Source organism: Tetrao urogallus, assembly GCF_951394365.1.
Source record: "Tetrao urogallus genome assembly, chromosome: 2".
Classification (NCBI taxonomy): Eukaryota; Metazoa; Chordata; class Aves; order Galliformes; family Phasianidae; genus Tetrao; species Tetrao urogallus.
The window spans coordinates 26,698,046-26,814,932 of record NC_136814.1 but is presented as its reverse complement, the minus strand read 5'-3'; the positions used below and the strand labels follow the sequence as shown (position 1 = coordinate 26,814,932).

Here is a 116,887-nt window from a genome sequence, read left to right as displayed (position 1 = left end):
GTTGGAGGTGAGCAGTTGTTTGGGCTTGTGAAGTCTCTAGCATGTTTGTACTGGGCTGAGGTTTGAGATCAAGCAGTGGAGGAGCTTTTCCCCTGTCTGTGCAGATTCCTGCTAGTATGTTTGTGTAATAGCTGTTCTTATCCAGAACTGATTTTACTTTCCCATTTTTTTTACAAGGTGAAGTGGATGCAAGGCCTATCTCCAATGTATTTCCTTTAGAAATATTGAATTTCAGTCATAAGACAATAAAAAGCCCTTTGAATGATAAGTTAGACTGCCTGGGATATCAGGGGTACGAGTGATTTGTTTAAGCATTTTAAGATATTTACTCAAGCAGTTGCCCTTCTGAGTCTCCTATTCTTTATGCAGAAGATTTACTTGGGTGTCAACAGGCTTATAAGAGGACAGAGAGCATTTCCAGTGCTATAGCTGAGTGGGCTGTTCTGCAGAGGTCAGATCTTAATGTTGTAATTGAGATACAGCAAGAGTCTTACTTGGGAGCATAATATTGTCATCTAGCAGTCACTTGTGCGCGTCCTTCAAATCTGCAAAAGTGAACGGTCTACCATGGTAGCATCCTAGCTTGTTTGCTCAAACACTTGATACTTGTGTTGACTGCCTATACACAATGATCCAGTCTTACTGTCTTCTTAGATATACACTTGCTATGTGAGTATACAGTAATTTCTCTGCACTGCTGGAGTGCATATGGTGCTCTATAATCTTGGTATGTCCTGAGCTGGACATATTGAGCTTTAGCTGTTAGGTCATGGTTCTTGTTCAAACTGGGAAAACAAAACCATTGTCAGCCTGGGCCTTAGGATCACACCTGTTTGTGGTAAACTGGGTGTGAAATTCTGCTTGTTGAGTTAGCTATTCCACTTGTCAGAATTCCTCTGTCTTGCCAGATGCCTGTGATGAAGACTACGTTAATGGAAAATTCTCCAGAAGAACGGCTTATATTCCACAAGCTAAGTTGTAGAGGTTTTCTTTAAAGTGGCTACTGCCAGAAGTGATGGTACAGAACTGGCTTTGCATTACTTCCCTCACCATCTCTGCTTATTCTCTTCACTATTGTTATTCTCTCCCTAATCAGATTGTAGTCCACTTGTTCTCTGCTGTGGTGCCCTTTCATGTTCTTCATAATCTTCTTGGACTCAATTTAACTTAGGTTTTTGGAGTATCAGTGAGTTTAATCATCTTTTAGAAATATGTGGTGGTTACGAAGCTAGTGGAAGAGAGACAGATGCAGTACAAGGCTGTCTGAAGGCTATGAAGGAGCAGAGGCAGGGGAAAAGAGTACAACCACCTGCATTCTACTTAGCATTTAGCTGCTCTGTAAGACCCAGGAGTTGAGCCTTCTTCCACATGTAGTAGAGATAGACTGATAGTGAATTATTGTGTTGTGTGGAAGACCCTTGACTCGACTGGAAGTTGACCCACATGACTTATGTGCTGACACTTGCTGAGATGGCTGCCCTGCAAAGTGGCCAGCTGCCCCTGAACACAAGGAGAAGCCTTAATGGAACATTTGATTTCATTATTTTCTGTGAGAAAATTTGCTTGACTTGCACCATGTGACGCTAATAAGCTTTTAAAGTATTTTGGAAGTAACGTGAAGGCGATATCTATGCTGTATGATAACTATAGAAGTCTTTATGGAGAGTTCGTTCAATACAAGATATCCGGTAGCCACGTGATGTTCTACATATTCCTTTTATCATTGGCAGAAACCCAAAAAGAACCGTTGCTCTCAGCTGCCATCTTCTCTGCTAAATCATGTGGTTAATTCCTCACGAATAGAAAAGATGAGCAACATGGGGGGAAAGAGAAACTGGAACTGCTGTGCCACTTCTTTCCTTTTTTGACCTGTGGATAGGGCTATTCATAAACTGAGGTTGCAGAGCTCTTTGAAATAAGAAATGCAAATGTTATCATCGTGGCTTTGCTTTCCAAAGGTAAATAGGCTAATAAATTTTATGGCTGCTGAGTTATCAGCTTGGTAGAATATAAAGGAGGAAAAAGAAGAGAATTTGTTTTCTAGCAGCCATAAAGTGTAACCCACAGCACTCCATTTTACCTGCTCATAGAAGCACTTATGAAGCTATTGTTAGGCCTGTTTTTTCTTTGGTGTTTTTCCTCAGAAGGTAAGAATTGAAAGGTCCTTTGAAAATCTTTGTTATGCGGTATTTAGGAACTTATGTTTTTAGTTGTTGCAAGGTGGGTATAAAGCAGAAGTCCTTAAGCAGGATGAAGAAAATAGGAAAGAAAAACTGTGGTCTTGCATGTGATTTGGGGATACGTTTGATCATTTTAGAGAGATATGTGCATTGTTTCACACTGCTCTGGGGAATGATTTCATCTTAGGTAGACGCTGAAGTTTTCTTATGAGAAAAGCACAATGATTAACTAATGGTGAGATCTGTTCCAAAACGGTGCAGAAGTTCGAGCAAGAGACAGAGGTTTTTCTTTGAATTTGTACCTGTGATCATTTTCTTTTCAGTGGCATTGAATTGTTTGGATGGGTAGGCAATCTTCTGACACCCAAGGGCATCACTGTTCAGATTTCTGTTTCCTCCAGACTTTCTGTATAATCTGAGCAAAATACTGTAACAAAACAAAACAAAAAAAGAGTCAGTGAGAAGGGGGTGGAAAGGCTGGAGTTGGAGAAAGCATTGTACCCTTGCTGGTTATGTGAAATTCATACATGGTACTGGGTACCTGAATTTTGTAGGTGATCTAGGACTACAAATATTGTGCCTGTCTTGGCTTCTTGCTTGAGCTTCTTGCCAGTAAGAAGGCTGTAATAAATAACAGTAGTGCTCTACCTTAACAGTATGCTGTGAGGATAAATATCTTTGGAGGACTGTCAGGTTTTCTGATTTTAAAAAAAACAAAAACAAACAGCTGTTTGGAGGCTTTGGTTCCTATTATAAATGGAAGAAATGATCATGCTTTGACTTTTTAATTTGGAAAAAAAGTTGCACTGTGACTGAAATTCCTGAGAAAACTTTGGGATTTGGGAGTAAATGTGGATTGATAGAGCCTGTAAGAATTAGCAGAAACAGGTTAACTATGAAATCAAGGGAAGAAAGAATTGAGCTTTTCTCCCAGATTTTGGAAAAAAATTCAGAATAACACTTATTTTGAGGAAGGCAGGGGGAGAGGATTTGGAAAAAATTTAAAATACAAACTAGAATTATGAAATGATAGAGTCACAGAATAGCTATAATAATGGGAGAAGCAGGGTCAAAAAAACATCCTATAGAAAGCATAAATCCAAAACAAACAAAGAAAACTAAATGTATGCTCTGGTTGGTTAAAGTATAATCAGGCAAGCCAAAAATGAATCTGAGGGGATTCAAGGAATCATGTCTAAAGGAATAAAAAATAAGAGTTTCTCTTTCAAAATACATCTGAAACAGGGAATCTGAAGTCCTGGCACATACAAAAAATAAGGTCTGAAGCTCAACAGAAAATACTTTTTGTTATTATTATTATTATTATTTATTCCCTCATTTAAGCACAAGAGCTTAAAAAAGACCTTGCACTAAGATCCTTTCTGGGGAGGGGACAAGCTGGAGGAGCTAGCAAATCCCCAAACGAATTGATAATGAATAGCAACAAACTGCCAGAAGTAGATGATATTCACACAAGGGAGTGAGCTAAACAAATGTGAATGTGTGTACATGTTAACAGTGTTGTTATCAATCAGCATTTCTTCAGTCAGCATTGATGTCAGGAATTAAAAAAGGCAAATGTGAATCTAGATTTTAGAATAGATTCTCTGCCAGAAGGATCTGGGGACCTGCAGTGGTAAGTGCAGTTGGATTTCTGAATATCTTTTGACCAAGTACACTCCTAAAGAAGCTAAATAGTCACAAGGACAAAAGCACTTTTGTGGACTCTAATTAAAAGCCATGGAATAAAGAAATGAATTATAAATATTCAGACAGAAAAGAAAGGAGATGGAACCTGCTGGAACAGGCTGTCGCCTGTGCTGGAAAAGGTGCTTTCAGCTTATTTCAGCATCAGATCAGGGGATAGGCTAGCTGATGGAAAATACTCGGGATGCTCAAACTGAAAATAATGTATGGCAGGCAAAACTTGTGCTAGCTATATGTAGATTATGGTGAAACTCTAAGTTAGGTACTGCTTCATGGTACATAGCTCTCTGAGGACATCAACACAGTGTTACCAGCAATCAAGGAGATAATGTCAGGAATCAGAGAGAGAACAAAAAATGCATTCCTGGAGCTGTAAGTCTGGTTCACTCACCTCTTGAGGGCTGTCTAGCCTTTTCAAGTTGAAAGCAAAATGAGAAACACTAGGAGGAGGATAAATGGGAAGAGAGTTCAGACTTATGAAGCAACGTCCACGTGAGAGGAGATCAAACAGTCTGAGCCTGGATATCTCCCCTGCTGGGCTGAGTTGGCTCTCCATTTACTTTTTTGATGTGGAAAGAAGGAGGATGTATAAGCAGAAGCATGCAGCAGGACAACTAAATATTCTCAAGTTAGCTTCTGGAGAAAAGACAGCAGGACTTTGGTGGCTTTGGTGTGGCAAGCAGGGACAGCTCTCAGCACACTTTGAAGTTCAGCCGAAAATCTCCTTTTGTGAAGATCTTAGGATAACCTCAAATTGATGATTACAAATCCAAGTGTATACTCAAGGAAAGAGAATGGTGTTTGCTGAAATAGCTGCAGTCCTGACTTCTGGCTCTAACAGGCTACGTTATCTGTCAGCATTCTAGGACAAGAATCTAGTTTCTCTATCACTATGGCAATCACATAACAGTGTGATGTTGCTCTGTGGCTGTGGAAGATGTAGATTAATGTGAATTGCTCCTTTCTGAAGGAGTTTCAGCTTGCACATGCTAATGTAAGTCTAGGCTGCACTTCTAAGGCGTAAAAACTAGGGACTGACTTGCACGTGAATTTGTTGGTGTTTGCAAAATCTCCTTTTGTTAATGGGAATTACATGTTTACTAGTTGCCCTAGGTATTTTGTACCTCTCACAGTGAAAGCAGATAGGCCTCTCCTTTTTTGAGAAACAAAATTAAAATCCACCATAATACAGGAGAAATAACACTCCCTTTTTTTTTCTGCCCTTCTGAGGCCTCATCTGGAGTACTGCTTCCAGGCCTGGGGCCCCCAGCACAAGAAAGACATAGCGCTGCTGGAGCAGCTTCAGAGGAGCTGGAGCACCTTTCCTGAAGAAAGGCTGAGGGAGTCGGGCTTGTTCAGTCTGCAGAAGAGAGTGCTCTGGGGATACCTCACTGAAGCCTTCCTGTTCTTGAGGGGAGCTTATAAGCTGGAGGGAGACTGACTTTTCACATGGACAGATAGTGACAGGATAAGGGGGAATGATCTTAAACTAGAAGAGGGGAGATTTAAATTAGATATTAGGAGGAAATTCTTTACTCAGAGGTTGGTGAGGCAGTGGCACAGGCTGACCAGAGAGGCTGTGGATGCCCCATCCCTGGAGGAGTCAAGGCCAGGTTGGATGGGGCCCTGGGCATCCTGACCTTGTGGGGGGCAGCCCTGACCTCGACAGGGTGTTGGAACTGATGGGCTTTATGGTCTCTTCCAACCCAAACCATTCCATGATGGCTGAAGAGGAAAACTGGAAAAGCTAGGTTTTAAGGCTTGTGGAAGATGAAGTTAATCACCTATGCATATGACTTATTTGTAATCTGCTAATTTCAACAAATCTCATCTGACTATAATAACTGAAATCTTACATTAGTATACACAAAACTAAGAGAATATACTTGGTGTTGGAGCAAGCTTCACCTTTGGAAAATAGGAAAGAGGAGAAAAGTTACTCCTCATAGGGATTGTGTGGTTTTAGTTTTATTGTTTTCTGAAGGCTGGTTCTAAGTTTAAAAATTGTGCAATTCCTTATTCTTTCTTTTACTTTATTTTAAAGGAAAGACAGAAGATCTCCTGGAAGAACAGGGGAAACTAAAGGTAAATTATGAGAACAGATTTCTTTCTTTTTTTTTTTTTCCTTCTCCTTTTTTCGATATCTATCTTCATCATTTTGGCTGTCACTTCCTCTGAGGCAGGTGGAAGAAGAGCTTAGTGTGCTCAACTGTTGAATTCTGCAAAGAATAAATGCAAAGAAATGACTCAATGGTGTGATACTGCAGTTGCAAGATTATGATACCTCACCAGGAAATAAGTTTCTCTGAGCACCTCTTGTTATTAGGTTGCACATCCTGTACATAGGCTGACTGTGGTTAGCACTTGTTCCAAGATGCTCTGTTGCTCTTTTAGAAGCAGGTTGTTGTCTTTAGTCTTTCTGTAAGGTCTCAGAGATGGACCGTGCCTATTGTCAGTATGCGGGAGGGCATGAAATAGTTGTTCCTACTGATAGTCATCTGTCTCTCGTGCTGAGTTTATTCATATCACTCATGTCCTTGCCATAAATACAGGTCTTTCTTTCATTATTTTCCTCTTTATCATTTCTGTGTTCACATGGAAATTCTGCCTGTTGCCAGGGGCCCAGAATATTGGTGATATATTTGGTTCGTGTTTCCTTTCCTGCTTCATGCTTGAGCTGTGGCTTTTTGTTTTGTGTACCTTGTGGCACACAAAGATGCATGCAGAAGCTCATTTCTTGGGATCTCCCAGATTAAGCATTCTCTGTTCACAACAGTGAAGGTTATAGGTTGTGTTCCGCACATTTTATTGTTTGCTAAGTAGGAATTTGGTAAGAAAGCTGAGTAAAAAAGTGTAGAGTTTGGAAAGAGTGGATTTGAAGAGCTGTCCAGAGCTGTGTTCCCATGTATTTCTAGCAGAGGTGCAATTGTTCTTCAAAATTTCTGCTACATCAGTAAGAGCTTGTTGTTGTTGGAAAATAGAGCCTCTATGTCCTCTCCTTCTGACAATTTCTTTCTGGAAATAAGACCATATTTATTTATGTCAAAGGCTCTAGGAGGCTTCCAGTTTTCATGCAAGCATGTGACATCACCTGAGACTCCTTCATCTTCAGGTCTGTGTCTAATATTATCCTTTCCACAATTATTCCGCACTTATTTCAGAATGGATATGGAGCGAAGGAAATGAGCTGGTCTGAGAGGCTTTATTTGTGTGTGATGTCTCTAAAGTGATGGAGAGAGGGCTCTGTGACATCTATAGGGTTTTTATTATGATCATAAAAATACTTTTGTTTCTTCAGCTGCTGAGGATTCTGGTATTGCTTAAATCATTCACCACTGTCTTTGTGGTCTCTTCTTGCTTGATCGTTGAACGTTTCAGTGCAGCTGAAGCATTTACTGAATGTCTAAGTGAAGTTTCTCATTCTCTCTGCCTGATTTAAAGCTACTTGTCCAAAAGATCAGTATGGACTTCTTCCTGCATGCTTTTAATCAGTTTTGCCATGTTTTAATATACTAGCGAATGTAACTTTCTTTTAAATTTACTTCTTTTTTCTCACCCGATTTTCAACATTTTTGCAGTTCATACTCTGAGGCCAGCTGACATTAAACTAGTCACTGCAATAGGAAGTTTGCAAACAGTAAGTACATGCACGAAACTGTGCTGAACGTGACCCATTTCCTCTGTTCTGACTCTGTGATGAGCTGATGGTGAACTGAACTGATGGTAAAATTTGGGGTCCCAGCGAGGGCATTTAGGACTTAAAACTTTCCATGAGCATTACAGTTTTCTGCTGAAAACTGGCTGGAAATAACTTCCGAATGTTCAGTATTTCAATATACTCTGAATCTAAAAATAGCCAGCTGACTTCATGCAGGAGAAATTTGATCACGGTGTTCTTACACAGAACCATGCTATCTGATTAGTGTGCGTGGATTTTCCTAACAATGAGCTGAAGAGATCAAATTACTGGAAGAAGCGTTTAGGAAAACTCAAACTGAAAAAATGTACAGTTTTTGTGATGAATGCCATTAGGACAAATTATCAAGAGATGCAGTAGACTTTTGATCCTGTTGAAGTGTTTCTATCCTGCAGGAAAAAGCTCTGGATGAATCATAAATATATAACTTTGATGTATAAATCAGTAAGTAAGGTTATCCTACCTCTTCTGGTAGTTAGATTTGGGTAATTTTAACTTGCCTTAAGAATAGAAGTAAATATCTGAAGTAGTTTTAAGGCCCAATTTAAAACATTTAACTACGATTTCCAAGCTTTGGGAAAGCATAGAAGTGTATTTATTGGGCAAAAATGGGAGTTGGTCTAGAGATATAACTTTCATGACATGGGGAAGGTTCTCCCTTATCACAAAACAACTTTGTAATTTGAGTTGGTGTTCATTAAGGTGTCATACTTCTCCTTGTCTTAAAGCTTTCCATTAAAGATCAGCTTTCCTGGACTCTCTGCAAGTACCTCCCTCTTTAGGAGAAAAGATTTTCTTAAATTTGACTATTCTTTGCCCATATTGGACGTGTGGCACTTCAGAGCATGTCTTTTTTTTGTGGTGATGATTTTTTTATTGCCTGTGGGTGGTGCCATATAATGAATGTATAAATGATATTCTGCTAATGAATGTCTACTTTTTTAGAGCAAACATTTCACTGTCTCCTCCTGGACTCCTTGAAATCGATGAAATTCCTCTGTCTAAGGAGGTTTTTTTTCATCAGGTACCATATTGGCAGAGTGCCATCCGTGTAAATTATCTTAGTGACTTCAGGTCACATCCCTTGTTGAAAAGGAATAGATTGAGAGCAATTCAATATGGTTTAGAACAGCATTTCATTTGACTGAATTTGAGTTAAGTTAGTCACATTTTAAGCCACATGCAATAAATTCATCAATGAAAGCAAAAAAAAAAAAAATTAAAGTAAGAAAAAAGACTAGACTATGAGAACACATTGTAAGAAGGAAGTGCTGAAAATGACAGCCCTGGAAAATAATCTAAATCTGTGACAAACTGAAGCATAATGGAAATGAGTATATAGAAAACGTATAAGAAAAGAGAAGAGTACAATAGGAAGCAGAGTGTGTAACCTTGCTTGATGACATGTTTATTGCCTGCTTATTCACAGCCACTGGGATCCAGCATTCATCATGAAGATTTGCTCCAAAGGTAAAAATGAGTTGCTAGCATTGATTCATTTCATTATACTAATTTATACAGTGTTAGGCACAATACAATTTTTGTTGTTATCTAGGAAGGAAAAGAAAGCCTATTTAAATAGAAAAGATTTTGAGACATTGGATCTTCCCCATTCTTTAATTAGCAGAAATTCTTTGTCCAAGATCTGCAACTACTTTAGGATTGCAATAACCTTAAGACTCGTTACTCTAAGATTACTCCTATGTAGTAAATGTCCTCCACTAACTAGAGACCAGAATGTGGAGATTTATCAAAGCAAAAATAGAACCCAAGAGCTCTGATACCCTGTCTGTCCTCTGCCTGAATGTTTCCCAATGTTCATGGACAAGTTCTACACAGCTTTCTTCTTTCTTGCCCTCTTAGCATATATAAATCAGTAAGTAGAAGCATCTGGTTAAGCCTCAGAGATGCAAATCTGTGTAACTCTTTTGAGGCATTCCAGGTGAGGATTTGACCCCGCAAAGACAAATTTTAAAGGACTGCTGTTTTTCAATTGTTGTATGTACATCCGTGTCTGCTTGTGCATACACCAAGAGAGGTCCTGGCACTGCTTGTGTATATGCATAAGGACAATTATTGCAACATGTAGAGTGAAGAGAGAGAATGGAGATCTGAGACTCAGCAGAAGATGATGATGTTATGATTTTAGGAAGAGAAAGGCCCCATTCTTAATTTCAGCAGCTGCTATGAATACATGCTCCAAGCTGTAGACTAACTAGCAAGATGTTGAGGTTGTGCTGTAATGTAACTTTTCTTTGAGAAATGGGATAACAGCAACTTCCTGTTTTCTCTTCCCTTTCTACAGCACAGGAAAGAGCCTCCCTGAAGTGAGCGTGGAAGTCTTGGCAGGTGTGTCTTGCTGTCACACAAACTTAAGCAAATTAACTGAATGGAGTGGTGGCTGACAGTCAGGGGCTTGGCTGGGCTATGGTGCGTGTGCAACAAAAGTGCAGCATGGGACTATGGGGGGAACCTGAGGAAAGGTGCACTGAGTGAATGTGAGTGCAACATAGGCTGAGTTACTGTGCTGGCTTTGAACAGGATGTGTGGATAGCCCCAGTCCCTGCTGGTGTTTCTTCACTGTGCATACTGCCAACGCTAGCCAAGTGAGATCTTGTGTGAATTTGCTTGTCCAGTGCTCTTTCTGCTGCCATATGCTCAGGGGCTTACACTGAGGCTGCCTTAGGTGCACCACGTGTGAATTCATCATCTACAAGCTGGCTGTTGTGAAGGGAGTCTTGACTTGCCTCCCATTCTCAGTAGGTTGATTTCTATACCTGCTTGTATTTAAATCTGCCTGTACTTGTGGCTGACGTAAGAGGTGGGGTGAGTGTTTCTCACCTGAGTCTGGAGGCAAACTCAGATGTCAGAGCTGCAGTTCTTAGGAGCTGCACCAGCAAAACAGCTGCAGAGTAGCTTGGGTGAGCCTCTAATGCCTGCCAAGAGATCCCTCAGATCCTACATATTCTGGTCTGGTTCAGCTTTGTTTATAATGCAATTGCAGAGTAGCACACCTGACCTGTGTATGTCATTCAGCTCTTATTAGCAGTTTTAATCCTTCGGTCCTGCACCAGTCTCCTCTGCCTGTCGCAATGGGAGCAGCATCAGACGGTCAAACAATGTAAGTTTGAGGGGTTTTTGTCTGGGTTCACTTATATTTGGAAAAGTGGAGGGTAGATGCGTTTCATGCTGGAGAATTTCACTGAACACAGAATATGCTCAGTGCCAGGCTGTACAGGTTTCCCAGGGTCAGACCCTGTCATAACTTAGAAATATGTCTGCTCTTTTCATCTCTCCAAATGCACATCCAAAAGTGAGATGTCTCAATGTGAGCTAATCACCACAGGCTTTCTGTATAACTCAGACAAGTGTCTAATTTTTACACATTTAGGAGTGAAAAGATGAATCCCACCTGATGTTTCAAATGTTGACTTCATAATAAAAATCTGCCAAAGCTTTACCCTTGCTGATGCCTTGATAGTTTCTCTTTTTCTGCTTCTCAGAGGCCTCTTGGATCAAGCTGGAGAAATAGTGAAGCTCATGAAAGAGAACCAGGTGTGTTTAAAGAACAGGACTGTTATGAGAGTTTTGGTCTCCAATCTGGAAAAGGGAGAAATGTGATGAAATACCTTAAACACCACCTAAAGATTCCCTCAAAATAGGACATATTGTTTCTTGAGCTTAACAGACTGTGGTCTATCTGTAAATAGAATCAGTTCTGTACTCTTTTAAGGTATGGAGTTTTGTTCTTGAAAATATCTCACCTGCTTTATGTTTGCCAGAAGAGGCTGATGAGGTTGGCATGGAAGCCAACGTTTTTGTTTTTGTATTGCTTAAGGATGTGAGACCTCTATCTACGCTCTGTAACTGTGCCAGTGTTTCTGAGAAGCCAACCCAAAATTGTAATTCTTGATATTTATCTCTTCCTCCTGCTATCTTAGGATCGTATTTTCAAAAAGCTCGAGATATGCTTTGGCTGATATCAGTGGTTGATGCTGGTGAGAACTGTACTATCACTCATGGCTGAGTGCTTTGAAAATCCCACCCTGGAGTTTTAAGCACTCATTTTTCTTCTGTTCTCAACCCTCAGGCATGTTATTTTGTAAAACGATCTTTACATAACTTGCATATGTAACTGCCAAAGTGATTCTGCTGTTACCTACTCCCTATGCAGGGAGCTCGCAAGACTGTATGTGTATGAACTTAGCATAAGTTTTTATGGAACTGAAGGCTTCTAACCAACGCTCTTTGTGTTTGGCAGATGTTGCTTAATGAGCTTAGGACAGTTGGGCAGAGCTCTAGTCCTTAGATTTTTGCTCTAGTCTGCATCCTATCAGGATGAACCAGTCTCAGCAGCTCAAGAATGTTAATCTGTCAGTAAACTTCATCAGGGTTAGAAAGAAGCAGCATACAGCTTTGTGCTCAGCAGTGTGTGCCCATTTCCAGTGAACTTCAATGGCAGCTGCAATTTCTGGTTTTATCCTTGGATTTTTGTTGGTGTGCATTCATCTTTAATGGCAGGATTTGGTCGATAACCGTCTATTTGCTGCCTACTGTAGAGAGAAGCTGATGAGTCAGACAGAATGGATCAAAGCATCTGGGGTTGGGCAGTGGACTATTGTTTTGTCTTGCTGATTTAAATCATGCATGAAAGAAAGGATGGCAAATAGGACTCTTACCATCATACTCCTTTTAATTTGTTTGTTTATTTTTCTTCCAGATGCTGGACTTCCAAAATGATTGGAAACTGATCACAGTTTTCTTTAGTGCTGAAAACCCATGCTCTTCTTGTGCCTTCACACAACCGGTAGTGTTTTCATGGGGTGGTTTAGCCATCAAAGCGTGTGATTCAATCACTTTTGCAAGCTCTATCCTTTGCCATAGTGGACCAAAGCAGTAGCTGGTTCTAGAAGATTGGAGTGATGCTATTCAGTAACATGAGCTTCTGATCCACGAAGTCTTTTGTATTTAGAAACGTGTACTTGATTTGGAATCCCAAATCTAAGATGCAGTAGTAGAACAGTTCTCCTATTCATTTTTTTTTTAAGCTGTTTCTCATCCCATTTACAGAAGAATTGCATATTGGACAACCTGGAAAAACTTCAAGAACTCTTAGACTTTTTGTATAAAGAAGTAAGATGTATTCATCAGTTTTCAATACCTGAATCCTCTGCTGAATTTTTTTTTCTATCTTTCTGAACTTTGGCTTTTATCAGTGTTCAAGTGATTCACAACACAAATCTCATTGACTTTAATCCTCTCGCTCTATTCATTGCCAGTAAGTGTTTCATTTGTGCTTTAAAAATTTGATGCATGCAAAGAGAAAGGACAGATAGTTAACAGCTTAGCTTTGTTAATCAGACTGATGTGCTACTTAGTCTGCACCTTTTATTTTTAAAGTGATTTGCATGAAAAAATGGACTAGATCAGTCTAGATCTGGAAGTTTTCCTTCCTAATAGTGGTCTTTACGAAAGTAAATGTAATTATTGGATATGTGAAGCAATCTATGCAGTGTACCAGCTGCTAAATGCTAAATGGAGACTTGTTTATACCAGGGGGAAAAAAAAAAATTAAAGATCTGTATAATATCTATTGGGTCTTTTTTTCTGCCATTGTGTCCATTTTAAGACCTCAGTGTTTCTAGCTGGCTGAATGAAAGCTGATCTATTTCTCTAGGATGAATTCTGGGAAGTGTTCTGTCCTGAGTACTAGTCTACTAATGAGCAGTAAGCTAGATAAAGATGCATAGACACTACAACTATGACTACTTATCTGAACTATGACTATTTATCTACTACAACTAGACTATTTATCTGAAGTATTTCAGTAGCTATTTCCAAGAATCTTATGTTATTGGATTGACAACCTGATGGGTATTCTACATTTGCTCCAGTTTGATTACATCAGGACACAGGCATTCATTCTTCCCAGACTGACTGACAAATATTGCATATGGGTGAAGTTCTACCCATATATCTGCTTCAGATTCCCTCCTCTATTATTTGCAGAATCTGTATACGTGCACTCACAAAAGTGAAATATCAGTTTGGAAATGGAAATCTGCTTTATCCTTATGGGAGAAGTGAGGTGAGATATGTGAGTGCTTGTGCTATTACACAGGATATTTCATCCTCGAGCATTGCATTGACATATTGACACAAAAATAGTAGCTCTTTGCTCATCTGAGTTCAGTTTAGTTGGTTAGTGGCCATCTGGTTCATGTAAAAATGAGCTTCTAGGTATCAGTCAAGAAATCATTGTCATGAGTATTTCACAAATGATGACTCAGGTTATACTAGATGGCAGGCATAGGAGTAGGATTCAGGAAGGAACTGGCAAAGACTCAGATCACTGATTTTATGAAGACAGAATCCTAACTCTGAGGTAACACAAGTTGTAGATTCTAGCAAGTGGCAGAAATAGTAACTAATGATTTCCTACAGCAGATGTTAATGTCATTAATTTTTACTTTATCACTGCAGGTTCCCAAAGCCTTTGTAAATTTGGTAGATTCCACTGAGATCACAACTTCCTTTCTCATGTGCCAAGATCCTCAAAATGCCAGGTAACAGAGGCTCCTCTTAAATTCTTAACACTGTCTCCTACTTTTGTTTATTGTCCAGTGTGTGTACTGTCTCTATACCAATCAGGTAGACTTCTGAATAGTTTTCTGCCCTTGATGCCAAAGTATGTCACAGATTTTTAGATTTCAACTTTTGCTTCTGATGCACTCTCTCTGAAGGCATGGATTTACAAGAAGTAAGGGCTTTAACTTAATCAGTTTGGATACTATGTTTAAAGAGTGCATACTGCAGTAGGGGTGAGTCAACCCCAAGCAACCACGCAGCCTCTCTGTTGTTTCCCCTTTTACCATGCCATAGAAGGATGAGAGAGAAAAGGAAGAGTAAAAGCAAAACATGTCATGACAAGGTGAAGGGGACTGGAAAAAAGGCAATGTCACATCCTTTTTTAAGAAGAATAGAAATGATGATTCAGGGAACTACAGACCTATCCAGCCTCACCTCTGTGCCAGGAAAGATCATGGAACAGATCTTCCTGGAAGCTACACTAAGGCACATGGAAGAGAGAAAGATGTTACGAGACAACTAGCGTGGCTTCACCAAGGGCAAGTCCTCTGTCTGATCAATTTAATGTCATTCTGTGATGGTGTAGCTGCATTGGTGGACAGGGAGGAGCCACCGATTTCATGTCTGTTGTTCTTGAGGTGGGTGGACTGCTTAACAGACAAGGAACTGGTTGTGAGATCATATCCAGAGAGTGATGGTCAGTGGCTGAATGTCTGAATGGAAATCAGCAAAAGGTGATGTCTCTCATGGGTCGGTACTGGGATAGATGCTGTTTAATATCTTCATCAAATGACATAAACAGTGGGATTGAGTGCACCTTCAGCAAGATTGTGGGTGACACCAAGGTGTGTGGTCAGCACACCTGAGGGACAAGGTTCTATCCAGATAGACCTAGACTGGATGAGCAGTGGGTTCAGGAGAACCTCATGAGGTTCAACAACCCCAAGTGCAAGGTCTTGCACCTGGGTCACTGCAACCCTCACTATCCATATAAGTTGGGGGCTGAAAGGATTGAACACAGCCCAGCTGAAAAGGACTGGGAATATGCTGCTGGATGGCAAGCTGGACATGAGGGGGCCTGTAAGAAATAAGAAGTCAGACTCATTAGCAGGATCTGTTGTGATAGGACAAGGAAAAATCGTTTCAAACTCAAAGAGGGGAGATTTTCACGATAAGAGTAGTGGGGCACTGGAACAGGCTGCCCAGAAAGGTGGTGGATACTGCATTCTTGGAGGCATTCAAGATCAGACTGGATGGGGCTCTGAGCAAACTGATGTAGCGGTATGTGTCCCTGTTCACTGCAGGGGAGTTGGACTAGTTGACCTTTAAAAGTCCCTTCCAACTCATACTGTTCTATGATTTTATGGGCTGCTGTGAAGAAAATTAACTCCACCTCAACTACATTCATGATTACAAAACTGTAAGGTCCATTCACCCCCTGTTCTTTAGTCAGAGTTGCTTCTGCTCTGAAACTCCTGAATTGAAAACTCTAGAGGTTCTTTAAAAGTACAAGTTCCTAGGTATCCAATGCTCACAATATTCACAAAAGGAATTAACTGGTTTTAAAAACAGTTATGAAGCTATAAGAAAGCTACTGCTTGGGCTTGGGTGGTGTAATGGAGATCTTCCAACTTGCTAATTCCTCTATGGTAACGACTTGCATAGATGCTTTCAGCCATCTCCCTCTCTCAGTACCTTTAAAGAAAAGTGCGAGTAGCTTACGTCCCAATTTAGCAGGGAGTAGGAGTTTGCACAAGGACTGTTATGATAGAGTAGTTTACAGCTGATGAGATTACACTCTGTTTCACTTTAGTAATCTTTTCCATGCCTATGACATGAGACACAGTATGTACTAATATATTCATTCTGATGTTCTTCACAAGCTTTGAGTCGAGGAGGGGATCTGGCTGCTGTGTAACCATGTTCTTAACAACAAGCATAAGCAGAGAAGAAGCTTTCTTTGTCAAAAGCAATTGTGTGGAGAATTCTGGCAAGATTACTTATCAATGTGATCTTGAAGCTATGTTTATCTGTTTCAGCAGTTCCACCAGTCTGTATGCTTTGTGCTCAAGTATAAAACTCCTGGGCTCATCTCAACCTCAGGCTCAGATCGTCTCCCAGATTAAGGCTTCAGTATTTGGTTAGCACATCCTCATCTCTGGATTATGCTTTCAAAGAAAAAAGATGAGCTCTGGCCAAAAGAAGAAACTTAAGTTATCTAAGAAGAACATAAAAACAGTTTATGAACTCCACTTTCAGGAAACTGCACAACTCTGTGTATTGTATGAGGTTCTTAAATGGCCCCTGTGTACTCGTCTATTAGGCTGTGATAGGATGCTGGTACTGAGTTCATATTTCTTTCACTCACCAGCTCTAATAAAAAAGCATTTTAACAGAAATACTGACACTACAGGTTTTGCTAGAATTTTGTGAAAAGGAGAGAGAGTCTGACCCTGACTGGTGCTTTCTGTTTACACCTGCAAGTCTCACTACAGGTTTTCCAGATTCCTATCAGTCTAGGAATTTTCAGCTGAGTGTATCTGTACTGGAACCAAATAAACCTCAAATATCTAATACTGTTCCTGTCTGCTGCCTTGGAGGAGAGTCTGAGTTTTCCTGTGAGCTGCAGAAATATGCAGTGTGGAGATCTCATCTTGTAGATCAGAGATTTGACTGAGATTAGCTAGCTACTTGGTAATGTCTGGCCACTGTTTAGCACAATTAAGAATTTTTAGCAGTGAGCTTCCATTCACATTTCTAAATGATGGTCTTCTTGCCAAAAACTGAGGCAGAAGTCCTTCTGTTTTGAATGTGTTCAATTTTCTTATGTGATGATAGAAAAGAAAGTGTTTGAAAACTAGTGCAGCATTTTTAAGCCTGAACAGGCTGCTGGCTTGTGAAACCCTGTGCTAATCCAAGTCTAGCATATTTGCCAGCTGAATAGGCTTTCAAGCAAAGTAGCAGGTCAAGGCTCTGGACATGGAAATATTTATCACTCTGCATTTAAAATAACAAAACATCTATATGGAGTTTTGTCAGTGTATACAGTAATTTAGGCTTCAATATATGCTTGCCAGTACCTTAATAGTTTGTGCTTTCTGTCTACTTTATCAGAAGTTCATAACATCTGTTTTTCATCTTCTCTGCAGCAATTCAACTGGGAATCAGTGCAATTGCGTTCATGAACGCTCTATGCTAAACTATAACATTCTGAGGTGGTCCTATCAGGTAAGGCATTTTTTGTTGCTTGGTGTTGCTAGATATGTCTGTCTATTCATTTTCCAGATTAAACAGAAGTGAGAAGCTATGGGAGGGATAGTGGTGAGGAAGATTAGAAACTGTTCTTTTCTTTTCTTTTTTATTTATTTATTTTTTTTGCCTACATCAGCAGCAATCCTGACTCCAATTCTCACATCAGGAACAATGAAGATGAGTTCTCTGCGTGTCTGAGTGACCTTAGCATCTCTTCCAGTTTCTAATGACTGTCTAGCTTTTTGAACCTAGGGTTTGTTATAACCTATTAAGGAAATGGTTTATTGTCCAGTAACTTGGCTGTTGATGCCAAGTTAGAAGAGGGAAATTTTCAGTAAGACAAAGGCAGCTGTGCAGGAATTTCTTTAAGAATGATGGGGAGGCAAGTAAGTACAATACTAAAATGACTGTCCTTTCAAAGAAAATAATGCCAATTCAGTGTATCTTTCTCACAGCCACAAGGATTTTCTAACTATTGCATAGGATGGCTTCATTCAATTACAGTCTCTGTTCTGAATTACAGATTTGATTATTATGGTTTATTAGGGATGGGGATAATCCAAGTTCACTTCAAGAACCAGTGAATTGCACATGTATTACACTCTTTACATGATAATGCTTATCTCATTAAATGGTTGTCCATTTAGGATGCTTGGGAAAAACTTCTCAAGTCTAAGAGGTACGATCAAAAGGATGATTTCACTGTTGTTCTTCAGCCTTCTCTCCAAGAAACAAACCTTTTGCTCAGTCTGGTGAGTAAATGTGTGTGAAGTGTGTCTTATGAGATAGAGCACAGTGCTCAGCTGGCTCCTTCCTATCTAAAAGACAAAGTTAGTTAGGCATGTAGAACACACCTTGAGATCTGGAGAAGGGGAAGGTATGATTTTGTAGATAATGGATCATTCAATAAAGTATTAAAATCCGATATAAAACACTTGGTGGCTATCGGTATATTAGGTTGGTGGTGGGTAACAGTCCAGTTCACAGGCACTGTAACAACTCTTTGATCGTGTCTTAATTTCATTGCTTCCCTTTGCTCAAAATGGACTGGGAGAAGGAAATTTGTCTTCCAGGCAGTTTAGGTTTGCTGTGTTGCAAAACCTTCCTTTGCTGTCTTATGGCAGGCTTATTTTGTTAACTGCTGGTCCATATACAAATACCAGACTTAATTTCCATGACACGACTTTTCTTCTTCGTAAATTGCTCTGTTATTTTCTCCAGTGCCATCTTATGTCTCTGTTGGATTCTCTGTTTCCTCCAGTTTGTAGTATCAAGCCACCTGACCAACAGGCCACTGCACGCAATCTTCCAAACTCTTAAATCACTTTCATTTAAAAGTAAATATGCTCTACTAAGACAAATTATTCATGCTTCCTCTTTTTTTTCTTTTTTTTTTTTTTTTTTTTAAGCCTGTAAAAGCTAGCTAAGGCAAGTGTTGTTTATTCCAAATTATTCATGTGATCGCATCTGCATATTTCCCTGATCTCTTATATTGTCACCGTTGTGTTTATGTTTTGTTGTTGCTCTGTTTTGTCATGCTCTCTATGATTTCTCAGAGCAGGGATGGTTTCTTCAGCACATCAAAGACACAAGTGGAAACTCTGGAAGAAGATTATATTTTCATGGCTTTGAGCCTCTGGAAGAACATGGTGAGCAGTACTACAGATTTTGTTGTTTAGACTTAGTACAGATACTTCGTAGCAGTTCCACACTAGCCAGGCTTTGAGTAGCCTGGAAGACAGGGAGGAGGAATGTAGGAAAGAAACATCCCATGATTAATTTTCAGTGTGAAGAATCCGCTCTGTAATAATCCTAAATGCCCTGTGGCTGCTACTTTCTACCAAGAACATTTCAGAAATGTTTCTGAAGTAGTCCTATTGCCAAGGAGTAGAAGAGCTGCGGCAAACCCTTTTGCTACCCTCAATTGTGTGGCAATTGACACAGTAACAACTGAGGCTTTTCATAACCTGAGATTGAAGTGGTTTTACAGCTCACTCATCCCACTCACAATGTCAATTTTTCTTCATTCTGCTTCTCTTGCTCAGAGTAAAAAGTTGACAGGCAGGCTTGGGGAATTCGTATTGCTTCCTCTAGAGCTGGGCGTTCTACCCAGCTAAGAAAATCCAAACAGTGTGTTACCTTTAGATGAAACAGAAAGCATGTTAGAAAGAAATATGGCCTGTTGACCCACTCAAGTTTTAAAACAATGTCCAATTCTGTACCAGGCTGTTTCCTTCTGCAGACTTGAGACAGTAACACACAGCATTTTTATGTGTAACTGGGTGCTTGCTCATACAGCTGGAGGAGTTGGCATTTCATTGATGAAGGGGACAAGTAAAAGAATGGGAGTTGTTTTCCAGTGAGACAAAACAAAAGCAGACAGCTGCATTTATGCTCACTAGAGCAGGGTAGGATGTTACTGCTTAGTGCATGCCATGTTTAGATATGCCCTAATAGCAGTAGTTTTGAGTAAAATGCTGAGTTTGCTGTTCGTTCTGGATTAGAAGCTCTGTATTCTGCTTTTCTTTCCTAATAAACTTCTTACAAGACACAGCATAAGGTACACACATGATCTTATTTTAATTAAAAGGAATCTTCAATGGCCAATAAAGTTAAAGATATAAAAAAACAACTTGTTTTGCACCACTCTTAAAATAAATCCATGCAAATGGATGTGTTCTTGTTTCATTTCATGCTATTTTTGGCAGTAGTAATACTGCTGTGGTGCTGACCATTTAAAGAAGTAGGATTTGCAGGAAGGAACTCTCTCTTATTCAACCTGGTGACATAGCTAGAAATAATAGTTGTTCCAATAAAAGATATCTTTCTGTGCACATCTGACACTTTAAATAGATAGTGTGAAGCTTAGAGTTTAAAGTTGATCAAGCACTGAAGCTTTAACCTTGACCAAATGTGCTGCATCCAGTTATCCATTTTGCTGTTATCTGTGACACTCCTTACCATGATGTTAAAGTTCCCATCTTGATTCTTCTATTGCAAAGCAGATGCAATGATAAGATTCATGTTGGCCTCTGTGTCATTTTGTCTTAGTCTCATGAAGTAACCAGATTCACTAATTGAATGAGCACAGCAGACAGTGAAAGTCAGATTCCTGATATCTGAATTAAATTTTGTCTCAGTTCCCTATTAAAAAAATGGGTCGAGTTATTTAGACTGTCCATGTCTCAGTGTCCCCATCAGTAGTGGCAGTATTCACTTATTTCATGCAGTTCCCACTGTCACTTAAATTTGATTGGTAAGAAAGTAGGAAGAGGTGGAACCTCCACAGGTATTAACCATTATAAATATTAAACCTAGACAGGAGTAAGCCACATGAACATCCAATTTTCTGAGAAAAATGGTCCTTTTCATCTGTTTAACACTACATATACATTTTCAATTTTTTGAAATGAAATCCTGAATTAATTTTCCAACTAGTGCAGAAAATGAATATTTCTGATAAGAAGGACCAGACTGCTACCTGTTTGCTTGCCCATTTTTGAGCCCCTTGTTTGGGGCCAACTGAACCAAGTTTATCAGAATTTGAGCCATCTAGGTACAGATCTAGTCTGATCTATTATGTTTTCCAGGGTTTATCAGTCAGAAGGTGACCTCTAGATTTGAGTTATATCTATCTCTTACAAGGCTGTAACATTATCAGAGATCATGTGCTTCTAATGGGCTTCACATCTTTTAAAATTTTTTTTTCTATCTCCCTGATATCCTATGGTGTAGATTTGTCTTTCTATTGCTTCTTACTGCTCAGCTTTTCTGATTTCACTTTATGTAGAATGTCAATATTGGGCATCTTGCTTGTTCTTTACAAGGAGTTCTGATAGTATTAGCCACACTCAGTAACACCTATTCTGCTTCTTCAAGATCCAGGCCCTGTAGAAAAGAAGAGGGACAGAACTTCTGTTCTGAAGTTTTATAACTGCTGCAAATATACTCAGTTAACCCAACACTGATTTCTCTTTTGTGCCCTTTCAAATTCTTATGCTCAGCTAGTAACAAATTCCTTCTGCCCCTTCAGATATATTTTTTTCTTTTCAGTTTCTGCCTTGTAAAGAGCCTTTCTCTCTGCTTCATTTTTCTCTGCACATTCCCCTATTTTTCAACTACCAACTTTCCTATATTTCAGTGTATTTCCTCAGTGTGAGGGATATCCCCTAAAGAGGGGAGAGCCTAGATGATCTGGATGAAGATCAAGATGTGCCGAAACTACACATTGCTTATGGTTTGTAAGGAGACCTCAGGAACTGTAGTGTCCCTTGATAACTTCTTTCTCCTTTGATTTCCCTGCCTCCCCTTTCATTCAGGAGCAATTTTCTTAGCACAAATGGTGATTATCAGGAAGGCACCTCCCTGGGTAGATTCCTTATCTGCCTGTGATAGTGTTCTGGCATTGTGTGAAAGGGGATGATATGAAAGATGCTTTCAGCGTAAAAAGCACTGGGTAAGTAACCTTATCGGATAAGGTTCACTCTAGCTGTCCTCTTCAGTAAAGTTAAAGGTTTATACTGACAACACACAATGCATATCAGGAACTGATAGGAAATCATGGTCATGATTGAGCAGCAAACAGCAGAATGAGGAGGTGATGAGGAAATGTGCTCAGTGTGTTTCCCTTCTGCCATCAGCCCGGCTGTTCTTATGCTGGCAATGCTTGTTTTGAGGCTTGATACTAGCTTTTTTCTTGGATTGATTAGCTGCCTGTTGGCCAAAGGGCAAAACCTTGAAAGTCCAGTGGCAGTTGGTAGTGGTGCTGGACTTCAGTCTGACTGAGAAACTGAGCTAGCATGTATTCTAGGCATAGCTGAGTATTTTTCTGTACCATTCCTATTATGTAGGAGCAGTGCGATTCAAATGGTATGCACGCCAGCTGAATGACATGAAGTAGTGAGAAAAGCTGAGAGGCTGTTTGCTTACTTGAATGGTTTTGATGTTTACCACAGAGAGTCTGATTAATTTTGTCAAATGCCTACAACTTTATCTCTGTAAATATATCCGAGGGCAAAGCTCCTTTCATGTGTGTAAAGAACTTAGATAAGAAGCTCAAACTTGTGTTTAGTGTGCAACAGAGGAGGTTCCCAAAAAAACATCCTGCAACTCAGAGAGAAACAAACCAAAACTAGGTAAGAACTTAAATGAGAACAGCACCCACATGAGGCTGTACCTGTCTCTCTCCTGCTCTCAGTGCTCTACACTGAATTAAAAACCTCTGCAGTCACGAAGCAGACCAGTCCACTAACCTGTCTATATGTTAGGATTCAGAGTTGGTTCTGGCTGACCACAGTGCAGACTCAGTGCATGGCTTCCTATATCGCCTGCATGGAAGCTGCCCATTTTTCCTGGGAGACGTGTTTCTGAGCAGTTTGGAATGAATCTCCTGGAGGAATTTGCTCTCATTATCCAACAGCATGCAAATGTCTAATACTTATTTCTAATTCATTTGTACCTGAAAAATGTCACTTTTGTACTTTTGTCTCGGGATCTGTAGCATGATTCCGTGCTGGAAGAATATATCCTTTTAGGAACGTTCTTAAACAGCTGTGTTTTATTTTGTCCTATGGGATGGAAAATTACCACCCATATCTTCTCTCTGAGCTTTATTTTCCGCATTTCATGGACATCCCTTTTACTCCTCTTTCAAAAAAAGCACAAGCTTAGTTTCTTCAAGTCCTTCTTTGAAAGAATGTCTAACTGAAAGCCTCTTCTCTTTTCTGCTTCAGTTTTTTTTTAATTCTTTTTTTTCTTTTTTTTTTCTCCACCTTATCTTCATTGACAGAATAATCAAAATATAATACAATATTCCTGCCCAGCATTTATCAGTGACATTAAGCCTGTTACTGCCTTATTTCTCAGCACCTTCAGTCCTGTTTCTTAAGATCCTGGCAGCTGCCATTGCTGATGCAAACTGAGCAGAGGTTCACTGAGGATTTTAAAACAGTCACCAACTCCTTTGGGTGTGCCTGCCATTTAATTAACTCCCAGCAAGGTGTATGAATAGATGAAGTGATTCTTCATGATATTTACCTCTTTGTGCTGCCAGTACTGAGTTTTGGGTTACACAATAATTTCTTACCTATCTGTCTTGTTGGAAGGCAAATAAAGGCCTGCAAATATAAATATTATCAAGCCTCCATGCAGAGGTGGAGTGCACCTTTTGATGCTGTGCAGCATGTATCAAAATGTAGATAAATAGTTATGAAAATAGAGTACATTAGCAGGTATTTAGCTGAGTAAGCTACAGCCACCACAGAATTGATGCATGATTTTTCTTTATATTCCCTGTTTCTGACTATTGCAAAATGAGTTTGCAGTACGAGGAGCATTAAAGCGTAACGTTCACGAGACAGAAGAAAGGGGTTGATGCAACCTAAATATATTGCCTAACAGACAACTTCTAGTTTTCCATTTACATTAGGGATTTTTTATTTTCTCCTTCTGAAGTAAAGCAGTGTGGTCTTCGACAAACCCTCTGTATAATCTGACTCAGAGCAGAGTTTTCTCAAGAGGTTCAGTAGCATAATTTTTACTGTGGTAACAGCCCTTTTGTTTTCTCATACCTGGCCCAACTGGGAAGTGAAAGTGACTTCTTAATTGAAGCCAAGCATAAGCTATGTAAGAGGAGGGAATGAATCACAAATATGATTGAAGCTATGCTCTTCTAGAGCATGTCCTTAGTTGCTGTTGTTGAGCTAATAAATAACGTCTCGATTACAAGTAGTCAAATGCTGTGGTGCGAGATCCACGCCTTGCAGCCAGCATTCCCAAACACAGAGTTAATGTGTGGAAGGTTCTTCTAATGATGATAGTGATGATAAAATCACTCACAAGCAAAACAAGTTTTTAATATGTATTAACCTGATGGATAACTCAAGGCTCTAGAGCCTCTGAGTTACTGCTGCTCTCCCATCCTGCCCCCGCACAGCGCATGTGTAAGTCCTGTATTGTGTCCCTTTCCAGATGGAACCAGTTGGGCAGAAGAAACCATACAATTTCACAACACTGCATCAGGTCCAGTGTCCATCTCAGGTAAAAGTACTTCCTTATTACTGGGAGTTTTAATTTACTCTTTGCAGAGTATCCAAGTTTTCAAATATTGTCATCTTCTGTGGTTCTTAGAAACGTATGCTTTCCTAAGATACTGCACTACAAAAAGTGCAGCATTCCTAAAGCTAATTGACACGGTCTTTGTTGTATATAGACGAAACTCAGAGAACAAGAACTTCTGATAAATTAAGTCATCTTACTGTCAATTTTTTATTTAAAAACCATCTAATCTGAATTGTTAAGTTGTGAATAATGAATACAGCATTATCAGTATCTTTCATCAATAAAATTGAATGTATGCATTTTATATAATTTGACTTTTCAGTTATTTGATTCTGTCTTTGTCAGATTGAACTATTTTCATTTGTGAAGCTCTCAGTAACTCAGTAGTATCTTCAGGGTCTGAATATTTCTGAGGTTCAAAGAACAGATTCTTGAATGTCTTTGCGTTTAAGCATTGACTTCAATAATTTAATAGTGATGAAACACTACTGGCATCACAACGCTTCACTAAACAGCAATTAAAGCATCAAAGAAATTAAATTATCTGTTTTGTTTGATGTTAGGTTTGAGGCAAGAGGTAGTGTTGTGCCTATGGCATTCAAAGTCTTAATTTTCAGGTCTAACCTGGTTTACTTCACCCATTCAATGTTCATTCAAAGATTAGCGTCTATATTTTCTTCTTATGGAAATCCTGTTCAGAATAATGTAATATCAGCTGTTTGAGTTTCCAGTATTGTTTCGTTTGTTTGTTTGTTTTTGCTTTTTTTTTTTTTTTTTTTTTAAACAAACTTCTCTTGCTTCTGCAGGAAAATCCATATTTGTTCACATACAGAAATAGTAACTACTCACTTTCCCAAGAGATATCAAACACTAAAGAAATACTGCAGGTAAGGTAGAACTGTTTACAACGTATGGACTAAGTATATTCCAGGGAGTGGGACAAGTGGGTGGAATTGTATTGGAGCCTAATTAAACAATGTTACTGAATAAAAAGCTCAAGCATTATTTCCGTGCTTGATTAAACAGTCAAATAACATGTTTTCTTTTTGATGGATTTTGTAGAGTGTAACGCGTGGTAGATATCTTCAACCAGGGGAAAGTCTTGTGTTCACCGTTAAGAGTGTTTTTTAAACTTCTAGATCAGTGTTAAGTTCTCTGGGATAAGGAAATAGTGAAAACACAGGCCCTTTAGTTTTACTGTGGAGGAAACTAGATCAAATCAGCATGTGTGGGTCTGATTTCATGTGGTGCACCCCATAGCAAAACTGATGAAACAACACTTGTTTCGTTTTTTGTTGTTGTTTTGTAAGTTGAATATTAGCTGTGTAGAGATAAGTAGCCATGCTTTTTTAGTCATGGTTCTCTGATTCTGAGCAGAATTTGATGCTCCCAAACAGTTACAGCAGGAAAGCATAAAGTTCATCTTTGTGCCCCAAAATACAATGTCTAGGCTATATCTGCACTCAAAACAGACTGCATGTTTTTTGAATAGTAATGCATGTTTATCCGCTCATTTTAATGTACCTCCAACTGTTTTGCTAGTTCGTAATGGTGTGTAGACCTCTGTATGGGGCAAACTACCTGCTAATATGATTTTAGAAATAGTGTTCCTTCTTATCCCCTCCACTATAACTGTGTTGTGTTTAAAGAAAACAGTATAAGGGAATAATAGGGTGAGATTAAAAAAAAAAAAAAGCCTTTTCTTTAGACAGGTTAGTTTCCTGGAGGAGTGCTCTAGAGAGACCTGGAGCAAGTGCTCATCCTTGGGCAACATGCTATGGTCCACTCTAGCATACAGTCAGCCTTTGCTATGGCAAACCTTGGGGATGTTTCTGTCAGTGGGCTGCAACTCAAAGGTACTGGGAGAATGGAAGTATTGTCACCATTCTGGATGGGTACCACAGTCCTGGTAGTGCCTGGATGTAGCATTCACTTTACACCTACAGTCTAACCATTGTGTTGAAGGGGCTGCACATTGAGAGGACAGGCTTGTGGCCTCTTAGCACTAAACTGTACCTTTGCCAGGATATTCCAGGGGTGTTCAAGCGCAACAGGGTGTGAGCTCACTTAGCTCAGAATACAGAAACATTAAAAATTGCTTAGCTGAATTAAGCATGGCACAGAGTCTGAAATAAGTGGCCCTACAAGTAGGCAGAAGTAATGTTGTGCTATTGTAGACATGCAATTTCTGAGAGGTCTGAATTTCTGTCTGCGTTCAGAGGGTTGGTTTTAGCATGGCCTGGGGAAAGGCTGAGGTGATAGTAGTGCACAAAGTATGTGGGGAAGTATGTTGACGTAATGTTCTGAGATATGAATGGTTAATCATGACAAGTACGAGGAGTCTGATTAAGAGTTGCACTGTCTACTTTTCCAGGAGAGAAGTTACGGAACAAATGTTCCTTGTTTCAACCAGGGTCCCTCTGATACAGTTCCAGATTCAGGTACAGAATTATGCAATTTTTTTTTTTTTTTTTTTTTTTTTTGTAGATCCACTTCATTCGATAGTTGAAGAGGAACAAGAACTGGTTTTAGTTAGGAAATGTGCACTTTTGGGTGAAGCAGTATATTCTATTGACTGTGATTTAAAAATCCTTTGAAACAACATAAATAGTTGTATAGCAAGACACAAGTTTTCCCTGAGAGATAGTGAAAATTTACTCAAATGCACCTTCCAGATAGAAGGTGCAAAAAAGTGGCAGTAGAAAACCCCGTAGGTTGTCATTGCAAAGAGCCATGTGGAGTCCTGTCCTAGATGGATTTCATCGTCTCTCGGAAGCTATGACAAGCCTTAAATTTTCACCTTGCGCTGGCACTGGAGCTGTGCCTGCCTTTCAGCAGGTTCCACCAGTTAGAACAGATTGGAGAGTACAGATGTAAAACTGGTATCTTACTGCTTCCCTTGTCAGTGCAGCTAATGTCGAATTAAGGTACCATGCTTTTTTTTTTTTTTTGGATTACTTGGTATCTGTCATTCTGAGCTGTTGCCATCATGATTATTAAAATTATGTCTTTGCAGTACTTCATGTTTGTACTAAACAAAAGTTCTGATAACCATCGCTATTTTAAGTTTTCTTTATTTTCTCCCTCCTGTTGCTTTTATTTTTATTAGTTCATAAGTTGAGACCAGCAGATATTCGAGTGATTGCTGCCCTGGGAGATTCAATCACAGTAAGTAAAAATTGCTGGTTAACCACCATTAAAGCAAGCAATGAAAGACATTTCTGAATTTTAATTTGAGAGCGCATACAGATATGTGAAAACTGCATTTGACTCAATAAGGCATATTTGTTTCAATACTCCACCTTGACTGACTGGTAAGCAGATAATGAGTCAAATGTATGCATGGTTCCCATTTAAAGTCGATGAGAGTGCTGAACAAGGAGTAACTGCAAGATTGGGCTGCATAGCAGCACAAATACTCTGCTAGAGTGGACTTGTAACTTGCTTTTCTTTATTCAATCATGGTGTTGTCCTTCAAAGCTATTAGTAAGCAGAGTAAGCAGAAGATTCTGCCGCTAACGTGAATACATAAAACTAAAGTCTAGAAAGTCATGTTCATTTAAAGTGACTAAATATTTGAGAAAAATTACAATTTATGATCAGGTGTATCAAGTATGGGGGTTGGAGCTTGATGATCCTTGAGGTCTCTTCCAACCCTGGCTATTCTGTGATTCTGTGAAGTAACTTGTGTAAAAAATCTTTTAGCACTGCTCCTGGAGGTACATAAAAGAGTTACACACAGATTGGCTGTGATTCTCCAATCAGTGATGACTATTTCATTGCTCATATCATAATTCGTATTTCTTATTTCTGTAATAACTACTGAATTTAATCTTTGCAACTCTCTTTCTTGGGGAAAATGGGAGAAGGAAGATGGAAAATCACTGTACCGTGTTTTAGTGCAATGAACATAAAAATGAATTATTCATTCAAGGCCATTGCTATTTTATTTATTCCTTATGCAAATTTAGAATTATACGAACATCTTGAACGTACTCAACCACCTTTCCCTCACTTGATCTAATCAAGAAGTTGATAGAAGTGGGTAATTTACTGGAGCAGAGTTGAAATACCCTCAGCCCTTGATCCTCTTGAGAAAAAAGATCTGTTGTATTTTGGGAAGATGATACAGCTTGCCTTGTTAACATTCTCCTGAATTATTTTCACTAGGATAAATCAGAGAACTAGTTATTGTAGCAATTCTTATTTTTTGAAGGTGATCTCTGTTTCTCCTCTGTTTCCAGGCAGGTAATGGGGCAGCATCCAATCCCCATGATGTTCTGGATGTCCTGACTCAGTACCGAGGTATTTCTTGGAGGTGAGTACAAAAAATTCCCACCAATAGCAGGGAGTTAATTTTCTTGAAGTTAAGTATATACACTTGTTTTTAGATAACAAGTGGAGATTTTGTGGAGAATGATTTTGACTGTGTTTTTTATAAAACTGGTTGTGGTTTTGTTATGATAAATAAAATACTCACACCAGTGACTATCTGAAGTATGATGTAGTGTGGCTGGTCTAAGCCTGCATGTGCAAATGAAATAAAGTCATCATCATCAAGATGACCCCTTTCTTCTCTCACAGTTGCAGCTGTTGCAAATCCCAGATCTCAGTTGAAATGCACCACTTAGGCATTCTGTATTTCTGTCCCTGCTATTTCAATTGCCTGTCTGTTCTTTCCCACTGTAGCCTATGTCATTCATTTCTCTCATTTAGAACTAATGGTCTACAGAAAGTCAGGATGAGGTCCTTTTTCTTCCTGCTCTTTCATCTGCAGTCAGTATTTCCTCAGCCCATTCCCAGTACTACTTATGTTATGCAAAACACGTCAGTTATTAGTATAGACTTGTACATATGCAGCATTTTAATAGACAGGTCAAAAAGTAATTCTGAAGAAAGGTCATTGAGCTCACTTAGTACTTTGAAAGTACCAAACCTGGCAGGTTGATTTTCTGCTCGTCAAGTTATTACTCACCTGAGAAGCTGCAGATTTATAGAGATTTAAACAAGTACTAGAGCACTTCAAAATATTATATACCAAAATAAAGGGATGCTAGAGTGTTGTAGGTCCCTATTTTAATATTTTGATCTGTAATAATATTCTACTGATTTTCTGGGGAAAAAAAAAAGAAGTATGCTAGCATACAGATGATGAATGTCACCAGTCTGGTAGCAGTCTTCCAATTGAATGAGGTTGGGGAGTAGAAAAGAAGTTGAGTCTATTTATCACTCTGAAATATCTACTTTTGGAACCTGTTATAGGTAAAAAAGAATTGTTAACTAGAAATTGAAGTAATAAACATTTTAACAGAGATAACAATAGTAAAATAGCAGCTTTTTAACATTTTTATTTCTGTCAGCAGTGTTTTAACATCTCTCACAAGATGTGAGAGATTGGAAGAGCAGTTAGTGTACAGGGCTGCTACTGTAATTACAATTATAATGGTCTCTCTGATTTTTTTTGATCCCTTTGGTATGCATGCAAAGGGTGTGCTTTGAATTGGTACTAACAATCGGAAGGGAATGAACTGTGTTCATATATAAAAAGTGCATGAGAGGAGCTTTCTTACTTAGTACACTGCCTGAAGAAATCCACTGTATTTTAGAACATCTCTTGTATTTTTTTTTAAAGTGTTGGAGGAAATGAAAACATTAGCACGGTCACGACACTAGCAAGTAAGTGCATTTTTCCATAAATCTGATAAATATCTGGAACCGTTTGATAAAGCACCCTTTATTATTAATCAAAAATTTTTTTGAAGGAGGACTTAATATTTGTATCATGACAAGACCAATCGCTTTGTATTCAATGTCCAGTGCTGAGTAGAATTTGCTTAACAGCTGGAATGTAATTTGTGTGTGACATAACCATGTATTTATCATTCTACGGTTTGGTTGTTTCTGTATTCTTCTGTTAGTTATAATTCTATCCCAAATGTGTTGGGGTTAGATGAATCAAAGACACTAGATCATAAACTAAAGTAACTGGCTTGACTGTATGGTAAAGTTGTTTTAGGCAGGTGTGGAATCATTTTACAAGATCGGATTTTATATGCACTGGAGATCAGAGCATTTTAGTTCTGTGGTGTTTGTAAGGTTGCTCTGCAACCCAAGATCTGGAGGGTCTTTGGATTTAAGGCATCTGGAGAGATGAGGCCAAAGGATTTGATTCCTACCCATCTCCATTTAGCGAGACAGAATGAGTCTCTTGCCTGAGCATAGGGTTATATAGCCTGAATTACGAAGCAAAAAGATACTTTCAGCCCTGCACGTTTCTTCGGGGTTAATTTTTGACAGATATCTCTTAAAGCTTTTAAGTGTTCTTGTAATAAGATCTCATCTTTATGACTCCAGTTGTTATTGCTGAAGTAAGCAATGTTTCATGGTGTTCTCTTTTTCTGCAGACATTCTTCGTGAGTTCAACCCATCCCTGATAGGATATTCCACTGGCACTGGAATGCAAACTACAGAAAATGCTGCACTCAACCAAGCAGTTGCAGGGGCTCGGGCAGAGTAAGATGAAAACTTTTATTTTGAACAGAAAGTTGATTTTTCTTTTAAAACTTGGTGTAAATCCTGGGGTGGCAGATAAGGCTGGTAAGCAAACTCAAATGTATTTCTTTAGTCCATCTTTAGCATGAAAGCTGAGAAATGTAGTGAGGGCTTTACCATTTTTCTTGTCTGTCAAATAAAAGCTTTCTCTAACACTATCAACCAAAGCACTTCACAGGCACTAATCAGAAAGCTTTATATCCCTATTGTGAGTATCTCCACTGCACCGGAGTTATATTCCAGCCCTCTTGTCAGTAGGATCAAGATTTCCTATAGAAGAAAAATCAAGATTAAAAATAAATGGATTGCTTATGGTCAGTCTGTGGTAGAGTTGGGAATTAGCTAGAAATCACTATGCTCAATCTTCTGTGAAATTCATACAACATCCTTTTTTCTTGGGAACGCTTCTTATAAAACATGTATCAGTGCTTGAGGCCATGTGATAACATTGATGCGTGCATGGATCCTCCAGTGATGTGTACATTAATAGCATCTATCTGATGTTGAGAAGGAGCAAAGTGCATTTGGTTTATGATAGCACAGTGTGTTTTCTACGTATATCATTTACGAAGTGTAACTATGCAGCATTTGCAAAGTGATCAAGTGCTTGTATGCTGTTTTCTTACTTTTTCCATCACTGTCTCAAAATATAGCATTTTCTGGGTAATCAGACCTCTCCTCCTGCTTACAGTGAAAACTGAGGTCTAGTATTTTTTTAGTTACAGGTGCCCATTCATCAGCTTTCTTCTTTGCCTTGCTGTCTGTGCAAGACTTCTTTTTTATTTTTATTTAATTTTTAGGGATGTTCCTGCACAGGTCAGAAGACTGGTGGATCGAATGATGAATGACAGCGTGAGTTTAATGTATCATGAATATCTTAAAAAAGATGAAGTAATTCGGCATTATTTTTAGTAACAGCATAACACACTACAGCAAATGCTAAACATAAAACTACAGGAACAGCAGTGCACGATGTAACGTTCAGTACAGAATCATCCATAACTTTGTCTTAACTGAATTTGTACCAGTATGTGATAGGTCGGCTGTGGTTTAACCCAGCAGGCAGCCAGACACCACATGACTATTCGCTCACTGTACCCAGTTGAGCAGACTCAGGGAAAGAATTGAAAAGTGAAAGAACTCATGGGCTGAGAGAAGGAAAATTTAATAAGACATGAAAAAACACACAAAGGTGACGGGAGTAGAAAGGAAAAATCAACAAGAAGAAGAGTAAATGGAGAGAGAGTACAATGTAATTCTCACTGCTAGCTGACCCATGGCCCAGCCAGTGACTGAGCAGAGGTAAGGTAAAGGTAAGGGACATCTGGTATGGGACATTCCTTTCATCAGTTTAGGTCAGCTGTCCTGGCCTAAATCCCCCTCCATCTCCTTGTGCACCTACACCATCTTGCTGGTAGGGCAGCACGAGGAGCCTGAAAGGCCCTGGCTCTGAGCAACAACTAAAACATCCCTGTATTAACATTATTCTTATCCTAAATCTAAAGTACCATACCAACTACTAGGAGTAAAATAAACTCTATCCCAGTTGAAACTAGGGCATGTTTTTGTTTTCAAATCCAAACAATTGTAACCTTCCTATTATTTTTTACTCAGTAAAACTCAGTAAATTCAGTTCAGTTGCCTCCCCTCTCAACCTATTTCTCTTTGTAAGGTTTCTCTGCTCGGATTTTACTATGATGCTCTTAATTGTTTTGTAAGTGAATGTTTTTGCCAGCTGTGAAGATGCTGGATGTTGAGGACAAATTCTTTGTATGGCAAGTCATACAGAGTGAATATGGGAAGGACTTGTTTTCATTGAAAACAGTTCAGTACCTTCTCTGAGTTAGTCATCAGCTGACTTCTGCTTTCCACACTTTTTGTTAGGAATTATTTGATTAATGATCTATAAAGTGGGTATTAGGCTGAGGATTATTTACGTATTTTTCACCTCATTACTGCTTTGAATGTTTACCATTTGTAACTTGACATATGTGCTATGCAATCAGTGACCTTGGTTACATGGTACTATTTTGGTGCTCTGATTGTGCATTTGGAGAGCAGCCAAGAAGCCTTCAAGATAGCTGTGTACATATCTACTATGAATAATCAGGTGAATACATATTGGCAGAAATATTTGCATACCTTCCTTTTTTTGTGCACTTTGTGTAGAAGTGCACAAGTGTTTACATAAGCGTTTACTTTTACAAGATCTTACTCCAGCTTTGTCTGAAATGAGAAGGGATACCAGCTTACAAAAAAGAAGTTGGATAGTTTTTATTCACATCAGTATTTGCCAAGGATTCTCTCAAGTATTTTCAAGGACTCCTCTGCTGCATTCATCAGCTTGGAAACATCGCACAGCAAATGAATGCAAATGTCCTTTACGTAATGAATTTACTAGAAAGAATGCTCATATTAGAGGTAATGTATCTTTGATTTAAGAATTCCTTTTTCTCCTCATAAAACACCTGCTTAGTGCAGGAGGAAAATTTTCTCCTCCGTTTTTCCTTTGGATAAGTACTTTTTGAGATCAAACTACTGAACGGTGTGTTTACCAACTGGGATGTGTTACCTTCAGCCTTTGAAGTCAGACACTTTGAAACCACTTGAGGTTGATGCACTATTCCTGCTTTTCCTGGTGGTGTTCTGCACTGAAGTTGAGGTGTTAAGGTATTGAGTACAGTGTCAGCTATATGGTACTAATCATATCTGAAGCTTTTCTCAAAGCTAAGAAGGTTTATGTCTACTATATCTTGATTACCTTGCATTAGCTATTGCTTTGCCTTTCAGAGGAAAAATTACTGTAATTTTTTACCACAATTGTTAAATAGTTGATAATGCCCCTCTGTTCTTTGCAGTTTGTCTCAGTGCAGTACTGAAATATGTTGCCCTCCAGGGTTTTCCAGCAGGATAGCTGCATTATTTATGACACGGTAAAACACATACCATCATTTCTGCAATGGAGATGTATTCCCAAAGCTGCAGGAGGAGTCAGTCAGTGTGTACACAAGACGTTGCAAAAAAATAAAATAAAATAAAAAAATGAAGCAGATGGATTTTTAAGCAATAGCTTTCAGAAACCAGTGATTTTGCATAATACTACTGATACTGTAAATCTTATTTAGATCATAGTTGTTTGTACATCTTCATAGTTGTGACTACAAATTATTTTTGTCATGAAGACGCCTAGAGGTAATGCCAGGTTGCCTGAGAATTTTGTATTTATGTTTAGTCTGTTGCCTGGTCTTCATTTTATTTTACTTTCTTTCCTCATAACTTCTATTTCGTCTCTTTCTGTCTACAGAGAATAAACATGCAGTCTGACTGGAAGCTTATAACGCTTTTCATAGGAGGAAATGACCTTTGTAAATTCTGTGAAGATCCTGTAAGTCACCCGCTGCACTCAGTGTGAACTTGGTCACCCTCTGCAGCAGCACTAAGACTGTTCACCATGATATGATAAACGAAGGAATAGCTTTAGATTGTCTGTAAATTACATAACTGTGGCTGCTTTGTTTTGTTGTTAACTAAGATTGCCTTTCTGCTATCTATTTACCTGTAGATAAAAGATAATGTCAAGGTTTTGCCCTTTTCCTTCACCTTGTACACAGTCATGCTTAAAGCATCTCTCTTGCCAGCTTCGACACTATGGCAATAGTTCTACACCCAGCTCATGATGATGTGATTATATACAATACATCATAGTATAAAATATAAGTACATACATACTATATGCAACCTTCCGACTTCTCGCACAGAGAAGAGATGTTATTTTCTTATCTGCTTATAAACAGCAGAGCATGTACTTTTTTGCATGATTAATTTCAGCCACACAACAATGAAGGACAATAAAATCAGAACCAACTTAAGCATTACTGCCTTCTGCTCCTGATGTCAAACAATGTGGTGTTTGCACGTAAGGGTGGGTGACTGGCATCCAAAGATCAGAATGATACTTCCTTTATGTCCCACAACTACAGATAATGCCAACTGTAGCATTCTTGGTGAGGTCTGTTTTAGGAGACAACAAAGGGAGCTGGGGCTGTCTAGTTTTGTAAAGTAGGTGAAGCTCAGAAAGAACTTCTGTATGAAATTAAATCAAGGAAAATTAAAGCTGAAAATGAGAAAGAAATAAGTGTTCCTCCCAGTGAACTATATTTTATTATGGAATAGGGCCACAAGTGAAGAAATAGAAGTCAGATTGAGAAAATTGAGTAAGATTATTCAAACAACTCAAACTGAATAAAGATCTTTTGCTGCTAAGTGGCAAATATAAAGTAGTTTGAGACTTATTAAGTTTCTCTGGTACAGTTTTTTTCTGTGCAGAACTCAGATGTGCCAGTTAATATTTGTAGGAGGTAAGGAGTATGTAGCAAGCATGTTGCTAATGTTTCGTGCTGCAGAAGTTATCTTACTGTTACAAGAGTTGGTCTCTTTTAATATTGGTCCATTGCATTTAAGAGTGGCCAAGACCAGCATGAGGTGGAGGATGTTGTGATGACTGATACTGCCTCCTGAATTTGCTTCCTCTCTGCTACCTCTTTTGTTGTGAATAAATAAGACAGCTGTGATGGGAAAGAAAAAAAGCAGAGACAGAGGAAGTTTGCACAGGAGTCTGTTACCAGTGACCCAAGAATTAGAATATGAATGCTGCTCTGACAGATGCCAAATAGTCACTACTGTACCTGCTTGAATAAACTGATCTACAATAAAACTCTGTCCTCTTATTTCAACAGATACGCTTTTCTCCTGAAAACTACACCTATAATATTCAAGTAGCTTTGGACATGCTTCACAAAGAGGTAAAACAAATTTTTCTAGTATGTGTGAATGGAGGTTGTGTCCTGTTTGTGAAGCTGCCATTGGTTACTGATAGAGATTTCAGATCCTCATGTATAGGAAAATCCTTCTGAGAGGCAGAAAGGGCTGCAGAAATATTTTACAGAACGAATAAGGATGTGCTGAGTTCTAGCTGATGTTCTACAAGCAAATCATGTAAAAAGAATAACAATCTGAGCAAACATTATATTCAATGACTATGAAGTACTTTGCTCATTTACTACACTGCAAACGAACTCAATTTTGTTGTTTTTAAAATCAATTCTGATCCTGTTGGTGAGGATGAAGTTGATGGTAGACTACTGAAAAAGTCAGTCAGTATTTGAGCAGTGCTGGGGCCCGTTACACCTAGTTTGGACCTTCTGGATACCATCATTTTCAAGTACCCAGTCCATTAGCATTCAAAACAAAAATAGGTAGTGCACATAGGAGCTGTAATTTGGTATTGTCTGAGAGGGGATTAATTATTAAGAAAGTACTTTGCACATTGCTGTTATAAATAATGTAAGCTGTCTGAATCAGAAGGCTGTTCTCTGAGGCCTGCTGTGGCTATGTAAGGGAGGAGATGCGCCCTGCTCCAGGCTACGGCTGGGTTTGCTTGTTCTCTTGGCAGGTTCCACGGGCGTTTGTGAATCTGGTGACAATCCTTTCTATAACAAGCCTACGAGAGTTGTATGCAGAGGAAAATGTTTCCTGTCCAAGGCTTCTTATGAGGTCTGAAAATTTCTATGGCTCTCACTGTGTTCACTGAAGGCTGCAAGGTCTTCTTGGAAACTTCCTACAGGGAAAACGTTCTACTATTTTATCTGTGTATGCACATGTATCTGGACAGGAATTTCCACCTGGCATTTAGAAATACCTCTGTCTTTCTCTGTATCTGGGTCCCACTGTAACCACTTTTAGCAGAGCTGCCATTTTAATGACTTATTCTGCAAAGGAGTTCAAGCCAGAGCTGAAAACTCAGCTGTGCATTCTGTGGGCAAAGACAGAAGAGAAAAAAAGAATCGTTGGATCATAAAGGTTGGAAAATACCTCTAAGATTATCTAGTCCAACTGTCCACCTACCACCAAGAATGAGAGGTTTTTTTTGTTTGTTTTTAAATTGGTCACATTAATCTAGAGATTAACTTCTCTACAGTCTTAACTCTCTCTCTTTCTTCCATTGTTTCTGATCTCTATAATCTCATCATAGAGATTGATAGACGTTATTAGTTACTATAGAGGTTATTAGTTTTCCTGTTAGTTAGCCTCTCAAGACATACCACTTGTTGCTGTTTGGCTGAGCAATCCTCCTGGGTCAGTGCTAGCCTAACACTGTGTGTCAGGTCTTTGCTTTAGCAAGCTCTCATGGTGACTCTTATGGCTGCCGTGTCCCCCTAGACTTACTCCTGGCAGGGCTTGCCTGATTTTGGAAAAGCAAGAAATATCTGTTTTCCTAGGCAGACGTGCAGAATAGCTTTGTCCTGTGAGTGTAGGCAGCCACTGCTCCTCCTGCTGCTTAGGTCAAGAAGCTTGTGCTGTGCAGCCTGGTCTAGTGGTTGGCAACCCTGCCCACAGCAGGGGGGTTGAAATTAAGTGATTTTTAAGGTCCTTTTCAACATAGGCCATTCTATGATTCTATAAGGCAGCACAGAGTACAAGAGATCCTTGGAGGCCAGAATCACAGAAGAACTGCAGGGTCTCCTGTACCCAGCTGCTTCCCTGAAATATCTGCCTGGAATTCATCCCATCGAATCACTGCCCTCACAAGGGAACCTGCTGCTGTTGACAGGGCTGTTTCAGAGACCTGGTAGGTCCCATGAAATAGGATGTTTTTCCAGGAGAAGCGTAAATGCAGCTCTCTCAGTATGATTTAGGGACTCTATGCTGGCAGCTGATAGAAAAAAAAAACCAACAGGTTTTAAATTTAAAGTGCTGGTGCTTGTAATATCCAGTTCCATTTCTTTTTAACAAAGGCTATGTGCACTGTAAATCTCAAGATCCTAATCATTGGTCAAGGGCAGTTAGCAAAGGCAATAAGATTATATCAAAAATACATATAACCTCCCATCATTTGAAGAGCACATAAAATTTAACATATGTCTGACTGACTGCAAGCCAAGTTTACAGCAGACCCTGTGTGGAATGACAAATGTCATGTTCCATGGAAAAGGCTTTTTGACCTCGAAAGCTTGTCTGTCTTTCGTGAGAGCAGTAAATAATCTAAAAAGAGATTGCATCTTCAATAATTTTATCTTGCTTGTGTTAATAACATACTTTTGAAAATGCTATTTGTTAATTTTATTTTTCATATAGATGTTCTGTAGAAGTAGATTCATGTTGTTTTATTTGTTGCTCTCTATTCAGGCAAGTTTGGAGGTAGGGACATACATATACATCCACTACATTCCTACAGGAAGTATTACTCTAAGAGCTCTCTCAGGATTGACACTATGACCAAACTATAGGTTATTTAAAGTGAGTCATTTGTTTTTATTTGAGTTTATCAAATCATACTGAGATATACCCAGAAAGGAGGAGCAGCAGAAGAAAAAAAATCATGTGCATCCAGGAAGGTTTTGAGTCTCTCCAAGAATGAAGACTCTGGCATCCCTCTGGGCATCTATTGGTGCTGTACCAGCCTCCACATGCCACAGTTTGAATCTAAAGCACCTACTCTTATCCACTGTAAGGGTGGGAATTCAATTCAAGCAGCTCTACTCCTGCCTTGTTATTTCTAGAGGTGACCCTCAGTTCCTTTAGCAGGGTAACAGGTGCCACAGGGCCTCTGGTCAAGACATCTGGCTTCTATCTGCTACTCTTTCTTTCTCTCTGCTGGCTCTTTGTTTGCATGAAGCCTTTTTCCTATGTTCATAAATCCCTAATAAACACGTTTTTGTTCAAGGGTTGGGGCTGTGAAGATACTTGGAGATGAGGCTATGTGCTGTGATTGAGCAGTCAGAAAATTCCCCCTCAGAGGAGATTTTTAACCATGCAGCTTTTCAGTTAGCAAAAGGGAAAAGGACCAGCTGGGTCCCAGTGTGATGTTCTCATCCTGCAGGATACTGTGCCCCTGTGTATTGAACTATGATGACAATTCCAGTGAGTATAAGCAGTTGGTCTACTTCAACAAAAGGTATCAGGTAAGGCTCGTGCATTTTCCTATTTGCCTATTTACTTATACAAATTTAATATAATCCTTCTGTTCTTCTCCACCCAAGAAATAGGGGTGGTTTTTTTGTTGTTGTTGTTTTGGTTGATTTTTTTTTTTTCCTGCAAGTAATAAACAGATTTTTATTAATAATAGCAGAGTTGGTGGAAAGGGACTTACCCAAGTGACCACAGAGCAGGGAATATTTGGAGCTGGAAAGCAGCTTGCACTCATTTTAATGACATGTGTAGCTGTGATTTAACTAAAAAGGGGGAGGGAGGAAGCAAGGGGGTGGAGTGCTAGTGAGGAAAATGGGAACTAGCTCAAGATCTTTACAATTCTGGTTTGCTAAAATAATAATTAAAAAAAAATGAAGAAAAAATAAAAAAAAAAACAGATGAGGAAAAATCTGTTAAAGAAACATAAAAAGCAGAGTATGTCAGAGTTCCGGAACACTGGAACAAGCTGCCCAGGGAGGCTGTGGAGTCTCCTTCTCTGGAGATGTTCAAGACCTGCCTGGACACCTACTTGTGCGAGCTGGTGTAGGAAACCTGCTTTGGCAGGGGGTTGGATTCGGTGATCTCTGGAGGTCCCTTGCAACCCCTATGATTCTGTGATTCTGTGAGTGCCAGTTGTTTCTCGATCACTTACCTTTTTGGAGATGAGATTAAGTCTAAGAACATGATAAATCAGCAATGAACTTCAGGCAAGGGATAGCAGCCAAATAGAAAATGCTTCAGTGGCTCTAGAACATTTTTTTAGAGAAAATCTGATTATTGAGCAGGTCGCCTGCCTGTGCCACTCAGGTCATGACCCACATGCTGCCTCACTGCAACGAAACTTGGTTTGAGACTCCCTAAATGACCTGTGTGTTTGCTGCCTGGTATATGCTGATCATTGTGGCTGCATCTGGGTTTCTGCTCAAGGGACTGGGAATCCCTGGATGAAGTTGTGCAGTAATGAGAGGCCAGTGAGCTGGATGTAAAAGAAAGAACAATGACAATATTTTTTTCTTGGACTCTGTAAGGTGAGGACCCGTGAATTAGTGGAGAGTGGAAGATATGACACTAGGGAAGACTTTACAGTGGTCGTACAGCCTTTTCTGACTCATATCAGCATGCCCAAAACACAGGTAAATAAAAACAAAGCCCTCACTAAATCCTGGTGCAGTCTGATTTTTTTTCGGAGTCATACTGGCTTCTTTTTGGTAGATGTGACAAAGCAGAATTCTGGCCTAATAATTATCATATTCAGTTAAGATAACATCCAAAATTGCACAAAATGCTTATGAAATAACTTGGAGGTAATGGGATGACACTGTTTTAGGCACTGGGTCAACTCCTCTGCAACTACAAACAACTGCGCAGTAGATATTTAGTTCAAAGTATTAACTGGGGAGCATTCATCCTACATCCCTCACACACTGCAAAGTTCTGTCCAGTACTTTGGTAAAGCTAAGACTTCTATTATAAAAACCCACTTTCCATGAAAGGCTATGTGTGAGTCTCTGGGGAAATAAAGAATATGATCTATGACTCCATAGTGGCCTGTTCCTTAATACTTTGGAAATCACGTGTTAAAAATGCTTAAAAGGCTTCTCAGTCTTGAGTTACCAGTGTTCTCTGAACCAGTTGGTTCTTCTGGTCTCAGAGGCCCTTGAAGCTCCTTTACACTGAAGTCAGCTGGAATTTTTCAAAAGGGATAGTGCATGGCTTACTGCACATTTACTGCTCTCTGTGATGGTACCTGTCTCGTTCTCTAGGAGGGATTTTCTGACAATTCATACTTTGCCCCAGATTGTTTTCACTTCAGCCAGAAGTCTCATTCGCAGGCTGCACGTGCTCTGTGGAACAACATGGTAAGATTTTAAAGCTGTATTTGTCACTCCTTGTCCTCTTCAACTTGCTCTTGGCAGCAAAAAGAACCCTGAGGAGCAGCTATACAGCTAGTCCTCTCTTTTCTGAACTGTTAATTATGTTTATAATAAGAAAGAGTATTCACATGAAGAAAAGTCACTTCAACTGTTAAACCAGTCATAACAAAACAGCAAATCCCAGGACACGTTAAGGCTATGAGTGTTAGGCTTTTCTTGGAAGATTCTGCACACCTGGCACTGGTCATCCAACTGCATTGGTAGCACATGGGGGGTTAGCCTTCTCAGTATGAAAAGCAGCAGTCAGTGGCACAGACAGAGCAAGTGCAGTGCATGGCGTCTGACTTGCTCTATTGCAGAGGTGGTTTCTAGTGATTGGCAGTGCAGAGTTACCCTCTTTTCTATGATGCTCATTTGCTTTTTGCCTGTGCCTTCTTCTCCCACCTTTCATTTTCTCACAGGTGGAACCTGTAGGGAAGAAGACGGATGACCAACAAATGGAAAATGAAATTGTCCTCAAATGTCCAAGTGAGGTAAATTGCAAGGGTATCTCTGTTTGTGCGCTGGTGCTGGAGGTGGCTGGGACTCTGGGTGAGCTTTCACTAGCTCCCAGAACTAAGCAGTGTCCCATCCCTTCATAGTTTGTGCCACTGCCACTAACAGCAGTATAAGCAGTCAACTGCTTAAAATGGAGATCTGAGGGCCAACTTCCTCAATCAGCCAAAACACTAGGGTAGAGTATTTTGCTTTCCTGTTATCCATCCTGAATGAAAGCTTCACCAGGAGAAATGGAATAGCACTGACACCAGTCAGCCCAGCTTGGCTGATTTGTTGAAACTGCCTCTGGCTGGCACAAGCCAGTCCTTTGATGGCAAGCTTCTTGCTAATCACATGCAGTAGGGTCCTGAGAGCACTCTGTAAATTCAGCTGTCTAAAAACAGTCCCCCTGTTACCGGATTTTTAAAATGCCATTTCTTTTTTTTATCCTTGGGGTTTGTTTGCATCAAGCTGCTAATCATCTACAGAGATCTAAGACTGGAATCTTGATGAGTGGAAGTTTCTTCTGATGCTTTGCATTGATTCAGATTGTCTCATTTTGCAGGCTGAGCCATTCCTGAAGACGTACAAAAACAGTAATTACACGTACCCTAACCAAACTCCAGTAAGTGTCAACATCAGCATTTCACAGCATCTGTTCCTGTGTAGTCATGAATCATGCTTTGCACTTCAGGTGAAATCAGTCTTTGGCCAAAGGGCACAGAACAGGAAAGTACTTGCTTGAGTTAGGCAAAACGCATCAAGAAAAGCTGTAAGAACACATCCTCAAACAGCACAGTTATCAGCACAGGATGCTAATCCAAACAACACTCAATCTGTCTATTGAATTGGGCAACCAAGGCCTTTATGTTTACTTACAAGTTAAACATACTCTGGTTTATCCAGTTGGCCTCTACTAGGGAGATCCCAGTTACAACTGATTGCATTTCCTAGCCAAATATTACTCATCTTTCTTCTTTTTAGAATTACGGAAGCCAGCTGCTATGTGAGGACAGGTCTCCATCCTCCCCTTCTCCAACTTCAGGTAGTCTTTGTTTTCAGATATAGCAGCATTCACTTCTTCAATTCATTTCATGTTGTCTTCTCCTTAGACCTTCTATGCCTTCTTAAAGCGTTTAAAATAAATATTTTCAAAATTTTAATTTTAAAATATTTAAAATAAAATTTCTGCTTTATCTAGAATTGCATTATTTTATCATCTTGGTGATGGATATTGATTCCATGGTATTGTTATTTGTTCCTTGCTCTCCTGTCTTTCTAGTAATTATGTTACCTACTGAGAAAACTGGATATTGTGCAGATACTGCTGCTACAGCCATTCAAGATGAGCTAGAAAGTGCTCCTGTTAAATGACCTGAGTACTGCAAAAGCAATGTGGCTGAGCATCAGATTGCATGATGGCATGTTTTACATATGCCGGGATGAAAAACCATGGCTGTTCTCTATCCAGTTTCAATTACATCTCTTTCCTTTGCAGTGCATTCCCTAAAGCCAGCTGATGTGAAAATGATAGCAGCCCTTGGGGATTCTTTGACGGTAAGAAGACAGTGTTTTTAGTGTTCTCTTGGTAGAACTACAAACATTTGCCTTCACCAGTGGAAAGGAAATAGCTGTTTTACCTAGAAGTAAAGATTCATTCACTCACAGATGATAATAGCCCCAGCAGCTAGAGCAAGAAAGGTATCAGTTCTCCAGCACCGTGTTCCCCCCACGCATATTTTCACATAATTTTCAACACAGGCAAAAATATAGGCAAATCCTTTTAAGAGATGCTTAAAGGTTTGCTGAGTCAGAGACAGGGAAGATCCCACCCTGTTGAAACTAATAGGGCTTAACAAAAGCATTAGGTTTCAGTGTGTCACAGTTTTTCTCAACAGGATCAGGTTAGTGAACTTGTCCTTTTGCCTGGCTTATTTTTCTTTAATAGTGTGTGATTAAGAAACGTAAGATAATAGCATTTTATTAAATTTGTCGTTAATGAGATGTGGGTGTGAAAGGGTGCAAGTTTTTGACTTTGTCAGTTTCAGAAGATAGTCTTCTTATTTTGTCTAACTCATATCTAGTTTCTTTATCAAGTTGTAGATCTTGTTGAGGATGGTTATCTTTGGTAGGCTGGAAAGAATATCCAGATACACTAAATTTATGTAACATCATTATCCCTAATGTTCTTCTACTGGCAAAAAGCTGAAACTTTACAACCAGCTCAAAGGAAACACTGGGCAGAAAAACATGACAATGAAAGACATGAAAGACATGAAAGACAAGACAAGACATGAAAGACAAGGACATTGTCCTTGAGAGCAGCTCGGCAGAGAAGGACCTGGGGGTCCTGATGGACGAGAGACTTAACATGAGCCAGCAGTGCGCTCTGGCAGCTCGAAAGGCAAATGGGATCCTGGGCTCCATCAGGAGAGGGGTGGTCAGCAGGGACAGGGAGGTGATTGTCCCTCTCTACTCGGCTCTTGTGAGGCCCCATCTGGAGTACTGTGTCCAGGTGTGGAGCCCTCAGTACAAGAAAGACATGGAGATTTTGGAAAGGGTCCAGAGGAGGGCGACTAAGATGATCAGGGGGCTGGAGCACCTCCCCTATGAGGACAGGCTGAGGGAGTTGGGCTTGTTCAGCCTGGAGAAGAGAAGGCTGCGGGGCGACCTCATTGCAGCCTATCAATACCTGAAGGGAACCTACACCCAGGAGGGGAGTAAACTCTTCAAAAGGGCTGACAATAGCAGGACTAGGGGAAATGGATCCAAGTTGAAGGAGGGAAGATTTAGGTTGGACGTTAGGGGGAAGTTCTTTACGAGGAGAGTGGTTAGGCCCTGGAACGGGCTGCCCAGGGAGGTTGTGGATGCCCCGTCCTTGGACGTGTTCAAGGCCAGGTTGGACGGGGTCCTGGGCAACCTGATCTAAATGTGTATGTTCGGTGGCCCAGCTAGGCAGGGGGGTTGGAACTACATGATCCTTGAGGTCCCTTCCAACCTGGGTGATTCTGTGATTCTGTGTGATCTGTGATATGACTGGAGTACAGGTTCTCTGAATGTGAACCTTAACAGCTAAGATATTGTGCATACAAACGATGCAGCCTTTACAACTCTCTGGCAGGCACGTTGCCAAAACTCCTACATGCAGGAGTCTACCAAAATAAATAGCAGTATTTCAGTGCAAATCCTGTAATGTCGACAAATGCAAGATGGTATCTAGATCCAGTTGTCATCATAAGTATCTAGGACCCTGCATGTGTTTATGCTTCTAAGTATAGTCTGTAGAAACTGGTAATAAAATCTGTTCTTGCAGAAAGAGCAGTTGTACATTGCTATCTGAACTGCATTTGGCACATAAATATTTTTTTCCTGAATACCAGTAGTCAATTAATTCGATAAAGCTCAAAATAGAGGAGAGAATCATAGGATCACTAAAGTTGGGAAAGACCACTAAGAGCATCTCATCCAACCATCAGTCATCCCCACCGTGTCCACTAACTGTGTCCCTCGGTGCCACATCTACACATCTCTTGAATAACTCCAGGCATAGTGACTCCACCAGCATCCTGTGCTGGGCAGCCTGTTTTCCAGTGCCTCACCACTCTTTCTGAGAAGAAAATTTTCCTAATATCCAACTAAATTGCCTTAGTTTGGCTTAATCTGAGGTAGCAGCAAATCATCTGCCTGGTACTGTCCTGTCCTAAGGTACTACCTGGTGTCCCGTTTTTGCATAAGGCTGTAGCATCACAGCTGGCAGCATCATAGCTGAATTCTTGTGTTTTGTTAGAGATGTCATTGTCACCTTGCCTCTTTCTTCACTGAAAATGTAAAGTGCTTTCCTTCTTTCTCTAATACTATAAATAACTCTGGCACAATAGTTTTCAAATTAGTGTAAATGTATTACAAGACTTCCTTCTGAGATATGTTTGTTTTCTGTGATGAATTAATGTAGTGTTGCTTATAATTACCCTGAAAGTTTTACAACTTTGAGATCTTTTCATCATTCTTGAGTAATGCAATGCAAATGAGTTACACAGATCACCCAGACCCATGAGAAGAAGGCCTTTGTTTCATTGCTCTCTCATTTATTTTGTGCATCGTACACAATATGATGTTTGTAAATAATTACAAAAAATATTGATGCATTTTTCAGGAGGGAGGCCAGATGCTTTCTAAAGCTTTTGAAGAGATGCATTCAAAAGTAAATAAAATGACTATGTATGAATGACTATTGTGTTAGTAATTGTGTTTTAATTTCATTGTGTTAACGAAAAATAATGTCCAGGCTGGTACGGGAATTGCGTCATACAGTCTCATGGATTTGGCTACTCAATTCCGTGGGTTGTCATGGAGGTAAGTCTTCAGCCAAGGTGACAAGGTAATGTCTTTATTACTGGGAAAATGTTATCTTCCATGTTTTCTGGGGCTTTCAACTGTCAGAAAGTGAAAAAAGGTTAACTTTTCTGGCTAGTGTTTCTTCGGAAGCTGTATCAAGCCAGTGTCTGTCACAAAGCTGGCTTTACACAAAATGTTCTCAGCAACAGACCTTCAGCCTTTTAACTACTCACTTGCTTTTATCTTCAGCTCCTTGTGAGTTTGTAGCTTTATGGTGGGGCAGAGTTGGAGAACCACAGCACTGGAGCAAAATCACTGATACAAGCAAGTTAAGCCTTGTTGCTTTGGGAAGATCTACTCAGTGTTTGACGCTTCTGAACTATTTGTAGAATAATGGAAAACAGTGTAACTGCAGATCTTTTACCACATGCAACACAAAGTCATAGAAGGTTAAACCAGAGGTCAGATGATGATGTAGCTCAGCTGACAGTGAATGAAGTAATTTTGTGCTGTCCTAACCCCTCTATGTAAGCCGCCAGAGTGTGACCCAACAACTGAAAAGTTGGAGAAAACACACTCTTATGAAGGAAGCAGGAAAAGTGATGAAGGAGCTGCTGCTACAGCCCTCTGTCACTGAAGGGACTGGCTGCTTGGTGCTGCCTTAGAGTGGCTTCTTGAGGCTGGAGGTTGTCTTGAAATTTCCGCTGAAGTCTGCAGCACTTTAGGGCTTGATGATTTAAATATGTAGCTGTCTCACACACTTTTCTGCTATTTCATAATGACTAGCTGTGCCCCTGCACAGCTGCATGCACATAAATCCTTCTGACAGGTGACTCTCCCACTGAAACCTCAGCCATGTTCTCCTCAATAGCACTTCACTTCTGTCTTTTCCATGTTGTATGGCAGATTGATAGTTGTCAAATTAATCACCCTTCACTTTTTCTCATGATGCGTAGTAGGTTTTCTCTTTCCTTATTGCTTGTATCCAACTAAAAGATGAGCAACTTGAATTTCTCTTTCTCATTTTAGTATTGGAGGGGATGACTCATTAGAGAACGTTACAACTCTACCTAGTAAGTAAATGCTTCTGCAGATCTAACTCAAAAGACTGGAGAGAGGGAATGTGCTGATTAGCGATAAGTTGAAATGTCTCTAAGCCACTTGAAAATAGTTTGCAAAATTTACCTTTCAAAGAAACAATATCCTAGGACTAATGAAAATATCTGTTCCATCAATGAGGAGCAGCTACAAATTTCCTCCCTTTCCTTTCCCTCTCCCCTCTCAAACTGCTTGGTGAAGTCTGTTTGAATTTCTAAATAAGCCTACCATGAAAATGCTCAAGGTGCAATTAAATTTTGTTTTTAATAAATATTCTACCTTGTCTTTTTCCAAAAAGAGATGATTGCAGAAAGCAGACCTATTTAGTAAATCTGGCTAGCTCGCATACATGTGACTTGCAGGGAATAATTTTGTTTTCGCTGAAACTAGCTGCTTCTCATAACTCAGGCTATTGTTAATGCAAAGCCACTGGAGCTTTAGTTTGGATTAACAAACTGGAGTAACAAACTTCTATATGAAGTGAGCCAATAAACCATCCTTCTGTGTCCTGCCCTTTGTTACAAGCAGAATGCAACACGAATATAATCAGAATGTCTTATTGATTATAAGAAATTCATTGATTCACTGGGTGCTATGACCTTTGACAAGTCCTTCGTTACAATGTGGTTAAACTGAGTCTTATAGGTTAAGGTGGCTTTCATAGTTTATTATGAGACTGTTTTCACTGTCATCTCAGAATTTCTGTCTACCTCTTGCTGGAAAGTACAGCTGAGGCATTAAGAACGTAGGGGGAATTCATTGGCACCATGTCTGAGACTTTATTCTTCTTTATCAGTAGTGTGAGGTGTTGCACAGCTGCAAAACAGGCCTAGCTGATCACTGGCTCCTGGTGAGCTAAAGCCCCTCTTAAGCTCAGTTCACTCTTGCTGCTGTTTGGTGGATGGAAAAAGCAGACTGGAGGCTGCAGCAGCCGTACTGTGGCAGTGCTGGTGTGTGCCAGTCCCTGTGTGCAGGGAACAGATGTGGTCATTTTCTCTTACTGCTCTTTTTCAGATATCTTTCGGGAGTTCAACGCTAAGATCGAGGGCTATTCAACTGGCACAGGGAGTGAGAATGACCCAAACGCATTCCTTAACCAGGCGGTTCCAGGAGCACAGGCTGAGTATGCAGCTTTTTGCTTTACCTTTGTAGGAGATGGATGCTTTGTCTAATTCACTTTCAACTGTTTCAAACGCTGTCACAACTTGCTCTGAATAGCAAGCAAAACCAGTCTAGTTGGAGCTGAAAATTAGCTCAAAACTTATTAAATGTATGAGCTTATTTCATACCTGAGCTTTCAAATGCAGCCAGCTGTCCTGGTTATGAGATCCACAAACAAGAAATTGGCAGACATTTTTTGGTGATTTATCTGTGTCTCTGTCTATACATTTCTGAGAGCGTTTTCAGAAAACGAACATGCAGTGAATCGGTAAAGAGTTACTAAGATAAAAAGTAGGTAAAATCTCCCAAAAGTGACCTCAGGCATCTGGGTAGACAGGCAAAAGTGGTCAACAGAGAAGGGGGAAATTGTCCACAGTCTGGACTCAAAGGAGAACTGCTGATGGTCAAACATAGGTTTTGGTACATTGCAGACCTCATGCACTTGCAGCCGGTGCAATAGCAATTGTTAGACTTCGGTTCTTTGATTTTAGTCACACCTGGGGGACAGCAGAAGTTGAGCTTTTTATACACTGCTTATCCTAGGAATCCCTGGCTTCTGATTGAAAGAGCCAGTGCTGCTTAATTAACAAAAGAGAAAGCTGCTGGAATTCGGTCATAGTTTGGGCACGGGTTCTGGCAAGATCTTGCCTGGGTTTGACATTCTTAGCTGATATTACCCAGAACTGAGTAATTTAATCTTATGTTTGTTTGAAGAAAAATTTATCTTACTTCCTGAAAAGGTTTGGGAAGTGAAATTCAGTAGCAAAGTGAGGAGTTGGGAGTTTGCTGTATCTGAGCAAAGATTATTAAGATTTATCAAGACCTTGCAGGTAAAATCCAGAAGCCAAGCAAGGTGTTGGAATTTGCTGTATCTAAGCAATGATTATTAATCTTTAACAGGTATTGTTTATTACTCCTGTAGATCTTTAGTAGCTTTTGACTCGCACAAGTTATCTCAATAAATGGCTGTATTTTCTGGCCTGCTAGGTGCTCTGACATATCCTACAGCCCTCATACTTGAAGGAATGGATTTTGTTACCTAGCAGTGACTGAATTATCTGTTTCTGTGTATCGGTGAAACACTTGGAAGAGCTAAGGCTCTGATTCAGCCATTCCAGACAATTTATCCACACGTTGCTATAGGCAGCATATATTCAGAATAACTTTGGGTTTTGCTTGTTGTAGGGAAAAATGGCAATAGCAGTTGTCTTGCATTTTGTATCAGTTAAACCCTAAACAGGTGTTGTGGTTTGTTTGTAATTTTGGAGCGGGGGAAGAACTTGAAACAGGATATACAACTTGTAAAGTCGCTAACTTTACTTAAAGAAGTTTGTGTCAGTAGTGACCAAGGCATTACTATTAGATAGTTGGTAGTAATATGAAATGAGGGGATGGATGTTAGTCTAAAGGAAAATGATCTATTTCACTTATACCAATTAGTCTTCTCCTCATACAAACAGCTGGGGTGGATAAGGAAGTGGAACTGTCTGTATTCTGCAGACATGTTTTGTAAATAGCCAACAGGGAGATGAATAAGACAATTGTCACAGGCCACTGCTACTCCTCTATTTATTTTGGATTTGTTCTGCCTCAGACAAAAAATATCCCTTCTTCTATGATCCAGGGGGAAAAACAGTCCATAAAAGAAAGATAACACTGATATTTCAGAATTAATTATCGCCCGGTCCATACTTATAGTAGCCAGTCTAGGAATTATTTTCTAGAGATACTGGGCCATATCTGAAAGCGGGCAGTTCTGCACCCTTACCAGCTTTGAAAAGCAGATGTAACAGTTCATTCCAGTGAAATCAGTAGCTGCCTTGAAAAGCTGTTTGGTGAATACAGCTGTGTAGGCAAAAATGTAGGCAAAACTTTGTTGGGCCCACCCCCATTCATTGTCAACGTGCTTAAGTGCATGCTGGAGCTAAGGACATATCTGAAATGTGTTGCTGAAACAGAGCCTGGCTCACATCTCTGATTTCAGATGATGAGGTTAGGAACTTAAGACTGAAAGGAGAGAACAGGTGACAGGAGCTGTGAATATCTGTATTTCACATCAGCAGACTGCTTCTGTTGCTTAAGATCTAATTTTGGTAGAGACTACAGCTTGAGAATGGAAGCAGTAGTGCCACATCATTCAAGATGTTCATTCTTACTGACTACATTGGCTCAGGATGGATCAGTACTTCAGTGACTGCATGAGAAACTAAAGTTGTTGGAGTGGCAGTTCCATAAGGGATGTTTTCTTCTGGATCAGTACTGAAGTTGATGCCCTAGCTTAGGCATTCCCCAGTGAGAGCAGAAGGAAATTTTGACCACCAGTAGCTAGTGATAGCTTTGGGATATAAATAAGTAGGTTATGACTTTGGACAAGGATAATGATGAGCTGAGCTTTTATGTGTGTGATGTCTGTGTCCCAAGTAGATGCATGACAGGGCTCATTCCCCAGTAAATACTCATATGTAAGTGTTAGATCAGTATTCATTTGAAGGAGGGTGGTGAGAGTCCTGTTCCTACATTAAATAGAGCATTGCAAAAGAGAGGTAAGCTCTGGTTACCATACAAAACAAGCGTCATGCCTATTAATGTCAGCTGATGTGCTTCCAGAAATTATATGCAGTCTCTGAAGTGTTTCTAACAAGAACCTCGAGGGGAATGCAGCTCATCCCATGCTCCAGAGTTGCCTAGAAGGCCAGTGTTTCCACATAAGTTCTCTTTTCTCTTTTGTATGCATATTTGAGTATCAGCATGTCAGGGCAGTCAAACAAGGTTGAAATGTTGAGCCTAGGTAACCCAGAAATAATGGCAATTTTATGTACACATTCATACAAATAAAGATATGTATATATACAAAAGCATGTATATTTGTATATATATGTATATATAGAAGAGAGTGCTTTCGTGGCTGTTGGAAAACAGTGAGGCTGTCATCTTAACTTGCATGGGTGATCTTGGAAGTTACTTGGATTTTTAATTTACTTAGAAACGTAAAGTGCAAAAACTGTTTTACACAATTGCAAATTGAATGTCGACTTGGGATGCAAGCTACAGAGACAAGGAAGATGTGCACAGTGAACTTTTAAATGCTTCAGCTTTGCAATGTGGTGTGTGCATAAACTTTGCTTAAGAGATCAGTTAAGCACTTGTTAAGCAACTTGGGATTCCCTTGTCATTTCAGTCCATAAGGAATAAGTTGATAGCACTTCAATTCTAAATAGGCTGTCTGCTAGCAAAGCATACTGCTGTGTTTGCATTCCATCTGCTTTAGCTGCTAAGAAGTGTAATAGAAGGTTAAAGTTATGGCCCCATGTTAAATATTGAACTTGAGTAAAATCTGTGTTCAGGTTCAATTTGTTGTTGACATTTCATAATGATGTGAACATATAATTTGATCACTAAAAAAGGAGGATTATACTGCATCATCATTTAAATCTCCTGATATTTGACAACTCATAAATTTAATGTGTCCAAGGAGTATTAATGTTGATCTCTCCACAGAAGTGCTTCTTTCACTCACTGGTTGTTTTTCTTCATAGGCACTTACCAGCCCAAGCAAGAGCTCTTCTGAGACTAATGAAAAATGATTCTGTAAGTTGTCTGGGTCTCTAATCTTGCAGCATGAAAAGAAACTGGTGCTGCTTCACATGATAGATCCATCCGCAAAGATGCTACTGATGCATATCAGTCAAAGACGTTTTCTGCTTTGTTCACAGAGAATTGACTTCAATGCTGACTGGAAAATCATAACAGTGCATATTGGAAGCAATGATCTATGCAACTATTGCAAAGACCCTGTGAGTAACAGAACTGGATGACAAAAACTATAGGGGCTCTGTGATGTCAGTGTAGAAATGCACAGATACTTAGAGCTTTCACAGTGGTGACAGTGAGTGTTCTAATAGAGCTGCTGTATGTGTTGATAAAGATCACTGCTGACAGTGCCCTGATATACAAACTGCTACTGGCAACCAAGTAAGATGGTTCCGTTCTCTCGTTATGTTGGTTATGTTTATGTTATGATGGTTGGTTGTGTTATATTATGATGATTATGTTTACCCTGGTTTACTCCAGGGTAAAAACACTTGTCTTCTCTTACCATGATAGAAGAGCCAATTTGGTAACTGCTCCACTGCTAGTAAAGCCTCATTATACATCCAAGAAAAAATAATATTGTTTTGAACAGTCGTCAATCCAATTCTGCAATGGCTGTCATCACCTCATAACTCCTAGTGTAGGGCGATGCCAAGTATAGGTGAAGTATGTATAAGGGAAGTTGCATTAAGGAACTTGCTGCTAATCAGCAAGCTGTATTTTAAACCCAAAATTTCACCAAGTCTTCCTATGTTTTACATTAACTTATAACTGGAAAGAAGCAAGAACTTTCTCTTGATCACAGGAGTATGGCAGAAAAGGAAGCGAACTGTTCTCCCAACCCAAATGTCGTGTGTCCCCATTTAACAAATCTATTATCTCCTTGTTCTATCAGGATCACTACTCAGCTGTAAATTTCACCAGTAGAATTCAAGAAACTCTTGATATTCTGCATGAACAGGCAAGTACTGTGAAATTGTCCTGGCACTCTAGCCTGAGTTGGTGTGTAATTTAATGTTACTAGCTCTACTGATTTTTTTCTGGTCTGGTACCAAATGTACTCGACTGATTTTCACAGAGGGTAATGCTTGTGTGTTATCTAAGACTAGTGAGATGCTATCTGAAATGAGACACAGTGATACTGAAATATGGTAGCAGAAAGAGTTCAACAGCTGAGTCAAAGTTTTGTGAGTGATTTTGTTGAGAAATATATATAGAGAAAGGGAAGGAGTGTTAAATGGCTGGACTTTGGGGATAAAATGAGTGCACTGTGGGCTATGTATATAGTTCCTTCTAAGCTGAAATCTGACTTTCCTTTCAGGTACCAAAAGCTCTAGTGAGCATAGTTGGAGTAATGGACATCCTGAGTATGAGACAGTTGTTTGTGGATACTGAAGCTCAGTGTCCCACTTACATGTCAGAGTAAGGCTTGATTGACTTTCTTTTGTACTTGAATTTACTGTCTGTGATGATAAAGTTCTCATTCCATGCTTCTTTAATTGTATAGAAATATGTCCTAGCACAACAATCCTATGGACAATACATCCAGTGCTGACATGATCCTGCCCAGTGTAGCTTCCTTATCTTGGCTTTGACCTAAAAGGCTCATAAGTACATTCACTTCATTGGCTGCAAGTGTTTCAAGCAGCTTCTTAGTCTTTGACTGTAGAATAAAAGTAACATCAGACCAGTGTTGGTACAGTGGTACAAAGATGTTCCTTGATCAAATTTGAGTCTGGAGGACTGAGCTGCCTGTACCAAGCACTGATAAGGTTATTTATTTAGATAGCTGAGGCATATAAGGACTTCTGATGTTACAATTATATAAAATAAGGCACTTTGAGCTACTATTAAGAAGCAGAAGTTTTGGATTCCTGGGCTATGCATCACTTAAGAACAAATGTGTGAGGCTGATTAGGTTAACACTGGAGAGAACATGCCTATCCAGAGTTTACATCAGAGGTAGCAGAGCTTGCATTTGGTTGAGGCTGGAAAGTCCTAGCTGCAATAGGATTTTATAGGGACTTGGGAAGGCTTAACAGGATTAGGGGTAAATTCAAGCTTGGTTGAAATGAAGTCTAAATTGTGTCATAATCAATATAAACTGTACTTACTTCAGTGTGCTTGGATTAAAGATACTGATACAGAGCACCTTGAGATGGAGTTGAATTCCAAAAGTATTTAGATTTTCTAGCATTTTGAGGGAATGTGGTGTATTTGCGGAGTAGACAGATATCTCTTTTTTCAGAAGTTTTATTGCAGTGTATAATTACTTTCTTTGCTCACATTGATGCCTCAAAAAGATAACAGCTCAGAGGTAACGTATAACCAGTACATTTTAATGGTATCTTCTCTAGTCCCAGAGGGAATGGCATGCACCTGTTTCAGGATGCAGGGACTTTGGATGCCTGGATGTAATGAATGGAACAAATTGGCTTTAGCACAGTGTGCAGTACAATTCATATGAGATGGTAAATAAGACTGAGGTTTGAAATTGTATGCGGTGGCAAAGACAGAAAGACATTTCACAGATTCAAAAATGTACAAATGCCTTTGTTACTACCATGTCATGAGGAGGTTGGGTAACGAAGAACCACTTCTGCAATCTCATGTTTCTAACTCTCCTTGTTTTCTCCTCTAACTTCTCCACAGTTATCTGTGTAGTTGTGTTCTCACAGGAGAAGAAAACTCAGAAAACTTAACAATGGTGAGGGAAGCCATTAAAGCTTACCAGGTATGTTTATCAAGAGTGGTGCAGTTACTTTGCTTCCAATGGAGACGAATTCTTCGCTACCAAGCAAATGGTCTGTTTATAGCAAATCATAGCAATACTTTACCTAGGAGAGCTGTATGAGTTATGAAGAAGGTAATTTGATGTTATTCAGAACACCACATGATGAAAATTAGAAGCAATTCTTCAAAAAAAACCCCAACATTTTCTAATGCAGATGGATAGGTAGGAGTTCAGTCACCAAAATCCTGTTTCTCACAAACAACTGCAGTATTGTGTTCCATCCTTCTTAACCACTTTTTCAATGGTTACCTTTAACCAGTGTCTCTGGTTATTTCAATTATCAAGTAAAAGCTTCTTCCTGATTCTTAGTTGTTGTGGTTTTTTTTCCTCAAAAATAAACTAAAAACAACAACAAAAAAAAAGCAAAAAACAAGAAAAATTGTTATGCACAAATGTTGATAGAATATTGGTTCCTGTTTTTCGTTTTTTGCAGCTTGGTATTCAAACACTGGTGGAGTCTGGCAGATATGATACCCATGACAATTTTACAGTGGTCATCCAGACTTTCCTCCAAAATCCCAAGACTCCTCTTGATCAGGTATGGTATAAATGGGGGCTTCAAAGAACTAAGTGTGGGCATCCAGCCTTTAGAGACAGTATGCACAATGATTTCTGCTTGTCATGTGCTTTTCTTACTAGAACTTGTTGCCTTTTGGCCCAGTAGATTAGATTATCAGTTCTTTGTTTTACATATTGTGCTGTCAATATGAGTTGCTGTTTCGGAAAACAAATCAAAAGCTGAGTTGAGAGGTTGGTTTGTGTGTGTTCTCAAGGTATGTAAATATTTTTCTTTCTCAAAATATAACATGATTAATAAAATACAGAGATACTAAGTTACAATTCTTAAAGCAACCTTGCTGTGTTACTCACAGGAGACAACTTTTTGTGCCCTATAACTTCACTCTCTGTCTGAATCTGTAGAATAAGTTTACATACAGACTAGAGATAGTAGTAGATCTTTCCTATTATTGGCAACTATACTTCAGCTCTTTGAGTAATCTCTGTAACCTCCCAGCAAACTATGAATCTGGGAAGTGACCCAAACCTTCTCTGAAACTGAAACTCCACTTGCGGATTTTCAGATACAACTGTACTTAGTCATCTCACCTGGAACAAAATACAGGTGGGGCAAAATATTGAATAAGGATTGCACTGGTATTGTTGAACCAGTGTGATCCTGAAAATGCCAGCAATAGCTAGTGACCATTCCGAAAAATTGATTTACTGCTACAGACAAAGCTCTAACATTTGGAAAACTAGTTGAAAACTTCACAGGGGAAAGAAAAACAGGCTTTAATTTTTGATGAAGCTGGCTCCTGTGAAAACCCATCCTCAGGAGCTTTGGCACTAAGGTGAGAAACACGGAAGTAAGTGTAGAAGAAAAATACTTCTGAACATTTTTTTTTTATAATCTCACAAGCATTAATTCAGATTTTAAGAAAGTTCAGGGTATTGTTTTCTCTTATCTTACACAAAATATAGAAGTTTCTGAACTAAAAACTCTGCCTCTGAACTTGGCAAAAGATCAAATATAGGTTCAAATTTTGGTTGTAGCTTGCTCAAACGCATTGAATCAAAACCTGGCCAAGTTTTGAGGAAAGACTGCGATGACCAAAAAGATGTTATTTCATGAGTTTATAATTAAACTTTTTCTTTTCTCAATGCTTACTGAAGCCAAGTTACTTAAATGTTCAAACTTCACTTCCTTAAGATGCTCCAGTATCTGTATTAAAATAAAGGTGTGTTCATAAAGGAGTTTGTATTGTTATAGTTGGTCAGTTTGGCAGCCTTCTCTTGGGCACTTCTTGCTTTTCCCTCCTCTCAAACTTGTAGAACTAACACAATTGTGAGAAGGCAGATGGGTTCTTTCTGTTCCTATAGTACAGCATCCATAAAATACTCATTCACATGTAAGGATACTGCAGAGCATAATGGTGATTGGGTAGCCAAATGTGGTGATGTGCTGAGGAGGGGAACGCAGCTTTTATCACAGAACTGAGAGAGTCTAGGGATCAAACTGAAAACTGTGTTTTTGCTTCTTCCTTGTGGATCTGATATTGGATGTGCATAAGCATTTCTAGTTAAGCATTTTTGGTAGCTAGGGTGCCTGACAAAACATGCTGTTTATCACCAGCTACTAATGAGATTTTCTTCTTTGGAGTGGCAAGGACAAGTAGAATGCATCTCCTGTTATTGATTCTGATACAACCTCAGCAATCCACAGTTGGAGCTTGGTGAATACTTCTGCACTTCAGTGTCCCTTATGCTTTCATCTGTAGGATGGGCATCCTGATATCTCCTACTTTGCACCTGACTGCTTCCATCCAAGCCAGAAGGGCCATTCTCAACTTGCCAAGGTTCTCTGGAATAGTATGGTAAGGTGACAAGCTCTGCCCACAATACAATCTTTAGCTTGACCTGACTACCATTAAAATTTTGTAATGAAAGTTGCAATGAGGATCTGGGTAAGTCTGTAACTTGCTAATGGGTCTCCAGTGCTTGTTTGTTCTTTCCCAGTCAGATACTCCCACATATCTGCAGGGAAGGGAGAGGTGCTGTCAATCAGGCATTCCTGATTTAACCCGAGCAGCTTGAAGTTTATTTCACTCATTGTCATGAAAGTCAGGACACTATTTAATAAGGATGGTGTCTCTATGGTCTTAAATGAAAGACTACCAAATAAAGAATTGTTAATGGTGTATGTCAATTCAAAATGGGTATCTTAAAAGTGTTTTAAATCCTTGTATTGTGAATGTATCACTCAGAAATAGTTTTAATTCAAATTAATTTACTACCTTTGGAAACAAAATCTAGCAACAATGAGTTGTTTTTCTGATTGCTTAGGCAATCCCATTTAGTTAGCGTCGCAGTGCAGAATTAGCATTGTAGTCAGAAGTCTCAGATTCTGGTTGCTATCTTCTATGTACTTCCAGGTAATGTCTTAGCAGCTAACAGGACTCTCTGCAATCATCAAGTAGTGCCTCTATTTAAATTTTGTTTGATCTTCTGCACACAAGCAGTCTTTCGTTGGAGACGACATCATGCAGCTTAGCAATAAGAACAGAGGGATTCTTAGCATCTCCTCTTGTATGGAAGAGAACAGTTTACAAGCTTGCCTTCTGGCAAAATTCCAAGGAACTTCATGTGCCTGCCAAAATCCTCCGGGAGTTTAAGCTGATCCAGCATAGCTTTCCACTTCCCATTTTAAACTTCTTTCTAGAGTTGCTGTTTTGTTACACAGTTGCCATGTTCCTTCTGAGTAGCATTTCAGCCTTGAGTAAACCGAGGTCAGTAAATGCAAGCACTTTTTTAAAAATATGAGAGTGGTGTTTAAATTCCTTTGATGAGAATTTTTATACAAATGTAAGATGAACTGAGGCAGTTACAATGGTGTGGGCTTTTTTGTTTTGTTTTGTTTTCCCTCCTAGTTGCAGCCTGTAGGCCAGAAAGCTGACTCATTTGACTTCTTGACTGACATTGTCCTCAGCTGCCCGACTCAGGTAAATATCCCTATGTCGTGAAAGCTGGGTATCAGGCAGCTGTATCTGTCTGTGCACCCCGCAGAGGGCAGGGATTTTGTATGTCTGCGGGGAGTTTGCTGAAGACTTTCCTTCTCTGCCGACCTATGGATGAGCAGACTTTCTTGCTATACCTTCTCTGGTATCCTTTTACTGTGCAGTGAGTACTGATAGACAGTGTGCTGATTTGTGTGTTTTAAGTTGTAGCAGAAAATATATATTTTTGAAGTACTTAGGCAGCTCAACAGCAAATGGAATATTCTGAATTAACTTTCCTGTTAGAATCAATGTGAGTTTCAGACACTGCAGTGGCTGTGAAAATCCCAGTATCTATTTTACTTTGAATTAGTGAAAAGCTGGTTTTGCTGACCTAGCCCCTAACAGGGATACTTTGGGCACTTCAGACACTTCTGCCTTCACAAAACAAGCTGTTGAACTTATGGTGTTGTTGCTGGGTATCAGCATGTGGAAATAACCCCTGCAGTCAGCAGTAAATGACCCACTTTCTTCAGCAGTTTCAATGTAGAGACCGAAGAACTGAACAGACTGGGGAGCTGATTTGTACTATGAAGTCTGGAGACAGTCATTCAAGACATAAAGAACGATTTTGTCTATATTGCATCCACCCTGTTAGAAAGGGAAGATCTGGGGGTTGTTAATCAGCATGTTTCAAAAATCATTAGGTTTAGTTAAACTGGTTCTACTTCATTTTGCCCAGTAATTAAGTTAACCTAGGAACTTATTCAGTGCCATATAATGTGGATTTTTATAATTCTTTCTGTTAGTCCATCCCTACTCAAAGATGCTGCTGTTCAGACATAGCCACAGAGAAGTTTCATATCCTTTGCAAAGGATGGCCGTTGTTTTCAGAAATGGCAATCCTATTGTGATTTAAAACACTCAGAGATAGAGATGCCAGTATCTTTCCCTTCTCAGCTTTGAGGTAAAGAACAAGAAATAGTGGTACAAAGGAATTGAATAATCTGTTTCCAGGGAATCAATTGTATCCTGGACTGCATCAAAAGCAGTGTGACCAGCAGGACAAGGGCCTCTTTCCCTCTACTCTGCTCTCATGAGTCCCACCTGTAATGCTGTATTCAGCTCTGGTGCCTCCAATTCAGGAGAGGCATGGGCTTGTTGGAGTGAGCCCATAGGGGAGGCCATGAGGATGATCAGAGGGCAGGAGTACCTCTCCTATGGAGACAGGCTGAGGGAGCTGGCTTCTTCAGCCTAGAGAAGAGAAGGCTCTGAGCAGACCTCATTGTGGCCTTCCATTACCTTGAGGGACCTACTGGGAGGATAGAGAGAGGATCTCTTCATCAGGAAATGTAGTGATGGGACAAAGAGTAATGTGGTTTTCTGTTTGTGTTTTTTTGTTGCTTTTTTTTTTTTTTTTTTTTTTTTAAACAAAAAGAGACTAGATTTAGATTAAGTATTACGAAGAAACTCTTTATTCAGTGGGTGATGAGTCCCTTGCACAGGCTGCTCAGAGAAGCTGTGGATGGCCCATGCCTGGAGGTCTTCAAGGCCAGTTTGGATGAAGCTCTGGGCGTCATGACCCAGTGGGTGGCAGCCCTGCCAACAGCAGAGAGTTGGAACTAGATGGTCTTTCTGGTCCCTTCCAACCAGGTCTTCCTATGATTCTATGATTTTGCCTTCTGTATGACTAAAGAGGATAGTAAATGAATTGAAATTGGACACTCACAAATTCCATTTATTGTTTTTACTGTTTCTGAGTATGGTTTTAGACTCTTACTATATCTGAAAGTGATCCCATGAAAACAACAGGTGAGACAGACTGCAAAGGCCCAAAAAGCCAAGGAAAACTATTTGCATCAAGGCAAATTAGAGTAGGATAAAACCCTCGAAATAAAAGATGAGAGGGTATTTTAATTGATTAAATATGCTTTCTGATTTTAGTGCTTCGTTAGACCTCTTTGTGGAAATAATCGCTCTGGAATTGCTCTTACTTGAGATAACTACGTATCTCTGTGAAGATTTTTAGTCTATACAATGTGCCTGTCTTCCTTAATGCATGTTGCATTAGAAGAGGATGAAAATAACAATGCAATTTGTACAGTTTCTCTAGAAGGGAGGAGTGATTCATACAGTAGTCAGTTTTTATTACTCTCTGCTGACATGGGAAGATATGTCCAGGTTTCTCCAGACTTTGCAACAATGTCTTTTAAAGGGACTAACAGATAATAAAGTCTAAGTAATTTGTGGAAGGCTTAAGAAAGGAGAAAGTTGAACTGCTAAACAGGATCTGACACATACATCATTTTTACCATAAGAGACTAAAGAGGAAATATTGCTTCTGAATTTTAAGATATGGAAAACAGTTTCGAAATCCAGATCCTCATTTTGCTGGTTAGACAGCTACAACTTTGGTGATATCATGTCTTGACATAACTTGATATGATGTGTGCCACATAATTATTGCCTAGTTTCTCTAACTTTAAATTCTTTCTTGTCACAGAATAACTCCTTCCTAAGTACAAATAAAAATAGCAACAACACAAATTCTCCTGTGCTTCCCACCAGTGAGCCAACACAGGTAACTGTTGCTTCTTTTGCTGCATTTTAGACAAGCTGTTCACACATCCTTCTGAGGTTATAAATGTGATAACCTATCACCAATTTTCAGACAGAAAAGTCTAACTTGCATTGCATTGTTTCTTGTGTAAAAAATGTTAAACACTTCTTGTCCTCAAAGCCAGACAAAACGAATTGTATCAGGTGCAATTTCTACAGTAAGTCACCTGGAGTGCATCCTTAACTTGTATTGCAAGTACCTCACAGCAGGGGGAAGAGAATTTAGGATGCTGAATCCCCAGATGATCTAAGGAAGGTTTATATGTTCTTGAGCCTCTGTATTTCCATGTTCTCATGTAGATTTAACCTGCAGAGGGCAGTCATATTTATTTATTGCATATGCTGCCAGCTGCACAGGATGTGATGGAGATCTGCTCTCAAAGGGATTTACTTTTCATAATGAATGAGCAACTACCATAGCAAACTACAGATTAAGCAAACTTTGTGTTGGACTTGAAGAAATGGGGCAGAAACTTGCTTTTGACAAAGAGCTGCAGGCATGCAAGGAATGCTCAGTTTTGATAATGTAGCTATGATTAGAGACAGCAGTCAAAGTCGGCCATGTACTTGGACATACTGGGGGGGGTCCTTGTGCCTGTCTAAATTATGAAAATCTTCCCGTGCCTTGAGGATTACAAACAGAAACGGCTAATATTGTTTCAGCAAGCCATAGTTTGCAATGTTGAAATGGGATTTTTAATCTGTAGAGCTGGTTATATACTTTTAATGGCAATCGTACTTACTGAATCTCAACTGCAATAAGTTCTGAAGTGATAAAGTGAAGGAAAGAAATAGCAGAAAGAGTGTATGAACATCTTCCTGTTTCACCTGAAAATAAGCCCAGCTTTCTTTTCTAGATTTTGGAGGCAGCCTTTAACTAGAAGGTTGGTAGTAGAGCCTATTACACTGTTATGTAGGAGAACAGACAAATTTGTCTCAATATTAAAATACTAACTGTACTTTTTGAAGACCACTGGCCTATGTTCATTTATTTACTGAAGGATAGGATTGTGCACTTATAGTAATAATTCAGGTTGGAAGGGGATCCTCAGGGCATCCCTGGTACAACCTGCTGCTCCAAGTAAGGTCAGGTCTGAGGTCAGAGTAAGCAGATATCATTACAACAATTACAGATTTTCAAGCATGAAGATGCCACCTCCTCAGTCACAGATGAAATCTCCAGACTGTGGAAAGGGCAAAAGGGCAAACAAGTATCTATTTATGGAACTCTGTCACAAATAATTTTTCTAGATTATATGTCTTGACTTTGGCAAAATGGTGTATTTTGGCTAGAAAACTTCCCCAGAAATGATTTAATGTTTGGACAGCATTCCACAAAGGGGAGGAAGGACTCTGATCTTAAAGGTCTTTTCTAACTTTAATAGTGTTTTCTAACTTTAATGACTATGACTGTTGAGCTACACAGCACCAAACTAGTATCTATTTTTAAATTTGATCTTGTTCTTCACCATACAATTAAACCATGTGTGTTTTCCATGTTTCTTCTAACGAAAAGGTGACACAGTTGTGTGAACTGTCATTTCAGAATTGGGGCAGTGACCTGTCATGTTCTGAAAAGGCTCCATCCAGTCGTGTCCCAACATCAGGTGAGGATGGACTCATCAGCTAAAATCCTGAACAGGAAGGATATACATCACCTTGTGTTTTTAAGTCTTGAAACTGCAAGTTCTAGATAGAATGAAAACGGTAAAAACTGATGTATTTAACTGCAAAATAGGAAAATCCATCCTTCCACAGACAGCAAGTTCTACAATGCAGCAGGTGGATAAATGCAATCCCATTTACCATGTACATATATCTTATATAGCAATGTGGCAGATTAAAGATGTCTAGGTAAGCAAGTTTGACCTACCTTGCCTTATCAGTAGCATAGTAGCAGTGCTGTGCATAACTGGAAGGCATTGTGGGCAGAATTGATCTATGACCCAAACCTTAAAAATGAATCCTGAACATATCTAATCTTTCCTTTTTTTTTTTTTTTTTTTTTTTTTTTTTTCCTTAAGGTGACACTTGAATAGTTGCTTAAGGTTCGTTTATTCCCTTGTTTGTCGAGTACACTATTGCAAACAACTGGCAAGAAGTTATATATTTTGCCTGGCAGGCATATAGAACTTCACACTCATTCTCCTTAAAAGTCTGTAAAAATAACATCAGGTTGAAACCAAAGACTTGGACCTTCATTCCAATAAATAGCATTTTATGTCAGTTATCAATTAGTATGTTTTTTTTTATTATTCCTACTCCTTTTTAGTACATGAGCTACAGCCTGCTGATATCAAAGTCATTGGAGCATTGGGAGATTCCCTGACTGTAAGTACTGCTATGTTTCCAGGTTTAAAATGAGAAGAGTAAGTGTTAATTTCTACCTCTATGTGGTTATGTCAGTCATCATCAGATAGAAAGCAAACTGTTTTGTCTGGCAAAGAAAAGCTCATCTACTACTCATGTCCCTTTGCAAAGAAGTAGCCTAAAGGGATATGAGTGACACTGGCACTGACAATTGAGTAATCTAGTAATGAATAATTCAGTCAGAACAGAAATTGGATCACATTCTCTATTGCACACAATTTGTTCAAGTGTTTTAGAAAAGGGAAATGTCTGCCTGATAGTATTTTCTGAAATAAGAAAAATCAATTGCCATTTTACATACAATGGCAGGTCTCGATGAAATTTCCTGGAGAAATAACTGATTACAGACCGAAGTGTTTCTCACATAAGATAATTCTGTCTCTTCAGTATATCAGAAGTTTGCTCTCAGATGTTGTTTCCTGGGTTAATTTTAATTTTTAGTTAGAACTATGATGTATTGTATGTACCAAGAAATGCAAACTGAAATGTCTCAGACAAGCAGGGCCCAAAAAATAAGAACAGGGAATATTGCTGATCTGTGCTGAAGTTTTCTGAGAATGAATTCTAGGATTGCATGGCACTGCAGAATTGTTCTGGCGTAGAATGAAGGCAGATATTGGCGTCAATGTGAATTTTCACTCCTGAGCTACACCTGTGCTCATTCTAGCAGCTTCAGTTCCTGCAGAGTTCAGAGGGAGTTGAATGGACTACAGCTCTCAAATGATCAGACTTATTGACAGGCAGGTGTGCATGTGTGTCTTCACCTCCTCATTAGCTCTGAAAACAGATTTCACCTGACCTGAAGTTATCCTGTCTTCCCTCCTACTGAGCTTTGAGCTTTTCTTAGAGGACCTTAGTAATGACCCTGCAAACCTCCCTCCTATCCATTGCCAGCACTTAAAATTGCTTGATTTCTTCCTCTGATGGCACACATATCTTCTTTTTAAATTTTTTGTTTCTAGTACATGAAAATTCTCAGAGATTCCTAGTCAAAGGGGCCAGACTCTGATCCTTGAGGTTTTTGTCCCAAAAAGCAGAGCAAGGCAGTTTTTCATATTGCCATTATTCATGCAGTTGGTCGTCATTGCCATTGCCATTACCATAGCAAGGTGTGAATGTATGATATGTAGTGCTGGTTGAAAGGCATGGAGAAAGAAGACAAAGAATGCTTCTCACACATACAAACACGTACGCACATAAATAAAATTTCGGTATAGCCAGCAGCAACTCATACTTTGTACTTCATCCCTGGTACAGAGGGACTATAGCAATATCTGTCTTGGTTCCCTAACACATTGATTTTCCTCCTGGTGTTTCCTCCAAGAGCCCTGAATGCAGTCAGTATTGATGGCTATGTTGATAACGTGATGTTGTGGCTTAAACCAGGAGGCAGCTAAATACCACAAAAGCCACTTGTTCATTTTCCCCTAGGGCTATAGGGGAGGGAATTGAAAATGGTACATGAGAATTTGTCTGTAAGGACAGTTTAATAAGAAATGAAGGAGGAGAAAAAGAAAATAAAAAAAAAAAACAAACAAAACCAACCAAATGATTGGTGCACAATGCAATTATGCACCAGACTCCGGCTCATGCTCAGTCAGTCCCCCAGCAGCAGCAGTGCCAACCCAACCAAATCCCCCCAAGTTCTATGGCACAGCACACGTGGTGTGGAATATCCATTTGGCCAGTCTGAGCCAGCTGCCCTGGCTGTACCCCTCCCAGCTCCTTGTGCACTCCCAGCTCCTCAATGGCCGTGCAGAACGAGGAACAGAAAAGGCCCTGACAGTGCAAGCACTTCTCTGCAGCAATGAAAGCATCAGTGTTTTATCAGTGCCATTTTCATCCTAATAAAATACAGAATCATACCAGCTACGATGAAGAGAAAGAACTCTTTATAAGCCAAAACCAGGTTGCATAGCTTTTTGAATAGCACAAAATGAAGTGAAACCATTAAAAAAACTAAAAAGCTGCAGAATAACCTATTTTCGTTATTGCTGTCATGAAAGTGAGTCAAGCTGCTGACCTTGCTAGAAGTTTTTGAAAAATAAAATAATGAAAGCATTCTATCCCAGTCCTGTGAACACTCAAATCTATCATCACATTCTTCGTTCTGATGACTTTCCTGTATACTAAATCATATAAAGTTCACACTGCAGGAAGATTGTTCTCAGTCCAGATGCAGTTGGAGATTAATGAAACATTGAGCAATTTGGTCACGTCACTGGCTAGAATGCATCTGTTCAACCTCTCAGCCACGGCACGTGGTGAAAGCAATAGATATGCCAACACATTTATCTGTATTGGCAAAAATACAAAATAAAAATCCTGCCTGCACCTCACAAAGTCTGTGTGTTAGATTTCTAGACTGGGTCCGACAGAGAAAAGTGGATTTTGCACCAAAGATTTGTTTTCTTGGCAACGCTTCTACTGATTTATTTACAGCTAAAACTTACTGGGGATTTTTCAGCTGTGTTTTTCCCTGTATTATTAAGCCTCTGAACATCAGCTTTCTTTGGGACATGCCAGAATGAAGCAGTTTCCATCAGAAAAATCCAGACAAATACAAAGCTGTAGATTGTAATCTAGTTCCCCTTGATTTATTGATACTATCATTAGAGTTGTAGTTCCAATGCCATATGTAGTTCCCAAGATCTTACAGTCTGATGCCTGCTGGTTGGACTGTGTTTCCTCTACTCCAGGGTCTGCTGTTTAGATGAACTGCCTTCATACATGAGGATAAGGCTGTGAATTTGAAGCATGGGAGATGTAGGACTACCCAGAGGCTAGTGTGTGCTGTTGAATGAGGACAAGGAATGCTTATGCTATAAAGGACTTGGCTGGATTCAGAATGATGTTACCAAAGTTCTTCAAAACTTTCACATTTTCTGTTCTACCTAAACTTGCAGCACCCTGTTTTAGTATTTTATAAGTTATTCTTCTCATCTGTTTCAGACTGCGGCAGGAGCCTGCACAACTGACCCACAGGTGGACTGGAGGGGATGTTCCTGGAGGTAAATATGCTCAATTTTCTCTCTGGTATTCTCATCCATAGACACAGTTGAAAACGTAGGTCACCTGGTTGTGTAGTTACATCCCAAATAGGATGGGAATGAGGTATATCAGGCAAAGGGCTGTGCTGCCACATGTCTAGTAGCTAAATTCTGCTCCTGTCAAACAAACTTCTCTCTGCAGAGAGTAAATATAGATGCGGGATGCTGAGATTGAGTATTGCTGGGTAAGGACTTGAGAGAGAGAGTCAGAGTTGGAAGAGAAAGGGAGTGATTTTGTGGTGTTGGATTTTTGTTTGTTTTTCAAATGAGTTCCGACTGCTACCAGTAGGGTCCTGTGCCTCAGTCTATTGCTGCAGTTGTGATAATCGAAAGCAGTGTTTAATGCTGGGTAATCCATGTGAGTGCCAATTGGCATGAATGTGCTGAGTGCACCACATGCACATTCAGTGAAGATGTCCCAAATAGATTTGCAAATTACAAAGCAAGCAATGACAGTATGTGCTAGAGTGGATGTGAATTTCAATGTCCACATTAGAATGGAAGAAAACTGCCTGCTTCATGCAGGCAGAAGTATGAATGTTATATATGACAAGCATGTACATGTATACACTCCTTTCTTCATCTGTCTTTTCTCTACTCTGTGCTTCCCCCATGTCAGGGCCTGACAGAGGTAGTGTAAGGGAACACTCTCTATACACACAGGCATTATTTGAATGCTAGTGATACAAGTTGCAACGGTACTGTTAAGCTTGCTAATGCTCATTGATGGATAGCTCTGTAGTTTGTTTAGAAAACAGGAAGAATCTGTGCCCTTATGCCAAATAGATAACGATGATAAACTGAACTGCTTTTACCAAGCAGATAAGGAAGTTCTGCTAGAATCAGCTAATTTTGTGAAAGCAAGCATTGTAGGATCAAGGCAAGGAGCTAAATGAGCATGTGTGAAGATAGATTTCAGCCAGTAAACACAGTAGGGAGGAGTGAGTTCATCCTAGAGGGTCTCAGAACCACCACCACAAAAAGAGCTTATGTAACCCTGTGTTAATGATTTTGGGGGAAGTACTGAATGTATATGTGCTGCTTGGGAAAGCCTCTGCACATGTAACTCAAGTAATGCAAACAAACTGAAGATATTTTGTACCAGGTAAGCACAATTAGGTGGAAGGATCCATTTGTGCATCCAGCAATGAGAATAAAGAATGCCTGCTTTCTAACATCCCAGCTTGAGTCTTAGAGAGTTCCATGATCAACTGATTTATGATAACAGTAGAGGCAGAGGCTTTTTTCATTATTAACATTGCAAATCCCCAGACAGGTGGATAATGAACATTTAATGTAGTCTCTCTTCTATGCAAAAATGCACACAAATATATTTTCAGCTGGGTCACATGCCTTCTAACAATGGGCATCCCAGCACGTTCATATAAAAAAAAACTAATTCTTCCTGTATGCTCCATTCCTAGTTTATAGGCATATATCGTAGCTGAAATCCTGCTTGATTTAATCTGAAATCTCCTTTCAGTACCTCTCCTGAATTCTTTCTTGTCTTGTGGCTTGATATTCCTACTTCAGCCTGAGGTGTGTATACCTTCCTGGGCTGCAGCAGCAATGTATGTTGACAACAAGAGGGTTGCAGAACTATTGCTACTCAGTAATTCTGTGCTTTCCCTTTGTAGCATTGGAGGTGATGGCACCCTGGAGAACCAAACCACTTTACCCAGTGAGTGTCCTGAAAAACCAGTGTGAGTAATGGGAAAAGCACGATATTAGACAGAAAGCATCCAAGTGGATATCCGAAAACATCTGGAAATGATCACATTTCTCTTGCAAACAGTGGGCATCCACATCTGTTGTGAATGGGAGTAGCTCACTTGGCTCACAGCTGAAACCCAGACTGACCTTCCTAGCTGCAAAGCTAATTCAGCCCCTCCACATTACAGGATCTGCATGCAGCCAGTGCATCCTTTTGACAGAAATTATGAAGAGTAAATGTGCTGTAGGTGGCAGGACTCCATGGCAGATCTGTTCTTTCTTCATTTCATTGTGCTTTCCAATCACCAACTGTAGTGCTCAATGACTGTGGGCAAATGAAGGATTATGAAACAATTAACAGTCTATTTAGAAAAGATCATTGGCATCATTGGCAAAGATCTGTTGGTTTCTCTCAATGCTTTCAAGCTGCCACATTGCACTCAAAAAATCTAAAAATACCATGCATCTCCTGTCTTAGCATTCTGTGTAACCAGTCCTTGTAGTTGCCATAGAAACCACTGAGTGGTCAGTCTGACCATAAATTAGAGGAGAATTGGTTTGCAGTGGTTCATCTATTTGTATGTGATCCACGCTGTGGAACAGTCTGGCAATACCTGACACTGCTGGTAACAAAAACTGACATGCTTTGTCTTGTAGCATGAACAATGTGCTTAAGGAAAAATAGAAAATACATTTCATTATGCATGCAGCATTGTAAGTGAGACTTTATAAAGAGGTTTCAGACAGCACTACAGGCACGGTAATAGTAACAGTTTTCAAGCATCATGCTTTGCTGCTGAGGGTTTCACTGAAGCTTATAAACATGAATAGAATTCACTTTCCTTTCCTATGGGTAAATGGTTATGGGACTGCGAGATAGAGAGTCCTCTTTGGAGCATCTGCTCCTGGTACATGAGGGGAAGAAACCACAATTACTCCGGCACTCGCTGTCAGTAATAGCAATTTCCTAGGACCTGGCTGTCATCAGGGCCACTAAGCCCTTGTCCCTGTCCGTCTCCACAGGGAGAAATACTCGTAGTACTGAAGTCTCCAAGGCAGGTGTGTCTACTGCCAGTTGTACCATGGATGGTTATACGTTGTCTTCTCTTTTTAAGATATCTTGAAAAAATTCAACCCAAACCTCTTTGGCTTCTCCACTGGCAACAGTAAGGAAGCAGCTGGATTCAATGCTGCAGAGAGAGGTGCAACTTCACAGTAAGTGTGACTGAAGCCAAGAACGGGCAAAGGGGTAGGAAAGAACTGATGCACTGACAGATTTGAGCTGCATGTTAAGGCTGAGTTAATCATGATGATCTATATGTAATGCGCATGTTTCTGTGGTCTGATTTCTGATTATATTTTTTTTAAAGACGGTATTTTGTGATTTAATTTCATTCTTTTTCTAAATTAGAGACAGAAATAGAAGCATAAATAAGGCATTAGCTCAAATATTCTGTGCAGAAGAAATGGAGGAAGGAGGTTTCTATAAATACCTTTTTTTGCTCAGCCTTCAGTTTTCAGCTTCTTCATTCACTTTCAGTCTGTTTGTAATGAGAGAAAGCTGATGGCCCTCTCAGTTATTCCCTGATTTCTGGGAAATGTGCCTCCAACTAGCAAATAGAAACTCACTGTCACCTAATTGCACTAAAAGCTTTCCTCATTTGCAGCGCAAAGAAAACAAAGCGAGTGAGCATGTAGGAAATAAAGTCCATTTTCCTCTTGAAGGAAAACACCACAGTCTGTTAAGAACAAAAACGTATGAGTTTGTATTGCACAAGCTGTGCTTTCTCTATGGATATCCATGGAATTTGTTTCCAGGACTTTGTGACCCCTTTAACAGTCATCAAATTTTCTGCAAAAGTGTTTCAGGGTAGCTAGCAAAGCCTGTGTAGCTACTGTTCTGTGAGTGACTTGAACTCAGTGTGATTCTGGAAGTGCAAATAAACGTGGCCGTGTTTGTGTAGCTGCTGGCAAAATGCAGGACTCAAGCTGCTCAAGCGCAGTCTCATCTCAGCATATCAGGAGCTCAAGTTTCCAGCTGGAGTCTCAGCACGGTTTGTGCTTTGCTCTATGGATGTTGCGTCCTGCACAGACCTGAGCTCTAACCCAGTGGTTCCACTGTATAAGCAATATCCTCCAGACAAGCTGTAGGAGTTGAAGGCCAGATCAGGAAAGCTGGTTAGGTGCCCAGCTTCTGTATAAACATTACTAGATTTCAAAAGGAATTATGCAGCTAAATTTCTCTGTATATCTGGGCATTAGTGTTTTTTCTCCAAATAAAGTGCACTTAAGCCTACTCTGAGATGGGAAGGATCCATCCCAGTTGACTGCCACTTGGCAGCTGTCCTAGCTGAAACCCTTTTAGATCAGCTTGTTTGTGCAACTGCTGCTGCTCTTCCTTCTGAGGCATCACTTTCTCTGTGTGGATTTCTGCCACTCCTAGCGTTCCCTGAAATGAGGAGTATGAGAGAAAATGATGATGATGAGCTTTCAGAGCATGCATCTAACATCCTTCTGTCCTCTTTCTACAGCAATATGCCAGCCCAAGCAAGTGAACTGGTGGAGCTAATGAGGAGCAGCTCAGTAAGTGGATTGTTCCTAAAAAACAAAGCAGGGACTTCAGATTGCGCCTCAGTGCTCCCATGGTGCCAGTTCATGGGGCAACGGAATACAGTTCTTTACTGATAGGAGAAAAGTCAGTGTCCTCATCTCTGGTATGTTTTCTGAGATAAGCAACTAAGGAACAGTCACTGTCATCAAGAGATTAAAAGTTACCCATGCAAATTCACCCAGGTAGTGTGCAAACACGAAGGGCAGAAGCTGATGCATCTGGGAGTCGTGAGAATAGTAATGGGAAGGAGGAGGAGATCTGGAGGCTCCAAGCAAATCATAGGGCTGTGAGTGAGCAGCAGTATTCAAAGTGGAAAGGCCAAGAACAAAGTTGCTGGAACAGGGACCTAGTGACAAACATCAGCCACATTCTTTGATCTGAGTATGGACTGGGGAATGGCAATACTGGGAAAGGGAGCATGAAATCCTCCCGGGAGATTAGGCTCCCTGAAACAGGAATGAATCATTTGGCCTTGAGGCCAAAGTCCTCAAGGTAGAGTGAATCCCTGCCACATCTCAAGCTTTTAGGGAACTGGTCAGGGATCTAATATTGTGGACCAACCTGCTGTTCCTGCTCCACTGAGGGCTGCAGAGAGCTCTTAACACAGTGGCTAGTGCTGAAGTTTGGGGTGTGGGGGGAAACGTGGGAGAAAGCTGAGGCTGTCTTGCCCCAGGCGTGGTCTGAATTTGTTGTGGTGGTGACTGTCAGTGTGATTTGTTGCTTCGTAGAGTGTCCAGTAAGGGAATAAGAGAGCCTGGTGCTCCTTGGCTCAGACTGAATGGGAAAGAAAGGTACTGAATAAGCAGGATTTGTCTAAGCACGCATCCCTGTGTGCCAGCACTCCTGATGGATGCTGCATACTCACCGCTCTGTCAGTTACTCTGTGCTACCAAATGTTTGGCAGTGAAGGAAGCTGCCGTGGCTCTTCAGTGAAGTACTACACGGCTCTAGATATGTTTTATTCGTTGCTATTTATGCATCTTTAAAAAGAGGGGGAAAATCCCAGCCATACTTTGGGCAAAGCTTTGGGAGCAAGGCGTTGCTTGAGGAGCATTCAGACCCGTGGGTGATTCCCAGGCCCTTCCTCTATTTGCGGGATCCTTTCGCAGCTGTTTGTTATGTAAATGCACCGCTCTAAAAATAGCTGCCTTTGATTCCTTTCTTTGTTAGGAACGCTACGAAATGTTTTGCTGAGCTTCAGCTCTCAGCAGCGCCTATTGTCAGCTCGGTGACGTTGTTGCTGCAGCTGCCCTTATATGAGCTCGGTGAAGTCACCGGCCTCCCGGACTCTGCTATTTTAATCCGTTCTCTGGTCCCTGGGGTGCCGCTCTCCATGCCTGCCCGTGGGGCGATGCCTGCCCAGCTGGCAGGATCCCTAGCAGCACACTTCCCCGGCTCTCACCAGCCACTCCAGCAACCCCAGCTCTGTCCCTGCAGTGCCCCAAACCCACTATTTGATTCAGCACACCTGCTGGCGCGTCTCCGTGCTCAGCTGCCTTGATAGTTCTTGTTTACTGAAGGGGATTTCCTTACAAAAGCCAAGGTGAGCTGCAGCTAGACTAGCAAACAGTTCTCATGTTCCTTCAGACGGATGCTTTCCTTTGATAGGACAAGGGGGGAATTGCTTTAAACTAAAAGAGGGGAGATTTAGATTAGATGCTAGGAAGAAATTCTTTACTCAGAGGGTGGTGAGGCAGTGGCACAGCTGCCCAGAGAAGCTATGGTGCCCCATCCTTGGAGATGTCAAGGCCAGGTTGGATGGGGCCCTGGGCAGCCTGAGCTGGCATTCTATGATTTTGCTGACTTAACTCACTGCGCCTCTTTTGGGCTGCTCTGCTGTGCAGCCTTGTACCACCCCCCCCCCCCCCCCCCCCCGCCCCCCCCGCCCCATTAAATGTTACCCCTGCAAGTGTAAGCAGCAAACACAGAAATCTGTTTATTTTATGTGCCACCAGAATATTAACTTCAAGGAGGACTGGAAGCTGATCACTATCTTCATTGGAAGCAATGACCTGTGTCAGTACTGCTTGGATAAGGTTTGTATCTCTGAAGCAGGCATGCTTGTTTGGGCACTTGGCAGCAGCCCAGCTCTGGAAATTTAACCTTTCTCTCGCTCCATGTGCCAAAGCTCCTCTTTGTTTAAAAAGCACTTAGGACTACAATTCCTTTCATCTGTGTTGTATAAGAAAGAAGTACACAGCTTTTAATTTTGAGGCACTGCAGGTCTGGAGCACAATTTAAGCAGCGACAATCTGCCCCACACTGAACAAAAGTATAAACCAAAGAGCTCTTCCAGCTTGACTGAACAAAGCACACTTAAGAAGTGTGGTGTCTTATGTTTGTTGTTACAGGGACACAAATGAACATTTATTCTGGAAAGTGTCTCCATGCAATAATTACTGAATATGTCTCTTTCTTGCTTCAGAATGACACCAAATGAAGTAACGTGAGTTCATGGTGAAAAAAGGTGTCATATCTAACTGTCAGTGTTTATCCTCTCTGAAAGGCACACACTGAAGTCTTGAGGTCTGGCTCATTGAAATAACTGAGGATTGTTCTCCCAGTTTTGGTCTATTTCCTTTAAAGACTGCTAAGTAGAGTCTTCGCCCCAGTGGCTAAACCTCTATAACCACACTCAGAGTTGTTTTGCCTGTGGGTTTTGTTTATTCATCAAGGAAAGATTCAGCCGAGACCTCTTGAATACCTCTAGATTTTCTGTGGAGATTAAGTGAATGTGTCAGTGCTCATGTTCCTGTGGCACTCTACAACCTGTGCGCGTGTGGCAGTAAACCTCTTGTTCCAAATATATACCTGCCATCAGAAGCAGAAAGGAGAATAGGGACTCCACTGTGCAAATGAAACAGCCAAAACTTCCGGGTTTTTAAAAGAAGACCAATCTTACTTTATTTTAATTACATAGGAAACATATTCAGTGCAAAACTACGTGAAGCACCTCCAGGACACTCTGGATATTTTCTACACAGAGGTAAGCTTTAAAGATACCCTAGCAAACTATGTTCCTGGCAAGTACACTTGTGTTTTTCTCACCTCTGATAGACTTTCAGTGATTATATTTCATGCAAGATTATCTTCCAAAGAGCTGAGATCATAATGCAGCACTGAGGAGCAGTCGAACAACTGTGTTAGATAATGCCCTGAGAAAATGTACTGTAGTTTCAGGACAACCGAGTTGAGTGGTGTTTTTGCTGTGGATCAAATATATCACAGCATTACTGCCAGTACTGATGGCTGAACCAAGTTTCATTTACCCTAGAGAAAATGGAAATGCCCCAGGGAGTGAAGCAGCATTTCTGCTAGTTTGTACTAGCTGCCAGGAATTTTTTGGCTGACATCCACTATATGTCTCCCTCTCTTTATACATTACCCTTGCTATTGGTTGCAGTCAGTGCGGTTCTGCACTGACTCACTGACCTACGGATGGCACTTTTCTCTCTTTGTAGTGGTATCATGTTCTCTGACTCGGTATGTCTGCTTATTATAACCCCTGCAGCTCCCAAGAGTCTTTATCAACATGGTGGAGATACTCGAGATTTCTGGACTGCGTCAGGTGGCAGCGAGCTCTTCAGAATGCTTTCTGACAGAGTAAGTGAACACTGCAGATCTTCACCTTTAAAAGCCTTTCTTTTTTGTTACTGTTTGTTTGTTTGTTCTAATCAATCTAAACTGTTGCTACAGTAGGGATAGCCACACTGACCATTCTGAGGTCCTTTTATTGCTGCCTTTACATGAATACACTAGTTCACATTGACTTTCTATTGCTTCTTCCAATACTTCAGCTAAAAGGCATGCACCTGTAGTCTGTGGTCAGTCACTGCCTTCCTTAGCTCTAAGGCAGCATATCACGGCATAAATCACCATGCAGTTGCCTTACTACCGACCTTAGTGCCTGTTATGCGTAGCCATTTGCTGCTCAGCAGCTCAGGCTGATATCCCTGATGCCTCTCCATGCATTCAGTGCTGCATTACCTATTGCATGGGTGGGGCTTCAGAAAGCAAGACCAGGAACTGCATTTCCCACCAAATGGATGAGGTCAAAAGCGTAACTCCAACAAGACTGTAGGAAGTGTTTTATGAAGTACATAAAACACAAAAAGGCATGGGCCTTCAGGGGAGTTAGTATGGATGTATTTCATACCCATGTAAAGTGGGCGTAAGGCGCTCTACTCTGGCAGAGAAAGTTATAAGAAAGACCATTGGTTGGAAGATGATGCCTAATGAATTAAAAAGAAATAGGGCATGGATTTTTAATAATAGAAGTGGTGAGTTACTGGAACACACTAGAAGAGATATTAGTGAGTCAACTGTCTTGCTTGATGTTTTCATACTAATTCCTTCTTAGAGAATGCGTTTCAGTGAAGCACAAGTTACCTCTTGATATGAGAGTAAGAGAAGGAAATGCAGTAGTTTGAGGAGTCAGATCACATGAACAATTTATTTTCTAAACTTCTGGATTTCTGAAACTCTCCTGTATGTCAGTATATAGGGTTGTTTTTATATAGGGTGTTTTTATTCAAAAACATGATATGCTGCTAACGTGTGACACAAGCACGTTTGTGTCTGACTTGTGAATCCTGCAGCTCTTACTGGCTGTGGCAGGCATTTAGTGAAAATGAAGTCAATGAGGACTTTTTTTTCTGTTGTATCCATGTCTAACTAAGCAAGGAAGCTCTCCTGCCTGTAAGCTTTGAGCAGCTATTCTGAGCTTCTTGTACCAGACACATTACTTAAATGCTACTCTAGGTTGGCTTTTAATTTTAGTATTTCTTTCATTGAAGGAATCCTTGCCCATGTTTCCTAAACCCCGAAGAAAATTCTTCTGATCTACAAGAAATTAAGAGAGTCAACAGAGATTTTCAGGTAACAATTTGATTCTGTAACTAGTCTTCTTCATTTGTGTTTCTTCTTCATCTCTTCCTTCAATCCCCTTTCTCTCACACAAAAGCTCAGAACTGAGAGGAGAGACTGGGGAAACAGCTTGGCTACAGTTTAATTAAAATCCTGGCCTCCTAGCTGATTATCAGCAATGCAGTCTTTCTGCCTTAATGTTTTGAGTTTAATTGTTTGGGCATTTGGAAAGAAGTTGCTGGTGATGGCTGTTTTGTTGGTGTACATTCATTATAAATGCAATGGGTAGCTCGCAGGAGTTGATAAGCTACTGCAAGGATAACAAATTAACTTGCATCAGCAGTTTTGTCATTACTCTTAGCAAAGGAAATGAATTAAACTAACCTGATATTTTTTTATTTTTATTTTTTAATCATGGACTGAGAGTTAGTACACAGCTTACTATGGGTCAGCTAATTATCTGAGAGTAACTTTTCATAGCCTCTAGCTTAAGATTCACTCAAGTTTAACAAAGGTTATAAATAGCCATTGGAGCAGAAGATTTTTCTGCCGTTAGTTCTGTGAATGCAGGGATCGCTATGGGATCACAGTATGTTCTCCAGTCCTCTTGTTCTTTCTATGGCAGTAGGTGTTGTCTGATGGATCTGACAGAGCTCAAAAAATCCATCTTGGAAAACACGTTGACTTACCCATGTGGACAATTTTTATTAGGGAAGTGGGACTAGAGCTGTTCTGAGATACAACCAGGAGCTTCAGAGTTTATACCCATAAGCTGGAAGGTATTAAGAAGATAGCTTTATTATCTGTATGATAATATGTATGTCTGTAGGCATAGTTTTCAAAAGTAGCAGATGTTTTTCAATGCTTATATTTTATTTTACTTCCAGCACACCTTTCTGAAAAATCGAACATGTTCCACATGTTCGTCTTCCCAATCATCTGTCTCTTCTAAAAAATTTGGCCTTGTTCCTTTTTCTAATTCTCTGTATTTTTTTTCTTCTTATGAAGCACAGATTTCTGTAAGATACAAACCACATTTTTTTGGTCAAAGTTAAGCAACTTCACTTTTCCAAATGTCTTTGCTTCTTCACATTTTTCTCACGAAAATCTCTTCCAAATTATCTACTTTGCCATTCTCTTGACCGTTCAATACTATTCAGCTGGATTTGTGCTGTTATGCCAACCTACATTGAAAAAATGTAATATGCATGTTTTTACAATAGCCGTTACGTGGTAGATGATCCTTGCAAGTTCTTTTCCTGTTTCCACCCATGCAACTCCCCACAGGCTGAAGCCTTACAGCTGGTCAGCAGTGGTCAGTACGAACAGCGTGAGGACTTTGCAGTTGTTGTGCAGCCGTTTTTCCGAAACACCATCTTGCCTACGGACAGCGTGAGTTTCCTTTTTCTTTTGCATCTTGCATAGACCACTATCTTGATTTCTCTAAGTTGGCAGAATCCGTGAGGCAAGGACTGTGTTGTTGTTTTTTTTTTTGTTGTTTGCATGGTTTAGAGGTCACAGAGTAGAGCCTGCAATGAATGTGACAGAGGAGAAGACAGGAAAAGCTGTGCTGCCTGTGGATCAAAACAGCTTTGGGAAACATTCACAGTGGGCATGCTGCACCTGGGCACCCTTGTGCTTCATCTGAACTACATGTTGTCCCCTTTTCCTTCTGCTGTTGGAGGGCTTGCTTGGCCTTCACCATGATGTTCTTCTCCGCTTTAGGTTGTTGAATGGGTTCAGGCTTCACACATACAGTTTCCATATGTTTCCTGAAAAAAGCTTCATCTGAACTACATGTTGTCCCCTTTTCCTTCTGCTGTTGGAGGGCTTGCTTGGCCTTCACCATGATGTTCTTCTCCGCTTTAGGTTGTTGAATGGGTTCAGGCTTTCTTCACAGGGAGACCAGCATGCCTGACTCGCCTAAGAGTGGAAACAGGAAGCAGATTTTGAAGCCAAAGGCTGATTCTCCCTTCTTCTATATGGCTTTAACATTATATATGTTCTGTAGTTAAGGATACAAATTCTTGGTATGGATCCTGGTCAGAAGCACTCAGTTTTGCATAATACTCATCTTTTTGTTATAGCAACCTTATTTTGTTTTGCCACTCCAAATAATGGTTACAGTTCTAGTAGTGATAAGGTGTATTTTCCTTAGTGCTGATATTTGCCTCTCATGGATAAACCCACGGTTTTTGATATTTTCTGAAATCCAGTACAAATTTGAATATCTGAAAGAATCTGAGTTGTGAAAGTTTGGTCAGCAAAGATTAAAGTAAATGTTTGTTGTTTTTTTTTTAATCTGTTCTGTTCAAGGTAAAGTACAGATCGATGGCTGGGTCCGTATAAGAGCTGTGACTATTGGTACAATGATAAGTCTAGATTTGTTATGGAAATTGCTTTATGAAGTTGAACAGGAGATCTCAAGGTGCAATAATCTGTCAATAGTTACGAGCGCCTAACTTTGTCTGCAGTGTCAAAATGTGAACAGATTGCATTTAAGGAAAATCACAGAATCATAAGGGTTGCAAGGGGCCTCTGAGATCATCTAGTCCAACTCCTTGCTAAAGTAGGTTCCCTACAGTACATTTCATGTTTCCTGTTCCTGAGCTCTGTCAGTCAAAGTAAATAAGTTTTTCCCCATGTTCGTATGGAACTTCCTATGTTTCAATTTGTGCCCACTGATCCTTATTCTGTCACTGGGCACTGCTGAAAAGAGCCTGACTCCATCCACATGACTTCCACCTTTTGGATATTTATAAGCGTTTGTAAGATCTCTTGACCTTCTCTTGTCCAGGCTGAGTAGCCCCAGGGCTCTCAGCCTTTCCTCTCATGGGAGATGCTCCAGGTCTCTCATCAGCTTCGTGGTCCTCCACTGGACTCTCTAGAAGTTCCCCATCTTTCTTGAACTGGGGACGCAGAGCTGAATACAGAACTCCAGATGTGGCCTCACCAGGGTAGAATAGAGGGGAAGGATCACCTCGCTCAGCCTACTGGCCACACTGTTTGGAACGCACCCCAGGATACAATTGGCCTTCTTGGCCACAAGGACACACTGCTGGCTTATGGACAACCTGATGTCCTCCAGGACACCCAGTTCCTACTCTGCAGATACCAAAAAGTGTGAAGTGGGTATGACAAATACAGTGCACTTTTAGATGCAATATGTCAATTCTTAAAATGTGAAATGTATTTAGAAATTTATTTTGCTTTTTATTGCAGAATGGCAAGCCAGATCTGAGCTTCTTTGCTGCAGACTGCTTTCATTTCAGTGAAAAAGGCCATGCTGAGATGGCTATGGCTCTCTGGAATAATATGGTAAGAGACTACAGAGTAGATCCCAATGTGCTTGTTGTAGGAGTCCCAACAAAAGATCATGAGAAAGGATGTTTGTGTGAAACAAAAACAGTAAACAAGAAATGAACCTGTTATGCTAACAGGAGGAGGACTACTGAACTCTGAGATCCTTCTTTGTCTGCATTGCTTGGGAACACAACTGTACAGCAGTTTTGTTGCCTTAAACAGTATAACCCTTTGCTTATCATCTTTGCTTATGAGAAAGTCTGAGTGTTTCAACATACTCTGAAGAAAAATTCCTTTCTGCTTTGGTAATTAATATGCACTAAGGCAAAAATCAACCCAGTTAAATATACAGTCCCATATGTTTCCTGAAAAAGCCTGTTGAATGAGCCTACCTTTCCTCATTGACATCTCCTAGACTCATTATGAAAAGACATGTGATCAATTTCTTCTTCTTTTTTTTTTTTTTTTACTACCATTAAAAGTGTTGTATCATCCACTCAAATATCTGAGTCAATTCTGTCAGAGCCACTGAAGCTAATGGAGGTCTGAAGTCACACCTATGATTCCTCTGCTTGCAGTCATGTTCCTTCTGTCATTTTGAAGGAAACAATTTTGAATAGTGCTGGCACAGTGTATAAGAAGCATATGCTAGACTTGATAACTCCAAGGTAGCAGTCACTTTTGGAATGATGTTATTTCCCATAGTCGAAAAAAGACTATGGTGCTTTCATGCCACAGCAACATTTCCTCTTCTTGTCTCATTAACACCAGTTCGCAAATACATGCCAGCAGAAATGCTGTATCCTGGTTTGTGCAAGAAACGGACATAAATAGAGGAGAAACTATTTTCAGTTTTACTTAAACTTTGAGCAAGATAAGAAATTTACAACATACTCCATAAGGAACTTCAGCACAAGGACTAGGACATCCCAGACAGAAAGCTATACAGTTGCTCTCTGTAACACATGAGCTGTAAGTCCAGGGCTATGGAAAACAGTGCGTGTGCTTGTGTTATTTATTTGTGCACCCAACAAATCTGCCTATTTTTCAGCTTCACTATGTGGGTCTCCAGATGGTGGCAGCCTAGCAGGCTTCTTTGTGTAGTGGCTCTAACAAGGCTCGCAGTGGTTCAGGACCCCCTGACAAATGTAAATAACATTCAAACAGTGCATGGCTGCAGATCCCAAGAAGAAAAAGAGAAAATATCTGGGCATATGGTAGCCTTAAATTGGGTTTGTTGACATGCGATATTCTTATTAGCCATTACTCATTCCTGAATCATGATCAGTCCTTTTTCTTTGCCACTGGAGTTTATTCTGTCCAGGCTGTCACTCATTTCCCACATATAAGAATATTGACACATCTTTCTACTGCGTACTGGGAATCAGATTCTTAATAATGCAAACTCTTCACTTCCATAGAACTCTGTCGGTTCATGTTGATCAGACTAGTTCCTAGTTAAATCTATTTCTTGTAATACATCCCTTCTTTCCACTCGCTGTCCATGTATGGAGAGGTTGTGCAAGCTTACTGTAAGGCCGTATTGTTTTGCTGTTCCCTGAAGAGCTCAGCAAGAAGTAGGCTTATTGCCAAATGGCATGTATTCTCATCAGTCCACACAAAGGGCTAGACTGTGCCTGGCCACTGTGTGGCTATGCAAGGATGGAGACAGCTTAAGGAGCCTCTTCCTCACCCTGATGTTCTCTGCCCTTCCTGCCTCATGCAAAGCGAAGTGTACTCCTACCCTATGAAGTCAGAAAACTCTTCAATCTTAACAGTCTCCTACCGGTCCCAGATCCACCCTATCAGCCTTCTGGCCCACAGACAGTGTGTTTAGCTTGCATTATGCCTGTGTGTTTGCTACATGCTACCAGAGGATCTGCATGTGTGTTCCAGAAATTGTCCTGTACACTTATGGACTTGGAGATGCTGTCATCTTTGGAGCTCAGAAGAGAATGCTCCTGAGGTACGCATCGCATAGAGTCAAAGTGAAAAGGACAGGCTATAGAATTCTGCATCTTACTGTCCTTTGCCTGAGCATTATGCCAGACCCCTTGCCAAGTGTTCTGGCACAGAAAGTGTTATGGTTTCCTACAACTAACCAGTCAGGCTGCAGACAGAATGCTACAAGAAATGAGCCACATAACTTTCAAATAATTACATCAGAACTTGAACTTTTCCCTTCAAATGCAATAAAAGAAGCAAATTCCATCTCCACAACATTAGCAAGAAGGCAGGCCAAACGATTAGGACTCATAGGTGTCCAACAGGACCTTGTTTGACAACCAGTAAAACATTACCCTCTGATTTACTTCTCATCTTCTCTGCACTTCTTACATTTATTTCCTCCTCATATCTTTAACACATGAAGCATCAGCTTCTTTATCTTGTGTTGGTTCATCTCTCCCCTTTGATTTTTTTCTGTGTCTATTTTTGTTTTGTATAAGAAACCAGAGAAAGTATTCCCATACTGGAATTTTGTTATCAAGATTTTTTCTCCATCTTGTGTTGGTTTTGTCAAGATACTGTTTCTCTCCACCATGCCCGTGACACTTTAGTCACGTGGGACAGTAGATGTATGTATAGATGGCAGCAGCAGCAACAGCAGTCCTCTGTGCTGTATGCCCAGAAGTGCTGGGTGACAGTTCTGCAGTTTTCTGTGGGCCAGTCCTTAGGTCATTACTTCTGGCATGTCGATACACAGCTGTAAACGCTTCAGTCAACATGACTGATCAAGCTTCTACTTGTTAGCTTAACTATGGTAACGGATGGCATGTGCACTCCTTGCCAACCACGGATGCTGTGCCGTTAGCCTGGACATATTTTATTTTGCATCTGAAATGGACTCAGAGAGAGCCTATGGTCAGCTCAGCTGACAACTGATAATCTAAAAGGCTTTATTTAATTCACTTCTTGCAGTCTTGTGAACTTAGCCTTAGCTAAAACTCCCCGGGCATTTCTTGTCTGAGTGTAGACTGCAAAGGTTAGTATTGTCCCCTCCTGCCTATGCAACTCCACATAATTTCTGAACACATTTCTGTCACCATGACACCTAAGCTTCTTTCTTTTAGTACTGTGCTTAGCAATGTGACTAACATCTCTCGTGATTTTTTTTCTTTGTGGCTTATACTGTCTTTTGAGATGTCCATGTGGGAGAACTGGGTGTATGGTGCACTACTTTGTTGTAGCAGAATATTTGAAGTATGTGGTAGTCAGAGCTATTTTCTCCTGTACTCCGTGCAAAAGGAGGAAAGGCTTCTCCTGTTGTTTGCTTTTTGAGTTTCTGCAGACGCTGTGTCAGATTCTCAATGTCTTCAGTTCACAAGTGTTAAAATGTTTGGAAACTTTCCTATGATGCACCTTCTCCCACGTTTCTTCATTGCTGCAGGCATCAAAAGGCTGGGTAAAAACTTGTAGGCACACAGGAACCTGAGGAGAAAAAAGATCCTCACTGTTTACTATTGCTTTTCTCTTCCTCAGATGGAACCAGTTGGTGAAAAGCAGACTTACAACAACTTTACCTATGACAGATCAAAACTCAAGTGTCCAGACCTTGTAAGTAAAGGCCATACTCTTCTTTAACCACATTTTTTTTCCTCTGTTCTTATTGTTCCTTGTTTTTGTTTGTTTGTTTGTTTGTTTTCTCAAGAATATCTTTGTAAAGGTTTTAAATAGCAAAAATATGCTGCTGTTTATTACACTCTGGAAATTCTACAGAAGGTTTAATGCCATAGATCTATCCTTACTGCAATGGAAAGTCTCTACTTTGAGCTGGTTTTAATGAATGCAGACATTTCCATTTGGTTGTTTGCAGCAAACAGATTTGGAATTGATGCCATCACTTATGTTTCTAAGGTGACTTCTCTTTTTAATTCTAGGAACTTCAGGCAATGGGGCAGGAAACAGTTTGGGCTAAGGCAGAAGGCAGAACAGTTGATTGCCTGTCTACAAATTGACTCCCCTCTCTGGGAGAGGGGGTGCTATGCTGTCTGAACACTGCTGCAAGGTGTCTCTGGTCAGTAAAACCTTTCGTCTCTCTTTGTAGGAGAAACCCTTTCTTTCCACACTGAGAAACAGTGGATTCAGGAATTCAGCTCTCAACTTGGAGAAGACGGAACCTTCAGTCCCCTACTGGGCTGTCATTGTGGCTGCAGTAGCTGGAGTCCTGGTGGGCTCTTTGCTCCTCTGGGCTGTGTCAAGAAGAAGAGCCAGGAGACACCAGCGTGACATCGATGCAGAAAAGAACATGAAAACAACATCTCTTTAAAACCAATGGAGCAAACATCTGTCTCTGCAGAATTAGAAAACAGTTGGACATTCATCAAACTTTGTTTTTAGCCAGGAATTTTTGGGCCCACTGGTATTGATCAGAAAGGCATTGTAGAAAGGCTAGCTTTTGCAGATCAGTGAGGTGGACAATGGAGTTCAAAAAGTTAAAGCTTTTCCATGCTGGGATGTGCTTCTCAGTTTCTTGAATATCACACAGGATTTATTCATGCACCTTTGCACCTTATTTGTCCCTTTTTCCTGTAAAACTCTGTGTATAAAATGTAAGATGTTCATGATTGTGACCTGGTGCTCCCCAGTGGTAAGGTGTGATAAAGAAGAAAAGTAGCAATTTCACATGTTAGATTCCAATAAGACCACTGAGCTGAGCTGATGGTGCTGTGGTCATACTGGAACTTTCAGGAAAGTACACAGGAAAGTGCAATGCCAAGGAAACATCCTCTAGCATCTTCTGATCAGCCGTGTAACAGAAGGGTCTGGCTCTTGTGGCACCTGTGGCATGTTCAGTTCTCTCAGATTGGAATCACTGTGGTTGTTCTCTCAGTAAGAATTTGCAAAGCTTTTTCAAACTTCTCAGGAGTTCAGAGTTGATCTTTTCCAGTAGTTAGACATCCCTTGTATGATACTTGCATATTACATATATTCACAGTAGTCTTGTTTGTCAGTACCTTTACTTCACATGCCAAATACTTTTATTTTTGATTTTATTGAAACTGAAGTGTAGTTTGTAATGGTGTGTCTTTTTTTTTTTTTTTTTTTTTTTTTTTTAGATTTCTACATTTCCATTCCAGAAATGCAAACAAGCTGAAAATTAAAACTGTTTCAGAGAAAAAAAGTTTCTTTTTTTGGGTTTCTTAAATCTAGTCATTACACACACATAGAAGGTATTCAGACTTCGTTTCGCTCATTCTTCTGGCCAAGATAAAAAGAGATGAGTAAAATACGGCGTGTGCAGTCAGGAGCTGCAGCTCCACTCATCCCTCCTTTGATCTGCTCTCAAAGGTTGGACTGTTAGTGGTAGGACTATTGTTTGCATAAATCCTATCCACAGGTGTGTCTGAGCACAGCAGCTATATATGCAGCCCCAAAGAGAGATATATTTGAAATGCAAAACAGAAGCACCTGTGTCTTATTTCAGTGCGGCTCAGGCATAAGCTCAAACTGCTCATCTCTGCTGCTCTTCCTGTCCCTGTCTTCAGTGTGCATCTTAACCATCTACCTGATGTCTGAATTGCTGATATTTATTTAGTTTGACTACTGGAAGCAAAAGCAGCCTTATAATGCAAGACATCTACTGTATTCCAGCACGTTCCACAGCATCATTACCTCAGACGTATTATAAGGTGTGAGGGATCTGAGCAAATATCCCAGTGGGTCATGAAGGTGACAATCTCTTCTCATTCCTATATGTTACTCTCATAAGTCCTCTTCCATTCTGTATAGCCACAAATCATGCAGCCCCTGCCTTCATACGGAAGAGAAAGATGCCATTCTCTTTGAAACCTTTCATCAGTACTGGGTATGTTAAAGGAAACTCAAAATGGAATTTCAGTGCTGATGAAAATTCCCAAGCTGGCTTGGCTCTGCTCAGCTCTTTCCTTTCATCAGCAATGGCCAACTTCATTCAAAGTTCATCTGTGTGTAAATACAGCCTCTAGGGCCTGGAGTACAATAGCTCCTTGATTTCCCAAAGCAAAATTGTGTGACTACACAAATAATATAATAACCGTGAATACATCTTCCAGATCTTCTGGGAATCAGGCCCTGATACATCTGGGCAGTGAATCCCAATGGTGAGGTGCTCACTGTAAGCAGCAAGATAACACCTCTGGGGATATGTAATAGCAGAACTTCCTGTGTCTAAATGCTTTCTAAGTCCCCAGAGTTGCCAATGAATTCTGAAGAAATCACATGGCTTTTATTGACCGTGCTTAACAAGATTGAACATCTGTATGCCATCCCTTTCAAAGTCATCTGTGCTACCTTTTTGTGAGTCTGGGTTGAAAATGACACAAACGCTTCTCAGCCCACGGCATAACGTCCATCCACCACACGCTTGTTTTGTGGCACAAGCTGACATTTTCCTGCTGTTGCTGCTGCACAAGTCCAACAACCTCTTCACCTCTCCCCTACCTGAGGCATCCTTCAGTACTGCTGCCAGAAACCTATGGTGTACAGTAGGCATATGAACCAGCCTGGCAATTAGGACATTCTCCTGGCTGTTACTTATTCTACAGTGAAATACTTGATGCCTTTATTGAAACATCGTCTAAAGTGTCTTACAAATATTTATTAGGGTAATTTGAGTGTCCCAACATTCCTGTGAGGCAGCCTTATTACCCCCCACACCTTCCCTAAGGACGACGAAATGTGTGTGCAGAGAGGTGAAGCGATGTTACCCCAGGCGAGGTGATGAGTCAGTGGCTGAGCAGGAAATTAAACTCAGAAGCCCTGGCTCCACAGAAACGGCCCGGTTGTGTAACCACTGCACGACTTATCACTCAATCACCAACACAGCAGACTGGTCGCTGTGCCAGTTTTATGCCTGGTTTTTCCCTCTTGAATGCAAACTCAGCAAAACAGCAGCAGCCTGTACAAGTGGGGAGGAGCAGTGGGTGCAGCAAGCTCTGCACTGTGCAGGACACCGGGAACAGGGCCTGCCCTGGTGCTCCAGAGCCACGTGGGGACAGCAAACACTCAGAGGGGCCCAGGCTGCGCTTATTAGGGGGTGCAATGCTATGGGCTCTGCATCACCTTGTTCTGGAGTGATCCTGACGTGTTGCTTGGAGCAGGAAGGGCTGGGGCTTTTGGGCATCTCATCTCAGATCTGTTTGCATGGTGGAGGTATATCCTTTGGGACAGAATTTTTATGAAAAAGAGAAGTCCTACTGGGAAGAAATGATGTTGCTGAAATGAACTGTTTTTTTTTCTTGCATTGTTGGTCTTCGTTGGTTTGACTTCAAGTTTTTTCCTTGCTGGAAGAGAAATGGTGGGAAAAAATTGACCCAAAGTGAAATTTTCCCTTTTAGAATGTTATTGCAAGGCTATTTAGCTCCTTAAAAGACTGTTTAGTTTCAGAACATTCAGAAGCATAGGATGTCTGCCTTTTGATTTATTTTCCAGCTACAACCATACTGTAAAAAATAACACTGATTTGGAACCTTTTGATATTTTTTTAATATTGCCATTCTGATTTTTGAAGCAGGAACTAACTTCAAGGCATCGGAATGTTCAGAGAGGAAGAAGAGTTTTTTCTTCTGAAGGTTGCAGTAAATCCAGACTTTCTACGAGTGCCTGCAAGGCAGCCTCCTGCACAGCCACCTCCTGCAGTGATCCACCTGAGCTGCTGGTGCCACACAGCCCTGCCAGCTCTGAGAGTGACTACAGACTGAAACCACCCTCATGTGGTGTCACCCACACTGCTCGGCAGTGCCAGCACATGGCTCTGGCACCACTGCATCCTCAGCCAGCTGCAGCATGAAGCTGTGCAGCAAGGGCTGCAGCCCTTGTGCAACCAAGATCGACACGGTAAAGCGCTCCTCCCTGACACCAACAGAAAAGGGAAAAGAAGTGTCCTTCCACAAGTAAAGCTGCCTCTCAGCATCTTCACCAGCCTGCCCTCAGCTCATAGCCTCCAACAAACTGCTTGCTCCATCCATGAGAAGGGCCATCTGCTCATCCTTCAGCCTGCAGACAGCAGCCTACAGTCAAGAGCTGCCCTGTGCTTCCTCCCACCAGGCCGTTCTTAGCAGAAACCTGTAGCTCACTCAAATATTTTGTTCTTTGAACCACCGTGACTTTATACAAAAGCAGTTGGGAGCTGGAATGAATCTGCTTGATTGGAAACAGGGTGGCCTCTGCAAACTGTTGAATCCTGAGATAATGTTATTTAATTACGTTATTTAGTAGCGTGCTCTCATTTGGTCATCCTTGGAGCTGTGCCAGCTGACTGCTCACTATGACAGCCTGGTTATAAGTCAGTCTGCCCTCAGCATCAACTGCCTTGGGGCTCTTCCATCTCACTGAACCGGGCAAGCAGGCATGAGGTGCTTCTGAGCTGCTCCCTGCATGAAACTGAGGGAATCCAGGAATGTATCAGAAAGGCTTCTTTGTTTCTCTCTCTCTCTCTCTCCTTTTTTTTTTTTTTTTTCCATTGGAACCTGTCCAGATGGAGCACAAACAAGGAGAGGATAAATGCAAAGTGCTCTGCCGCCCTGAAAGCATGCGCTGACGTCAGCGCTCGTGGACTGGCACTTTAATCATCGCATGGGGAATGTTTCTCTCTCCCTGTAGCCTCACTTTGAGTTTCTCTGTGCACGAACATTAGCATTTATGGCAAGGAAGATTTATTTTCTTTGCTGGTTAAAAGAGCAGTACATCTGTAATGCTGTACGAGCTGCTAGATGGGGAGCCCTGGAGAGCCAAAATGCTGCAGGCTCAGGCTTGGCACAGCAAGGGCAGCAGAATCGCAGAATGCCTTAGGCTGGAAGGAACCTTGAAGATCACCCAGCTCCAACCCCGTGCCGTGGGCAGGGCTGTCCCCCACCAGCTCAGGCTGCCCAGGGCCCCATCCAACCTGGCCTTAACACCTCAGGGATGGGGCACCCACAGCTTCTCTGAACAGACAAGCCCCCTCCTGTATGTACTTCCTATATGCTGAAAGCTAAGCTGAAAGCAAGAGGCTTATCCGGTCACCATTCACAGCAAAATTATTGGCTTCTCTAAGCCAAACTGTGCAAAATGCTCCGGGGGTAAAAAAAAAAAAGGCCATCCTGACGTGGTGGCCATTGCACTGTGTGAGTTAGAACAGATTTCAGGGAGCAATCAAAGGATAGGTTTCAGTCTATGTGGTGCAGAGAGATTGCTTCATTCCAAGCATTCAGAAATGTGCTGGAGAGGGGAAAGATGACAGAGATTGATGTTGCAGGCAGGCTGCTGTCGATGCAAATGCAGTCAGCTGGTCCCATTGGCTGCTTTCATTAGAGCGCCTGCTGCACAATGAAGTGGTTTCCTAATTACAGCCTTTGCTTTGCCCTGCTACTGCACAGCTCTGCATCATCAGGCACTGCTGCTTCCTCGCGCTGTTGCAGCACAAGGCAGCAAGGCCTGCCTCAGTGCTGGGCCCTGCTTGCTGGGTAATTAAAGTGGGACTGGGGGGAATTTATGTCACTCCTGTGCATGGTGGGTCCTGGTTCATACCAGGCCTCGGGTGGCAGCGAGCTTGAGGGCATCTAAAACACATGCACACAGATATCTAGACATCCATCCATCCCAGTTAGTGATGCACTTCACAGGTATTTGAAAACTTGTGTGGTGGTGCATAAGGGACACAGATGGCGATAGGGAACAAGAGCAGAGATAGCTATTAAAGATTTAGCGAGGTTCTGCTCTCGGCATCTTCCCTGGCTCCATCTCTAACACCAAACACGTGCAAGAACTGGAAATACACCTTCCTCCCAGTCACACAGCCACTAGACTTGACACTTATCTTTTAAAACCAGATATTCCCCCTCAATCGCCTCTCCTTCCAGAAAACCACATTTTCTCCAGTTGAGCAGCCAGCAGCTATCAGCTAAAATCAGACCACTGCACATCATGGGTAGTCTGAGTGATTCGGGCTTTTTAATAACTACTTTGATGTGCTTTTTTTCTATTTGCTTTTTGGATTTGGAGGGCTTGGTTAATGTTTTTTAAACTTTCCAGGGTGGAGACTTTTTTTTTGCTTTTAAATGAAAGTAGCAATTTTCACGTAATTACAGAGCTGTGTAAACCAGCACCAAATGTTGTGAAATCCACGATACAATCTTCACAGTGTTCCTGATATTCCAATTGGACTTACTGATAATGGAACCCAATTTTGTTTGCCTGGTCTCTCTAAACCTGCCAATTGCCAAACTTGCTTAAGTACTAAGTTGGTCAGAATGATCTGTCTGCTCCTCATCTCATATATTTGGCACAGTCTGTGTTTGCCAGAAGAGCTGTGGCATTCTGATCTGGCTCTTCCCACAGTTCTTCTAGGCCCAGATGCAGCGCACCAGCCTTCAGCCGCTATTAGTTCCTGGGACTTAGAGACTGCACACCTTGTCACTATAAACAATGGGTAGGAACAGAAGACCAGATTCAGTTGGGATGCTCAAGCAGTTTGGACTAAATGCTGCTAAAATGTTTCCAGCAGCCAAAGCAGCTCCTGCTGCTCACTGAGCCCTGGCACTTGGGCAGTGTGCAGGCGGTATGTGGTACCCAGAGTATGGAGATGGGTGGGAACTTAGTCTGTGTTCCTGTTGCACTGAGTAACCTCAGAAGCATTTGATGAGTGCATGGCAGTGAGCTGTTCCTATACAAACAGTTATTTAAAATGCTGTGTCCTGAAATGCCCGCCTCATGGACCAGGAAGCGGCCATGTGTCACTGCTCTGTCCCAGCAAGGGAGCTGCCTGGCAGGTGCCAGCTGCGGTGCCCCAGGCTCCTGTGGCTCATGGAGCTCACTAGAAAGCAATGGAGAAATGGCTGTCAGCGTTTCTGACCCTTGCTGACTCCTACCAGCCAGGTGATCCTCTGGGATGATCTCATGTGATCATAGCTAAGTCTGCTGTGCCCACTTGATTGGCATTTACATGCTGACAACTTTTATCTGCAGAGAGGTGGAAGCTCTCAGGCTGGAGCTGCGGGCTGCCTGGTGACTCACCCTGCTGGAGCTGGATCCTGAGCTCTCCTAACCCGTTCCCAGAAATGGATGTCTGAAGCCTTGCATCCACCCTGCTGTCTGCCTATTTGTGTTTCGTGCCTTAGGACAGAAATCTTTCTTCCTTTATTCCTTCCTTGACGTTTTCTGGTTAGAACATTGATCACAGGAATGAGTGGAACCAAGGAGAAGAAATTGCTCACGCCTTTCCTGCAGCTGTCTGCAAACTCCCTGCACCTGTTTGTCCTCCCTATTTTGGGTCTTACAAAATCCCGGAAATTCTTCCTCAAAGCTTTTTCTTTCTCAACGTGTGGCCAGGACAGCCGCCTGTCACCCAGATGAAGGGTGATGCTCAGCCCAGAACCAAGGAGCTGAGGAGAGGCTCATGGTGACCTACAGCTCTTCACAGAGAGCGGTGGGCAGCGCTGAGCTCTGCTCTGTGTGACAACAGGGCCTGAGGGAACGGCATGGAGCTGCGTCAGGGGAGGGCAGCTGGGGGTTAGGGGCAGGGCTGCACCAGAGGGCAGTGGGCATGGGACGGGCTGCCCAGGGCACAGCCCTGAGCTGACAGACTTCAAGGATAGTTTGGACACTACTCTCAGACACGGGGTTTGGATGTTGGGTAGTGCTGTGTGGAGCCAGGCGTTGGATTCCATGATCCCTATGGATCCTTTCCTACTCAGGATATTCTGTGATTCTATGACTCTACAAGGCTGCCCAGCTCTGCTCTGTGCTCTTCTGTATGGCACGGTGACCTACATACCTGCCCTTCTCTTTAAGTTGTGTTGTCCCGGCTTATCTGGCCCTCCCTTTGCTAAGGGTGATAATACAGAAGAGACCTTTCATTATCTGGCAGCCTCCACCCAGCAGTCCTAGGTTACGTGTGCTGCTCTCTTCCATTCCTGTCTGTTTGTCTCTGACTAAGAACTAAATAACCTAAAGGATTTTCATCCAGGCATCTCTGTGGAGTCTTAAATCTTAATCCGTTCACAATCTTAACTAATTGGATTGCTTTGTGGAAGAAAGCTGTCTGTGCTTTGACTTTCTGCAGAACACCTAACAAAAAAAAAATTAAAAAAAAAAGCAAAAAGATAGAATCTAATGGCTGTTACGAAAAAAAAGTAAACTGCATCACAGCTTGCCCTGTTGCACAAGAGGTGCAGACAGTGCTGAAATGTGCAGAGGAGGTTTTGCACACATAAGCAAATCTGCAGGCTGCGTGGTGCTTAATAGTGCTCTGCCCTTGCAGGTCACTTATGGAGAGAATAAGCAGCAGCATTCCTGCAATTGGACATGCCACCTCATTCCTACTTCTGTTACCGGTGCCACACAGAACGTGAAGTGCTTTTTCTTTCAAGAATGCCTCCCAAGTGATGCTGTGCTTTTTGACATTGCCGATGAATTGACAAATGCAATTAATAACATCAAAAGCCAGGGAAAGTCAACCTGAGAAGTTAAATAATTCACTTTAGGTCTGGGACCAAAACCAAGTAGACAATACATGCATCTGCCAAGGCATTATACCTATCTCTTCCTGCACAAAAAAGCTATTATGCTTATGCTGCCTGCTGCTGCCCTGTTTTCTAGGCTATAGCACATCTGCTATGGCCACACCACTTATGTCCAGATGACCAAAAAGCTGGTCTTCACTCTAGGAATGGCATTCCTGCAAGCACTCAGACACTTCTCTTCGTGCCATTGCATCCACAATGCTGCTGGCAGCTCCTTGAAGAAGGTCTGCAGTTCACATGTGTTTTCTATTTGGTGCTGCAGACTTCCCTGCAGCTGAAGGAGACTGGAGGAGCCCAGCTGTGACCAATTATGGTCAGGGCTGCCTGGGGTTAGGGCTGAGCGGCGGTGCAGGAGGTCATTTGCTCATGCTGCCTTGCAGAGACTGTGTTTTTATGCTCAGCTGTGGCTTTTGCCAGTTCGGAAGATTTTTAGTCTGTTTCAGTGTTACTCTGTGTTTGCTCTGATTGTATTCCACCAGGTTTTGACTCCCATTAGATGCAGTTTCTGTGAGGCCTGTGACCTAGCCCAGGAGGTCAACCTGACGTTGCTTCCCATTGCTTCTCTGACAGGTACCACTGGTCAGGGCTGAGTCTGGGTGCAAACCAAACCTTGCTGAGTGCTGGAGACCTGCTGGAATCCACAGGAGTAAGGTGAGGGCTGCAGCCATTTTATTTTTCTGAGCCCTTTTTTGAGGTCTATAACAACACCAATCTTTTAATACATCTGGATTTAACGCATGTAGTGCCCATGTGACGAATGGTGTCTATAAATACTGTGTAAGCACACAATAAGATATTTAGCATACTGTTTCCAACAGGCTTCCAGCTAGGCTCTCTGCCTGGCGTGTGCAGCAACTTCCCCGGGTCTCTGGGGAGTTCTGGGTGCTGTGCCCTCCACGTGAGGGCCACCCCCCAGGGAGAAGGGAGGTGCTTGGGGTGCTGGGGGGTTTCTGTGGAAGCTCCAGGGTCCGCAGCAGCACCAGGAATTTCTCCCCCTATCCTTCTCTCCATCAATTTCTCTGAGATGTTTGTGGTATTATTTGTAATATTAATACTTTTCTCAGTGAAAAAAAAAAAACAACAACCCAATAACAAAACAACCAGCCCTTCTAGGAATCTGATTACATGTTTCTATATTTAAAATGAGAGGCTTTTTTATGTGCACGTAGAAAAAATACTGGTTTACACTATTAAAATTTGCAAGCGCTTAGTGTAATCTGGTGATTAATGCAGCCTTTTACTGGGTTGCTTATAAACCATAAATTCCCCCCACAGAATGGCTGCTGTGGCTCTTTGCCAATTAACCTCCACATGCTTTTCTCTTGTTCTGAATCTGGGTGTTCCCTCGCTCATTTATTTGTTGTTAACAAAACATTTGCTGTTTGAAACACAGCATTTAGTACCCGTGCTTCTGGTCCCCCAGCACATGCAATATTGATGTCCTGTGGATTGTATAAGAAGCCTGACTCATTAGTACAGAGGTATTAAATAAACATCTTGAAAGAACGCAAACAAATTTGGACGTAACAGCTACAGTATTTTAGTGCTAGCAGAGGCACAGCAAATGTGAGCTTAGTGAACTGAAAAGGAGAAAAGATCTGTTTCTTGCTTACACAAGTGTTGGTGGCAGGGATGTGATGGAAAGAGCAGGGGCCCACTCTGGTTTGCCTTTGGCTCACCTCATGCTTTGTCTTCATGTCTTAGAGTGCAATGTGTGGTATTTTTATCCTGAGTTGGAAGAGCTCCACAATGTTCATCGAGTCCTACTCCTGAAAAGAGTAACCTTCCTCTTTCCATCACACTGTTGGTCCTGAGCTCCTCTGCTGATGGCAGTGGTTGAGACCCAAAATATTTCAACATAAAAAGCTTATCACAGGCACGGGGTAATATCAAATAGGCTGGATATCTGTTCTGAAGATTATGCTACATTTATTATTTATAACTAATGAATGAATGACACTTCAGAAATACGAAAGCAGATCTGCTCTTTTTGTTCAGGGTCTCTCAGTTCGTGAGTCGGTATCAGAGACTGCAATGTGGAAAGGTCACTTTGCAGTCTGTAAGCAGCTTTAAAGCCTTCACGGGCCTTAAAACAATGGGCTTAGCCAGTGGAAAAAAAATCTTCTGGAACAAGGTAGCTGCCAGCAGAAAGCTGGAAAATGGCTCTGTGATGAGCCTGCCACGTCTGCTCCTGGTGTGGGTAGAGGAGGGAGAGCTGAACAGCATTTGTCTGGTTTGTCACTGCTTCAACTAGTAATTCTTACTTTTATCTGTTCCAAGCTTGCTTCCAAATGACCAACTGTACAACTTGATGCTGTCTAATGGGACATGAAACAGCCAAACTGGTGAATAGTCCTAGTTCTTACAAGCCCGCTGTCCCCTGGCAGTCTCTCTTGTCTCTTGCCTTTCTTTGTTGCTGTGGCCCATGTATCTCATCACTCAGCCCCTGGCCTCTGTGGTCTGGTTCTCACTAGTCCCACATCAGCCAAAATATGTCTCAGAGTTAGCACATTTCTTTAAATCCAGCTTTGTCCATCCACTCTACTGGTACCTGCCATGAGTGAAGAGGGAGTCTGGACACCTCCCATCACACAAACAGGACTTCAGGCATGTCAAGATGCCTCTCCTCTTCTTCATACTGAAATACCAAGCCTGTGGCTTTCATAAAAATAGTGCCTGAAAACACGGTCCCCCAGACCAATTGCTCTGTGAAGGATTTGGACTTGTGCTGCTTTTGCTGACAGCTGTGGCAGTGAAAAAGTTTGACTGACCTTCCTGCAGGAACCCCTCCTGGCCCATTTGTGTTGAAACAAATTGGATTTTTAAGGGAAGCTCTGGTCTGGCTGGGGCAGGAGAAGCAGTGTGTGTGAGCCCCTGGGCTGGGGCAGGGAGGACCTGGGTAGGGATGATCTGCCAGCCATGGGGTCAGGCCAGGGGCACGTTGGTCGCCCTGAAGCAGCACAGTTCAATCCAGGGGTAAGCAGCTGCTCCTGGCTAACTCGACATAACCACTTCTGCTTGTTCATCTCCTCCTAGTTTACTTTCCTCTTGAGTGCTTACGATGCTTCCCTCTGTGCTGCATTGCATATAGGAAAAAACCTGTGGATGAAAAGCCACCTTACCATCTCCCTCCTGACTTCCTACCCTTCCTTTAAATGTCTTGCTAGCTGGTGCCAGCTGTCAGCATTGGACTGTGACTAATGCTCATTTTCTTGCACAATATTACGCTTAGCTTCTCGTTACCTAGTTCCAGCCTTTCTGGCGTCGTCTTCTCTTCTTATTTTCTCGTTTATGTCATGCATCCATTGCAAATAATCACCCTTAGAAGTCAGTATTGCCAGTCTGATTTCTTCAGGAAATGAGGTTTGGGTGATCATGCTCTGTACATCTTCAAATAACTGTTGAATACAATGGTTGATCGAATTTGGCTGATGGAGAGCAGACCCATGAGTAATTGAATTGCTAAGAGTTTTGTGCAAGTAGGCAGTGAGCTGGGGCAGACAGGACCTCTTAGGTCAAGGGACAGAAATGAAGGTAGCAAATATAGTAGTATCTTGTGAGATACCAAAAAATTAATAAGGGAGATGTATTTATCAATGCCAAAAGTAGATTTGTACCTTCAGATGATCACAAGATACGAGCCCTGGAATCTTGTGTTGCAGTGCTCTTTGAACTAACTTTTTCTAATGTGTTTGATGAGTGGTTGAGTCAGTAGTTTCAAATCTCTGAATTGGGCTTTTAGTTTTATTATGTGCCATGAAATAATAATAATAATAATAGCAATAAAGGCAAACTGTACTAAGGAGCATTTCCTATCCAGAAAGCTATTTTGGGAACAGCACCTTTCTGTAATCCTGCTGGGTTTTTCACTTCTCTGTAGATTTTGCTACCACAGCATCATGGATATCATATTTGGTTTTAATGCTATTTTTGTTTCATTTCAAATGGTGGCATAACATGGCCCAGAAGAACAATTGGTCTTTCTTCATTGTTCCGACTGGAGATTAAAGGCAATTCAGCTGCTTTGTCGTTGTTCAGTTGGGGTGCAGCCATTTTCCACTGTCCCGGTTGGAGGATCTCAGGAGACATCCCCTCCACAGGCTGCCCTGACCACTGCAGCACTTGGAATGCCTGGAACGCAAAATCTTACCCCACCATTTTGTTTCCTGCACACAGCAGATGCTCAGCCCTTGCCTCCCCCTTTCCAGGGACAACCTTACAAGTAGTTGCATAATGTGTACGCATATGTAATCCTGCAAGAAGTCAGTTGCCTTGCCAATGTTTGATCACACATTTAAACCTGGTTCAAGGCTTCTGTCTCCTGACTGCATGCAGAGCAAAGGAGGTTAGTGCATCATTAAGGCTTTGTGCAGTGAGGCATGCTGCCCAATACAGGACAAAGGGGAGGATTTAACCATAGGCTAATTCTAATTTTTCAGCAGAAAGGTACTTTTCCAATGTAATAGAATCCTAATTAAAAAACAATGTCTTGTGCAGTAGTTTAGCTGTTGTGTTTCTCGCAGCAGTGCCATGTTACAGAGGCAAACTATCAAGTGCTTAGCTTATAGCTTGTCTCAACACCTGGAAGGCTTCAGTAGAGGTTTAAAAATTAATAATTAAATTAATTTATTCCTACTTCCCAGAGACAACGTACCCTGAATCTCTTACAGAGTATACTGTTCATTGGGTAGCAGGAGGAGCTGGCAATAGAGACAAAAGCAGTGGGAATCAGGGATCAGTAAGATCAAACAACATTATTCCTCGTGCCATGGTAGAATGTGGGCAATGACCCTACATATTTTTAAACTGATGTGGCTTAATCCTCAGCATCGCACAGTTGTTCCCTCACTCCCCAGCTCTCAATGCGATGGATGAGAGAATAAAAACAAAACAAAACAAAAAAACCCGAAGTAGAACTCATGAATCTACTAAAACAGAAAACAAAAAAAGGATTGTAGCAATCGTTATTATGTTATTGCCTGCCTGTCCAGCTTCCCTCAGTTTTATAGTTTTTTACACTATTTCATATAGTTTGGAACATCTCTTTGGCCAGTTCAGGTTAACTGTGCTGTTTCTGCCTCCTCCCAGATCCTTGGGCTCCCCCAGCCCTCTTGCTAACAGGACAGTACAAGAGGCTGTTGCACTGATATGTCCTTGGCTCTGTACAGCACTGCTCAGCAATAACTAAAACATCAATATGTTATCAGCATTGTTTTTGTCCCAAAGCCAAAACACAGCATCACATCAGATGCTGTGAAGGAGAGGAAAAAAAAACCCTTTATCCCAGATGAAACCAGGACATAAATAGATAAGGTTGAGTTGAGGGAGTAGAATGTTCTGATGCCATCAACCCTACAGTTGTTGCTGCTGGTGTTGAGTTTCTTGCCACTCCTGTCACTGGAGCACATGCTGCTGGCTCTGCTGCTCATGGTGTAGTTACTGCTGGCACCTCAATAACAGACAGGTATTCCCCAAGCTGAGATGAAGGTTGCTGATGAGCTGGGGGCTCTGGATGGGAGCAGGCAAGTCTGTACTGCAATCAAACTGCCACTGTTTTTGCAGAAGATGATCAGTCTTGCTTTAAGTGTAGGCCAAGTGCAGGTACTGATAGAGACTGGTATACGAGGGTTGATTTGCAATCAGAAATATATGGTACCTAGAAATTACTCCAAGTTTCCTATACATGTGTTTCTTTTAAATGCTACATATTTTCTCGTCTCTGTTTAGCCCTATAGTTTTCTAAAAAAGCTATACGCTTAATTAAATTAAATGCTATAGTGAAGTGAGTAATTAAACATTCTGCTAGGCTCCTTAGTGACCACAACCCAAATAATAAGCATGAGCTGTCAGAGCTGCCAGAGGAGGAGCAGTGGCACCGTGTTCTGTCCACTTTCTCATGACATCTTACTGGGACCCGTGTGTTACAACAGGAGCATCAGTAAGAGAGGGATATGTGTGCGTGTGCATTTGGAATCATAAAATCATTAAGGCTGGAAAAGGCCAGTAAGATCATCTTGTCCAACCGTCGATGCACCCCCACCGAACCCCCTAACCACGTCCCTCAGTGCCACTCCATGTGGTTCATGAACACCTCCTGTGATGCTACCATCTCCCTGGGCATCCTGTTCCAAAGCATCACTACTCTTTATGAGAAGAATTTTTTCCTAATATCCAACCTGAATAGAGGTGGACAAATGACATATTTCAATGTGCAGTGTATGAATACATCAGATGCATTTGTAGGAAAGACCCCTAGAATATCAACTGCATCTTCCTCCAACTAATACATGATTTCAGCCAGAGCAATATTAGTGATGAACCATGTTATTTAGTGTCAGCTTGAACTAGAGTACAGGTACATGCAGTGCGAGGAAAGGTTATCTGGTGAAACGGATGAGCAGATAAATAGCAGTTGATGGCAGAGCACTGCATGTTCTCATAACAGCACTGCTTTGCGAACTGCAGTACAGGGCATAATCGTATCATAAAAGTTTATTTGATCAAATGTTTCTTTGCTTCTGTGAACAGTCTGATCTCAATGGATCAAAGAAAGGAGCAAAAATATGAACACATATAAGGATGAGACTTACCTACAAGGATAGTCTCATCCTTGTAGGTAACTGCTGATACATGCCAGGGTGTGAATTTAGGCTGCTAGTGATCTGCCTGTGTTTCATCATTGTTTGAAGCCTATTTTTCACCGTGATTTTTATAGCTGACCAGGATCTTGATTTCAGTGAGTCAGAAATTGGTCTTTGGTAAAGGTGTCAGTTCAGATGGCTTCGAAAAATGTATTTCCTTATGAACCATAGATGAATATCAAATGTCTTCAGTAGTACAGTGTGAAAATTGAAATACTAATCATAGTCCTGGGCAGCTAAATTACTTTTACAGATGTGTATGGTGCTGTTGGGCATATTTTCCCAGTGCTGCTGCAAAAGAAAGGAACTGTTGAGCTGGGTTTAATAGAGGAAATTACTTGGGACTGGCCTGGCTTCTGAAAGATACATAATTGCTGGGGAAAAGCTATGTTTGGCAAGCTTTCTCTTAGCTTTTGGCCAGATCCTTGGAGTACAAGCCATCTTAGGCCCATTGCCATTACTTATCTACTACCTGAGTTCCTTACCCTGTACTTCATGATCATTTTAGTAGTTTTCGTCCATTCACCTGCTACGGAAGCACAGACTAGTCTGAAGCACAGCATTTATCAGCCAAGTATGTGAGTCTTTCCTCCATATGACATTTGAACTAATTGTTTCAGCATATAGAGCAATTTTAAAATATGAAACGGCAAGTTGCATGTGAAGAACAAGTAAAAACAAGGGTCAGACATATTTGAGGAGATGAGAGAGTTGTTCTCTTGATTACGAACAGCAAAAAATATCATAGGATCATAGAATCACCAAGGTTGGAAAAAACCTAAAAGATCATCCAGTCCAACCATTCGCCTATTACCAATAGCTCCCACTAAACCATGTCCCTCAACACAACATCCTTGTGTGACTCCACAGTTTCTGGACTTCCAGGTGAGTGCTGGAATCTGCAGTTGTGATAGGGTAATCGGCTTGTAAATATTGAACGTGTTTCAGTCCTAGTCCTGTCTCTGATAAAGTAGCTTTCTCTTGTCCTTTCCTCTGCTGTTAGTACTGATAACCACACAAATAAGCACTGGTGACAACATTCAGTGTTTACTAAGTGCTTCACATGTATCCAGTGTTGGGAAAACTGTAGCGCATAACATTTTCCAATATTTCTGTAAGAAAAACTGTCATTAGAATTGTCTTTTTTTTTATATATATAGGAATAATGGAGAATATAAGTGACCTAACCATAGCAAATTAGTGGCAGAGTTAGGATGGCATTGACTTCTGCATGTCCTCTGAAGAATTTTGAGAATTACAGTCCTTATTCACTCAGCTAAATAGACTTGAGCAGTCTTGTGCAGCACTATTATGGGCTGTGCTGAAAGAAATAACGGGAATTCAAACTTCTGACATTGGTCTTCTTCCTTCAGAATTCTTTGACACCAACCATGAAGTACTAAAAAATTTTTAAGGCTGTTGAGTTTTCATGTCTTACTTAACTCACTTGTGTGAAGGAGTTATGAGGCTTGGCACATCAGTGTTGGTAAAGCAGAGCACTGCTTGATGTGCAGTGGGAGATCTGCTCAGTGGTGTGGCCAAATCCCCAGTACCTGCGCAGTGTGTGTGCTAAACTGAGCAGTACTAAGAGCATGGGCAGGAGAGGGTGATCTCCCCAGATCCTGGCAAACCTGCTTCCGTACACCAAGCTTCATTGATGGGAGGGTTCAACACCAGCCATCCTGGAACTCATCCTTGGCTCTGCTCATCAACCTCGGGCTCTTAGTGATCTTTTGCATTTCTATCTAATTCCTTCCAAGTGCAGAGGTGATGGAGTTTTGACCCGGGTGTGCTGAGGAATGGCATACCCCAATGTATGAATGGTATCATATGCAAGATCATGGTTTCCATATCATAAGCTTCCTTGGGAGCTAACTTTTTCATGGGTGCCAAACTCAAAGCAAATGCTGGATTGGATTTTTTGTATTGCCCAATTACTTGTGTTGATGTTTTCTGTGAATCGTGAACTTCCAAAGTTTGATTGCTACTCCAAGGTCATTTGTGTTTGCATCAAGGCCTATGCTATGACTCGCTTTTTACTTCATTTCCAATGAGAACAGACCATCCTTGGAGTTTGATTTCCTCTGCAGACTTTTCTATGAGCTAGATGTTAGTGATGTATTTTGTCAGGACAATAAATTAAAAAAGAAGGACTATGTCATTCTTCTTCGACTACACTTCCTCCAGAGATGACAGTCTGGTAAATTACAGGCATTCAGCAAATTTCTATATGCAGTCAGCTGATTTGTGGTGCCAGTTGGATGGGACAACAGGAGTATCCCCAGTATCTTCAGCCAGTGATACTGCGTGGAGGCTTTACCGCTGCCTTAAATCAGCATGAGTGATGTGGTTTTGAGAGATATTTGAAACTGAAAGCTCAAACTGTTTCTTCTGCAGGGCTGGAATACAGGCTGTGAACTGCTGTGGTTCAGGAATTGCTTCAGGAATGTTTTGAAAATGGGGCAGGAACTAGAACCAGTGATTGTATGAGCCAGCTCAGTACATGCATCATTTTCTGTGGGTAAATTCAGGGATATTAAGTCCATCAGGGACTGTAATGATCAGCTGCTTAGATTGTACCATTTACCCTGGCAATTCTGGCATCAAGGCATGGCAACCCGCGACTGAACAAGAGTGTATTTACAGAAACACTCTTATCACGACTCAGTCTTCTCATGAAGTATGTTCTTGATCAAATTGGAATACACATCTTAACTTTACAGAACCATCAACTGTTTCAGCACGGCAGCTCTTGAAGTGCACTTGTACATGATATTCCACTGTGCGGTCTCCTACTAAATTGGACTGCATTTTAAGGTGAAAAGACACTCTTCAGAAAACCAGTAGCCAGCAAAAGACTAGAGTTTATAGAATCACAGAATCGATTAGGTTGGAAAGGACCTTGAAGACTATCCAGTTCCAATTCTCCTGCTATGGGCAAGGCTGCCAGCCACCAGACCATGCTGCCCAGGGCCCCATCCATCCCAGACTGCAATACCTTTAGGGTGTTCAAGACGTGCGCTTAGCTGTTTATTTATTTCTCTTCTATGCACATGAACAATTGAAAAGCAGTTGAACAGTCGAGGAAGGAGACATGGCTGCTGGCTCACAGGCATTAGCCTCAACACACTGTAGTTGTACTTTTGTCAGGATTAACCAATATAAAAGTTGGTCAGAAACCTGAGAAATATGTTGGTGCTTTTGCTCATATTCAGGCGAATTTCCACTGATCGTTATGCAAGGGTGTCACAATTGTACTAAAAAAAAAAAAAACAAAAAACAAAAAACACAAAGATGATGAGTTGAAATATACACAACTGCAATCCTATCATTTTAAGGACCCTAAGGTGTTCTTAAGAATTTGGCCCACAGGTTTTGCAGAGAAAATCTGCTTAGTGGCTCAGATATTTACAACAGCGCTAGCAAACATAATGAGAGGGATAGCACAACTGATGTGCACAGATGATGTGTAGTTAGGAAGAATTGTTTCAGACATGAGAATCATTTGCCACTGTTGTGTGTTCCCCTGCTTAGACCACTTGCCTGTAATGCACTTTTGTAGGGTATTTTCTGTTGCTTGGTTTTGTTTTTCCAGCAGTGTCCTAGAGAATCCTAGCATTATCGAGGGGGAGCATCTAGTTTTAATCCTTTTCCAGCTAGCGCTGAAATCAGCTTTTTTTCCAGTATGACCTGATCAGGAGACAACAGCAGTACTGTCACAGTTGTAATGAGAAAAGAATTAATCTCGCTCCCTTGGGTTTCATGGGGGCTTGATGCATTTCTTCTGAAGTCCAAGTTCAAGGCAACAAGCTTTACAAGGTGAAGGTCTTTGATAACACAGCTTGTAAGAAAATAAAGTGGGAGAGAAAGCAGAAGGGGGTATCAAAGTCCCCATATACTGAATTGCAACCCTAGCTTGAGAACCACGAAGCTAGAACTGTGCCTGACCCCCACCAGGGAGATTTCCTTGGCAGAGCTGTAGGAGCACCTTACAGGTTACACCTGTGAGCACTTTGTTACTCTGAGATTTAGACAATATTAGTGTTTGAAGATGCTTGCAGTATTTTAGCGCTGATTGATTCTGTAGGAAAAGTAAACATTGTACTTGTTTTATTGCTTTAATTCAATCATTGATTAAATGTCTTTGGCCAAAGCACCAGCTATGGAACTAATTATCCAACTCCACATCAGGTCTCTTTTGGACTCGTGGATTGAAGGCTGGCCTAGCCTATATCTTGTGTACATGGGCAAGGCACTCTGATTCAGTTTTGTAACCTTAGTGTTTGTTACACTGAAGTGCAGATTGTTTACGCAGAGAAACTAATTCTGAGTCATTCTTCCCCCTTCTTTGTTTCTTTGTAGTTACTTATCAGGTTAAGTCAGAAGGCAACTCTTCTCTGTGCTGAAAGTTGAATGGCTTTTTTAGCCATAAATTTTAACTCACTTAATGCTTTCAGCATGCTGAGGGCAACTCATGGGCAAGGGACAGTGAGCCACGATTTTCCCTTGCCTGGATTAGTCATAATAGTAATATAGTGATCACTGCTCAAAAATTAAACATTCCTAAAAGCAAGCTGTTGTACAGAATCTGTACACTACTACAAAACAGCATTAGATCAGTTACATCAGATTCTATAAAATATTTTTTTCATGGGCAGCTTACTAAAAAGGAAAGAATTCACTGTGCTTCTGTGATCGCAATTCTCTCTAAGAGTAGTTAATGTATTGTATCAGTCGATGTGACTATGTAGCAGCAGTGAAAAACAGCTTAGAAGAACTTAGCTTTCTAAAAGATGAAGCAGCTGATCTGGCATGTGATTTGTGACAGAGGTAGAGTATTAGCCCTTGTTTGATTCTTTGGTCTAATTCCAAATTTTGTCATTGCTTCATGTGAACAATAAAAATATGGCACAAAGATTGTGAGGTCTGTTTAAAATTTAATGAACTACAGATGCATTTTAGGGTTTGATCTAAAGCCCACTGAATTCCATGGAAGAGAATGCTTTCTCTAACACAGCTTCAATGAGTGAAAGGAAGAAAGGAAAACAGAGAACTTAAGGAAAAGAAGAGCAAAGGAAAAAAGTGAATAAAGCAATGGTAATCAGAATTATATCACAGCTCTCTGTCCCCATCCCTATGTATATTCATTACTATTACTGTTATTTTTTAAGTAATCCTTATGATAAGGCCACACCTAGGATCCTAGTCCAGCAGTTCTCTGCTCTAAGCGTTTTGCCAGCTTAGATGCAAAGCTTTCTGTTCGTATCAAGAATTGAAAGAAAAACCAGTTCTTCTTCTACCTCACTCCTTTCATGCCAGACTGTTGGAGATGCCTTTGCATCTCCTAGGACTTGTCCCTCTCCCAGCTCTACTAAGAGAGCTTTGGCTCTCCACACGTGTACTGTTCTGCCATGGAATTGCTCTTTTTTCTTCTTTTCCTTGCTATTAATTCAGACATAGTTCAGAAATGAACAGCCAACCACAATTTTCTCCAAAGGTTCTGAACTAGTCTTCACGTAATCTGTTGGTCACAAAGAAATTAACTTCTTTTGAACAAGACTGGATAAAAAAATAATGCATATGCTTATCTGATAAACTCATTTTTCTTACTTTATGGAACTATTCTGCATGCCTATGCATGTTTTTCAATATGCCTGTATTCCAAACCAAAATGCAACTCAGGTAAAATTTACTTTCCTCTTAATCATGACCATCAAGCTTCCAGTTGAATGAACTTTCTTCCCCAAAGCCAAAGTCAGTTTTGGGCTTCAGTTAATTTTACTCACAGATCCAATGCAAAGCACTAAGTCTGCTTAAAGTATAGAAATAAAATTGATCCACTCTGAAATGAGAAGTTCTAATGAGCATGAAACTTCTGACTGTTAGGCTTGTTTGCAAGAGAAAGAGCTACTTGGAAAAATTGCATGTTGCATACCCCACCAGGGTTCCAATTGCTGAGCTACTGGAAAAAGAGGGCAGCCAGCAATGAAGGAGCCCTGGGGTGGAGGTTACAGTCAGTCAGGTTATTTGACATGGAAGTCATCAGATCAATAGGCCCCCCTACCAACGCTGCAAAGAAATATTTATTTCCTGGAGAAATGCTCTGAATATTACAAGGAAGCACTTACTACTGTGTCTAGGAAGATACGGTTTGGGTTTTTATTTCGTGGGTTTTTATTTTACATGTTAAAGACTCCAACCAGATAAAAAGATATATGACACTACGTTAGTGAAATAGTAATGGCAGTTGTAAAGGTGGAAAAGGGATCCTGCAGTATATTGATTATGGATACCGAAAAGCAGGCACGTTGCTGCTTGCTTTGCTGATTCAGGGCGTCCAGGTCAATCACAGCACAGACCTGGAGCTGTGAGACGCATCAGGTCTCAGTCATTGTTGCCCGTGTTGCCATGGGGAGAAGCAATACCTCTGCTTGCCCGGACTCAATCTCCCGCTTGGCTTTGGATTCCCTACAGCATTGAAAACATCCACGTATCGCTGTCAGCATGTATGCCCTGTTTGTGTCTCCTCCCTGGACTCATGCAGGCCCAAACCACTGGGGTGTTGCAGTTCATGTGAAATGCTGGGTCAGGGAAAAAAAGAGCTGTACTCACTTTTTTTTTTTTTTTTTTTAATTTAAATAATTATTTTAATGTCTATTGTTCAACCGTTCAAAGACTATATATAAATCTCAGGGTCTCCAAATTATTAACTATTTCTTTTAATTAACCATAGTAATCCCCATTGTTTTGTCAGATGGGAGGTAAATAACTCCTTGGCTAACTAAATGCTCGAGTAGGGTTGGAGGAGGCTTTAATTATTTAATTTTGTTGATCACAAAGTCTGTTCATTGCTGTTTGTGTATGGTGGAGCAATTGAAAAAGCAGTTAAAGTGCAATGTGGCTGCAGCCATCTTTCCTCCTTTAGGATATTTTAAAAAGATATTCTGTTCATGTCTTGTAATCTGCAATGCCATGTATATTTTGCCTTCGGATTTTGTCTTAGAGTTTAACACAAATCAGTATCCAGTATCACATTTGTGAGGGAGAATGGGTACAAGGTACAAGTTTGCAGTGAAGTGGGGAATTCCCAGAGTAATACCCAGGGTGTTCTTAGCTACTGAAAAGGACAAGAAAAGGAGCCCTGGGGTGGACAAGAAAAAACAAAAACAAACAAAAAACAACAAAAAAACACAACAGAATTTGAGACTACATTAATGAATGCATGCATAGAAGAAAAAGGGTAAAAGAAATTAAAGTTACTATTCTAGCAACAATACCATAAGACTCTGTTAGAAATCTAAGGCAGTGTCCTTTATTCCTGTAAAATTAATGTACAGGTTTGAAATCCAGTACAGTGTGAGAGAGGGGAAAAAAAATCTGATGGAATTCATTTGAGAGGTATACACTGTAACTTTAAATATGGGGCAGTTATCTACAGTAGTCGTGTTGAAAAATGTATGTAGCGCTCCCAAAAATCTTCAGACTGACCTCACTGCAAATAAACTCAGTTGGGCAGATTCCTCTGCGGTGTAAATGGTGGTAATTACTCTGAAATCAATGACCTAAATTTGGATGGGGTGGGGATCTGCCTGTACTCATTTTTTATGCAATAGCCATAGCAAGGCTAGTGAGCTTCCCAGGCAAGGCAATCATTGCTCCATCTGTATCAAAAGGGATTATTTCTAGCTGAGAGCTGAAAGGATGTTTAACTTGCTCATGATGCTCAGTGCCAGGTCTTTGTGTTACGGTTAGAGAGGTTCATGAAAAATCAAGCATTCCTACCACCTTTTCTCTCTTGGGCCGTCAGATCATAACAACCTGTGGTCACTGTTCACCCGGTCTGCACTCACAAGGTGTGATACTGGGGGTAAATGACACAGTGCCACAGACGAAGCTTTGGATTTGTCTGCTTCCCACTTCTTCATCTAAATTACACTGTTTATTTTCCAAGATAACGCAGTATGGTTTGAAGAAGAAAGTTTCTGCTTTGTTAAGCATCATTCTTCGTGTCCACACTTGGAAAATTGCAGGTGCATTGTGTCACTGCTGCGAGTATTATTTACTGTTACCTCTACTGGGAAACCAGGTGGTGTGCAGAGGACAATAACACACACTTACAGCAAAGAAGATATGATATTCTCCTGTGGTGATATTGATGACTCTGATAGATGGTAAATATACAGTTGGAGAAAACCCCACTGTTAGCCCAGCAGGACTGACCTTAAACAGCAATGTATGCCTATTTATATCATGAATCCAGCCTGCCACCAAAGCAAAAGCAGTAAGCGCAGTATACTCATAGGCTGAGTGCCAGCATTAAAATTGCATTTGCATCACTTTTGTTTGTTTTTAGAAAACTGTTCTCAGGTCTGTTTGCTTGAGTAGCGAAGCAAGGATTTCATTTTATTAGGAGACTCTGAGTCCTGGAGTGGAACACCAATCACTACTCCTTTACTGATCTTGCAGTCAGAAAACAATACTGAAATATATCAAAAATGTCTGGCCTCTCCTGGCTCTCTGAAAACCTCATCCCCTGCATTTACTGTGTATCCCATGATCAAGAACATGTGCCAAGGTTGCACCTCTGGTCCTTGCTGTTCCCTTTAAGTTCTTTTGTAGCTACTGGTGGTGGAGGGTGCTCTCTCAAATTACTGTTTTTATGGAAGCCTACATCTGCCTCCTCTGGGTTCATTACTGAGAGGTGGTTGACTCCAGGGCATGTCTGGTTCTAGCCCTTCGTGAGAGGATGCATTTTGCACTCACAGTAGGTGAAACCTGTGCTGTAAGGTAGTATTGCTTTTCTGTGTGATCTAATAAGTAACTGTATTTCACTTCAGGTCTCAAGCCAATTTAAACAATTTGTGTTATTGTTTTCTGAAGGGCAGCTTTTGCGTTTTTGAGGAAACCTAGCAACACTGAAGTGAAAGAAAAGTGATTAAGATGTGGTGGACTATTAGAAATGTAAGACTGAATTATGGTCTACTGGGAAAACTAATATGAGTGTGGCTAATGACATCCTTTAGAAACTGATACAAAAAAAGACATATTAATGTCTTTATTTATGTCTTATAATGATAATCTACTATATTTTTCTTGTTAATTGCTTAATTTAAAGTACTAAAAAAACTTTAGGTAATTGGTATTTAAAGATCCAGAGAGGTACCCATTGAAATGACAGGTATTTCTTCTTCATTGGTAGCTTATATATGTTTACATTTCATGTTGTCAAAGAAGGAAAATGAATATGAAAAGACTAAAATGAAAAATGACTCAAGAGACTTCATGGAGCTGATAACCAAAGTAATATGTGTTGGAAGAAATAAGTAGGTAAAGCCAATGAGAAAGAAGCACAAATAAAGCAAACTTCACCCTGGCCCTATTAATATACGATACAGTTTAATGTAGATTGATTGGTCTCTACTCAACCACAGCTATGTAAGGATCAAATTAGATTGTACCATACCAGATCCTTGGTTAGTTAATATGATGTTGAATGAGATGTAGCTATGTCTCTGCTGACAGTGAGGTTGTGGCCACCAAATTGACCTTGGTTTTCCATAATTGTTCTAAAGCATAGCGATGTCTGGCTTCGTAGACAAGATTTAAGATTTCAGTTTTCAGTTCCAGAGTTTGTGTCTTGTGGGGTGATTTTCATGACATAACTACTTCAACAAAAGCCTAGTGTAGACACAATTAAACCAACTATAAAGCTGTTTTGCTGTTCGAGCTTATAGATTTTGCCAACCTGGATCACATTTCGCAGGCAAAAAATGTTCTCCTTATGAGGGAGGGGTTTACAGGTACAGCTAGCCCAGGATGACAAAAGTTTTGAGTGTAAACAGGAACTAGGAGGCGATTTCAGTCAGAATGTCTTACCAAAGTGTCACTTGTTTGCAAAAGGCTCTCTCTCCCTGGCCATATATGAGGCCTGACTCTGCCCTGCCCCAGAAGCTGGCTAGGAGGGAAAACGATACCTGTTCTGTCGTGAAACAGCTACACCAATGCACTGAGTACTACAAGAAGCTGGTATGGAGAAGAGCAGTGCCCTGGCAAGCACAAAACTGTGAAAAATTTGTCCTTGCCCTGTGTTTCCTTATAGGTTCTTCTAACATTTCTAAGGCTGCTGGCAGCCTAGACAGCTTTCACAGTTCACAGGGTGGACATACAGGAAACGGCAGGCAGAAAGCTGGATTTAAAGGATTTACAGCAGCTGGGCAGTAGGACTTACACAGTACCTGCCTGTGGTATTTGTCTGTAGTCATCACTGTTTTAGTGAGCTCTGTGTTCATCTCCCCTCACAGAAATACAAATCAGATATAGAAACAACTATTCTTTACTTTTTTTCCTGCATATATGTATGTATATAAAAGGCAGGTATTTGGATTGAAATAGGAAAAAGAAAAGAGAAATTTTTAAGACCGTGTACCACAAATATTTTGGAAATCCATATGTTTAATGAGATAAAAGAGCCAAATGCATGAATGGTTTCACCAGCAAGTAATCTGGTGAGTATGGGGAAAAATCCTTTTAAAATCTTTGAAGTAAATGGCCATGCAAAGACACAGCTTGAGGCAAAAGCTGTTTGAGTAGAGTGGGAAAAGTCTTTGTTCTAGAGAATTAAACCTAAAATTCCAAAGTAGATGAGAGAAACCTGAACTTCTCAAACATCTGGCAGCTCTAAAGAGAAATCTGCAAGGGCTCAGAGAAATGTCTGCATGAGACAATGCTGAGGACAGAGTCAGAGTGCTGCCTCATGCAGGTCCTGCCCTCGTAGGGCAATGCAAACCACTCGACGGACGTGCAGCCACTCTGTAGGATCAGTTAGAGGAACCAGCAAACACAGAGTGAATGAAAACCCCAAATGCTAGACAGAAGACTGCCTTGAATAGGCCTATAGGTAGTGTTATGCAATGAAGTACCAAGAGCAATTTAGGCTGCACAGGACTTCTAGAGTTATCATGTCCATAACACAGTCCCAAACAGGGCCAGCTCCAGCAGGTATTGGAACCTTATTGTAGTCTTGCTGTGCTCAGGAGGGCAACAGTCTCTCTCCTTAGCTAAGCATTTAGCAGGAGGATTGTTTTAAAAGACAAAATCTACCAGCTAAACTGTGCAGCCAGGAAATGGGATTTGGGATCTGGATGTGTAGCACTACTCAGAGCATACTGTAATCCCTGACCAGTGGTGTAGTCTGAGAAAGAGGGAAATGCCCCTTGCAGTAAAGCTGACATGTTTGAAACTGGGCTTGGAGTCATGGGGTGACGAGAGAGGTGTGGGCAAGGAGCCTTGCACTGGGACACGAGAGTGCTGGTCCTTGGTCTCATGGGTCCTAAGAGATTTTATATGAGAGCACATTCTTTATTTAAGACACGGTAATAATCTTGGTAGCAGGGACAAATAATACCAACAAAGAAATAAGTTATTGGAACCTCATGAAATAGGGACATGAGGTACCATTACCATCCATGTTGACTGTGAGCACATGGAGAACTTAGCATGTTTGAGATTGAGCAGCCAAAGGCTTTACTCAGTGTCTGATAGGATGGCTGTGATCATGGGCTTCATAGTTTGGGAATTTAGCATTGAAAGAAGAATGTGTTTAAGACTGAGGCACCAGTGCATTTTTTGAGATACGACTATCAGTATATATGCAATACTGTGACTGTCTTATATGACAAAAGGCTTTATAGGATAGAGTCCAGTCTCCCAGATAAATTGAAACAAACAAACAAACAAACAAAAAACTTCACTGAACTGTAATCTGAAATTATTTTTGATGTTGTTGCTGCTGTTCTTCTAGGTACAATGCAACTAGGCATTAGTATGTAATCTTTTGATTCTGATTGTTTTCACTAAAATCCATGTAACTGCAACAAGCTTTGCTGCATGAGACTCATGACTAAGCTTTGAATAATTTGGATTCTAGTCTAATTTTTAATAGCATTTTCCAGTTTAGTGCTTTCTCCCTTCTCTGTTATGGTTGCCATTATAAACTTGTAAGAAGATTTCCCAGGAAGAGGATTTCTTATTGCCTAGACTTTTCTTATGGAGACACTCAGCAATATTAGCAAATGTCTTCTGAATGAGATAATTATACAGCAGATCAAGGATACTGCATTTCTCATCATTAATAAGTTCACTAGTGATTACTGAAATGTATTTTATTGAATTTATACATTCCTCTTATGGAATGCACGCATGATAGGACATTGTCAAAAAGTGTATCTTTCCTTAGGGCTGGTGACAAAGTGTTTTGATCTTACAGCTCAGCTTCTGTTTAGCATGTGATTTCGTAGCTCCATGCTTTGAAAGGTCTTGTCACAAATGGAATTGCGATTACTTAAGGTTATGTAGAGTGAGCTCATCATCTAAGGCAGGTACTGAACAGTAAAAAAAATAAAAATAAAAATGTAGACAACGACTGAGGATCCATCTTTACTGCCTCACCCAATGACCCACCACTTCTGCTAATTCCTGAATCCCTCTACAGGGACAGAGGGCCAAAGACTGCATCATTTTGTGTGCAAAATGCAGCATTGCCCTTTTACCTCTGCCCCTATGAAAGTCTTGGAAGTGTTTACAAGAAAATATTTTCCACTTCAGATAGAGCCTCAAATCTCATCTGAAATTGCCTGGATGTTCTAAACTTATGAGCATCATCCCACCAGAGATGTGTTCTTGAATGTTAAATTTAGGCTAATTGGAGGCATATCCTTTAATTTAGCAAGCTGATACTAATACAGATCAAGAGCTAAAAATTAACACTGGAGATGATGTGTATGCTAAATGCCTAAGTGATGTCTTAACCTATAATTATACAAGTTCTGTTAATAGTGAATAATTCAGATCTTCAGGGATTTCAATAGTCTGATAGGCTGTAGTTATTTCCAATTTACATTATGGTTGCTAGGTTTCATTAAAATAGGAAAAAGTCTGTAGAGTGCAGCAGAAGCAAATTGGTGTTTGAAGTTATCACCCAGGAATCCAAACATGAATTTTATGTTAGAAGGTGTCCAGAAAACACGATGGCACTGAAGCTGAGCATTGATGATGAACATGAGTGGTGTGCGAAAAGAGTGTTTGCAGAGGGTGCTGAGGAGGAACATCACTGGGAGCAATATTCTCTGTAACAGCCATACGTTAGATGCTGCACTGGTACAGCGTGTAAAGCGTCCAAAATATGTTAGAAGCCTCAATTAAGCCTTGCTGCATTCTTCTGAAGTATTTAAATTTTGTTATCAGTGCTTTGCAGATGGCAGGCTGAGCCACGATAAGGCTCGTGGCTTATCAGAGTGGTGCAGTGACTCAGTCGGGGCGCAGGGCTGCAGCCTCCCACTAGGCCACAGCCAGGGGCATTTTCACCATAGCAGTGCTTGGGGCTGCTTGTCCCGCTCCCCTGCTCACCACCGCTCCTTTCATCCTCACATCACCATCCTCAGTCTTCTCGGCTGGGCTGGGATGCACAGTTTTGAGCGTGCCAGGCTTCAGGTTACTGAACACAACGTGGGTTGATGTTCATGGTTTCTGGGTCTCTTCCAGATCCTGCTCTTTCAAGCCGTACTGTACGTAGACAAATTATTTTAGGAACATCTAGGACAAATTAGATTACCTGATAGATACTAAAAATACCACACAAATGAGATCATGGGAATGACCAGCATGTGTCACAGTTTGGTAGAAGTCAAGTTAGCTGACACATTTTGAGACTGAAATTTGACTTTCCATTCCTTGTAAATTCTTCTGAAGTATATTTTGAATATAAAGAATATCTGCTTCTTATGAGCAGATTAACAACTGAAATAAATGTTCTTTTGGCCTAATGATTAGCTATTTCACCACTGTTTTGTTAGTGATTCACATTAAACAAATTCAGCCTCAAGTTCCTCATGTATATATCATTACTTTTTGTATCTAAAATAAAAATCTGCATTTCTCTGAAAACACAAAAAACACTGCTTTGAGTTGGGTTTGTTTGTTTGTTTGTTTGTTTGTTTTTAATATCTTGAAGCTCTTCACTTTTCTCTCTAGTAAAAGAGCCACAGTGTGATGAGATACAAATAAAGAGCTCTCCCTTTATAAAATAGGTTTCCACAACATCTCCTTTTCCCCCTGAATCCAAGTAACCTATTACGTCTCATACTGAAATATGCGTAACCATTTTGTAACATATTGCTAACTATCTCTAATTTGCATAAGATATAACAGCAGAACTCTACTTAATATTGTACTGGTTAAGCTACTACTATTACATAATTACATAATGGAGAAATAGCAAATTCAAACTCTTAAAATGCTGATCACAAAGTATATTAAATTATAGCATTGCCTCAGCTGTAGGGCAGGTATGGCACACCCTCAGACCTGAAGTGGATGGAATAAAACAGAGCACAACGTGGCTTCTCTCCTGGAAACCAACACCTGAAAATGCATTGTAGACCTTAAAGAGCTACACTGCCAGTGCCTCTGGTGTCTGAAGCCTCTGAGATTTGCCCTTAAAGCTCTGATTAACCCTGAGCCAACTACATTGATCTCCTAGTTGCCCAACAAAATGGTATTGAGATTGTAGAGTTTAATTATTTACTGTTTGGAAAACACTTTCAGACAGGTAAAGAAGAGATGTCTTGTTAGTACTGAGTTATGTTAAGCAATAATCCCAATCGATAAAAATCACCAAATAATTAAGTACCTTCAGACACTTAAAACCCATTGCAACAGCCATTAGCAGCAGGTTGGAGGGCTGCTGGCATATCACTTCAGCGTATTATGAATTCCCCATAGAGCAGACAGATGTCCCAGTGGTGGCTATGCATGCTGCATATATCACAGTCTTGTCCCTGTGCTATTAACTCTGAGGGTTTCACACTGAAAAATCCTGTCATGGGAATACGGATGAGGACAGTGTGCTAGAGATGTACTAGCAAGAGAAGAGAAATGTGGATGGTCAAAGCACACACAGGAGGCCAGACTGTGAATCACTGCATAACCCTAAGGAGCTCATTTATCTTCTCTTCTTCAGTGTAACCCTCTGTGAGAAACATATAAAGAAATTTAATTGCTTTGTGGACTGTTATGTAGTGTGATTAATAATATTTAGAAAGCCCTTTGAGATCTCTGGATAAACGCTGTTTTTTGTGGGTTTTTTTGGTTTGTTTGTTTGCTTTTCAAGGATATTCTTAGTGCATTCATAGCTTTCGTTTCTTGAGTTCGGCCTCAGAGTTTAGAGGAGTCTTTCTAATGCTCTACGTGCATTTTATTTCTGTGAAACTCTGGCTGCTAGTGTCAAATGCCAGCATATTCACAGAGCACAGACCATCTGCTTTTGCTGAAACGAAATAGTCCTGTGTTTACTTAGGAAAATGGATGCAGACATTTTCATTTCTCACAGCTGTTCCTCCCTGGGAAACAGGAGGGTAGGAACGTGGCTTTTTTTTTCTCCTCTACAGCAAAGGAATAGTAAGCTTAATTGACATTCCACAAACCGAGATCTGCAGATCTTGCAGGCACAAATGACTTGCCTTGTTTTGCTTCCCCCTTCCTTGCTTAGGGAATAACGCCACAGCAAGTGTTGCAAATTTCTGATAGTTTGTGGGCAGTAAGGCAGGCTGCCAGGGGAACTGAGATTGTATCATACGCTAATACAAATAATAATAATAATAAGTATTTCTTCCACTTTTGAACAGTTCTGATACTGAGAAGTGATCTGTGACATGCCACACTTATGGTGGCACGGTGTGCATCTTACCTTATGGTTTTGCATGAGGTCCTGAAAGGCTCTCCTTCATGCCTTCAAGGCAATTCTTAATTCTTACCTTGCCAAGTCTTCACACTAGCTTGGAGCTATTGGGAGAGGGCAGGGGTCACTGCTCTTTCCGAAATGAGACTTCTAAGTCAGGCTTACTGGATTGAAATTTGTATTTTTTATTATTATTATTTTTATTACTGGTCTTTGAAATCAACAATCTGCTTTCTTATTTTAATTGCAGATAAAATAATTTCACATCCAGACCTACTCTGCCCTTTCAGTGTTCTTAAAAGGCAATCAGGATGTATTACATGCACAGGAACCAAGGGCTGGTATTAATCTACAATTATTAAAGCTTTGATGATTATGGAAAACATGTTTGAATATCAACCAAATATCTCATATGTGTTTCAGTTTCAGTTTTTTATATTTCAGTTTCAGTATTTCAGTTCATTGTCTGGAGAGGCTCACATTTGTTATTATTTTCATTTTATAAATGGGGGAATTAAAACTGAGAACTCACCAAGGGTGCCCAGGTAACCATGAGCAAATGTATGACAAGAATCTGAGGAGGGTGAATCTGAATCGCCTGTTAGCTCTTTGAAGTGGAAAGAATAAGTATGAAATGTATGCAGAATATTTGCAGTGTATTACTTTAATAATAGCCTACATTTTTGGTTCTATTAATATTTAACTATTTCTAGAAACTATCATTGCTACATCAAAAGGAATCGACTGGCTCTTTTGCTGAACGATTATAGTTTTCATCTGACACAGATCCAAACTCACATCTCTCCTGCAGCTGATATTTAATTATTTATACAAAATGTCACAACTCCCAAAAGAAACCCATCTAGGACACTGCAGTTCACAGGAAAGTTTTTCACATTCTGGGTACATGGCTCTGAACTCAACCCACTGCCCTTCTCCACTCATTTCTTATGAAAGTTGAGAAAGTCTTGGTTTTGGCTCTATGTATTAGATAGTGTATATATATATATATATAAATCTCTAAAAGTACAGAACAAAACTTATTATTCACCCAGCCTTAATGTAAATACTGAGAAAGGAAAAAGGGTCCTAAGGTGCTACAGGGTAGGATCTGCTTGGCTTTCTGTGTCTGCCTCTGGTTTTACAACCAAATAGTGGTAACTAATCAGCAGTACTTGTCTATTTTGAGAGTACTTGGATGTGGTTTCTTGCTCAAAAATCAAGACCTGTGAGTATTTTGTAAGCAGGCTATCTTCAGAAAACATGTCCCTGTGCTGACTGGAATCACTAACTCCCATTTCAAGTCAGAAACTGAAAAAGGCCACTGAGGCAGCAGTGCTTCCACCCAGGGAGAGTATGTACCTAATTACAGGATGGAAAAGCAACAATGGGCTATGCAGCTTTTTCCACCTACACAGCAGTGGTAGTCAGCTCTAAGTTAGGCTCCACAGGGGTGATATGACATGTCAGAAATAAGCTGTAGTGAGTGGATAGCTGTCAAACATTGCCGTGTGCTTTCAGTCAGACAACTGAGGACAGACCAAGTAGGACAAAGCAGCTAGATCTGTGGTTTCTGAAAGCAACTTTAATAATGCTGAAGTCAATATTTAAAGTACTTGATAGCAGACCCCATGTAAGGCAACCAGGAAAGAGTAGGCAATATTGTCAAGACAGGGCTCTATAGCTGGGACACAACTTTCTCAGCAGCAGAGTAAGGACTTAGAGAGCGACACTTGGTAACTCACCATTTTTTGCCACCGTATTTGGAAATATCTGTTGTTCAAGTTTTACATATTCAGTACTGAATTAAAAGATACCTTGAGACAGCATGTGGATAAGAAAGATGTCACGCAGGGCACTTATGGTGAATGGCACAGAGACTGAAAGAAAGTTAGCAGCAAAGCCCTGTTTGTGGACATAAGAGGAGATTTCAAAATAACTGAAAGGAAGTTTAGAAAGATGAGTATTATTAATGAGAATTTGCCACAAGCAAATCAGCAATTTTCTGCCTCTCCTGCTACTTTAGTCAGTTAGATGTCTTCGGCCTGCATGCATATGCTGTAATGTCAGAAATTACTGAACATCTCCCCTTGATCAAAGACAATGCATTCAGTCCACATTAAATAGTACTTTTTCAATCATAAAAGACAACAGGCCTCATTCTCTGATCTTCTAATTCCTTTTGCTGTAATGTAGTTTTGCCAATGCAAACCACAATATCTATCAAGTTTGATCTACAAGTAAGAAAGCCACCAACTCATTTCCTTGCTCAAGCTACTAAGCAAGCAGGAGCATTCTGTGCAGTCCTGTTGCACGGCGAGATGCCTGTGCTCCCATGTGACAGCCTTGTACAGCTGGGGAACAACACTGCTTCAGCCATGTTCTTACTGCAAGGTGCATGGAGGATGAGAAAGAAGAGGGGAGACCTGCTGGTGTGAGGGCCAGGAGCTGGCTGGTAAGGTGTACTGATGGCAGTGGCAGCATCAGTGGGCTTTCCTCATTATGTAATGTCATCTCTCACTCCCAAAAACTGAAAAGCAGAGAAGTGGAGTAGAAAGCCAAGCTTCATGAGTGTGCCAGATGTTCTCAAGTATGCAAAGGCTTGAAGTTATATAGATCAGTATGGCTTCAGATACAATGTGAATGTGGTAAAATTAAAAAAGAGACATGCGGAGTACCTACAAAGGAAAGAAGTAATGTATTTTTCCACATTCTGCGGCATTGAATTCTGTTCCATAGCTTCCACTTATTAAATTATTTTTATATTATGATATGCCACTGGAACACACTGACATGCCTAGTAAAAACAGTTGTTAAGGAATTAAGTTTTACTCAACATATCTGAAAGTTTTGTATCTTCTGGAGTTTTTGAAGACAAATTAATTCTATCTTTATGTCACAGTGAAGGATAACTTCATCCCTATTCTGTTGTCAATGCAAAATGTTCTCTGATAATATAAAATTATGTCTGAATTTGATGACTTAAAATAATCTTCACAGCACTTCAGTTGTAAGAAATAAAACTAGGACAAATCCTGAAGGGTCAGGAGGGACCATGTATGTATTAGTTTTGGCAGGGTTTAGTAGTTAGGACAAGGAAGATCTTTTTAAGAGCTGAATGACGGCTTTTCCTAATTTGAAAAAAAAAAAAACAATAATGAAGATTTGTTATTTAGATTTTTACTACAGTCAGAAATAAGGAAGGACACGTGTATGCTCTCAGCAGATGAGCTGAAATTTATATTTCTATGTATGCTGCCATCAGAGGGAGATAAAAATACATTCTCTTCTCTAGAACTTCTTCTTCTTCCTTCAGTGATCCAAGTGAAGCTTTACAATCATTGCCTACATATTTCAAAGGAGCATTCTTCTACCTGGCTGCCTGGACAACCCGGAATTGCCTGATGCCTGATGCCTAACTATCACCCTGCGTTGCCCTAACTGATTTTGCTTTCTCCTCCTCATTTTCTCCTCAGCAAGAGGAGACATACTAAAGGCAATGGGGGGAGGGGGGAGGGGGGTTTGCTGGCCTGTACGGAGAGATGAGAAGATCAAGTCTGAGTTTGCAGAAGTGTGTTTTTTATTTAATTATTTATTTATTTTCATCAACGCCTA

At 40.7% G+C, this 116,887-nt stretch overlaps 1 protein-coding gene across 1 annotated transcript; it reads left to right on the top strand.

Annotated features, from left to right (window-relative positions):
• Positions 1 to 2,098: 2,098 nt before the first annotated feature.
• On the top strand, positions 2,099 to 82,686 carry PLB1 (phospholipase B1; the record flags this gene model as incomplete). Its single annotated transcript, XM_079532825.1, has 58 exons — positions 2,099 to 2,147; positions 5,932 to 5,972; positions 6,936 to 6,999; positions 7,466 to 7,524; positions 9,014 to 9,054; positions 9,890 to 9,933; positions 10,621 to 10,705; positions 11,088 to 11,139; positions 12,305 to 12,391; positions 12,655 to 12,717; positions 14,068 to 14,150; positions 17,322 to 17,400; positions 18,072 to 18,176; positions 18,981 to 19,073; positions 24,394 to 24,462; positions 25,290 to 25,370; positions 26,858 to 26,924; positions 27,593 to 27,651; positions 28,728 to 28,801; positions 30,116 to 30,159; positions 30,888 to 30,996; positions 31,836 to 31,887; positions 34,340 to 34,420; positions 35,772 to 35,837; positions 36,488 to 36,588; positions 38,915 to 38,996; positions 40,032 to 40,136; positions 40,767 to 40,862; positions 41,339 to 41,410; positions 41,980 to 42,039; positions 42,399 to 42,459; positions 42,913 to 42,971; positions 45,700 to 45,767; positions 46,779 to 46,822; positions 47,862 to 47,970; positions 51,545 to 51,596; positions 51,722 to 51,802; positions 52,495 to 52,560; positions 52,921 to 53,021; positions 54,252 to 54,333; positions 54,827 to 54,931; positions 56,673 to 56,768; positions 57,822 to 57,893; positions 60,391 to 60,468; positions 62,053 to 62,113; positions 62,779 to 62,837; positions 65,829 to 65,887; positions 67,564 to 67,607; positions 68,755 to 68,854; positions 70,171 to 70,222; positions 72,206 to 72,286; positions 73,171 to 73,236; positions 73,762 to 73,853; positions 75,047 to 75,128; positions 76,404 to 76,508; positions 78,339 to 78,434; positions 81,900 to 81,974; positions 82,465 to 82,686. 58 exons carry the CDS (start codon positions 2,099 to 2,101, stop codon positions 82,684 to 82,686), a joined length of 4,431 nt encoding a protein of 1,476 aa, XP_079388951.1.
• Between the last annotated feature and the right edge of the window lie 34,201 nt (positions 82,687 to 116,887).